The sequence below is a fragment of the Mercenaria mercenaria genome, chromosome 3, assembly GCF_021730395.1.
Source record: "Mercenaria mercenaria strain notata chromosome 3, MADL_Memer_1, whole genome shotgun sequence".
Taxonomy (NCBI): Eukaryota; Metazoa; Mollusca; class Bivalvia; order Venerida; family Veneridae; genus Mercenaria; species Mercenaria mercenaria.
The window spans coordinates 74710357-74829230 of record NC_069363.1 but is presented as its reverse complement, the minus strand read 5'-3'; the positions used below and the strand labels follow the sequence as shown (position 1 = coordinate 74829230).

At 34.1% G+C, this 118874-nt stretch overlaps 4 protein-coding genes across 7 annotated transcripts; all 4 read left to right on the top strand.

Moving 5' to 3' along the window:
- The first annotated feature begins 3998 nt into the window (after positions 1 to 3998).
- LOC123524383 (serine/threonine-protein kinase NIM1-like) lies at positions 3999 to 38847 on the top strand. Of its 2 annotated transcripts, none has more exons than XM_045302530.2 (5): positions 3999 to 4059; positions 14367 to 14888; positions 19142 to 19263; positions 22906 to 23052; positions 37886 to 38847. In XM_045302530.2, the coding sequence occupies exons 2-5, from the start codon at positions 14633 to 14635 to the stop codon at positions 38636 to 38638; spliced, it is 1278 nt and encodes a 425-aa protein (XP_045158465.1). In that variant the 5' UTR covers positions 3999 to 4059; positions 14367 to 14632; the 3' UTR covers positions 38639 to 38847. The 2 variants fall into 2 exon arrangements, with proteins under 2 accessions (XP_045158465.1, XP_045158466.1); XM_045302531.2 differs by having other exon boundaries at positions 4024 to 4124.
- A 16908-nt stretch (positions 38848 to 55755) lies between these two features.
- Positions 55756 to 80091, top strand: LOC123524384 (uncharacterized). Its single transcript, XM_053539756.1, has 9 exons — positions 55756 to 55957; positions 56137 to 56259; positions 56808 to 56909; positions 57214 to 57291; positions 57617 to 57699; positions 60906 to 61097; positions 67723 to 67846; positions 79372 to 79500; positions 79901 to 80091. The coding sequence occupies exons 1-9, from the start codon at positions 55894 to 55896 to the stop codon at positions 80089 to 80091; spliced, it is 1086 nt and encodes a 361-aa protein (XP_053395731.1). The 5' UTR covers positions 55756 to 55893.
- A 254-nt stretch (positions 80092 to 80345) lies between these two features.
- LOC128555711 (prion-like-(Q/N-rich) domain-bearing protein 25) lies at positions 80346 to 86525 on the top strand. The gene is made up of 5 exons (XM_053538916.1): positions 80346 to 80472; positions 81323 to 81451; positions 81692 to 81823; positions 84126 to 84258; positions 85132 to 86525. Exons 1-4 carry the CDS (start codon positions 80451 to 80453, stop codon positions 84251 to 84253), a joined length of 411 nt encoding a protein of 136 aa, XP_053394891.1. The 5' UTR covers positions 80346 to 80450; the 3' UTR covers positions 84254 to 84258; positions 85132 to 86525.
- A 3043-nt stretch (positions 86526 to 89568) lies between these two features.
- Positions 89569 to 97526, top strand: LOC123524385 (prion-like-(Q/N-rich) domain-bearing protein 25). 3 transcript variants are annotated; one of them, XM_053538915.1, is made up of 8 exons: positions 89569 to 89884; positions 90719 to 90850; positions 91491 to 91619; positions 92792 to 92926; positions 93439 to 93570; positions 95692 to 95823; positions 96666 to 96802; positions 97280 to 97526. In XM_053538915.1, exons 1-7 carry the CDS (start codon positions 89680 to 89682, stop codon positions 96791 to 96793), a joined length of 993 nt encoding a protein of 330 aa, XP_053394890.1. In that variant the 5' UTR covers positions 89569 to 89679; the 3' UTR covers positions 96794 to 96802; positions 97280 to 97526. The 3 variants fall into 3 exon arrangements, with proteins under 3 accessions (XP_053394890.1, XP_053394889.1, XP_053394888.1); XM_053538914.1 differs by having other exon boundaries at positions 89570 to 89884; positions 96666 to 96797; positions 97283 to 97526; XM_053538913.1 differs by having other exon boundaries at positions 89576 to 89884; positions 96666 to 96797.
- The last annotated feature ends 21348 nt before the right edge of the window (positions 97527 to 118874 follow it).

The window sequence follows — 118874 nt, the reverse complement described above, 5'->3', positions numbered from 1 at the left end:
AAAATACCAGATGTATTAATATTAATGTAGTCACAGTTAAAAATATATCACAGTATATTTACCCGGACTATATTTTATCACAGTGTCTTACCTGTCTTGACGTACGTGGAACAAAAAATAACAAGCGCAAAGAAAACAAAATTCATCCTTCACAATTTATATTGGTAGAACTAAATGAATAAACTTGTTTTGAATGAAAATGATTTTTCATCATTGTCCTGAAAGTTAAAGTTAATGAATGAGATCATTCAATACGTACATGTACAATCTAAATGCTTTAATGTTTCATTACAATAACGTACAACAATGATTGTGCAGATGTGTCATCAACAAAAGACTTTGTTCCTTATTTCCTTATTCAGTTGATTCATAAAGATAAATATTGTTTCCCGGGAAGCAAGCACTACATTACAGCAACTTTGTCCTCCAAATTTATCACTAGATACTGAGATTTAGGGGCAAAAGGCACAAGTTCTAATACGTTATATAACAAGTTTGGTACACAGATTTTTACTAATAAAATTCTAGATGGATTTATAAATATATAATTTGTATTATTTTTATATGAATGAAAACCATAAAAGTATTTTTCTATTGATTGCATTTTGGACAAAAACAGCTTAGAAATGCAAAAATATTTTAAACCAGAGTGTTTCAAAATAGAGTTTTAAAAATACCCCTACTAAAACTAAGTTAATTTTTTTTTCTCTCTAACCAGCCCAGGATACAAGAGGCCGGGCCCCACTACATCATTCTTCAAGTCAATTGAGAAGTGACCTACACTTATCAAAGCAGCATCTGCAAACAGTCTGGCTTTATACTGTCTGTTGAATCAGGTAGATAATTTATGTAGGAGAGAAAGTGGGAAGAGGCAAGAACAGAGCATTGAGGAATCCAAGATAGGACAGGATATCTGAAGTACAGCTGTCTACTGCAACCCTAGTTGAGTGTTGTTCTCTATAAACCATTTAACCCAGTGTTTTCACAGAGATTGGACTCCCAGCTGTTAAAGTTTATTATGATAAACCTTGTCGAATGTTTTATTAAATCCGTAAGATGGATTATAATGCTTTATGAAATATTTTAGTCACAGAAATCTTCAAAGGTTTCTATGTTTTAGTATATAAATGTTTATATTTGTGGAAGGCATAGAGCATATGACTACAAAAAGTAACAGTTCACTAGAACCTATTATTATCTTTAAAGCAGCGGAATTTTACAGAAAATTTTGATGAACATTTATGCAGTTTTAGATCTGATTGTCAGACTATAACTTCTAGGTGATTTTAATAGTAGTATGGACCACACAACTAGATTCTTGTACAAACATAAACACACACAATTTACATACATTATTTCAGATCCTGCTGGAATTACGTTTTCGTCTCGAACAGTTATTGATTATATACCATATCTTCTGCAACACCAAGGAGAACTTCTTCCAGTTTGGCACTATTTCTATTGAGATGAGCGATCATTTTCTTACTTTCTGGTATGGAAAAGTTGATGAGCTTGGTACAGTAAAGACTACGTCTTTGAAAAATTATACTTATTGAGAAGTCATTCAAAAACTCCTAAATTATGACTGATCTAACATTTTTCGGAATTCTTGTACTAATATTGCATTGTAATCTTTTCACTATCTTAAATTCTGTAGCCCTAAAAAGAGGTAAGACTGCAAAATAGGACAGATCGGAAATCTTGGAACTTACAAAACTCAGAGATATGAATAATTGAAACACACTCCCTGATTTTTTAAAAGCAGTACTGTTATTACAAAGCTGCAGTTCATTCAAAATCTTGTCAAATCTGCAAAACGGAACTATTCTTCTAGTTAAGTTGAAAATGATAACTGTGATTCTAAAGGTATATGAAAATGCCTATAAACGGTTAGACTATTAGCGGGAAAGAAGTGAGAGTTCAAATGATGTCTTTAACCTTTAGCCTGCTGGCGGCAAGTGATTCTGCCTTTGCGATCAGTGCAGACCACGATCAGCCTGCACACCCGTGCGCTATTCAGTCAGTAAATTTTCAGTAAACTCCCATGCGAATAAAGAATGGTACTGCTCAAATTGAATGATGAACCAGTCCATTTTAGAAATTTGAGGGCAGGGTTAATATTGACAGTGATATTATTTATCATGATCCCGTTACCACTGAAAATCACCTTGGTAAGTTTTATGCAACTGTTCCATCCAATCTGCTGAATATACTACCCTGTGCAACAAATATATTTTCACTACCTCTGCTATTTTGTAGTCATTATATCTCGATAAATTCGATTTTGTTTTGGAAGAAACATCTAGGTAGTCGCCCAGAACTGAATTTTGTTTGCATGATATATCTAAATGTTCGTTTGTAAGCAGCTTATGTTTTGAACTGAGACGGCAATCCTGCAAGGTTTATTAAAGACGGTGAGTCCGTTTTGAAACTATAACATTGAAATATCAACATTCGTAAGTTTTTCTTGATGACACGAGACTTGCACGCGTTTCTCCATCATCAGTCAGTTCTCTTGATGTAGGCAGCTATCGTCCATGCGCAGTTAGCATTTTGTGTATCGTGTCTAAAACACCAGAACAGTCAGTTAACAATTGATTTGCCGAATATCTTTTAAAACATTCACCACTCATTGAATTTCAGTCGGGGTTTAGGTATAAATATTCTGCTGTTACATGCCTATTTCATCTTTTAGGTTATATTTAGCATAGCATTCGATACCGAAGTTCACACAAGTTCATGTGAAAAAGGAGTTGGGAGTTATCTGTACAAATTGCTTTAAGTCGTTCTTGGGAAATCGAGAACGAAGTGTAAAAAATTGATGAATGTATCGTGCAAAAAATTAACATTGGAATGAGATCAGCAGAGAGTATATTCATAATATATAGTAAAGCTTAAATACGCTTATTAATTATAACTGGTTTTGAACTTTTTTATTTCCTGTTGCTAAAATCCATACTAAATTTCTAAATGCATGGATTTTTTAAAATCAGAAATATTCTTTTAAGTGTTTACATGTTTATTTTATCTGTGTAATGTAGTTGTTGCATTGTGTATTTTTTTTTAAAAATGTAAATGACAGCAATTTTGAACAAGACATACTCTTAAGGTTTATTAATACTCTATACCCAAAACCTTTACAGCTTTTTATACATTACTCCCTGCTTGAAAGTACCGTGTCACAGATATTTGAAAGAAATATTTGTTTGTTTGTTTGTAAACTTATTAATAGTCTCCAGCGGAAACCCCAGTATATTGGCGACTCATCCAGAGGATATTGCAAGATACAGAAAATGCTCCAATTCCAGAAGCTTCCTTGGTTCTTTAGTGTGCCAGATGTAGAGCACCCATACACGGGACTCTTAATTATCCTATATGTTAATGAATTTTAGTTGGATTTTAGCGGGAGTTGGAACATGATACGTACGACATCGGGTTTCGTAGTCAGACCATGTCAGTCTATGTTACCACTGCATGGACCAGTGAAACCGCTCTTAAAATATTTGTTTCAATTTAATGACCTTTTCATACATGAATAAGGGGCATGCTTCTCAGTGACTGCGCATATACTTGTCTATATACCTATATAATTTTAAAACAGCTGTCATTTTTTTCCGGAAAACTTTTTCGTTCGTAAAAACGACCTAGCTCTGGTTCGTAGTCAGGCAGTGGTATCACTGTACCACTGAGCCCGATCTTTAAATGTTTGTTTCAAAGTTGTGGTGGAAAGTTCTGGACCTGGGAAGAAGATAGAAATATCATTGCTTCAGTCTGGACTGAAGATGATTTTAAATATTTTATAAAAAATGTGTAATTCTATTTAAGTCAAAACGGAGTGCATTGCATGAGCGTGAGGGACTCACATTGACTCAGAATATCAAACAGTAAATCTCTGGAAATACGTTTTAAAGATCTAATTCTTCCACCTAGAATGAACATTTTATTTTGGGAGTTCGGCTTGTTGGCAGTTGTCCGGAATGCCGTGGTACGGAATTTATCCAGCACCACAATATCTCGGAGTATTTTTGTCAGACATTGTTGCTATAGGAGACGTACAGCGTAAGTCTCATTTTTCTCCGTATTTTAAAATGTTGGGATGAATGTTTCTGCATTTAGACAGTTCAGTATGTATTTTTGTAATGACCTTGGCTTTAAAAATTGTGTTGTCATAAGCATAATGAAATTTATCAGCGATGTAATTGTCGATTACGATTCGTCCTCATTTACTTTCGTGATAAGCACTGATAAATCAATTTAATTCATTAATGAATGCATCATTCGTAATGGTTTGTGCTTGTCATCAATTTGTTTTAATAGAAACTAATAACTGTAACGAAATATTAGCATTTATAAGGATGAAATGAAGGCAATTTAACTTGTGAAACTGTAAAGGAAAGAAAGTGTCAAGGGGTTTGGATCGGTACCCTTAGAATCGGATTCTAGAGGTATGGATGCATACCCCAAGTTAACCCTGATAGGAATTGTGTATGAGTACAGACCTCATTTATCCATACATTGTGGGCTATTTACATCTTTAATATGGTAGCAAATGAAATATTTAACAAATATTCACCCAAAACTTTTATCTAAAATTATGGTTCTTAGAAACCAGCTTTCACTGGATAACTTAAATTTTCTTTTGAGATGTAAATAACAGAGGGAGCAACAAGGCACAAATAGATTAAATATTATGTTAAATTATGTTGTGACAATAAATAACCTTTCTTTAATTTTTAGACTGAAAGATTAGACTCAGCGTATTTAGTTTTCCACTCGTTCAATGACCATTAAAAGATACAATGAAATATTTCACTAACAATTCCTTCAAGACCTACTTGTATCAGTTAATGCACTCCTGGTTATAAATAACAATATAACTGTGTGCATGCTTATCATAAAGTTTGTTTTTATCAGTTTACATGTATATGTGTTTTTTTCTGCTGAAATTCATTAAAGGGTACTGGTACTGGTACTAGAGACCATAGTTGTAACCAAATCTTTATGAAATTTTGTCAGAATGTTTGTCTTGATGATCTTTAGGCCAAGTTCAACTCTTGGTCATGTGGGGTCAAAAACTAGGTCAGTAGGCCAGATCAACTCTGGTGAGCAATGTATAGGGCCATCATGGCCCTCTTGTTTAATGTTTCTTTGATTTCAGTCATCATTCATTTCAGATGGTATAATTTAAAACGTTCCTTTATTTAGAAATTTATACAATACTTATATATGGAAATAAAATAATATGGGGGTTATGAAAGACAAGGCTTTGTGAGCGTGTCTGTTTCTGTAAGGGTCAAAGGGCACATTGTCTTGTTTCTGTATGGATCAAAGGGCACGTTACTACTCTAACCATAAATGATCATGAGCTGTTTATACAGGTCTGTAGGTTGTTGTGGGTCTTATTAACGGTATGCTGAAGACTTAAGAGATTCTGTAAACAATAATTATGAATGTATCAAAGAAATTAAATTTAGGTACTTTTATTTGGATGATTCAGTCAGTATATTATATCAAGGAGACAGCAGATACACATTTTTCTTGTAATTAAAAATGTAGTTACCACTGGGGTTTGAAACTGCAAGAATAATCACATGCAGCTCTGAAATCATATTGCTAGTTACCTTGTTGAATGTGTTGTTCATGTACAAAGCATAATTTTTAAAACAATTAATGCTACAGTCAAGGAGATTATTTTATACTGAGTGTTATCAAACAAATGAATGAATTTTAAATGCTTTCATTATTATTTTGGGGTAAATAATCTCTGTTCACATGAATTTTATTACCATATGTTTAAAGAAATATTCTAATCTGAATCAGCAGCTTTAATTGCATGCATATGAGCCACACCATGGGAAAACCCAACATAGTGGCTTTGTGACCAGCAGGGATCCAGACCAGCCTCCGCATCCGTGCAGTCTGGTCAGGATCCATACTGTTCGCTTTCAAATCCTATTGTCATCAGAGATACTGTTAGCGAACAGCATGGATCCTGACCGGACTGCGCGGATGTGCAGGCAAGTCTGGATCCATGCTGGTCGCAAAGCCACTATGTTGGTTTTCTCATGGCGCGGCTCATATAATTTATCACAAAGGTTTACTTATTTAATAGTGTTTGAAACTGCAAAAGTGATCACATGCAATAAAATCATATTGCTCAGGGCTCGACACTAACACTGGTCCGCTGGTCCGAGGCCAGTGAAAAGCAACAAGGACCAGTAAAATATCTGGAGGGCCAGTAACTGTTTCATTTAAAAATTTAGCGGAAACTGCTCTTCGGACCAGTCGCCCAAAATGGTTAGTGTCTGGCCCTGTTGCTCATAAGAGTTATTTCTCACTGTATAAATACTATAAAAAGTCCCATAAATCACATGTATTGAAGAATACTTTCAACAGAACTACCAGGACAATCATGGAAGTACTGGACATCCCTGGACTAACTTCAGAAATTGTGTTCGCAAAATGTTCATGGAAAGAATATTTAACTGCCATGGAAATCCTTGGTGGGGGACCATCATTTTCCATCAGTTCCATGTTCATAATAAAAAAAAAATAGGGTCTTATAAATAAGTCTATCTAGATCTTTCTGAATACTCTGGAGTTCAAGTGGGGGCACTTGGCCTCCTTTAGGGTCTGTTAGAGCTAAAAATAGAAATACCATTAAATGACTTCTTCCCATTAAGAGCATGATGGATGTTCATCAAACTTGTATGAGGTATCATTATGAGGTTCTCTTCAAAATTTGTTCAAGTGGGCGGGGCACTTGGCTCCTTTCAGGGGCTACTAGACCTGAATATAGAAATACCATTAAATGACTTCTTCTAATAAACCACATTATGGATCTTCATCAAACCTGGTATGTAACATCATTTTAAGGTAGAAAAAATGAATAAAAAAATTTGCTTGCTTTCTCCATTTAAAAACAAAATCCAAAAAAGACCTTTAATAAGTTTGGAGTGGCCTAGTAAAATTATTTCTGTGCAAAAAGGATCAGAATAAGGGGCATAGAAATTTCATGGTTCCCGGAGTTAATCGCTCCGTTACAACTGGAGTTCTTAATGTAACTGTAATGAAAGTTACCCCTCCCATTTTTGTAAATAATGACAAACTTTTTAATAACTATAGTTTGTTTAAGGTATTTGCATAGGGATATTTTGAACACATTATGACCTTTCGATTTACAGATTGGCCAAATATAACCCATTTATATGATTGTGTGATTAAATGGTCATTTTTCAGTATTCTTTACCATTTTGAAGTCTGACACTTGTTAACAAACATACAATGTTAGTAACTAACACAGTTTAAACTTCATAATTTTAAATTCAATGAAAATAGTCACAGGGTATTGAGATTCAGGTCATTCTAAATGTTCCATACAAGGTACATGTATGTGATTTATAGTGTAAAATTGAAATTTAACTGTATCTGAATTATATAATATGGTAGGTTAAAATCTGGAAAAGGTTCTCGTCCTAGAGTGAGGTCAGTGATCAAAAGCTGAGTATGACCGCCTTGTTTAAATAATATTTTTCCAATATGTCACCAACAATACTGTTATTTCCTGTTAGATACTATTTGCTAAAGGATGTGGCAGTTTTACCCAATACATAGATTTCCATGTGAACATTTGTCTGCCCTTCATTAAAATACAATATTTGCTGTCGATACCACCCTGAACAACTATTTGTTGTTCTTTATACTTTGTTTGATAAATGCAAGTTCAATGAAACCAGTCCATGAAAGATATTTAAATAATTAAGAAGAACCATTCTTACTACAGGATAATAAATATGGCCGTAGCTAAGTGCCGCTGATTTAGCTGGTTGCCAATATACCACCAGAATATGTATTTGCTGTTGTGGAACTGAATGACACTGATATCTTCGTTTAAAACATTTTCAAAGGAATTTAACGATGCACTGACTTAAGATAAATTCATATTCTGTTTAGTCATCAATGTGGATATAAGAATTCAAAAAGGTATTCATTGTTGATACTTTTACATTTTGTTTTTTTTAGACTTTTGGAATGCATGATCAGTACGTGATGTGTTTGGAAGCAAGAGCCAATACACTTCTAGAATAATTATTAGCTCACTAGAGCTAAAAGTGATCAAAAGGTCTGAGCTACAGTGATCTTTCTTTGCCTGCTGTTGTCCATCCATCTTACAATGTAATTGCCAATCAGTTATAGCTCATTAAATAGAGTAAATTAAGACTTTGTAAGACAAAAAATTATGTCACTAAAACCTAAAATTATATGCTTTAAAAACATAAAAATCCAAAAAATCCATCTGGAGTCATGGTAGTACTTAATTAATGCATTATAATAAAATAATTTAGTACCAGGATCACTGATTAGTTTCTAATGGAGTATGGATTGGCTTAAAGCTGAAATGAAATTCAGAACTGACACAATCAATGTCATATAAAATAATAAAATATAATAATTGGCATTGTTTATATTTCAGGTCCTGCTGCATAATTTTCACTTCATAAGAATGTTTTATTGACTAAAATTTCAAGCATTTCAATAAAAAGGAGTACTTAACTGAAGTTTCAAAAGAACTTGTTTAAATCTATAGATTCTTCCTGTTTTGAATCATTATTTATTATTAATGCAGAGTACCAAGTTTTTAAACTTTCAAATTCCGTTTGTTCTGATTTGTAAACTTTTAATATTCTAATACATGTTTTCATTATGTATAATGTTCTATAAATATGTATGGTGTTCTTTAAATCCCAAGGCACTTCTTTTATTAGCCAAAAATAGAACTTCTTTATTGTAAGGTCATGCAGAGAGGAATTGTTAATTCTGATTTTGAATGTCAAGACTATTAGTGAGTGTGGTGATCAGATTATACAAATGAAGGCAAGGTTTAGCCTCAAAATGAACTGATAAGCCCATTGCCTTACTTGCATATTTTGTTATGAAAAAGATTTTGAGGTATTGTGTGATCTCATTTTATCTTAGAGGTATGGGTATTGTGACAGCATTGGGTTAGGTTTTGTCCATTATGAATGGGGCCTATTATTTCTTGAAAACTGTAGGAACTGTAGCATTGAAACTTAAGTACACTTGTTATAGGGAGGTAACCACTATTTAAAAACTTGCGTTGAAATTTCCCAATTTTTATCCAACTGGATTTAAGGCGACACCAAATTGAAAAGTTGATTTTTTTTACTTTTTCTGGACTAAAAATGAGATGTTAAGCAAAAACATGATTATTCAATTTGGTTTTTAGCTCGACTTTTCGAAGAAAATGTAGAGCTATTGCACTCGCCCCGGCGTCGGCGTTGGTTAAAGTTTTTGATAAAGTCAAATATCTCTGTTACTATCAAAGCTATTGACCTGAAACTTAAAAAAGTAATTTTCTATCAAAGTCTACACCAGGAGAAACCATCCCCATAACTCTGATTTGAATTTTGATAGAATTATGTCCCTTTTTAATTTAGAATTTTTGGTTAAAGTTTTTGATTAAGTCAAATATCTCTGTTACTATCAAAGCTATTGACTTGAAACTTAAAATAGTTATTTACTATCAAAGTCTACACCAGGAGAAACAATCTCCATAACTCTGATTGAATTTTGACAGAATTATGCCCCTTTTTAACTTAGAATTTTTGGTTAAAGTTTTTGATAAAGTCAAATATCTCTGTTACTATCAAAGCTATTGACTTGAAACTTAAGATACTTCTTATTTACTGTCAAAGTCTACACCAGGAGAAACAATCCCCATAACACTGAATTGAATTTTGACAGAATTATGCCCCTTTTTAACTTAGAAATTTTGTTAAAATTTTTGATAAAGTCAAATATCTCTGTTACTATCAGAGCTTTTGACTTGAAACTCAAAATGGTTATTTACTATCAAAGTCTACATCAGGAGAAACAATCCCCGTAACTCTGATTTGAATTTTGACAGAATTATGCCCCTTTTTAACTTAGAATTTTTGGTTAAAGGTCTTGATAAAGTCAAATATATCTGTTACTACTTATGCCCCTTTTAACTTAGATTTTTTTTGTTAAAATTTTTGATAAAGTCAAATATCTCTGTTACTATTAAAGGGAATTCCTAAAGTTTTTTATGCGCATCTTTCTGCGCAGCCGACACTTCCTATGGAAAACTGAACTGACGTCAACATTTGTTGAAACATGTGACAGACAATCTTAAATATGAGGAATCTTGAATGAAATAACATTTTTGATAAGTTTTATCAGTAAGCAAATGTTGATACTGTTTTATGTTGTATTGACAAGTATCATGCGTGACAGGTATCTTGCTATTTTTGTGGTTGTGTTTTCACATCGCATTTTAGTACAAAGACAGTGTCGTTCATATAATGTAAGATAATTGTACCCCCCGACAACAAAGTTGTAAGGGGGGGTATACTGGTTTCAGGTTGTCTGTCTGTCTGTCTGTCTGTCTGTCTGTCCATCTGTCTGTCTGTCTGTCTGTCAGTCTGTCCGTAGACGCAATCTTGTGCGCACCATCTCTCCTTATCCCCTTGACAGAATTTAATGAAACTTCACACAAGTGATCAGTACCAACAGTAGTTGTGCATGGGGCATGTTAGGTTCTTTTAGAAAAAAAATTTGCAGAGTTATGGAACTTTGTTTTATTGTTACTATACTATATACATAGACACAGTCTTGTGCGCACCATCTCTCCTCATCCCCTTGACACAATTTAATGAAACTTCACACAAGTGATCAGTACCAACAGTAGTTGTGCATTGGGCATGTTAGGTTCTTTTAGAAAAAAAATTTGCAGAGTTATGGGACTTTGTTTTTTTGTTACTATACTATATACATAGACACAATCTTGTGCGCACCATCTCTCCTCATCCCCTTGACAAAATTTAATGAAACTTCACACAAGTGATCAGTAACAACAGTAGTTGTGCATGGGGCATGTTAGATTATTTCAGAAAAAAAATTTGCAGAGTTATGGGACTTTGTTTTTTTTGTTACTATACTATATTCATAGACACAATCTTGTGCGCACCATCTCTGCTCATCCCCTTGACACAATTTAATGAAACTTCACACAAGTGATCAGTAACAACAGTAGTTGTGCATCATCAGGGGCATGTTAGGTTCTTTCAGTGACAAAAATTGCAGAGTTATGGGACTTTTTTTCTTGTTAACATACTATGTACATACAGTCTGCATATGCAATCTTGTGCGTGCCTAATCTACCAAACCCTTGCACACAATTTAATGAAACTTCACACAAGTGATCAGTACCAACCCTAGTTGTGCATGGTGCATGTTACATTCTTTTAGATAAATATTCTGCATAGTTATGGGACTTTGTTTTTTGTTACTATACTGTATACATACAGTCTATATACATACAGTCCACATAATTATGCAATCTTGTGTGCGTCAAATTGCAATGTACTGTGTCAGTGCATGCGGGGGGTACATTCATCACCTTTAGTGATAGCTCTAGTTGACTTAGTACTGATAGAACAATATCACCTTTCAGATTATTTAGTATTCAATTATAGAAAGAATTAAGAATTTTTAAAACTTTTCTTTAACTTCTAGCAGACATACATGTAATCAATTTGGCCAGGTTCGCGCCATTTTCCATCCGAACAGGTGTTGTATTCTAGCGGTCTTAACATAAAATTTAGCCTGGTGACCCATACATTTTTAGCCATTTTTATGCTCACAATTCAATTATCTATACATAAGAAAAACAGGAAAAAATTCTGTGAAAGAGTTTTTTCAAAATTTAAAAATATATTCTTCACTATGGGCATTTTTCATTGAAAAAAGTTCACAAAAGTGAATATGAAACAATATATTTTTTTCATTTGTACCCATTATTGCAAGGATAGAGTATTACAAATATAACTATGATATCAAATAAATATATAATAAAATCTGTAAAAAGAAAAAAACCTTATTGTGCTGTCTTGATATATTTTGGTTGGTATTTATAAAAAGCAGAAAATTATAAAAATGTTGAAAAATCGCTTGCAGTTTCAGCAACAGTGGGTGTGTTTAAAACGATTTTTCACAAAAACAAGCCTGGTGACCCATTGTTTTTATTTGTTCATATTTTCAGCACAAATTTTCCTATCATATAAATAAATTATGTGAATTTAAAAAAATTCTATGAAAGGAAAAAACTATATGAATGCTCTTTAAAGCTTTTGACTTGAAACTCTAAATAGTTATTTACTATCAAAGTCTACACCAGGAGACACAGTTCTCATAACTATAATTTGAATTTTAACAGAGCTATGCCCCTTTTTAACTTGGATTTTTTTTTACTGGCAAAGCTCAGATTCAGAGTCAAGCACTGAGAAAAGTCGAGCGCGCTGTCTTACGGACAGCTCTTGTTGAGGGAAACAGTCTGAAGCAAGTGAAGACCAAAGAAATACATTTTACCAATGCTTTGGCTCTCCTTCAAATAAAAAAAAATTGATATAGAAAGTACACAACATTTACAATAATTAAATACCAGGGAATGAGAATTTGGTGCATTTTGGTCAGGGTATAATATACATTTTAAACTATACAAGCACACAGTAGATATGTAAAAACATTGGCCCTGTTTGATTTAAATTTATAATGTTTGCATTAATTTTGAAAGTGTTACTATAAAATAGGTAATATACTATAATGCATGACCTTAAACTATAATGATGACATGGATTAGTAATTTGAAACTTTCTAACTTTGCACTTTTTCAAGGATTAAAATTTTTGAAACAACATCCTTTAACTAAGGTTTGAAATAGACATGAACATACAAATTATTATAATTTTAAGCAAAGATTTGAAAATTTTAAGATCCAGATTGGCCTTCATAATTTGTAATTCCTTACCTCATTCTGTTCTGTATACAAATGCTGATAAATTAACAGATAAACCGTAATTTATAAATGCAAACAGAAAAGGTGACATGCATCAGAATGTATTTACCATTACCAATATAAATGTAGATTAATGTTAACAAATTTATCCATTTTTACTGATATAAATCTGATTTTTATAACAATTCAGTTCGATAAGACATGACTGTATTGTAAATACTAAGAAAATGGTGTATATGCATAAAGGGGAAATAACTTCTTGGAAGACATTAAGGGGAGTAAATTCTTGGAAGTAAAAATAATATCATGAATTCATGATACATAATAGCCAATTTGTGTATGTTTCATATATTTCCTGTGATAACATTCTATCTTAAAATAATTTTGGACTGGAATTATAATCATTTGCACTGTTAATCCATTAACAATAGTTCACAGAGTTTGACAAGAGTGCAAGCAAAAAAGAAAAAAGAATGGAAAGAAAACAAAAAAGCCTTTTGATGAGACCTTTGAAATAAAAAGAAATCCTACTTTTCGCATAATTTCATATTAAAGGGGAGTACGTAATAAACTATGATTACAAAATTTAATAAAAATGATAAAAGATATATAATCCAATAGTGATCCTATAGGGCTCCAACTATAATATTATGGATTATTGAACAAATCTGTACCAGAGTGTACTAATTCAAAAAAATGAAAAATGTCAAAATGCTTGTTGCTTAAAAGTGATTGACCACCTTTAAACAAATGTTTGCTACAAATAGGTGAAAGTTTAAATACCAAAACTGTCAAAATATACCTAAATAGAAACTTTTTTGTATTTTTTCCGAAGGCTGATTGATTATTTAGATACGTTATCAGTCTTAACTGTAGGTACTGAGAGAAAAAGAAATAGGCGATCTGCAGTGCGATATATTGATTAACAAATAATTTAGCATGAAGATATTTTACACACTATTTGCATTTAAATAAGGAAGTTTCTGATTATAACCATGTTCATTACTTTGTATTTCATGTGGATTTAATCTTCTTGAACATTCTCGATTACAGACGTCTTTGTTTTCTGCTGAATGTTATGTTATAAAAGGTTTCCATTTTGTTGCAATATCTTACATTTTTTAGAAACTGTGTGTTATTAATGTATATTTTAGCATGAAGATATTGGAATTTCTGGACTATTTATAAAAGCTTACAATCATTTTTATCTACTTGAAAATCCAATATGTTACACAATTTTGTGTTTTTATTGTGTATTTTCCATGAATTTCTTTAATGACTTCCTTAATACATGTAACTGTGCAGGCATGAAATATTGGTAAATTATCCTTTTTTCCTTTTTGACAGGTAACTAATTTTTGTGGGTTTAGTGGTTGTGTCTTAAAAGTAAATTTTAATGAACAGAAATCATGGAATTTCATACCAACAAAATTGATAATTTTTCACAGTAATTTGTTAAACTAATTAATTGTGATATAGCAGAAACTAATAGCCTTATGTTTTTTTTTTTTATTATTGTTATTTTCAGGATAATACAGAGAAAAAAAGGATGAAGATTTTTGATACTTTGCAGAATATCATGTTACAAACTTAAACATGTTGAGGCAGGCTTAGCTGTCCCCTGGCTAGTTTCCGAATGTAGCATGTAACTGCTCAGGAAATTTGACTGTTCTGAAAAAGTGCTGTTTCTCATACTATTCATGTGAAAAAGGTCAGTCTGAAAAATACTGTTTGAAAGGGGATTTAAAGGGATAGAGACTTGACCCTTAAAGGGGCCAGAGTTGAAAGAGGATAATGAGAGACATGCAGAATGGTGGCACAGATTCATTGTCTACTGGAGATGTCCGCGATAAAAATCAAAATGGACTTGACGAGGAGTCAGACAAAAAGGTCACTCCTTATGAACGTTTGTCACAGGATCTTAGCAACGACCCAAGAGTTCTGAAAGAGATTACGCTGGGTAAAAGGATAGGATTCTATAGGATACGAGGAGAACTGGGTAGCGGAAACTTTTCCCAAGTCAAAATGGGAATCCATGCTTTAACAAAAGGTAAGGCTTTAAGTGATGTGAATATCAGATTACGATTATAATGAATAATAATATTATTGTGTTTGATAAAACTGCTTCCAATAGATTGGCCAGTTTTAGGAAAGTGAAAAAATTAAACTGCCAGATGAAAGATGTAAAACTTTACATACAGTTGTAGGGGAGAAAGCCCTCCGCCATTATGGAGTGTAAATACATACTGTTCTAGGGGAGAAAGCCCTTCGCCATTATGGAGTGTAAAACATTGTATATACTCCCAGAAGAGCTTTTTTTATCCTCAAAATATTTAATAACTGAAAAAAAAAATGTTGGGTCTATAAATAGAATGTAATCTGAGATCCTTAATTTGATAAAACGTTTGATCTTCTGATGAAGCAAGTCAGTATAAAATCTGGACAACTGTTAACATAAAAGAAGAGTTGTTGAATTTTAAGTCACTACAGTGTTTCTTTTACATCTTATTTGGTCACTTTTAAACTATATGTAATGGTGGATGAAGTCTCCGCTGGCATTGTAGTGCACTTAGGAAAGAACTACAATTAAACTTTGTGCAAACCAGTTAGATAAGGGTGGTTTTCAAAATAATGAAGCAAAAGTGTGACATAGGGGTTAAAAATTCAAACTCATTTCTTATGGTATCACCTATTTTTTGTGATAGCAAATACTTCAGATCTGAAGGAAATAACTTTAGGAAAGTGTTGAGAAATGCTAATCAGAAAATATTTCAGCCTTTAATTCGAAAGTTCAGTGAATTTCCAGTAAGATGGGTGATAAATGTTGCATGGTTTTATGACAAGGAAATATGTATAACAGTATTTTTTTCAACATAAATGATAAGTAATGGGTGTATGTGTATTGTTTGAAACTTATTTAATCATATGTTTGTGGACATTGGTTTTTAAAATCACCATTTCTGCACAAATCTGACATGAAAATAAAACTTTACCTAGAAAAGTTGTTGCTGAATGCAATATAACTAACATATAATTATAAAACCTATTTTTTTCTCACACTTTGCATGCTTATAAACCACATGCCAAATTTCAAGAATGTCCAGTAATTCTAATTTCTAGAATTGTCAACTCAAAATTGAGCTATTCTACAGATGCACAGGGGACAGATACTGAAGATCAGTGTAATATTCATCCATTATTAGTTTTCTATTCATAAAAAGACTAATGTAATCAACTTTAGACAAATACTATTAAAAAATTAGTTTATTCCACAAAATAACTACAAAATTGAAAATTTTCACTACAAAACATGAAAATTCAACAGAATGTAATGCTTTAAATAAAAAATAAGTGACTTTAAACATAACTAACACATTGAAATCATTTAGTTTACATGAACTGCTTATTCAGAGAAGAAAAATGACTAAATACCATGCATGATAAAACGGAATAGTAAAATTCATACATATTTTATAATTTTACTAAAAAGGGTGCACAGGGGACAAATTGTGTCAAAATATTTATTCATAGAATATGTTCATGGTAAGTAAAATTCTTTTAACTACACAATATTTACTAGTGAACATTTACATATGTAGGTAAACTTAAGAGCTTAAGAAGCAATAAAATTGACGTTTCCACTTTCAAACTTGAAAATTGGCAACTTCAGAAAAAATGCAAACAATGAATTTTAAATTGTCCAGGGTTTCTTATATAATGCTAAATTATCAAGTAATGCCTAAATTTTGCATTCACATTGCTAAGAATATAGAACTGCCACCACAAATTACTGGAATGCTATGATAATTGATATATGTAAAAAAAGGGTGCACAGGGGACATCACTTTTGGCTTTGTGAATATTTAACAGTCTGTAATATGTGAAGTTGAACGCTGCTTTTGTATCTGTTGTAACTCCCTTTCAAGGAAAATAAAGTAAAATCCCATTTTATTTAAAGAATAAAAGAAATCTGACACTTAACAACTGAAAAGGTGCACAGGGACATTTTTAGGTGTATAGAAATTCATCAAGTTTCTGAGAAAGTCAATTTATTAAAGAAAAAAATCATACTGTGTCTTCACAGCTGAAAGGATAAACATCTTAGAAAAACATTAAGACTTTAAAAAGTAATAGGGTTATGAAATTGTAGTGTTCAACATTTTAATTTAGTATTTTTTTCACTATTTTTTGTGAAGGGGTTCCATCACAAGATGTGAAATATTGGTAACAGTAAGATGTATGTAATGAAAAAGAATTATTTTATTTAAATGTGCAGAGTTTAAGTTGCATAAAAAAGTCAAAGCTGTAACAATAAGCATGATTTTAAAAAGTAAACCACAGTTGAAAACTATACTTCATGTAAAATGTCACACTTTTTTGGGTGCACAGGGGACAAAATTAGCTATATAATTTAATATAACTTTAAAACTGCTTGAGCCATCAAGATAAAATTGCACACATTTATTGATTACATTGATTTGGATATAATTTGCTCCAAAACACATTCTAAAACTGAACTGAATTAAAGTAAGGTGAGAGAGAAGAAAAAGCTTCATTATTTTGAAAACCACCCATAACTTCTTCAGAATGAAAGAATTCTATATAGCCCATGCATGGTTTTGAATCTACAGTAGTGAGGGCTAAGTTATTTCATGTCGGCAATCAAAACCATTCGGATACAGGGTCTTGAAAGAGTTGACATGCTTACATGAATACATGCATATTGCTCATGAAACGTCTTCAAATTTTCTTCAAATTCAACTATGAACTAGTATAGTGGACGCAACTTGACCCCGATGGTTGACCTTTGTATTATAATACATAATAAGGCAAAACCTATTATTGAAAAGGAGTGTACGTAAAACACGAGCTGCACGAGAAATAGGAAATATAAATCTGTGTAAACATAAATTAGTGTATTGGAAAGTTTTAACTGATCAAATGTAAGTATATATATATACTTTGATATTGCACTGTATACAAACTAATTCCATATAAATATACACGGCTGTCCTAAGCACCCTTGATTTCTACAATGAAATAATCGATATGAATAATCAGCCTAAGGTCAACCATCGGGGTCAAGTTTCGACTACTATACTTAAAAAAAAAAAGTTGCTATCAACATCTTACATGACTTTATTAGAGAAGTTGGAAGAGAACTGCAGTATATTTATATAACTGTGGATCAATAGACAGAAAAGGCTTGGTTAACTTGTAATGGAATCCTTCATTAAGTAATCGTGTATCTGTAATTTGCTCTCATTACTTCAGTTGAACACAATACAATCTGATAATATCTGTTCAGCAAAATTAGGTCTATTAGATGAGAGTGATGTAGCTTTTCATTATTTTGTTGAGGAGAAAACATTACACATTTTTCTCATTATTCTAAACATATTTAGTCATGAAAAAAAGAAACAAAAAAAGATTAATGTATTATTTCTTGAAGCTGAGTTAAATATTGGGGTGGGGAGGGGGGTTGGGGGCCGGGGTGGATGTTGACTTTGTCAATGTTTATAAATTGTTTGGTAACACTGCGTTTCACATTTTGCAGTATGGTATAAATTGATCATTCCATAGATCTTTGTAGGTTGTCTTGGGAACATTTTTATTTGGCCATGAAACACTAAAAAACTTTTTCTCACAAAATGTTATAAAATCTTCACTCGCCACACACCATGAAATGGTATTACTCTAAACTTATGCTGATATATATCTCTTGATGTTAACAATCTCAAGTTCATTGAATAATAAAATTTTAATGTTGACCTTTATTTCTAAAATGGACCTGTCCATCATTCAGTTTGGGCAATAGCATTTATCATTCGAAGGGGTGTTCACAGTCACTGAAAATTTATTGACTGAATAGCAAACAGTGCAGACTATGATCAGATCTTGTTCTGCACTGGTTTCAAAGGCAAAGCCGCTTGCCCCCAGCAGGCTGAAGGTTAAGGGTTTCAAGTTCATCAATTGAAAAGCCTCATTTTAGTATAAAGTATTGTGAGGTTTGTGCATTTTGACTACTGGACAGGTATATTTATTAGTTATAGATAGAGATAATGGTTTTCAATACAGAGTACAAGAAGTTGTTGTCCATTAACATCAAGTCTGCATTCGGGCTCACAGCTCTCTCTGCCTTTTCATATTTGTTAAAAAAAATATCTGTAAATACATAAACGTAATATATTGTAAGGAATCTGCCGCTGGTTGAAGGTGCAAATTGAAATAAGTTTTTCCATTACTGGCAAAAATACTGTAAAAAATCTGTCAGGCATGCAAGAATATTATAATCTTTTTCAGAAAAGGTAGCTATAAAGATCCTGGATAAGACCAAGTTAGACCAAAAAACACAACGCCTGTTGTCACGAGAGATCTCTAGCATGGAGAAACTTCACCACCCGAATGTCATCAGATTGTATGAGGTATCAAGTTGCTTTTTTGTAGTTCAGCTGAACAAAGGTGTTGGATTTCCCTGCACAATGATTGACTTAAATAGAGCGAAAGTTTTACTGTATGTTGTGTATAATGTGGGTAAGGTCTTGAACACATTTAGGGTTATGTCATCAGATTTGTGTTTTTCCCACATTGGTTTAATTAACTATAAAGGAGGTTAATGTTATGGCAGTGATTTTTTTATGCCCCCGGCATCTACTGATGCGGGAGGCATATAGTGATTGTCCTGTCCTTCCTTCCGTTCGTCCGTCCGTACGAGGTTAACGAAATGGGACCGTTTCATCTAGCATCAATAACCCTTACTAGAATGACTTGATACTAATGCAGATGTAACCTGTGACCATTCCTCATCTTCAAACATCACCTAACCTCAGTTTCACCTTGACCTTGACCTCGATTTGGACTTTGTATGGGCCATCTCTTGGTTAACCAAATGGGTCCGTTTCGTCTAGCATCAATACCCCTTACTAGAATGACTTGATACTAATGCAGGTGTAACCGGTGACCATTCCTCATCTTGAAACATCACCTGACCTCAGTTTGACCTTGAACTTGACCTCGTTTTGGACTTAGGTTGCTTTGTATCGACAACGATGCCACCGGGGGCATCAAGCGTTTATTAAACGCAGCTTCTTGTTTTTAAATTGTGAATGGGTCCAGTACCAGAAAAACTGAAAATTAGTGCATAACTGCACTATGAATTAACGTTTCATACCCAAACACACTGCAAATTAATGTTCAAGGGTCTATAGATATACAGTAAAACCTGCTTTAGTGGTCACCTCTATTAAGCAGCCAGTGTCTCATTTCCCAAAATGGTCATTCATTCTATAAATTACCTGCATTAAGCAGCTACCTGCTGTAAGCAGCCACCTTTACCCACTCCCTTGGCTGGCTGCCTTAGACAGGTTTTACTGTAGGGTGACGAACGTAACAAAGCTTGATCAGTCGGATGCTTTTCCTCTCAAAAGACGATAACAAGCTAAAGTTTTTCAATGCCTTTTTTAGCTCACCTGTCATGTAGTGACAGGGTGAGCTTTTGTGATCGTCCGTCGTCCGTCCGTCCGTCGTCCGTCCACAATTTCTTGTCTGCACAATAGAGGTTTCATTTATGATTTTATTTTAACCAAACTGGCACACAACTTGTATCACCATAAGATCTCGGTTCCTTTCTTGAACTGGCCAGATCCCATTATGGGTTCCAGAGTTATGGCCCCTGAAAGGGCCAAAATTAGCTATTTTACCCTTGTCTGCACAATAGCAACTTTATTTATGATTTGATTTTTACCAAACTTGCACACAACTTGTATCACCATAAGATCTTGGTTCCTTTCTTGAACTGGCCAGATTCCATTATGGGTTCCAGAGTTATGGCCCCTGAAAGGGCCAAAATTAGCTATTTTACCCTTGTCTGCACAATAGCAGCTTCATTTATGATTTGATTTTAACCAAACTGGCATACAACTTGTATCACCATAAGATCTTGGTTCCTTTCTTGAACTGGTGAGATTCTATTATGGGTTCCAGAGTTATGGCCCCTGAAAGGGCCAAAATTAGCTATTTTGACCTTGTCTGCACAGTAGCAGCTTTATGATTTGATTTTTACCAAACTGGCACACAACTTGTATCACCATAAGATCTCGGTTCCTTTCTTGAACTGGCCAGATTCCATTATGGGTTCCAGAGTTATGGCCCCTGAAAGGGCCAAAATTAGCTATTTTGACCTTGTCTGCACAATAGCAGCTTCATTTATGATTTGATTTTAACCAAACTGGCATACAACTTGTATCACCATAAGATCTTGGTTCCTTTCTTGAACTGGTGAGATTCTATTATGGGTTCCAGAGTTATGGCCCCTGAAAGGGCCAAAATTAGCTATTTTGACCTTGTCTGCACAATAGCAGCTTCATTTATGATTCGATTTTAACCGAACTTGCACACAACTTGTATCACCACAAGATCTTGGTTCCTTTCTTGAACTACTCAGATTTCTTCATGGGTTCCAGAGTTATGGCCCCTTAAAGGTCCAAAATTGGCTATTTTGGCTTTTGCAGCCATATAGAGACTTCATTTATGGTTTTATTTGATACAAACTTCCAAAATAACTTCAACAACAATAATTCTTGGATTCCATGACAAATCAGATCCAAGCGTAGGTTCAGAGTTATTTTATATCTGATTACCTCCCCTGATTGTAATCAAAATGGATTTATATCAGTAAGTACTTATAGTACTTATTTGAAATTTCATTATTGTCATTAGTTGGACTGAGCCAATCAGGGTAGATAACTATGGACTGATTTTATGTCAAATTACCTCCCTTTATTTCAAATTAAAATGGGTATATCTCTGTAACTAATGAAGATACTGATCTGAAATTTCATTTATGTCAACAGATTTATTTGGCAGATCCTTCTTTTCTTCACTTAAAATAATTTTTTTTTTTAATTACTTCCCTTTTACATTACTTTAAATAGCTTATTTTTTTATTATTGGCCGTAGGGAAAAACCGAGACCACTTTTCTATGGTACAACATGGATGGTACCTCCAATTTGTAGGTGTATTTTGACATATCTGTACCTTGTAAGAATTTTTATTTTCTTTTTGGTTAAATTTCTTCCCTTTGTTGTTACTGTCATTTGGACTTAGATATTTTTTCTGAGGACCTTCTTGTCCTCAAGTGCAATGATAACAGGTGAGCGATATAGGGCCATCATGGCCCTCTTGTTTATGTTTTTCTACTATTTTTAGAGATTTGCACACCAATTGTGAATGGGTCCAGTGGACCCAGTGTGAACAGGTCTGATATTCTGTACCACTGATCATTTACACCTATTTGTGTTCCCTGAATGCATAAAACATGTACTTGTCATGAATGGTTTTTGCTAGAGGTATTTTTGAAATTTGATTTTTCTATTCTTGTTGCTCTGCCAAGATAACAGTTATATAAGCATAAATAAATTAAACATACTTTGCCTAAGGAAGTGATATGAACATGAGAACTACATGTAATTTATTTATATTTGTCAAAGAATTGACTATTTCAATTTTGGAAATGAAAGTTTTTAGAATTATTATTACCTCCCTTTGCACAACCCATATAGATTGGAAACAAATGAATTTGGAAGTTACAAGAAGTTTAGATATGTGAAGACTTACTAAATAATCAAATGTTTGTTGTTTTCTTTTGATTGTATGAATTCCTCGTTTTTGAGCTGTAAGTATATGGAAGGATGGTTAAGCATCAGTTGTCTGTCACTGGACTTCATCCTACGTTAAACATCTCGTATAAAACTACTGATTAGAATAACCTTGTACTTGGTCCGTAACATTCTGGCATGTACCTCTTTCAAATATGAGCAAGTTTGTTCAAATTGTTCTGCTTCACAGCCAGAGCTATGGATATAAATACCTTTAAACAACTTCTTGTCATGAAGCTCTTGATGGATCTTCATTAGCATTCTTGTTCAATTCTTTCTCTTGTTAATTCAGATTGTTAAGCTTGACTGCACTTTTGGGACTGGGCAGCCAGTACATAATAGAATAGTTTACAATTTGGTAGGTTTAATTTATATGCTGTGTTTAACTTAATATTTCATATGTGTTTCAGGTTGTGGAGACTTTAGCCAAGCTACATATTGTGATGGAGTATGCAGGGGGCGGAGAGCTGTTCACTCGAATATCCAACGAAGGAAAGCTTCCAGAGCCTGAAGCCAGACATATCTTCTCCCAAGTTGTTGCAGCCATGGAACATATGGTGGGTATCTTTGCAAGCAGTATAAAGTAATATTTTTTCAACTGTTTTTTCAACAAATAATTAGGCAAATTCTGAAATGTTAATTATTCATTTATCATTGATGATAAAACTGGTTAAGGAAAAGAAGCCATGCCGTCTGTTTACAAAGTGCCACCAGTCAATTTGATATGTGTTTCCAGGATAGGAAATGAACCCGATCCTGATAGTTTTAATATAGGAAACAATGACTTTTGTACATGATGTTTTAATGTATTGATTAATTATTGATATTGGCTACACTTTCATTTATTCATATTTAACAGTTTTGTGTCATTTATTTGTCTGTTAGCTGTGATAATTGTCATTTGTTTGTTTGTCACTGACAAATCTTGTTGGCAGTTGACAGATCTCAATATTTTATATAATTTTGACTTCAGGATGTTAAACTTAGAATTTCAGTTGTATATAATTCAATACTGTCAAAGTACTTCTATTTGCGGAGTTCTAACCGCACATTCACTGTACTTAGGAGTGTCAGTGAACTAATGACTGCAGGGAATAAAAGTACATAAATGTTGTATGTGACTTGAAGCCCAGTCTGCTATTGTGTTGCTTTATTTGCTTACAAAGGATCTCTTTTCAGATCTTAGTTAAATAAGTGGAAAATCTGTCTTCTTAAGACTTAAGAGCGTAACAGAAATTGAAGAGGATAGAATTTTATGATGAAAAATCCCAAGTGCCTTAGGCGGGAATTGAACCCGGGTCGCACGGGTGGAAGTCCAATGCTCTAACCACTGAGCCAAAGAGTCGACTCCCTGACGCAGTTGTCAGTGATTGGTTTTAAACATGAGGCTATACATAAGCGACTGTAACACTTCCCCTCTTCAAAGCTAGGAGTCATCATTTAATATGATGATGTGAATGCCATTTTGGCATAGAAAGTGCCATTTTTGGTACTAGATAAAGTCCATATCCAGGACGAGTCCCCATCTTATGACTTAAGAGTGTAACAGAAATTGAAGAGTATAGAATTTTATGATGAAAAATCTCAAGTGCCTGAGGTGGGATTCGAACCCGGATTGCATGGGTTGAAGTCCAGTGCACGACAGAATAGAAAAACCACACAAGTCAGTCAGATATTTATATAGTTTTTAGCTCGACTATTCGAAGAATAAGTAGAGCTATCCTACTCACCACGGCGTCGGCGTCTGTGTCACACCTTGGGTTAAGTTTTTCGTACCAGTCCACATTTTGACAAAGTCTTTTGAGATAAAGCTTTGAAACTTTCAACACTTGTTTACCATCATCATGGCCAGTTATAGGCAAGAGCACATAACTCCATCAAGGATTTTGGCTGAATTATGGCCCCTTTTGACTTAGAAATCATGGTTATGTTTTTCGTACCAGTTCATATTTTGACAAAGTCTTTTGAGATAAAGCTTTGAAACTTTCAACACTTGTTTACCATCACCATGTCCAGTTATAGGCAAGAGCACATAACTCCATCAAGGATTTTGGCTGAATTGTGGCCCTTTTTGACTTAGAAATCTGTGTTAATATTTCGTACCAGTTCATATTTTGACAAAGTCTTTTGAGATAAAGCTTTGAAACTTTCAACACCTGTTTACCATCACCATGTCCAGTTATAGGCAAGAGCACATAACTCCATCAAGGATTTTGGCTGAATTATGGCCCTTTTTGACTTAGAAATCTGGGTTAATATTTCGTACCTGAGTTCATATTTTGACAAAGTCTTTTGAGATAAAGCTTTGAAACTTTCAACACCTGTTTACCATCACCATGTCCAGTTATAGGCAAGAGTACATAACTCCATCAAGGATTTTGGCTGAATTATGGCCCCTTTTGACTTAGAAATCTTGGTTAAGTTTTTCGTACCAGTTCATATTTTTTGTAAAGTGTTTGACATATGGCTTTGGAACTTTTATCACTTGTTTAGTATAATAGTCTCTATCTGTAGGAAAGAGAACATAACTCTGTCATCTGTTTTGGCTGAATTATGGCCCTTTTTATACGCCCGTTTGAAAAATGGGATGTATTATGGGAACGCCCCTGGCGGGCGGGCGGGCGGACGGCGTCCACAGACTTTGTCCGGAGCATATCTTCTACATGCATGAAGGGATTTTGATGAAACTTGGTACAGTTGTTCACCATCATGAGACGGAGTGTCATGCGCAAAAACCAGGTCCCTAGGTCTAAGGTCAAGGTCACACTTAGAGGTCAAAGGTCAAATTCAAGAATGACTTTGTCCGGAGCATATCTTCTTCATGCATGGAGGGATTTTGATGAAAGTTGGCACAATTGTTCATCATCATGAGACGGAGTGTCATGTGCAAGAAACAGGATCCTGGGTCTAAGGTCAAGGTCACACTTAGAGGTCAAAGGATACAAGAAAGAAAACTTTGTCTGGAGCATAACTTCTTCATGCATGGAGGGATTTTGATATAACTTGGCACAAATGTTCACCACCATGAGGCAGAGTGTCATGCGCAAGAACCAGGTCCCTAGGTCTAAGATCAAGGTCACACTTAGAGGTCAAAGGATACAAGAATGAAAACCTTGTCCGGAGCATTTCTTCTTCATGCATAGAGGGATTTTGATATAACTTGGCACAAATGTTCACCACCACAAGGCGGAGTGTCATGCGCAAGAACCAGGTCCCTAGGTCTAAGGTCAAGGTCACACTTAGAGGCCAAAGGTCAGATACAAGAATGACTTTGTCCGAAGCATTTCTTCTTCATGCATGGAGGGATTTTGATGTAACTTGGCACAATTATACACCATCATGAGACGAAGTGTCATGCGCAGTTCCTTTCTTTAGAATTACTTCCCTTTGTTGTTACTATAAATAGCTTATACTGTAACTTTTTCATTACTAGTCGTAGGGAAAAATCGAGACCACTTTTCTGTAGTACAACATGCATGCTACATCCAATTATGAGGTGTATTTTGACCAATCTCTACCTGGTAAAGATTTTTGTGTGGACTTACATTTTTTGGGGGGATTTTTTTTTTTTTTTTTTTTTTTTTTTTTAAAGATTAACTTCCCTTAGTTGTTACTATAAATAACTTATATTGTAACTTTTTTATAATTGACCGTAGGGAAAAAACCAGACCACTTTTCTGTGGTACAACATAGATGTTACTTTTAAATTTTAGGTGTATTTTAAGGTATCTCTACCTGGTAAGGAGTTTTTTTGTGGACTTAGAAAAACAAATGACTTACAATGATTACTAAACAACCACAAAATTAAAATTCCATTTGCAAATACAGGTGCTAGAGTAAAGAAATTTGCTATGACGGGCGTATATTGTGACATTCTGGCACTCTTGTTGGACTTTGAAATTGGTTCTGTTTTCATACAAGTCCATGTTTTGTCAAAACTATTTGACATATGGCTTTTAAACTTTGAACACTTGTTTATCATTATGATTTCCATCTGTAGGCAAGAGTACATAACTATTTTGACTGAATTATGGCCCTTTTTGGACTTTGAAATTGGCTCATATATTGCCATTTAGTGCAAGACTTATTGAAATCAAAGTAATACAGGAACATTGTTTGTCTAATCTATTTATTTCTTTTGTCTGAATATCCGTGGAAATATTTTGACCCCATTCTTCAATCAATTCTTCGAATAGTCGAGCGCGCTGTCATCAGACAGCTCTTGTTAGCTCATCTGTCACAAAGTGAGAAGGTGAGCTTTTGTGATCGCGTGGCGTCCGTCGTCCGTCCGTAAACTTTTGTTTGTGACCACTCTAGAGGTCACATTTTTTGTTGGATCTTTATGAAAGTTGGTCAAAATGTTCATCTTGATGATATCTAGGTCAAGTTTGAAACTGGGTCACGTGCCATCAAAAACTAGGTCAGTAGGTCTAAAAATAGAAAAACCTTGTGACCTCTCTAGAGGCCATATATTTCATAAGATCTTCATGAAAATTGGTCAGAATGTTCACTTTGATGATATCTAGGTCAAGTTTGAAACTGGGTCACGTGCCGTCAAAAACTAGGTCAGTAGGTCTAAAAGTAGAAAAACCTTGTGACCTCTCTAGAGGCCATATATTTCAAAAGATCTTCATGAAAATTGGTCAGAACGTTCACCTTGATGATATCTAGGTCAAGTTCAAAACTGGGTCACGTGCCCTCAAAAACTAGGTCAGTAGGTCAGATAATAGAAAAACCTTGTGTCCTCTCTAAAGGCCATATTTTTCATGGGATCTGTATGAAAGTTGGTCTGAATGTTCATCTTGATGATATCTAGGTCAAGTTTGAAACTGGGTCAACTGCAATCAAAAACTAGGTCAGTAGGTCTAAAATTATTAAAATCTTTTGACCTCCCTAGAGGCCATATTTTCCTATGGATCTTCATGAAAATTGATCTGAATGTTCACCTTGATGATATCTAGGTCAGTTTCGAAACTGGGTCACGTGCAATCAAAAACTAGGCCAGTAGGTATAAAGATAGAAAAACCTTGTGACCTCTCTAGAGGCCATATTTTTCATGAGATCTTCATGAAAATTGGTCAGAATTTTTATCTTGATAATATCTAGGTCAAGTTAAAAACTGGGTCACATGAGCTCAAAAACTAGGTCACTATGTCATATAATAGAAAAAATGACGTCATACTCAAAACTGGGTCATGTGGGAAGAGGTGAGCGATTCAGAACAATCATGGTCCTCTTGTTTAGTTCACCTGAGCACAAAGTGCTCAAAGGTGAGCTTTTGTGATCGCCCTGTGTCCGTCGTCGTCGTCAACAATTTGAGTGTCACAAATTTGAGCCAATCTTAATGAAACTTAGTCAGAATGTTACCCTCAATGAAATCTTGGATGAGTTCGATATTGGGTCATCTGGGGTCAAAAACTAGGTCACCAGGTCAAATCAAAGGAAAAGCTTGTTAACACTCTAGAGGATACATTTTTGGCCCAATCTTAATGAAACTTAGTCAGAATGTTACCCTCAATGAAATCTTGGATGAGTTCGATATTGGGTCATCTGGGGTCAAAAACTAGGTCACCAGGTCAAATCAAAGGAAAAACTTGTTAACACTCTAGAGGTCACAATTTTGGCCCAATCTTAATGAAACTTGGTCAGAATGTTACTCTCAATAAAGTCTTGGACGAGTTTGATATTGGGTCATCTGGGTCAAAAACTAGATCACCAGGTCAAATCAAAGGAAAAGCTTGTTAACACTGTAGAGGCCTCATTTATGACTGTATCTTCATGAAACTTAGTCAGAATGTTATCTTGATGATCTCAAGGTCCAGTTTGAATCTGGGTCATGTAGGATCAAAAACTAGGTCACCAGGTCAAATCAAAGGAAAAGCTAGTTTATACTGTAGAGGCCACGTTTATGATCATATCTTAATGAAACTTGGCCAGAATGTTAACCTTGAGGCTGTATAGTTCAGGTTCGAATCTGGGTCAGGTGGGGTCAAAAACTAGGTCACTAGGTCAAATCAAAGGAAAAGCTTGTTAACACTCTAGAGGCCACATTTATGACTGTATCTTCATGAAACTTAGTCAGAATGTTAATCTTGATAATCTTTAGGTCAAGGTCAAAAACTAGGTCACCGAGTCAAATCAAAGGTAAAGCTTGTTAACCCTGTAGAGGCCACATTTATGACCATATCTTAATGAAACTAGGTCAGAATGTTAATCTTGATGATCTATAGGTTAAATTCAAATCTGGGTGATGGGGTCAAAAACTAGGTCACTAGCTCAAATCGAAGGAAAAGCTTGTTAACACTGTAGAGGTCACATTTATGACTGTATCTTTATGAAACTTGGACAGAATGGTAATCTTGATGATTTCAAGGTCCAGTTTGAATCTGGGTCATGTTGGGTCAAAAAATAGGTCACTAGGTAAAATTAAAAGAAAAGCTACTCTTTAGAGGTCACATTTATACCATATCTTAATGAAACTTGGTCAGAATGTTAATCTTGATAGTCTTTAGGTCAATAGGTCAGGTGAGCGATACAGGGCCTTCATGGCCCTCTTGTTTCATCCAGGATGTAAATTTATAGTAATCCTTGTAATAATATGTCTCAAACAGGGATTTCTTTTCAATAAAATCCTTGTTTGTCATTCATTTGCTTATAATATCAGACTTTATTCAATGACAAATTACAGTTGAGGATATATTATTTGTAAGTTAATGGTAGTTCCAAAGCAAAATTTCTGTTGTGAATTGGATGGAAAATAAAATTACATTACGTGTAACAAATAAATGCACTTCCTTTAAGTGCCAAAAAGTTTAGATTACTGAAGTAAGAAAGCAGACTACCGGTAAATGTGAAACAATTCGTTGTTGAATTGTTGATGAGATGTTGCCAATAATGGCTTAATACATATTCAAAAAATTTGTTTCCTGAAATAATGATTAATTTTTAGCTCAACTTTTCGAAGAAAAAGTAGAGCTATTGTAGCCGCCCCGGCGTCGGCGTCGCCGTTGGTTAAAGTTTTTGATAAAGTCAAGTATCTCAGTTACTATCGAAGCTATTGACTTGAAACTTAAAATAGTTATTTACTATCAAAGTCTACACCAGGAGAAACAGTCCCCATAATTCTGATTGAATTTTTACAGAATTATGCCCCTTTTTAACTTAGAATTTTTGGTTAAAGTTTTTGATAAAGTCAAATATCTCTGTTATTATCAAAGCTATTGACTTGAAACTTAAAATACTTATTTACCATCAAAGTCTACACCAGAAGAAACAATACCCATAACTCTGTTTGAATTTTGACAGAATAATGCCCCTTTTTAACTTAGAATTTTTTGTTAAAATTTTTGATAATGTCAAATATCTCTGTTACTGTTAAAGCTTTTGACTTGAAACTCAAAATAGTTACCGGTATTTACTATCAAAGTCTTCACCAGGAGACACAATTCCCATAACTCTGATTTGAATTTTGACAATAGTTATGTCCCTTTTTAACTTGGATTTTTTTTTTTCTGGCAAAGCTCTAATTCAGAATCAAGCTCTGAGAAAAGTCGAGCTCGCTGTCTTACGGACAGCTCTTGTTATAAAGCGATATGAAACCTTTTCCCCAACACTTCAAGAACAATTGGATGTTGTCAGTTACTTTCTTTGGTTCTGCCATATTAAGCGTGAATTTATGAGTCCATTTTGCATGAATTAATGTTCAGGCAAGTGTTTCAATGATTTTCTTAATGTTGGTAGCTGAGCCAGAATGATTACAAGTCAAATGTAAGCATTCATACAGCAGTCATCGCATTTGCTGATTTCAGGATTGGAACAAATTTATTCATGGACTTTTGTTGTTCAAAAGTACTGTTAATTTTTGTACATTAATATTTGTGGGGAAATAATTTTTGTAGATTTTGAGGATGACTGAAGCCACAAAATTTAATCTCAACGAGCAAATAAAATTCTCGTTTGTTTTATGTTTAAAATGTGATATCCACAAACTCATATACCCAAGAACTAGCCATATTGACAAAAAATATGGAATTTCATGCCCACGAAATGAAATTAATTTTTTGGTGAATTACTTACTTTAAGTCCACTACAATATATTTATAGATATCGGAAGCTCAGAGGATGACTAAAGTACCCTCTTTCTTGAAGAGTCTCATACTGATGAAATATTTATGAATAAACTTATTAGGCTAAAATCCCTACGCAGACAGTCATAATCTGGAAGCTGACATTTGTTGAGTGATTAGTTTCTGAAAAAAAAAAGGCTTTTATGTGCAGGGATTTACCTTTGCAGTGTTAATACGACAATGACAAATTGTTTTAGGAAGTTTGCCAGTTTTGGAATCTGTTTGTTTTTAAGTATCTTGTTTACCATTTCTTTTTCATTGCTTTATGATTGTTGATTTTTTGCTCTGTCATTTAGCTGCATATATATGAGCCGTGTCATGAGAAAACCAACATAGTGCGTTTGCGACCAGCATGGATCCAGACCAGCCTACATGCAGTCTGGTCAGGATTGATGCTGTTCGCTAACAGTTTCTTTAATTCCAATAAGCTTTGGAAGCTAACAACATGGCTCCTGATCAGACTGCATGGATGCGCAGGCTGGTCTGGATCCATGCTGGTGGCAAACGCACTACGTTGGTTTTCTCATGGCACGGCTCATATTATGTCAACTTAAGTGAGCAACTAAGTAAAGACTTTCTGTTAGTAAGCATCGGCGATATATGACCATTTTGTGTCGATTCGCCGTAAAGCCCAACTCACTCTGTTAGTAAGCTTGTTTATAGTTGCCTCCTGAAATCTATAATGGACGACTTCACCAGAAGACTGATTGTAAGTTTAATAGGAGGATAGTGCAAGATACAGAAGACGCTTCAATTCCAGAAGCTTCCCAGTGTGCCAGGTGTAAAGCACCAATACAATGGGACTAAATTTATCCTGTTATGTTAGCTTCACTTAAGATGCTATTGACATTATGCTTTTATATGAAAGAAAAAGAAAATTAAAAGATCATAATTATGACAGCTTGAAAATTTAAGATATAACTTATTTCAAGAAATTTTATGATTCAAATTATGCATGTTTAAAGGGACTAACCCCCACATTTCAAAAATCCATAAAAAGTGAGTACTCTGAAAGTGACTGACAGTACAAACTTATTGACATAAGATTTTTGCAAGATATAAATAACGAATTCTAACATGACTCGGTTTGATTTCCAGTTAAACAAAGAAGAAAATCAAGCTCTGTACATATTCAGTGATAAACAACGGTTGACGCGCGGACCGGTAAGAGAGCATTATGATGTCAATTATGATGTCAAATTGCCACATGACGTCCGATACATTACTCCTCGTGTAAATGAAGTCAATCATAATATTTATTAAAATATATCAATGAGCATGTCAGAATGAAAACTATCAAGGCCTTCTTGTGATTTATCGTCTAATTTACCACAGTTCATCGTTCAGATGCTTCTGTATTTAACCACTTGGGCTGACGCCCTCATGGTTCAATTCCTATGCATATGAACTCTGAACCGTGGTAAATCAGGTGATAAACTACTCGAAGGCCATAATTATATGTTAAATATATCATGCTGAAGGTGGTAAACTCATTGCAGTGCTGAGATTTGGAAATAATGTAGACAATTGACATTCTTTTTGCATTTTTACCAACTTTTTTTCTCCTACTTTATCATTTTTCAGTGTCATATATACATTACATGCCAAACTTGGTGGAAATGAACATGTTGAAAAATTTCACCCAACTATGGGCAAAAGGCTTTAAAAAGCAAATGTATAAGCTAATAGAAAACATGCAAGAAATACATAATATCTGCTACAACTGACCTTAGATTAATTGTTCCTCATCATCATCCATGTCGTATAACACAAGGCCCATAGCTCTGGTACTAATTTTTCATGAATTATGCCCCCTTCTTACTTTGAATTTAAGGTTAATTTTATTGCATTTTCACTATATCCCTGTTATTACAGAAAGGATCTGATTCAAACTTAAAATACTGTGAAATCATTTATATTCGTGGGGGACTAATTTCGTGGTTGAGTCAATCCACGATATTCAATCCCGACGAACAAGTAAAATTCCCAAGTTGAAATCCACGAATTCATATCCTCACAAAATTGCCGATTTGACCAGAATCACGAAATTTCATGCACACGAAATGAAATGATTTTACAGTAGTTGTTCCACATCATGACGCTCATAATATGACACAAGGGCTATAACTCTCACACAAATATTTCATGGATTATCCCCCCTTTTCAGTTAGAATACTAGGTTAAAGTTTGGTGCACTTCCACTCTCTCTCAGTTATTACTGAATGAATTTGATTCAAACTTAAAACAGTTATTCCTCATCATCACCCACATCATACGACACAAGGTCCTTATCTCTGGCAGTAATTTGAAGACACTTAAGCATATTATGCATTCAAACTTCATAGGATATTTGCATGTGGTTATTAGATGAGTCTTATTGTGTTGGGTTCAGCAGCCCATCAAAGGGCAAGGTCAAAGTGATTTTGGGTCTGAAAATTTGGCAGGTCTTGTTTTTACTTACTTCAGTCAAAGCTGTCCTTAAGTCTATTTAAATGTTTGAAATGAGCTTTTAAGTGCTCAGACAAGTTATTAATTTGTAAAACAGTTTCTTCTAAAATGCAACATTCCATGAAAGACACTACTTTTTATAAAATTCCCTATTTGACTGGGCCTCATTTCCTCCACCCCACCTGCCAAACACTCACTCCCCCATCAAACACACCAAATTTGCATTTATATTTGACAAAAATTCCTAATAACACCGCCCAGTACTGTGACCCCTTTCGGAAAAAAATGTAAATAATAACGTTTAGGTCACTACCACTTTCAAAATGCTATTTATGTCATTGTAAAATTAAAGCAACATTTAAGGCAACAGTTTGTCAAAGTCAATATTCTGTCTGACAATTCCGCCAGGAGAATCTGATACAAAAATTGATTGGTTTAGTAAGTTGAAATTGATGCTGTAATCTGACATAAAGACATAATCTGACATAAGATGTTATCCAAGGTACTTGGCAAGTCATTGATTTGTTTCTGATAAAAGTTAACAAGCTGTTCTGCTGATGTAGGTAAGTGATCAGTTGAAGTGATAGCCAGGTCACCTTGGCGAATCAATGTTAATGTATTTAGGAGAGAAAAATAGCATTGATTGTTCAATGTTCAAGTTTGATGGCCATTTTTCTCATGCTTGTTAATTAACGTGTTGGATTGATCACCTTGTGTTTGTTCCTTTTAGTGCACTTAGCCCCTAAAGGTCATGCATTCAAATTATGTCAAGGTCTTTCAAAACAGAAGAAGTATATGATTAAAACAAATGATTGGGTCTCCAGAAAAAAACAACATTGAAGTCTGGTGTATATTACTGTATATTACAAGATAGTAAATAGGAAATTTAAGTCACATTAAAGTCTTGTGAATATTACAAGATAGTAAATAGGAACAAATTTAAGTTCCTGTTTCACTCAGTATATGCATACATAATAGTCACATGTTAATTTAACTTACTGATCCAATGTTAGGAAAATATATGTATAATATGAATAAGGAAAAACTTAAAGAGATATGTCAAACTTGTGTGATTTGATATCTAAAGTTCTGTCAAGTGAACACAAGACAAAAACTATTAGATTAGCTGGAAACTTGTTGATTCAATGCACACTAGGGTCATGATAAGGCACTATTATCTCACTTAAGTGTTTACTTTCTCCCACCTCCCAAGAATGATTAAAGTATGTATAGTTGCAAGCTCAACTGTTTGAAAAATATAACATGTTTGATATGTCTGTTAGATATTGAAATGGTAGGTGCTTCAATTTAACTATTGATTTACAAGAAAACCAATAATCTAAATCTGAAAGACTTAAGAAAGGCAAATATACAAATTGCAGTACTTTTATTTATAGCAGCTAGTATATATACTGATGAAACTTGGCTGAGTTGCTAGAATTCTCATTTATGCAAAGTTTCATGACAGTCTGTGCTAATACAATCTAACAGAGTAAAATGACTATTTAGCATTTTAACCCTTACCATGATGGACACGACTGATTCTGCCTTTGCGACCGACCGGTGTAGATCTTGATCAGCCTGCACATCTGTGCAGTCTGATCAAAATCTGCACTGTTCACCATTCAGTCAATGTCTTTTTGGTAACCACCCCTTTTAAAAGTTAATGGTAGTGTCCAAATTGAAAGATAGACAAGTTCATTATAGAAATTTAGCAGGGTAAAGGTTAAAGGCTAAAGTTTCAGACTTAATAAATTTAATGAACATGAGAACTGTTATGGCTTTGAGGTAAATAGAAGCTTTCGTATCTCTATCAGAAATTCTGCACTTTTTCAATGTCTTGAATTTTTTTTTTGTAAATAATTATGCAGCTTCTGTTTTATTTTTCATTCTTGTGAATCCAGAAAGTAATTTATTTAATATTGCATGTTAAATACATTCAGAGGCAACATTAGAAAAGCTCCTTAATTTCACCTTAAAGTTTGTTTCTTTGGGACCCATGCTTCCATTTAAATTATTGCTATGTTTATGTGCAGCAAGTTAATTAAGCAGCTCAAAAATTTACCTTTGGAATTTGGAAATTGCTTTATATTTTTGATGCTTCATTATTATATACAAAATGTATGTCGGCATTTTATCTCTGCACAGAGAAGGATTGCTTCAATGTAAAAACATCCAGATATTGTCTGATTGTAAATTGCCATTATGCAAAAAACATTGTTTAGCAGCAGATTGCAATTGATTATTTTCGAAGGACAGTATTATAAGAGGGCAAATTCAGTATTTCATAAAGTAACCTTTTTTTGGCATGTTTGTTTGATATTTTTCATTACTATTTTGTTCCTGGATTCTGTATTGGTTTTGTAGAAATAAATTAATCTGCACAAATAATTGACATCTTCTCCACTTGCATCAGAGATGGAGGATGAACTATTTAAGATGTTAAAAAAACCAATAGAGCAGACACAGTGTTCCAGTGGTGACACTATTTGACTATGAAACCAGGGGTCGTGAGTTCAAGCCCCCGTTCCTCCAGCTAAAAATTAACATTAGGACAAGAGTCACGTGTATGGGTGCTTAACACCTGGCACGCTTTAGAACCAGGGAAGCTTCTAGAATTGGAGCGTCTTCTGTATCTTGCACTATATCCTCCTACTAACACTACTAACAGTTTCCTGGAGGAGGCTATAACCCTTCGCATGCTGGACATGATTGATTCTGCCTATGTGACCAGTATAGATTAGGGGTGACTATTGAGGCCAATTTTGACTATTGCAATACTATTGATATTGCTTAAAAACTATTGTGATACTATTCTATTGCAGGTTACTATTGCGATACTATTGCAATAGTTATCGGCCATCATATTTTATACAGTAAAGCTACCAACTGGCATTGTTACACAGTGTAACAAGCGGCACTGTTTATAATTGCTGTTAACACACATTGAGATGTTTGTATAACTGAAATGGACAGAAATAATTCTAACATTGCCTACTTTGCTTTGGAACAATAAGTAAAACGATAAACCTATGCAAGGTATACTCAAACGAATTGGACATTTTGTTGCGAATGTCAACATGTTTAATAACCCAAAGCATCGAAAAAGACAAAAATGAACGGATCGGATTAAGGTGTACCAGCACTAAATGAAGGGCCCTACCGAACAGTTTGCTGTATAATACAAATAGCCTTCTTTTTCCATGTCCATAGTACATTTTCTCATCTAAAATTAACAGGTTATTTAAACATACTTAATCAAAGTTTCTAAGAAACTAAATTTATTAATTATCTCCCAGACTTCTCAGTCCTTTATGGTTGTTAAATTCCGTGAGGGTAATTATTGTAATGGAGACGTAAACATGTTCCGAGGTGCAAATAAAAGACTGGCTCTGTTTCTTGGTTTATAAATTATAAATTATTTTTGTATTTACCTAAATTTCAAAACTATCGAAACTATCGATTGTTGAAGGAACTATCGGCGATTGTTATTGGATTGTGACTTTTCTATCGCTGCATGCTATCGGGACACTTAGTATCGCAATGCATCGATAGTTCGATGTATCGTTACACCCCTAGTATAGATCATGATCAGCCTGCACATCCATGCAGTCTGATCATGATCTGCATTGTTTGCCATTCAGTCAGTATCTTTTTGGTAAGCACCCCTTTTAACAGTTAATGGTTCTGTCCAGATTGAAAGATGGACAAGTTCATTAAAGAAATTCAGCAGGGTATTTTTTCTCGGTATTGGATTTGAGTAATCAGTGGTTTTTGCAGAAAGACATACATGTTGAGGCTTGTCGGGTATTGCCTAATGAGTATATGTAATTACACAGAAATTTTCTGAGGTTCATAACCTGTCCACTACCTTAATTACTGGCTGCTTGATTTATTGTTGGTCCAGAGTTAAATTATTTCATGTGATGAAATCATCAAGCAGGATTGCAGTAGGCGTAAGGCTCTACCCAAGTACATGTGTGATGCTAGATGGGGTAACTTGGGTTGTCTCCTATTAAGCCTCTTTTCCCTATAAAGCTGAAAGTATTTTTATGTACTTAGTAAACAGCAAAGAAAATCCTCCAACATTAGGGATTGACCAATCATTTACACTTTTTCTAGGTTAGAATATTGTAGATATCTTCACTTATTTCATGATGTGGTAAACAGCTGTCATACTGTGAAATGATTTAATTTTGTCAGTATGAAATTTTGTGATTTTGACTAAAATGGATAATATAAATCTGTTGATTTTATGTTTTAATGACAAAATGAATGGGATATTGCACAGGTTTATTTGTTTGGATTTAATGTCGTGGATTAAAGCAAGTGTAAAATCCAGATAAGTTAATACCCCATAAATATTAAATTATGGTTTCACAGTATTTGTGCTATGAACAATTTAGATTTATAGATATCTATCTTTTTTGCAGAAATGATGTTGAATATTTATGACTGCTTTGAATTTGCAAATCATCGTCTTCTCTAGTATATTAGCAGAATGAAAACAGTCACATTTATTTACTAATCTACAATTATATAGCTGATAAGGGTTATACATAGTTTTTATGCATAAGGGTTAACCCTTTGCCTGCTGGCGGCAGTAATTCTGCCTTTGTGACCAGTGCAGACCAAGATCAGCCTGCACATCCGTGCAGTCTGATCATGGTCTGCACTGTTCGCTATTCAGTCAGAAAATTTTCAGTAACCCCTTCGAATAATAAATGGTATTGCCCAAATTGAATGATGGACCAGTCCATTATAGAAATTAAGCAGGCTAAGGTTTAATGTGTAATAATTTTTCTTTCTGTTACAGCATAGTCAGCATATCATCCATAGAGACTTGAAAGCAGAGAACGTATTCTATGCTGGTCAGAGATTTGTTAAGGTCGGGGACTTTGGATTTAGTACAATCAGTATGCCTGACAGTCTCCTCAACACATTTTGTGGATCGCCACCTTACGCTGCTCCGGAACTCTTCAAGGATGAGAGTTACGTTGGAGTGTTTGTTGACATCTGGGCTATGGGAATCATGTTGTATTTCATGGTGACAGGAATAATGCCGTTTAGAGCTGACACGGTTGCAAAGTTGAAAAAATGCATATTAGACGGCAGTTACATTATTCCTTCGTACGTGTCAGACAGTTGTCAGTTCTTAATACGTAGTATTTTGAAAGCAGTGCCTCAGGATCGATTCACGATTCAGGAAATTATTAATTCAGAATGGCTAGAAGGTCAAGAGTTCCCTGTTCCGCTAGAGCCCTACAGTGTGTGCCCAAGTCTTTCTGGTGCTAACATAAGCGACGAGGAAAGAGACGCTCGGAAAGTGCTTCGTGATCTCGGCATCACTGAAGATCATTTTAGACAAAATCATAACCGAGACTCGCGTTCTAGTGTAACTGGAACGTATAGAATAGTGCTTCACAGAATACACAAAAGACGTTTAGGAATTACGGAAAATAGTTCATCAGACAATTTACAAGAAATGGCTCGCATGGCTCGGAACACCGAGAATAATCCGTCTGTTGGGACGAAACAGCAATCATCCAAATTTTGTGTTATATTGTGATCAATGCAAACATTGCCTGTGATAGTATTACTGTTAACTAGTTATTGTTGATGTTTAATTATTTTTAATCAAATGTTTAATTATATATATTTTTGAACAACAGAAAAAAAATTTGTGACTTTTACCTATGGATCGTTTAAAATAACACTGGTGTCATTTGTTTACAGATTTTTGTTTAATCGTTTGAAAATTATGAATTGTAAAATTTTCCTACCTTTTATGTCAGTGTTTTACTGGAGTAACCTGAGGGTACAACACATCCTTTTTATACGCCCGTTTGAAAAACGGGACGTATTATGGGAACGCCCCTGGCGGGCGGGCGGGCGGGTTGGCGGGCGGGCGGGCGGGCGGGCGGCGTCCACAGACCTTGTCCGGAGCATATCTTCTACATGCATGAAGGGATTTTGATGAAACTTGGCACAGTTGTTCACCATCATGAGACGGAGTGTCATGCGCAAGAACCAGGTCCCTAGGTCTAAGGTCAAGGTCACACTTGGAGGTCAAAGGTCAAATTCAAGAATGACTTTGTCCGGAGCATATCTTCTTCATGCATAGAGGGATTTTGATGAAAGTTGGCACAATTGTTCATCATCATGAGAAGGAGTGTCATGCGCAAGAACCAGGTCCCTAGGTCTAAGGTCAAGGTCACACTTAGAGGTCAAAGGATACAAGAATGAAAACTTTGTCCGGAGCATTTCTTCTTCATGCATAGAGGGATTTTGATATAACTTGGCACAAATGTTCACCACCATGAGGCGGAGTGTCATGCGCAAGAACCAGGTCTCTAGGTCTAAGGTCAAGGTCACACTTAGAGGTCAAAGGATACAAGAATGAAAACCTTGTCCGGAGCATTTCTTCTTCATGCATAGAGGGATTTTGATATAACTTGGCACAAATGTTCACCACCACAAGACGTAGTGTCATGCGCAAGAACCAGGTCCCTAGGTCTAAGGTCAAGGTCACACTTAGAGGCCAAAGGTCAGATACAAGAATGACTTTGTCCGAAGCATTTCTTCTTCATGCATGGAGGGATTTTGATGTAACTTGACACAATTATACACCATCATGAGACGAAGTGTCATGCGCAGTTCCCTTCTTTAGAATTACTTCCCTTTGTTGTTACTATAAATAGCTTATATTTTAACTTTTTCATTACTAGTCGTAGGGAAAAATCGAGACCACTTTTCTGTAGTACAACATGCATGCTACATCCAATTTTGAGGTGTATTTTGACCAGTCTCTACCTGGTAAAGATTTTTGTGTGGACTTACAATTTTTTTTGATTTTTTTTTTTTTTTTTTTTTTTTTTTTTTTTTTTTTTTTAAGATTAACTTCCCTTAGTTGTTACTATAAATAACTTATATTGTAACTTTTTTATAATTGACCGTAGGGAAAAATCAAGACCACTTTTCTGTGGTACAACATAGATGTTACTTTCCAATTTTAGGTGTATTTTAAGGTATCTCTACCTGGTAAGGAGTTTTTTTGTGGACTTAGAAAAACAAAACACTTAGTTATTACTAAACAACCACAAAATTAAAATTCCATTTGCAAATACAGGTGCTAGAGTAAAGAAATTTGCTGTGACGGGCGTATATTGTGACATTCTTGCACTCTTGTTACTGCTTTAATAATTTCAGGGTTCCCAACTTCTCACAGAACCTGGAAATTGGGCAAAAATGTTAGATTTTAAGAAGTCTGCCCCACAGTTGTTAAAGAGTTGTAAAAAATTGGAAGAATTTTTTTTTTTTCTGCAGAAAACTGTGGTAACCCTGTAACCTAAATCCTCTCTGACAATCAGTGTTAATTTTCAGTAAAGTAAATGCTACAGCTTTGAAACCTTGCACACTTGTTTGCATTTTGTTAAAATTATGGCCCTTTTTCAGTTTCTTGGTTAAAATTTTTGTTTAGGTCCACCTTTCCTTAAAAACTATGAAAGCTACAGCTTTAAAACTTTGCACACATGTTTATCATCATTAGGCGACTGTGTATGCCAAGAACCATAACTCTGATATGCATTTTATCAGTATTATGGCCCTTTTTGTACTTAGAAAATTTGAATTTCTTGGTTAAATTTTTTGTTTAGGTCCACCTTTTCTCAAACACTATAAGAGCTACAGCTTTGAAACTTTGCACACCTGTTTATCATCATTAGGTGACTATGTAGGCCAAGAACCATAACTCTAACCTGCATTTTGTCAGTATTATGACCCTTTTTTGTACTTAGAAATTCTGAACTATAACACTTTTCTTACATACTGACCAGCACTTGCAGACGAGCGATGGCACCAATAGACAGTGTTCTTGTTTTATTAATCAGTTTAATTTTTTTATGTGCTAGTGCTTATTTGACAATCATTTGAGGTTACCTAGAATGCATGTGTTCATGTTTTTTTTATTTTAATGCCAGCAACAACAAAAAATACAGAAACAAACAACATGATTTGACATTTTAGTTAAGTTGAAAGATTTGAAGCTAGCAAAATATTTAGTTCCAGTACTTCATGATGTAATTTTTAAAACTAGTACTGTGTAAGTAATATATTTTACATTGTGAAAATGTTTTTAATTTAGAGAAATTGTAAACAGTTTCACAATTTGAGAAATTGTGAACATTTTCACAGTGCAAATAATATTACAGTTTACAAAATCAAAGTCATTTTCACCATATTTACTAGTATACCATTAAATCAGAGCATTTTATGTCATGTTAAAATAATTTCTCAGACCTATAGACAAAACTGCTAAAGCATTTAAACTTAATACCCAGAAATTGATAATTATTACGTACTTATTTTTATACTTAACTAAGTTACACTGGAACTTTTGACATCAATATTTTTCTGTATTGGAGTTCAAATTTCATATCAGGTGTGTGATGTCGTGTGTGACGATCATTTTCATGTGTGTTTTCAGATAAAAAGTTCAGTAAAGACAGTACTTTGAGTTTTACTCGGGCTGAAGAACAAATCTGTATCATTTTTAGCTCATCTGATTTTTTGAAAAAAAATGATGAGTTATTGTCATCACTTGAGCGGTTGTCGGCGTCGGCGTCGGCGTCGGCGTCGGCGTCGGCGTCTGCGTCGGCGTTGCCTGGTTAAGTTTTATGTTTAGGTCAGCTTTTCTCCTAAACTATCAAAGCTATTGCTTTGAAACTTGGAATACTTGTTCACCATCATAAGCTGACCCTGTATAGCAAGAAACATAACTCCATCTTGCTTTTTGCAAGATTTATGGCCCCTTTTGTACTTAGAAAATATCAGATTTCTTGGTTAAGTTTTATGTTTAGGTCAACTTTTCTCCTAAACTATCAAAGCTATTGCTTTGAAACTTGGAATACTTGTTCACCATCATAAGCAGACCCTGTACATCAAGAAACATAACTCCATCTTGCTTTTTGCAAGATTTATTGCCCCTTTTGGACTTAGAAAATCAGTTTTCTTGGTTAAGTTTTATGTTTAGGTCAGCTTTTATCCTAAACTATCAAAGCTATTGCTTTAAAACTTGCAACACTTGTTCACCATCATAAGTTGACCCTGTACAGCAAGAAACATAACTCCATCCTGCTTTTTGCAAGATTTATAGCCCCTTTTGGACTTAGAAAATATCAGATTTCTTGGTTAAGTTTTATGTTTAGGTCAACTTTTTCTCTTAAACTATCAAAGCTATTGCTTTGAAACTTGCAACACTTGTTGACCATCATAAGCTGACCCTGTACAGCAAGCAACATAACTCCATCCTGCTTTTTGCAATAATTATTGCCCCTTTTGGACTTAGAAAATCATTTTCTTGGTTGAGTATTATGTTTAAGTCAACTTTTCTCATAAACTATCAAAGCTATTGCTTTAAAACTTGCAACAGTTTTTCACCATCATAAGTGGACACTGAACATCGAGAAACATAACTCTATCCTGCTTTTTGCAAGAATGATGGCCCTTTTTAGACTTAGAAAATCATGGGTAGGACAATATTTCTATTACACAAAAAAAATCAGATGAGCGTCAGCACCCGCAAGGCGGTGCTCTTGTTATGAGATGCATATGTAATAAAAGGTTTTCTAGCTTTGCAATGAGAGATATACACTAATTTGTATGGAATGATATTACACTCCTAAATTTGCGGCGCAGTAGTACTGCTCCAAAACTTATGCATGTTTCTCAACACAAAACTTAGTACCTTGTATTATATAGTAAGTGTTAGCATCATGTTTGGTAATAGGTAGTGATGTTCCGATTGTCGCCGATGTTCGATTAATCATCGCCAAAGTTTCAAAGTCGGCGACATCAATTCTGACCAAAAAGAATCAATTCTAGTCGCTGATTTTGTTAAAAAATTAAAATCCCGCTTTCAGGACTTTTTCAGATACTGCTCGCTGTTTAGCTTAAATACTTTTGCTCTTTTATAATCTTTGGGTTAGTATTTCAAAATATCTGCTCTTTAAATTGGAGAACGCTGTCAGGCCAGCTGTCACGATCGTAAAAATAATAAAAAAATTGTTGCCCTGGCAGTAAAAAATCAGACGCCTTGAAATATTTTGTTAAATATTTTATAAATGTTCTTACCTTTGAACAGCCGGTTATGCTGTCGGTTGATTAACTTTAAGGGCTATATGTCGACATTTTAGAAGAATTTGAAAAACAAATCATTGAGTTAAGGACTGCCTTTATAGTGAAATAAAAAAACCAATCAAGACAAAAAATTTTGAATCAAGATCTAACCAGCAGATAGGTTAACATTCGGTTAAAGATTCGAACAACTGGGCCATAATTGCCCAACAGTTGCTAAAGGCTGTACAGTACAGCAGCTGTGTCATAGAATTCTTCATAAAAAGTAAAAAAAGTAGTCATACAATGATCTGAAAGTCTTGAGAAAGGTTTGCTGTTACTACCATATTGCCACAAAAGTCTGTAATAATCTTTCGGTTTCGATTCTTTCGATTAATCGAATCGGAGAGAGATCAGAATCGGACCGATTAATCGATTCTGCTTCAGCTGTCCGATTCTCATCACTAGTAATAGGCCACAACAGGTGTAATTCCCTTATAAAAAATATATGTGATATATGAACAGATCCTTTGACAAGTACAACTTGATTATCCTTACCTGTAAACTTTTTGTTTATCATTTTTATAAAAATTTCCATACTCAAAAAGTCTGTTTTCTACAAATATTAGTTTACAATATTTGAAATTATGAAAGTGAATGGTGAACTGTTAATTTGCTAATTTACAATATTAAAAAACGTTCATTTAAGCAACACTGCTTTGTATTATGTATCCAGTATTTCATAACAATACCATTGACAACAATGAGTTATATTTACAAATACAACATTCCGGTAGAATCATGCTGAATGATGGCATATTGAGATTTTTATGGTCTTCAGTTGTTGACTTTGCATAATATTGCTTTTGTTTTTACATATACCTGTTTGCTATGGTAGATATTTTTGTTTTATGCATTTTGCTGCCAGTCTACTACAGGAATAATCATTTATACAGTCCATAAAAGACGTCTTGGTTGTTAGATTTGTATTTTGCAACTGTTGTCTTTGAGGGTTTTAGCATATTTATGTAGTTAGATATTCACTGAAGGAGTTTTTGTACTACTGCCCTTCTGATGGTTAAATTCAAAAGTGAAAACTAAAGGTTTTTTGTTCATTTAGAGAAGTGATAGCTTTTGTGATGGATTTTGCAGATAAATTTTCGAAAATAATGGGTTTCATGTTGTTCAAGGACATATAATGAAGTCTTACAGTTGGTTCATTTCAAAACAACCAGTCAGATACTTTAGTTTCAAAGATAAAGTGTATCTACCATGCTCTTGTGTTGGGTGTAAAGAAATCACAACTTGGTTGAGAATTTGCCCAAAATTGAGATTCTTCCAAGCTTAAGACATATCTTAAACTTAAACTTACGATGGGATTCCTTTATAATCGCGTCTTCACTTGTGTGGTGGATTTATTTTATCACTGATTGTTTACTTAATTACCCTTTAATTATTGGAAACATAACATGCTATTACAGTGGCATACATAAAGGACAGCATAATTTTAACAATACCAATATAAAACAATGACATACAATATAATACAACTGTTAGATCATACAACATTGACATCATATAACAATGACATTAAACAACATTGACATCATACAAAACAATGGTTACATTTTATAACAAGGACATCATACAATAATGACATCATATGACAATGACATCATACAACAATGACATTATATAACAATGACATCATACAACAATGGCATCATATAACAATGACATCATACAACAATGACAACCAACAGTGACATCATATAACAATGACATCATACAACGATGACATCATATAACAATGACATCATACAACAATGACAACCAACAGTGACATCATATAACAATGACATCATACAACGATGACATCATATAACATTGACATCATACAACAATGACAACCAACAGTGACATCATATAACAATGACATCATACAACAATGACATAATATAACAATGACATCATACAACAATGACAACCAGCAGTGACATCATATAACAATGACATCATACAACAGTGACATCATATAACAATGACATCATACAACAATGGCATCATATAACAATGACATCATACAACAATGACAACCAACAGTGACATCATATAACAATGACATCATACAACAATGACATCATATAACAATGACATCATACAACAATGACAACCAGCAGTGACATCATATAACAATGACATCATACAACAATGACATCATATAACAATGACAACCAACAGTGACATCATACAACAATGACATCATACAACAATGACATTATATAACAATGACATCATACAACAATGACATACAACAGTGGCAACATTTAACAGTGACATCATCAAATGTAAATGGCTGATTTCTCATATACTATGACTATCTGACACTATCTTATGCCATAGATTAAGGGTCAGAGCTAATAGATATAGTAGAAATAATGTGTAAATAATACAGTCAGACTAAAAAAAGACATAGTTTGATAAAAGAATTTTGTTATTAATGTGAAACAAGATTATCTTACATTATTTTATGTCCCCAAAAATGTTTTGGGAGGCACTTAGAGTTGCACTTGTCTGTTCGTGTTATCTCGTAAAGAAATTGACCCAGAGTCATCAGACCTCATAGGATTGCTATTCAGTATGTGAATTTGTGCACCAGGGGTTTTGAATAGGATCTCACAAAGCCAGATGAGAGTTATGGCCCTTGAGTTAATCAAAAATATGCATAAAAAGGGCCTAAGTTTATGTTGCATATATCTAAAAAGTATTTGACTCAGTGCTATGAAACATAACAGGATTATTATTCAGCATGTGACTTTGTGCACAGGTGGTTTTGTTAGACATATCACTTAGCCAGACCAGAGTTATGGCCCTTGACTTAGTAAAGAATATGCATAAAAAGGCATAAAAGTTGTGTCGCACATATCTCAAAAAGTATTTGACCGAGGGTCGTGAAACGTCATAGGAATATTGAAGAGCATGTAAAATTATGCACCTTGGATTTTGTTCAAGATTTCTTTTGGTCAAACCAGAGTTATGGCCCTTGATTTTCAAAAATATGCGTAAAGGGTTTACAAGTTTGTGTTGCATATATCTAAAAAAGTATTTGACTTTGAGTCATAAAACATTAGCGGATTGTTATATAGCATGTGAAGTGCCTGGTGTTCTGTTTGTGATTTCTTTCAGCCAGACTGGAGTTATGGTCCTTGACTTAGTGAAAAAATACACAGTGCTTGAAAGTTAGTGTTGCATATATCTTAGAAATATTTCACCTGGAGTTATGAAATCATGTTGGAATATAATCCAGCATGTGAATTAGTGCAACTATGTTTTTTTATATTTCACTTTTCAAGACCAGAGTTATTGCCCTTGATTTTAAGGTTTTGCCCTATGTACCTCAAAATGTATTTGACCTACAGTCATAAAACATTGGGTGATTGGTTTACAGCATGTGAGGTTGTGTTCTCTTTTGGATACAACTCAGCTAAGCCAGAGATATGGTCCTCGACTTAGTGAAAAATACACATGAAGTGCTTAAATTTTTTTCAAACCACTTAAAAGATTTCACCTATAGTCATGAAATCATGTACAGTGACTTGAGTAGGGGGTACCTGTATCCTATGGACATACATCTGGTTTTCATGGGAAAACGCTTGTCATGTGTGTGAGAAAACTCTTTCTATGGATCTACCTCCTCCATTCATTGAACATCTCACTTAAAAAAAAATGTCCACAGAATTGAAATGGTGAAAATTGTAGATATGTTTTTATTGCTGTTTTATCAAAACATTTTTAGACATATGATATAACTGTTTTGTTACATCTGTAAGTTATGTATGTATAAAAATTTCTGTTTTGCAGACTGCATCTTTCTGTCATAAATTGTTTCTTTTCAAAATTACGACATTATACCAGATAATTTTTGTCTTCAATTTAAATTTTATGCAGCAGTATGAAGTTAACATTATATGTTGATTGGAACTTTTTCCGGTGAAAAAATTGTCCAGTGGCTGAATTCAAACTTATTTTCTAATCAGTATATATACATGTATCTTCTTTTTTTAAATGAAATTTAAATACATTCTCCATTGATTAAGTCTTTATACCTCTATTATTTTAATTATAAAACTGCATATGTTTACATAATTCAGATATGTAGCGTAAAAAGTTTTGAGCCACTTGGTTCTAATGTGAACGTGTTAAAAATGAAATAGCTTCAGATATTTTTTTTCAAAAGAGTAATCATTCCTTTATAACAGTGATCTCATTTTTTACATGCTTTGTTGTTCCTGATTCACTATTTAAGTCTTTAATCATGAACTGAATATATATAATCTCAAGTTTAATACTATTTTTTAAATGCAAAGTTTATTTTGAAATGATGAATGATCCTATTTTGATTTTATATTCTTTTAAATTTTGATGATGAGTTCTTAATGTGAGGAAATAGTGTTTGCAAAATTTCAAGCTTAAGATGCAAGTTGGTATTCTTTAATGCCTTTATTATGTCTCCCACCACACAGTGGTGTGGGAGACATATTGATTTACTCCAGTCTGTGTGTCTGTCTGTCACAAAGCTTGTCCGCATTCTAAGTCGAACATATCTCATCGGATCATCACCAAACTTGAACAAAGTGTGTTTGACCATAAGACCTCTGCCAAGTTTGATAACTAGCCAAATCCGACCAGGCACTTTTGAATTATGGCCCTTGAATTACTGATTGGATCCATTCGTCTAGACCATCCAGAGAAACTAGTCATTTTTCATTGGGCAGCACTGTCACAAAGCTTGTCTGCACTCAAAGTCAAACATTTCTCATCGGATCTTCACCAATTTTGAACAAAATGTGTTTGACCATAAGACCTCGGCGAGGTTCGATAACTAGCCAAATCCAGGCACTTTTGAATTATGGCCCTTGAATTTCTGATTGGATCCATTTGTCTAGACCATCCAGAGAAACTAGTCATTTTTCATTGGGCATTTGTGGGAGACATGCGCTTTTCTCAAAAGCATCTCTAGTTATAATTTTGTTTTTCTCCTGCTTATGAACAAATTTACATGAGGTTGTATCTGTCAAGAAGGTAGATCAAGTTATGAGGTATATTTTTTATATTAAGGTTTTATATGATGTGATTTTTATTTTCCCACAGTTTTGTAATTTAAAGTAATTGTTGTTATTATTAGTATTACTGAAAACACAATTTTTATGTTACAGGTTGGAAAAAAGTACTTCAGACATGAATAAAATAAAAGGAAAATTTACCAACATTTGTGTTGTTCATGTTATATGCCAATTCAGAAATGGTGAAAACTAGTGAAGGGTAAAGATTGTGCTGGGGAAATGTCAACCAGACATTGATCAAGAGTGGCAGACTGTCACAGTATACGTCCATCACAGTAAAATACTTTTAACTTTTAAAATACACTAACTTATCTAGTAGAGTGCATGTTGGCTATCTCAATTTCAACTAATTCAAAAGCCACCAAGGGCAGTAACTCCAAAACAACAAAAATTTTACATATCAAATTTGGCTAAGGTAGTATGCTCATAAACATTCTGGCTAAATTTGTTTGAAATTGAATAAGAACTTAGTTTTCGCAATTTTAAGTAATCAAAGGGCAGTAATTCGAGAAAGATTTGGGAGGATCCAGGTGGTCATCGAATTTTTTCGAGATATTTTACCCATAAACATAATTATGACCAAGTTTGATGAACATTAGAGAATACTAACAATTCTCACAAATTTCAGTAATTCGATGGTCTTAACTCAAGTGGAACTTGGCCGAGATAGTATGTCTATAAACATTGTGACCAAGTTTGGTGAACATTGGATAAGAACTTCTAAAGTAAGAGGGCGGACAAATTTAGTGGACGGCCCTCATTTGCCCATCAGAAGTTATCAGATAACTTCTAAAAATGGCTTATTCGTTAAATTGTACATGTATGCCATTGGTATGCTTTCCTTCCAAAAAGAAGGTGAATATTGTTTTCCCCCTATTAGCTGGTTGGTCTGTCTCATGATGCTTGTCTATGGTTTGTATACAGCCATTAATGTTTTGTGGATCATTAGGTTAAAAGGTTCAAATCATAAGTCATAGTGACATTGAGACTTAAAATGTTTTCCGATCAGTAAATGGAGAATGTCTTGGCTTAGGATTCTGTAACAAGCTCTGTTAAAACTCCCTAGTCACCAAACCTACTGTATTAACCAAGTTAGACTACCCTTGGTTGAATTTAATGTAAATTATATTCCATTTTCGATTTACAAAATTTAGTTAAAATTTTGCGATCAACTAGAATCAGCTGTATCTCTGAAACAACCATATGCCGCGTGAAACTTAAAAAAAAGACTCCCTAGTGGTCAAATCTGACGAACTCACCAAATAAGATAACTCTTGGTTGAATTTAATGTAAATAATGGCTCTTCAGTGGCATAAAGTCTGGTTAAAGTTTTGCGAGCAACTGTTAAGCTTTTCTGCTTATAAAACCTACTTATATTACCAAGCCAAATAACCAATTATTGGCCATTTTTAATTAGAAAATTTGGTTAAAGTCCTGCCCGAGACATCCTACCCATCAAATATACACATACAACCAAGTTATAAGAGAACTCTTGGTTTAACTCAGTTAAAACTCAAATTGTGGCCCTTTTTGACGACAAAAAGTTGGTTAAAGTTTTGCTAATAAGATGTTATCAATACCATAACAGAATTTCAGTTAAGAAATAATGCACAGAAAAATCTTATTTTAACGTTATCCATACACGAAAAAGAGGTTATATGTACGCAGAACAATTTCACGTGGGCGTCTGGGGCGTAGCCCGAGTGAATTATTATGTTGACATATAACGATTGAGTAATTTTAGTACAAAACGATTTTGCTGTACATGATTGCGATTCTAATATGCCCTTTACCTAAAACGGAAGCTGAAATATAGTAGCGCTCTTTTTTTCGTCGATGTCAACACCCGTTAATTAACGTGACGCCATTTTAGCATATTAAAGATCAGAAACAAGCATATTAGAATTTGTAATATTGCAATTTGTTTTGCGTAGGTCTTTCCTATGATGATAGGTATAGCCCTTGTTCAACTTAGAAAGTGACCAATGGTCGAGCATGCTAACTTATGGACAGTTCTTGTTGTTCATATGATCATAATATATCTAGTTAGGCATACACCCTGATTTTCCATTTATTTACAACATCGTAAACAGAAAAGATAAATCTGCAATTCATTTTTTGGTTCAGAACAGCCAATATAGAAAGCAAGTTTATTAATAGACATACATGACATTTAACATAAATAATGTCGCAAGAGAATCATAGCAACGTACATATTGTCAAGCAGTTCTCTGAAGTGTTTGATAATTTAACGGAAATGTGATCTGAAGAGTGTGGTAATAACTTTTAAAATTAGCAAAATTACGACAATTTGTCATGCACACAACTCTCTTTTGTTTTCCGTAATACACATGTACATAGCAAAGGTAGATTTTGTGCAAAAAACACTCCATTTCGAGCCTGTGTACACCTAAATGCCAGATTTTATGCCTTTATATCCATGTTGCTGTACGTGAGTAAGTCCGTCCGTCCGTCCATCTTGTCCGGTTTAGAGCTTTGTCAGGAACGGTATATTTCTAAATTGCTCGTAACAACTGTTTCACAAAACAAGACAGCGTGTCCCTTGCAAGGTTAGGATCAAGTCCCCTAGCTTAGAGGTCTAATATTTTAAGTTTTATTTCTTAGTCCTGGCTAATTTTCAATATGTATGCGTGGTCACTGAGCCGCTGAGAAGGATGAAACCGATGTCCGCGCAATAACTAGGGTATTTTTTCTCAGAACTAACCCGAGGTTACACAAACGCGTATCTCATAAATCTAGGTCAAGTTCGATAACAAGCAAGTCTAGACTTGTATCTCTAGAGGTACGACCCTTGAATCGGCCAGAATTGACAATGACCACTCCATAACTAGAGTATTTTCCCGGAAGTAAAGAAACTTTCAAAGTGTCTAAAATATATCTACCTAGGATAAGTCAAATAAACAGCCAATTCAAACCATGGCAGTATCTTATGAGCTGTGGTCCTTGAATCGGTTAAAAAACCCGCATCTTTGTGAACTGATATATATTCAAATAAATGGCAAAACATTGTCGATAACAAGACAATGTATCGCATGCAAGACCCAAGCATCTAGCTAAAAGGCCATGGTCACTGAGGTCAAAGATGTTATGTCATTTTTCTTGTCCGGTCTTTAATTTTGTATGGGTATAGAGGGTAAATTACACCTTTAGCCTGTTGGCGGAAAGTGATTGTGCCTTTGCTACCAGTGCAGACCAAAGATCAGACTGATCTTGGCTATTAAGTCAGTAAGTCCAGTGAACACCATTTTGAATAATAAATGGTATTGCTCAAATTGAATGTTGGACCAGTCCATTTTAGAAATTTAGCACACTAAATGTTAACTTGACATTCACCATAACAAGACGGTGTGTCTTTAAATACATAAGCCAAACAGTCATCATAATTATTAGGAAAACATTTTACGTGCAAAACTCAAATTCAAAGATCATGGTCACACTGAAGATTCATACCTCGTGTTCAAGTCAAGATCACATTTAAATGTCCTTTTTGTCGGTCTGTAACCTGTGTATGCACGAGAGGGCTTTCTATTTATTTAGCACATACATTCGCCATCACAACACGATTTGTTGTGTTCAAAACTAACATTCTACCTTAAAGGTCATAGTATATATAAAGTGAACAAATAGATAAAGTCATTATTCTTGTCTTGTCTATACTTCTAGTTTCAAATAACTAAGCATAAAATATTCGCCCTAATAAGACACTGTTTCATGTGCACAACTAAAATTCCTGGCTAAATGTCAAGGTCAAACTCAGCTAAGGTATTTAAAGCTATTTTCTTGTCCTGTCGTTCAACTGACATTAAAATAACTTTATTCACGTACATTTATGTAACACGGCCGTTAAGTAGCAAGAATAAGAATCCCAAAATCTCACTTAGAGTTTAGTCTTAAATATTCTAATGTTAAAATGCAGTTACTCACAAGACATGGATTTGCCTTTACCTCGCCGGACGATCGACCTCATCACCTCACTGTAGTCTGTATCTCTACCCACATCAGACCTTAGGATGCCAGACACAGCGCATTATGCATATATATGTACGTGACTTTCTGACATGTGACTCATACTTTCCTTTTTATCGACGCTTCTCCATTTACTATAAATGACAACAATTGCAGGAATTTCTAGAGTATCTATGGCAACGATCATGACGCTTTGTGCAATAATTGTCTTGGAAAACAGTGACAGCACACGTGAAGCTAATCAAGTACAAAACAGGAAGCCAGTGTAGACCAGTTTTAAAGTGATATTTAAGTGTCTAGTTAATCCCCCGCCGTGGCGGAGGGATTATAGGAATGGTCTGCGTCCGTCCGTCCTTCCGTCCTTCCGTCTTTCCGTCCTTCCGTCCGTAACAAAATCGTGTCCGGTCCATATCTCCTAAACCCCTTGAAGGATTTTCATGAAACTTGGGTCAAATGATCACCTCATCAAGACGATGTGCAGAACCCATGAGTCAGCCTTTGTCGGTTCAAGGTCAAGGTCACAACTCAAGGTCAAAGGTTTGAGCCTGCCATTTTGTGTCCGCTCTGTATCTCCTAAACCCTTGAAGGAATTTATAAAACTTGGGTCAAATGATCACCTCATCAAGACGATGTGCAGAACCCATGAGTCAGCCATGCCGGCTCAAGGTCAAGGTCACAACTTAGGGTCAAAGGTTTTGAGCCTTCCATTTGTGTCCGCTCTAATATCTTTAAATCCTTGGAGGATTTTCATGAAACTTGGGTCAAATGATCACCTCATCAAGACGATGTGCAGAATCCATGGGTCAGCCTTGTCGGCTCAAGGTCAAGGTCACAACTCGAGGTCAAAGGTTTGAACCTTCCATTTTGTGTCCGCTCTATATCTCCTAAACCCCTTGAAGGAATTTTATAAAACTTGGGTCAAAGGATCACCTTATCAAGACGATGTGCAGAACCCATGAGTCAGCCATGCCGGCTCAAGGTCAAGGTCACAACTTAGGGTCAAAGATTTGAGCCTTCCATTTCGTGTCCGCTCTATATCTCCTAAACCCCTTGAAGGAATTTTATAAAACTTGGGTAAAATGATTACCTCATCAAAAGGATGTGCAGAAATTATGAGTCAACCATGCCAGCTCAAGATCAAGGTCACAACTAATGGTCGAAGGTTTGAGCCTTCCATTTTGTGTCCACTCTGTATCTCCTAAACCTCTTGAAGGATTTTCATCAAACTTGAGTCAAATGATCACCTCATCAAGAACTCATGAGTCAGCCATGTCAACTCAAGGTCAAGGTCACAACTGAAGGTCAAAGGTTTCAGCTCTGTATCTCCTAAACCCCTTGAAGGATTTTCATGAAACTTGGTCAAATGATCACCTCATCAAGACGTTGTGCAGAATTCATGAGTCAGCCATGTCAGTTCAAGGTCAAGGTCACAGCTAAAATCAAAGGTTTAACCTTTCACTATTCATAGCAGCGGCGGGGGATCTAGTTGTCTTTCAGACTGCCTTGTTATTTTATAACATCGTCCTTACAATTTTACATGTTTCTGTAAGAAATGGACAATGATAAAATTCCACGCCCTCTTGAGTCTTGACACTAAAACATTTCTTTGATAAAAGAAAAATCCCAACAAAGTTTATTCTAAAAAGGAATGACATTGTCAACGTTGAAAGAAAAAAAAAATGATCAAAAACAAAGAAAACTTCTGTGCAGTACACACCACAAGGTTGTGATATATACTTTTATACTAAGTTTAAATAAAAATGAAGAGTACTACAGTATTAGTTGGGAAAAGAAAGTGCTAAATTTTGTTACCCATTTTACCACTCCTGATCCATACATAGAAGATAGGATAATTGATTCTGCGTAGTTCACTCCACGAGGCATTATGGTATGTACCCGGAGTTTAAACTATGATAACCCCGAGACAAGAAAAGATATCCGGGTACGGACAGACGGACTGACATACAGAACGGTATCTGTTAGGCTTTTCCATCACAATTAAAAGTCTTGATGAAATAATACTGTGGACTGAAATAGTTGAACTTGTAAAAGAATCACATCTAGTTTTGAAATGCAAAAATCAATGAACTTACCCTTAAATTGAATGTCACAATGTGTTTAATAAACTGGTCTAAGGGAGGCAACTTTTACGAGCTTTAAAGAGCTTCACGTACAGATTAACAATACATATTTTGAAAACTGATAATATTGAAAAAAATCTATGGAGTATACAAATCCCAGAAATATTGATAAAGGAGAATATTTTTTTTTGTGTGTGTGTGTTAAAGATACAAACTTATATACTCAAGTTTATGACACATATTTGCTATTTTATAAAATTTCGCCCAAAACTGTTTCAATAATAAACATTCAATGAAAACATTCGCCAAGGGTTCCTGCGACAAAAGTTGGGGTCCATTTTGCACCTTGCAAACATCACGTGATCAGAGCATGCATAGCCTTTTGTGGCTGCGTTGATGACAATGTCATTTGTTTTAAAGTTAAGCCAATGCATATGGTGTAAATCATAATTAAGATACAGGACAAACATCTTACCAACCATCCAGTGTCATGTAAAATTTACAAACCACAGCTATGTGTAGTTCACTTTGAGTCACATTTTTACATCGCAAGGAACAAAGGACAATCTTTGAAAATCTTGCGGCTAAAATCTTGTCAGTATTGAAGATTAAGAAGTTAACTGGAAGTGAACAGAAAGAAAAATGTTATCATCAACTATTCAAATTCACATTTTGATCATTCCTTTTTACATTTCTTTATTCAAATGGCTCAGTGAATTAATAAAAAAAAAAAAAAACGAAAAAAAAAAAAAAAAAAAAATAACACTGAGAATATCATCATTTTAAACCCATAACATAAAATTGAAATTTAGCCGTTTTTACAGAGATTTTAGTCGTAATATTTATTTACGTAACTTTGCTATTTTGTGAAATGATAAAATCAACCTATAGTTACATTTTAAGGAATTCATTTGTCCTGTTATAAACTTGAAATTTATTGCATTGTGATGACATACAAGATTACAAAACTATATATAGAATTGGGAGTGAACAGAAAGAAAATACGTTAACATTAACTATTGAAATTCACATTTTGATAATTCTATTAATCATGTATATTATTATGATGAGACGAGAAATGGTTTATTTGAATTGAATTGAACCATTAAGGGTGAATGGGTGAATGAGATTTACAATACAAAGAAAGCACGGCATATAAAAGATGTATAACATACAAGACACAATTGTGCATTATAATTGATCTACAGTAAAAATCGATCCAATATCAATAGTCTTTTCTTTTCCCCAAAATTTATATCAATAGTCTTTTTTTTTCAAAATTTAACATAAAAATTATAAAGACCACCATTTATTCATAAAATTTACGCTTAAATAAATAATGCTACTATGTACTCTATGTAAATAAGACTTCATGAAAAATGACTCGACTTTAAAAGTACAATTCTTTACCAGATTCGCAAATCATTGCATTTCTTTAGTGACAAGATTACATTTTTGCATTATGAAATGCTGCAATAATTAAAAGTAGTTTTCTTGTGCACATTGTAAGTTTGTGAACAATGCTGTCTGAAAATAGTTGGATCGCAGTGTTGTTATTCATTTTTCTTGCTGGAGTAAGCCAAGGTAAGCTTGATATAGGAATAAATGACTTTCAAACACTTGATTATTTTCGTAAAACATTAAGCAATTAATATATCTTGATTTTTTCAACGCGATATTTTGGCCTTATCTGGTTGTAAGACAAACTAAAATCTCATACACATTCTTTTAAAAATTATAAATTTAATATACTTTTTGTTAAGTCTATGGGACAGACATTGGTTACCACTGTCAGAGTGAATTGGAATGTCAGACAGGGAATGGTGGACTCTACTCGAGATGTAACAGCTTATCTTCAGTTTGTGTGTGCACGCACGATTATTTAGGTAGTGTATTTATTCCTGTATCTTTGTAAGTTTTGATTGTGCAGTTTTTCCGCGTTCTCGGCGTAGATGTCAAAAGACTATGCGGTGTTTACTGCATTGCAATGTTTAAGGCATCCTATACATAGAGCTTGATGTCACCACTTTCGTCTAACGTCTGGGCGTTAGTATGAAAGCTTGGTCGTAGTGTATACAATGGTGAAATTGAAGAAAAAAGCAAAAAATACTAAAATGTGATAAAAAGAATGTTACATTTGTATCTTTTCAAATTTAATTTACAAAAATAAAGTCGTACAGTCATGATATATTAATCGAGAGGGCGCATTTGGTAATTTATTCATCTCGTTAAATAAATCTTATATGAAAAGACTTTCAAATATTACAATTTTCAACTTTCGTTAATGTATTAAACACCCTATTTATTAGTGTAAGTTGGCGTTGATAGATTTTCATAGACTTTCGAAGAAGTGGTTAATTCTCCTTTAGTTAAACCATCGTCTTCAGTGAATCAGATAATGATTTTGATAAACGAATGGATCATTCAAATTCAGGTAATGAAAATAAAGCAGGACTGAACAAAGATGATTCAAAGTGTAAACACATCAACGAATGTAATAGAATCAAGGGATGTAATATTTCATGCATACAAGAAGGTTAGTATATAAAATGTATATTTACATAAATATGCACTAGAAGCATATTAAATGAAGTAGAAAAATAGTTCTTTGAATCACGTAAAATGGATAAAACTGAACGCATTTGTAAAGTTTTAACATAATTTCTTAACTGAGAGATAGAGAGAGCTGTATATACATCTCATTTCGGCAGGAGTTTATACAATGTACCTATATCAATATGCACTTTTTAAAACTGATTTGGCAAAATGAATTATATCCAGCAATCTTCTGTATACTAGTATCTTGTAACGCCTCATAAATTCTACATTATCCAATCTAGATGAAGACGATCTTGGCTGCCAGACTGTCATTTTCTGCAGCAGTAAAGCAAATTGTACAGTTGGATGTGCTCCGAGAGGTAAAGAAGACATGTTTTATAAGAGCTGAAAATTATAAGCTAATATAAGATGAACCTGGTATCTGAATTACACATATTACATGATTATGCAAATTTATTCTGACCTTTTCCAAGCCTCTTTTGATCTTTCATATAAAAGTTGTTTTTAATGAGGGACTTTGGTGAGTTTCAACTTGTCTCCCTTATTTGATTATGTCCAAGATAATAAAATTTGTAAGTAGGTTCCATCATTTGGAATCCTCTGACTTTATCGCTGGCTGTTTTGCCTATGAGATATGTCAGTTCTCAGGAATGCCCCCACATACCTCTATTTCAAATATTTCAGAACTGTGGATGTGGGATGCTAACAAAGACTGGTATTGGACGATTCCGAAGCCGTTAGTATCCGACTTCATACCCGAGAAAAAGGTACTTTTAACATTACTTTTTCTGATTGTGATATTATCTACTTGTCTTGTGTTATCTGTACAACTAGCGTCAGGTTATGACGTCTGGAGGTGACTGAAATACTTTTCCGCTGTTACTGCTGCTGACCCACGTGATTTTATTTCTTGCCCCATACTTATTCTAATTATTATTGGAATCTAGGCCCTGCTATAACTTTTAGATCTTGAGCATATATTGCACATGCCATGATGGCAATATGTGTATCACATTTCATGTTTGTAATTAAACTTATTTATAGTCGCTAATGGTAGTCCATATGGGTGACTCTTCCAGAAATTTGAGCATATATTGCACATGCCATGATGGCAATATGTGTATCACCTTTCATTTTTGTAATTAAACTTATTTATAGTCGCTAATGGTAGTCCATATGGGTGACTCTTCCAGAAATGTGTTAGGAATTTTAGTAAGAGGATAGAGCAAGATACAGAAGATGCTCGAATGCCAGACGCCTCTCTGGTTGTTTGGCGTACCAGGTGTAAAAGCATACACGTTTTTTTTAAAAAGCATCCAAATGGTAGTTATTTTGGCTTAGGAGCAGGGGATTTTTCATTGTAATTTTAAGATGTGTGGTACTACTAAACGAGTAGTAGTTCTGAGTGTGCTGTTACATTGATTTATAAAAGTACATGGGAATCTACTTCACGGGTCACTGGAAAGCAGTAGCTCGCATATATTCCCTGTAATCGGGAAATGATGAAAAGAAAAAAATACATTCGAGCTGCTTTTCGACGAATCTTTTGTCTTTAATGAAAAAAATCAAGTCCGTTATTTCGTAACATTAAATTAAGGTGAAGAAGAACACTTTAATTTTATTCGATTTAAATTTCAAAAGTTTGTATCTTATCTTTTATATTTAGAAAGGTATTTTTGGAAAGGTATGTTTAATCTTTAAACAGATTAACAAAATTTATCATAATCATACAGCTACAATTAAACTACAGTCACTAAAGGAGTAAAATGTCTTTTCATCCATCATTTATGGCACGCCATAGCTGCCGTATACTTATACTTTTGAAACGGTGATGTAGTTATGTTCGTGATCACGGTGTGTTTCAACATTTCGTGATGTGAATTTACAATGTCGAGCAATAGGTAAGCCAGTTTGTGATGTGCATTTCACATTTCGTGATGTGCATTTCTCATTTCGTGTAGTAGATAAGTCAGTTCCTGATATGCATTTCACATTTCATGATGTGCATTTCCCATTTCGTGTAGTAGATAAGTCAGTTGGTGATGTGCATTTCTCATTCCGTCCTATTGAAACAAAGAAATACACGAGCACAGTCCGAGAGATGTTATAATTGCTTCCATTTTGATTATTATTATTATTATTGTCACAATTTTTCTATCGACAGAGTTATCCGATAAACAAGTTGTAAAATTTATATGACTAAAATGAAACATTGTTAACCTACACATCATGAAAAGACTGCTAATGACGAACTTGCGTAACTACTGTACAAAATTTTAAATGCACATCACAAGCTGACGTAACTACTGCACGACATAGTAAATGCACAATGCATATCACGAACTGACTTTATCTACTGCACGAAATGTGAAATGCACATTACGAAATGTGAAATGCACATCACGATTTGACTTATCTACTTAAAGTTCGCGTGGGCAGCAGGGACATGTTCGGCGAGTTAATGATGGAAACCGACTAGATGTTGATTTTTTTTTAAATTCCTAGTATTTTCACCTGATTTTTAGTTTTCAACTTTATCAGCAAAATTTCAACATTTCGTCATTCAATTTAGTTGTGGGTTTTACTAGATTGTTATAAGATCTGACATTTTATTAGGTGGATATCATAGTAACAAAACATGAGGAAACCTAAAGTTAAATTCTGGTGAAATTTTGGTATACGACCGTCGTTATTCGGCTATATTCAGATAGAAGCCTTAAGTTGTCTTAGATTAATTGATTGTTCCAAAACAGTACAAATATCCGTACTTAATCCTCATCTAATCCTTCTCGTAGTTAAATCGTATATGTCCGCATCTGTTCGTGCCACGAACTAAATATAGTCTAATACGGATTAATAAGAATAATTGCGGAACAATACGGTTATTATACGGAACTTTTTTTCCGTGGACAACTTTTGAGCATGTACAAAATGGGTCTAAAAAGTCCGTACACGGATGTTTCCTATTCCAAGACAGACTTTTACTGACTTGTGATGATCATCCCGGATGCCCACGAATCCCATCCGTATGTAATTCGGGAACTCAATCCGTGAATTTGTGACAGGGACTTTACATTCTCCCCATTCGTCCATTAGTCAGGGAGAACGTTCCTTAGGTGACGTCGTTGTTGTTCTGTCTAATGAACAGAATGACCGGGAAGCTGATTATTATGTTAAATACAGCAAAATTTGTTCAAAATATAATAAAACCTTGTTTACAAATGGAAAGGAAATATAATGTTAAATAGAGGATATTACATGAGTGTCTTTTCATATTGAATTTATAAAATGAGTTGAATAAAAAATAAAATGCGAGGCTCTGCCGGACATTTTATCAATTTTATTCAATGAGTTTATTAAATTCAATGTGGAAAGACATAAATGTAATGTTCTTTTTATCACATGTCAGTTTTTCCTGCTAAAACATCAACATTTCTATGAATTTACTGTTTTGTCAGAGTTCGTGCTAAATGAACGACATAATAGGAATCGCTAATTTCTTAATAGAATACGTTCACAGAAATCTGCCTCAGTGATGTATTAAGCTAATAAACTCTAAACTGTATAATAATTAATCGTCAAGAGAACATTCCTATTTGTCTTGGTTTTAAGAAACAAAAAAGACTAGTACATTTATGTCTGAATTTTTATCCCCTGTACTGTAAACTAATATTATAATCTTTATAGATGTTTTATTTATACTTGATAATTTCTGACTGAATACTTGCTTCACGAAAAAGTTGTTTTTTCTTTGACCAACCTATACATTTTGTCACTTTTATAAACTTCGCGAAGAAAATTTTTCACCTGCTTTATGCAAAGATGTTTTAGAAGCTCATAACATAGTTGTCCATTTGTGAAAAATGCCTAAAGTTTAGTAATTAAATGAACATATTGTTTTCATGCCCAGTGACTGTAAAATGCAATTGTCGCTGGTACATTTAAGACATGTTGTATGATGTAAAATTTTTAGACTTCAGTATGCTATGACCCCGACAGAGCTGTGCACAGTTTCCCTGAAGGAATGGTTATTAAGACATCTGATATACCTGGAGCAGGTCTGGGCGTTTTTACAGAGAAATTCCTGGAACGCGGTACACTGATTGGTCCGTATAAAGGAATTAGGGTGTATGACGGAAACTTTAATGAAGATTGGAGTTGGACGGTAACTACTTTAATGAATGAGTTTGTTTAACCCTTAGCCTGCTGGCGGCAAGTGATTCTGCCTTTGCGACCAGTGCAGACCAAGATCAGCCTGCACATCCGTGCAGTCTGATAATGGTCTGCACTGTTCGCTATTCAGTCAGTATCGTTTTGGTAAGCACCCCTTTTAACGGTTAATGGTACTGTCCAAATTGAAAGATGGACAAGTTCATTATAGAAATTTAGCAGGGTAAGGGTTAATAAGTGTTTTGTACTGCTGAAATTACAGTAAGTACGCAAAATGCTGCGAACTATGTTTAAACATTCATAAATAATTTTGATGCACAAAACCGCGAAAGACAATATCTGTAAACTACGGAAGCCTATTAGGGACATTTTGTTTTAGTTTTTATGCATTACCTCTTTTGTGTGATACATTTATTTTATGCGTTACATATTATTTATTACCTCTTAGATTATACACGTAAGGTAGAGGTGAAGCGGGAAACATGAACAGAGCCCTTTACTGATATGTGGAATGTATAAAGTTTTTTTTCACAAAGCTCGGCCGAATAGCTGTTAACTGAAATCTACTTTCCGCATGAAAAGCCTGATCTAATGTACTTTGTTACCAAAGTATTTGGTCTTTATGATTTTGGCAAGAAAGTACGCTAAGAAGATGTCAATATATGCTGTGAGATGTGTGTTCCCATAGGAAGATATATAGCCAAGACTAGAGAATGTCTAGTAAGACTGCTCAAACCTATAGTGTTCAACTAATTTCACTACGTGTACTATAAATGCTATATAGAGAGCTATGAACACTTGTTGAAGAAAAGTTTGATTTAATCACTTATTAACATAATGAAAATAATTTTCATTTCATCATGTCAGTTTTCATTGCATCTGTGAAAATAAAGGTACTATTGGATATGATACAGATTTGGTTAGGGGACACTTCTATGACGTTTGAACCAATTACTTTTCCTTAGGGAAGTTTTGTGTAAATTTAACTTGGGTTTACGCAGAACATTGATTTGTATCAAAAATCGCACGTACGCTTTAAGAATATTTTCATCGAAATTCTTGGCTGAAAAAGGGACACTAAACTGCCGAAGTGATATATGTTTTGTTTTTAAACGTTGGTGTAATGTGTTGAATAGCTTTTAATACTGGTGAAGTAATAAATACGCTTGAAGAATACTTCAGTCTTAGTGCGGCGCGAAATGCGAAGTCTTATTTATCAGCTCTTGCATATATAAAATGAACATAATTTTGCATTAGGTATTTCATCTTACATCTTATGTCTAAGGTATTAGGCATTAGGTACTTCATCTTATGTCAAAGGTATTAGGAATTAGGTATTTCATCTTATGTCTAAGATATTAGGAATTAGGTATTTCATCTTATGTCTAAGGTATTAGGAATTAGGTATTTCATCTTATGTTTAAGGACTTATATACTCTTTATGATAAACAAAGTATATAGTTTGTATAAATACAGTGTTCAGACATAAGTTTGTTCAGAGATTACTAACTGCGCAGTTAACAAAAGACAACGCACAAGATCTGTAATGAAATATGTAATGCAGCAAGACAACAACCGAGAAAAAAAAAGAAGAAGAAAAAAATCAGAAAATAAGAAATGAATTTATTTAGTCTGTTATGGGCAGTAATGAAATATAATAATCCTGCAAAACAACAAACTTAAATGAATCACTAGGAAATATGAAATGGGTTTTATCGAGTATGTTTATGGGCAGTAATGAAATACATAATACTGCATATGCACATTTGCGCCAGTTTAAGCCATTCTCTATTTCTAGGAACAGCCAAGCCCCGACTTCCTTTTACAATAAGTATATTTTAACTAAGTCATGGCCATGGTCTGGCTGTGTAAACTCAAACCACAACACCAGAAGTACTACGTAACATGTTTAATAACAATCCTAGGTCTGGTGACTCTAGGTTAAATACTTTTTGAGATATACATGACATATATTCGGACAGACGTACTGACAAGAATAATTTTAGGTCTCCCATAAAACAACAAGAAACAAAAGCTGTCGGTTGACAGCGCACTCGACTATTCGAAGAAGTATGGGTTCAAAATATTAACAAAAAGATATAAAATAGATAAGACAAACAATCTACCTGTATTTTTGGATCTGGATATATCTTGCACTATATGGCAATTTGTGGCCATGATGGTAAGCAAGTGTTCAAAGTTTCGAAGTTATATATCAAACATTTTAAACAAAATATGGAATTGTATGCGAAACGTAACTAATTTCTATTCCACAAGAAAACGCCATAACTGAGCTAAAGATCTTGTCCTAGTTATGTAGTCTTGCCTACATATGTATACTATTATGGTAAACAAGTGGTCATCAGAGGTACTTCCATTTCTGTCTCTAATGGCTTCAGAAAGAGACCACATGCCCTGTGTTTAAACTACGGACAAAGTTTAATGAAAATTCAGCAAAAGACTTCATGAAACAAAATGTTTAAAGGTATTTCTATGTTTAGCTCTAGAGGACCCTACAAGGGCACCATTGAAGGTTTTGAAACAAATTTGAAAATGACCTTATAATGGTGGTACATACCAGGTTTGATCAAGATTCATCATGCTGTTCATAGCATAAGTCGTTTAAAGCTATTTTCTAGTTTTAGCTCGAGTGGTCGCCAAAAGGGGTAAAGTGCCAAAAGCAGTAATCGTTAACGTCCACCAATTTGGTTTCCCTATTGAGAACTAGGCAAATCTAACTTTTGATAAGTAACACACGATATATAACACCTAAGAGGTAATACGTAACATGTGAGAGGTAACTGATAATACGTAACACATAATGTGTCATACATAAGAGGTTATGCATAAAAATTAAGACAGAATGTCCCTAATAGGCTTCCGTAGTAAACATTACCCGAATTTCATCTTACCTTTCAATATCACATTTCCAGCTTTACTTACTTTTTAGAAAGGTAACCATACCGCATTTTTTTTTAGATGAGTCTGAATATCAATCAAATTTTAGTGGCGTTGTTTCTGGATACTCCCCAATTTGAAGTATTTTGCACACGTACTACTGGGATTTGATGCTACTGTTTCAACAGCGTATGAAAAACAAACTTGCTGTCTTGGTTTTATAGATTCGTCTGTTGACTGTATGCAATGTATACCCGCTTATCATAAGCACATTCTGTGTCTGACAATCTTGCGTTGCACTCATGGTCGGTATTTAGTGTATTGGCTAAAATGTCGGATTTTACAGTTAGATTTAAATCTTTTCGAAAATTTTGGATGTTTTCATCTAATTTAGAAAAGAAGATATATATGTTTGTTCACTCAATCAAACTAAACGTTAACTAAAGAAAATATGACAAATCTTCTCTTTAGCATTTGTCCGTCAGTTTAATCAGTGAAGCTTTTGCGTTCTGTTTGATATTGGATATCAGTTGGTTAGGGTTTTTTCTATTCTCTCATACCTTTGTGACGGTGGCGAGAGGGACTGATGTGTGTTGAAGGACTTGTTTCACAATCGTCCTAAAATAATTTAGTTACTAATAACATAATGATATCCATCATGTCTATCGTCGTAAAACTGTTTGCAAGAGAAGACATGGACTTTTCGGGTAATATATATATCGCATCCACCATTTGTATTTGGTTTACATCAGGCTTCCTTACACATGAACTGGTATTTGTCGTTCTTTGTAGCAGTAGAGTTGTCTGCTTACGTTCTACAATCCTGTGCCTGACTTGGCCAAGGAACACCTGCATTGTCTTAAGACGAATTAGGTCACACTTTCTTAACTCTGAATTAATTTTCTGCAGCCTTTCTATTTTTGTCATTTTCTATCTATTTCTATTTTCTGTTTAAGTTTGTTCACAAAAATTAATCGCATATCAAAATGCGATACGTAAAAGGCGATGCGAGTTAAAAAAACCCAACTTTTCCAGTAAACTTTATGGATTAAAGTGTTTAACATAACATTTAAGACTAGTTGGTATAAGGAGACAGAGAAGTATTTGACATCTACTATACATGACAAAGGCAGTAGCTGATCATTGTTAGGTTAGTAAGCTCGTAAGGAAAAAAACACACAAATAATAAGTCTAGCCTGCATTTACATGTACACCTGTATGACACGAGTTAATAGGAACAACGAAGTAACTGTATGGTTAAAAAACTTAGTGATAAGTCATTTCATTGTAATGTCATGGTAAATACTGATTTATTTTTGTTTTCACATATGATATGTAATAAGTTTAGAAGGTTTTCGACCTACTTTGAGCCCATATGTCAATTAAATATAGACATACCCTAAATGAAAGTGTAGTTATGAGTCTGACCAAGATGAAATATAGAAATACCTAAATGAAAGTGTAGTTATGAGTCTAACCAAGATTGGGTATCTGGACAGATCTAGATTTTGAGGAGAGGTCATAGAAGGTGACCGGGAAGTATTCAAACTTAGAATATTTCACTGTTTTGACCATATCTGGAAGGTTTTCAACCTAGTTCGAGCCCCTAACACATGAACATATTATACATGTAAATGAGGGTATATATCCTGGATACAGTTTGAAATCTGGAGTAGCTCTAGAGGCTGTGGTAGGTCATACATCGATGTATGGTAGTATATGTTCAAGTCCCTACATGTTCGGTACAATAAACGGATGTGTATATAGATGATTCCACTTTGAAGAGTCAAAAGTCGTCCATTACATTTTTGGCCTTTGACAGACGGACGGACGTTCAAAGTTTGCGGATAAAAGGACAAGATAGTAACTCGAAATTTCGAGTTACGTAAGTCGAAAATTCGAGTTAGTAACTTGAAATTTCGAGTTAATAAGTCGAAATTTCGGGTTAGTAACTCGAAAATTTGACTTACAGAACTCGAAATTTCGACTGATTAACTCGAAATTTCGAGTTAATAAAAAAACGCACCTGGCACTAATGCTGTTCCGTAGTTTTATTATTAGTCCTATGTAAAAAGTAAAGACATTTTTCTGTGGTAACATGTGTCGGTAAGACATTTTTTTTGCATTCATTTTTAGTGTATCTCTAATATAAGAGACTTTTATATTTACCTTATCTCTCATCCTGGGTACATATACTAAAGTATTACTCATATGTGCCGCGGAAGCCCAAGATGAAGTACTCCAAAGACGAGTAAATGTTTCTTTACTAATAAGTTTTTTTTTACGTTTTATATTATTCTAAGTATTTTTAAAATTTCTTATGGTTGTCATTCTGTGACAGTTCTAGTTTTATTGGACTTAAAACATTTTCTGATGTCATACAATATGCAGATATCCGACAACCGTTTTGCAGAGAAAAATTCCTCCGGCAATAATCTAGTAATAACTGGGGATTAAACATTGATAAATGACGTCACTTGATACGGTAGGGCTATCTGCAAGAGCGGCTACAATGAAATCAAATATGAAGCAACAACATGCTTCTAAATGATCAAATCGAGACTTAAGTATTAGATTCGGCCTTAAATGTTAAATATTCGTAACCAATGTCAATTTTTCAATTGTTTTTCGTAGTTTAAGTACTATCTCTACCTTACTTTAATAAATGATTTAGTTTTGAAGTATTTGTATCTCGCTACGTAACAAGGTTGTCACCAAACCATTGTCTATCATTATTAATAAATCATATATATTATGATCAGTATGCCATTGCTTTAACCGTTTGAAAGTCTGAATATCAATCTTGGTTTTGTACTTTTGGGATATCTGTCCGGAGCATAGTATCTGTCATGGTGTTAGAATTCAAATATTAAGTTATTATGAAGTGTTCTATCGCTTATTAAGTGCATGCTTTTTTCTGGTTCAAGATTCTACGATAATTTTTTATTTTGATCTCAGTTGAGGATACATTTACACAATCTACATGGTGAATTGAGCAGAGTTTCTACTTATCGTCTGCTGTTCTCTGATAAAAAAAGGTCAATGATATTTTCAGTTAATTCTTCACTTTCCATTAACTTCCCTCTTTAAATTTCGCAGAAATGAATGTCACAACCAAACATGGTGCTTTAAAGGTTTGGTGAATCATAAAAGCGTTCCATCCTTAATTGTTCTTATGATTCACCTCGTAGGCTAGATTGATATCTATTATAATCAAACGTTTATTTTCAAGAAAATATAGGAATCTTTCACTTGTTGAAGTTGTAGATTGAACTATCTGACTCAGTGGTGACACTTTAGGCGGTTGCAAGGCACTGTCGAGTTAATGTAAAAACAGTTACCAGAGACAGATACTTCCATCCAAACCTTCTTCCAGTCTTTTTTTTACTATATTCTTCTAACAATAGAGAAAATAGAAAGAAAAATGAATGTTTTTCATTTAAGGACTATTTTATTATAGAATAATACATTCTTGACTTACAGTTCGATAGTCTCCACACACCCCAGGGTGTAAGATGAGTTTTTTCAGTACCGGCCAAAACACGCAGAAGTCCTGTCTGATATGCGCGAAAAGAAATAGCTGATCAGTTACGAACAATTTTAAGTAATGAAGCCCATGGAGATAAACAAAAAGATTAGCTAGAGATCGCCTCTCAACATTTAAGCACTCACATACAAACCGTTTACAATTAGCTAATGTCCAGTTATTTTCTGTTTTCCAGATTAAAGCGACGAATGGTGAATGGAAGGTTGATGCCAGGGACAAATCTTTATCTAACTGGGTCCGTTACATAAATAACCCAAAGCCACATGGCTCGCAAAATTTGGCTCCAATTTGCCATGAAGGTACTTTGCCTATTTTATGATTTACAAAAGGATTTTTTTTGCTTTCATTACAAAGCATAGGCTATGTGTGGTGACCGTAGCTTAACATATTAAATATCGTTTTTTTAGCGGCATATTGATTGTAAAATGACATCTACCGAACACAATATATTGTTAAGGTACGCATGAACCCAATCTTTTAGCACAGCGATAAAATTTTGGTCATGTGTCAATGATAAACCCAGTAAACATTTGACGTAGCCAAGACGTTTAGTACTGCAAATCAGCTCAAATAACTTGCATATTTCCAGGGGTAACTGGTCTATGTGTTGCAACAACTTTCATATATCAAAATGTTTGTCAGAGTCTGTAGTTTTTAGAACTGCAACTCCTATGGTTCGATCTGGACGCAAAGTCTGAAAAATCCAAGATGGCCGCCAAGATGGCCGCCAAAACAGAAAATGTTAAGGAATTTCGATACGCATTACGTTCCCTTTCCACGGTGGAGTCCAAAAGGCATATACAATCTAATATGGAAGCAGTTATACTACAATATAAATGTATTTTGTTTCTATTTTTGTTGTTTTTAATCTTTTTTTCACCTAAAATACGCTAAATTTAGCTCAAAATTAAGAGTTGGGGTTAGCATTTTCATGTGTAAGCTTAGCAAGAACGCACACAACTGTTGATTTCAAGCCATAATGTTCATTCACAGTATGTTTATTAAGATCTAAATCCTATAAATGATCTACCAGTTTGTTACCATGATGTTGTAGGGCTTTACAGTAGGAGGTGGCGGGGAGGGGGGGGGGGTGTGTAAATTGCTTTTCAGCTGCACCTTGTATAGCGTTAATTTTAGCAGTTATCACGTTATATTTCCAAATGAAAAAAAAGAAAAAGTATCTGATTTATGAATTTACTCAGTATCATCATAAGCAGTAACATAAGGTATTTAACTTAACAAATCAAAAATCCAATATAGTAACAAAAAGAAGTATTTACTAAATTCAAAACATATCAGTACATATATACAATATTTTTATAACTATCATTCAAGGCAGATATAGTGCTAAAATACTTAGAAATAGCATATCAATAGCAGATGATAAACACTAACAATAGTCAATATATCCTTTTACATAAATATTGTGTATCATGAAATGTATTTTAATGTATTCTTATTTTCACGTAAGACAGCTACTATATTTCTTATAATCTTTAGAAAGTGTACACATGTATACATTTTAAAGAAATAATTATTGTATATATACAATGTAAAGGCCAACACTTTATGTAATCACCCGAATTTTTACCTATTGAGTTTTTGTTAGTAAAGTTCATGTCAGTAGTGTACGATTTACAACAAATGCAGACAATGTATAAAAGCAAAATGAATTGTATACCGAAAAGAATCATGTCAATACTAAATAAGTATTTCAGAGTCAGTTTTTCAAAATTCTTAATACATACTGATCCAATATTTTTACGAATGTAAAAGTTTTGTAATAGTTGTTGTTGTTGGTTTTTTTTGTACAAACATTGGCGTAACAACAGGAACGGTTCTTTCGGTGTGACTGCATGCGCAATCTGACGTCATTTACAAAAAAAAAAAAAAAATTCAAAACTAGACACCAGAATATCTAAAAGAGCAATAAATTAAGCTAACACTTAATTTCTCATGGTAACGATTAAAATGGAATCGAAGCAACTGCATGCTTTTTTTTCTGAAATAAGTGATATATTAGATAAAAAGCAGGAACTGTAATTTTATCGCAATGTGAATTACAACTGAATATTGGTGGGCTTTTTGGCTGTTCTATTTAGATATCGAAAGGCTCGATATCCTGGCATTTGTTTTTATTTTCTGGTACTCATGGAATAGCAATTAACGTATTTTTGTAGCAAGCTAAGAACTGAATGCTAATTTTTTTGCGTTTATAAGGGTAAAAACCACATTTGGACGTTTTGCAAATCATCTAAGAATCGCTAGTGCAATTCATGCATTTGCATAGGTCCTAATGTGTTTTTTACCGGTATAAACGCACACAAGTAGCATTTAGTTATTAAATAAATGCCAGTACATTCCACTATGTATTGTTTTGTTGATTCAATTTTATATTGCGTAAAACATCGTGCCTGTTTTCAGGCATACACAGTTTTTATTAATTGTAATTATTACTTTTTATTCATCATCTGAATTGTCATTGTCCACGACAAAGACCGATGCAAGTGTATACATGTTCATACACAACATGTCCCCCGAGTTAGTGTTGCCGGTGCAACAACATGCCACTGTGCATGGCTGTTTGTTTTGAAAGCACATGCATGTTTCGCTGCATATTTCACAACTACAGACGAGGTCATTCAACAGTTCTGGCGCAGCTGCTGCCTGATTCATCATTTTAGGCTTTATCCCGTTCTCGTCTACTTCGTATCCAAATTCTGTAAGTGGTGGAAGATGATGCTGTGCTGTAGTGGCGTGACGCCATATCCACAACTGGATCACACATCGCTGCAGGTGAAGACAGAGACTGTCAGCTGTTGGGGGAATGTTCCTTGGGTGAACAGAACTCTAGGCTTTGACGCACCTTAACTGATGCAGGATTTGCGTATCGTTGCCGCCATATAGACTGATAACAAACTTAGTGCACGCAGTCCGCTGGAGATCAGTAAGCAGTTGTTGTTCACCAATGTGGCAGAGTGATTGGTACTGTGACGCTCTCTCTGTCATCATTTTAAATGCTCTTCGCTTACCCTTTCCGAAGAATCCGCTTGTAGTGTCACATCCTGTGATGCAGTATACTGGTAGCAGGATATTTAATTGTTCCTCAGTCAGTTTGTCGATCAACTGGTGAATTGGAATGAATCGTCTACCATCCGTGTGCACAGTTACTCTTCCTGTTGACATAAATACGTGTGCAACGCTAATATAACGGTAATGATGTAGCAAGAGTACAAGTACATCCGTGTCTGGAGAGTGAACTACTAAACAAGTTGATCCCCTATTCGCCTCGTACTTGGCGTGAAGTATCATGACCGTGTCTGCTTCTTCTTGGTTAGTGTCAAGTTCCAGCTGATTAGAACACCGGTCTGTGGTGACTGTAACGCAATTTTTACTTTTCCCACCATGATTCCACCTGAGCCCTTTAGTGCCTTATTCTGAGTTACCTCAAGGGTGTAGTCTAACCACACATTGTTAAATTTGCCAGATGACAGTTTAGCTGTAAACAACCCTTCAAGAAACCCTTCTTTCACTTCTGTCGGTAGTCTGTTCATAGTGATATACTGAATTGCCATATACTTAGCATAAGTTGTGCGATTCGACGCAAACAATAAAGGCACGAGCTGTAGTTTAGCGTATTGGTGCACTGTCCAGTTTGGAGACCTTGTAGATTTCAGGAAAAGTTTCATAGGTGTTGATACTCTTGACAAGTAATCGTCCCATACCCGGAACGTTGGTGATACTTTCCGTCCCTCATCTCGGGAACTCGTCGAGGAGTGGAAGCACATGAATCGCGATGGCTTCGCAGTAGCTCTCTATTTCGGAGGGTGGATACAAATCCTCATTCATGCATCTGAGTCTTGACAACATTGATGTGACATCTTGGTGGACATCTTTGTTGTTGTTCATGCACCAGTTCTGAAAGTTGATCAATAAGCGGCTGTATAAAACCTCGTCAATCAACTTGAAGGCTGCCAATGCACGGTCAAAATCCTTGCCTGTCAGTATATTGGCCGCTGTAGCTGAGGCATATGTTCCAGCATCAGTTAGAAGATTCTTCAAACCTGCTTCTCCATATAAAAAGCCAACTCCGGCGAAGACAGACATGAGAAGATGCATCCCACCTTCGACAGGGATAACACCTTTCAGAGAATCGACTTGACTCCATACGATTTCAAGAGCTTTTGTTAACAGGCCCATGTCAAAAACGACAGGAATATGACTTTGGCCTAATTCATGCATGACCTCTTTCGCCCGTAGAAGTGTTGTGTACACTGTGCTGTAGTCTGTAGGTTTGGCCATGATGATTGGGTTGTAGGAAATGGTAGAGACTTGTTGGTGGTCTTGACTGACTGAATTAGCAGAAAATATGCTCCAATTTGGAACTTTATTATCTTCAGCTAAGTCGTCACAAAAGGCAGAACACCGTCCCAGTGAGTACAGCAATTCAATAAGTCTAGCTTTCTTGACAGTACTTGGTTCTGATGGATTTATCTCGTCTAGCGTGACAGGGCTTTCGAAGACAGGAATTGGCCTTTGACTCGGCTTCTTGTAAGGTGTGATGCTACATAGACTACCACCAGGTAGGGACTTTCTGTCAAATGTTCTGCTGGTTGACTTTTCTAGTCGTGGACTTGGTATGCTTTCAACATTGGTACTAGATACAAGAATGCTGGTCATAGCATGTGTTGTTCTTTTCCCATCCACCGTTCTCTCGTTATGGTCCCAGTTATCTGCCACTGCAACAACAAGTTTCCCTCCTCTCTGTTTAGAAATAATGTTATGTGGCACAATTCCTCCAGATGGAGTGACCTTTTGTGAGTCGATGGCTTTCTGGGCTGCTGATGTTAGAAACATTCGGAGATCTGGATATGTTATTGTGTAACCAAGTGCAGACATGTCTTCAATTATATGGCGACTGTTAAATTCTTGGTAAAGATGGACACCTAATCCAAGATGCTTTGGCGATGGCGTGGATGTAACTAGAGTCATTATGTCACTGGAAATTGCTAAACATTTTCTGTTTGTGGTTTCTGATGCAGCATTGAATCATTTTTTGTCTGACAGCCAACATATAGCTTTATAAAGCAAGGGCTCGCAAAAATCTACTTGGGCAGACAAGTTCATCTCATCAGGTGAATAGTATTCAGCATTGTAGTTATCAAGTCTGGAATGATGGCCGATTATTCTTTTTCGTAATATTCCAATCGCTTTATGCACGAGTGTTTCGTCTGAGTCTGGCTCTGTTTCAGCGATGTTATATGAGCATTCAGTATTTTCTTCAATAGCTTGTTCCAACTGTTTCGCTTCTCTAATGGCATCATTTATTGATTTAGTACACGAACACACTAGATCAGATTTTCCAGGATTGTGAATAAAGGCTATCTCAGGCCATATATCACTAAGAAGCTTCTTTAAATAAGAACTCTTATAACTGTGTGGAGTTTCACATCCCTCGTCTGTGGCTAATTGAATGAAACGTTCTTTTAGCGTAGACAAGTAATACACCTTATTTTGGACTACAATAGACTGCTTATACTCTTGTTTCAGTTTCTCTGCTGCCCGTTTGTACACCTTATTATATTTGTCAGATGCACTAGGTACTTTTTTGGGTGGAGTACGACCATCAGTTCGTGCATAACTCAGGTACGTTGCAAGACAGCCTTTTCTCCTATGATAACGTGCTCCAACTGCAACTAGATCACCATTTGCAACACTACTTAAACGATTAATAATTGTTGTGTCATTTATCTCAAGAGCTGTTTTTAATACTTTGTGATATATGGTGTTATGGTCAGTAGAAATAGAACTTTCTACGTAAGACCAACTTCGCGTATAGTCTTTTGATGAAGATTTACAGTTAGGGTCACATGTACAAGAACAAATAAAGCATTGTTTTGTCCAGTCAAAATTATCACTACTGGATCTTGTTTTCAATGGTGTTTCATTGTTTTCCTTGTTTGCCATATTCAAAATCCAGCATAAATCGAGCCAGCGGGTCTGAAATGAAATATTATTGATTTGAGTTTTATGTACATTGTACTTGTGTGGATAATCCAGAAGTTTGTGAATAATATAAAAAATCTTCATTTTGAAATGTCAGGAAACGCTAATAAAATCTGTAAACAGTTCCTTTGAAAGCAAAGAATGCAACCAAGAAGAATAATAGCAGACTCGGTTTGATTAATTTTGTTCATGAGAACATGTTTACACAAGAACATGTTTACATTACGTATTAGGAATTATAGTAGGCTGAATTTAAAAATATTTTTGTTTCCGGGTAGGTAGTTAGTTAGGTAGGAAGGTACATTTCTGTCATGTAAAATGTAATAATTTACACAGAGAAACAAAGTTAATATCCATATTTCACATTTGTTTGTGACCAACATAAAGTTTTCTTTGTTCCCCCTCTCGCAACCAGTAGTGTCATTATAAAGGATTGGTAGTTAGGTGAATACTTTTATTTACTTATCAATACATTTATTAAGGAAACATTTTAATTTAAAAAAAAACATTTGCAACATAATGTGTGTACAAAGTCAGTCTTTGGTTCATACCATTAGGCAAACATTTGACCAGGCATGGCCTAAGGAATTGAAATATGCTGATGCCAAATTAAGTGACATAAACTGTTCATTTATGTTTGCTAAAATTCAAGATCTCACACCAAATGATAATTGTTATTACATGTTTGTAGCTATCCGTTCCTGCTCCCTTCTGGGCAAGTGGATTGAACTGCTACTAAGGTCGTGACATCAGCTCCAGTCTGTTGACAAAAAACAACATATTTGTTATGTATCAAATGAAAGATGTAACTTTTTACAATATTCTCTGGCCAGTCTTTGAGTCTAATTAGTGAACTACAGGACATATCTGGCAGACCTACATTCCTTTTTCCAATAATGTTTGCATAACACAAATACAACAGATGAAAAAAGATGTAAAAATAAGTATTTAAAGTACTACTTTGAGAGAATATACCTTTATGAACAGGCAAGTAAGTTTCTTCATCTTTGTCTCCTGTCTTGACTGGTAGGTCCAGTAATGTACATCAACAGTTCTGCAGTAATAGTTTGTGCTATTTTTACACAATATCTTCATTCAGTTATTTTATTTTCCTAGCAGTATTAAAATGCTATCTTTAAAATCACTATGCGCTGATATTCATTTGCTTACTTAGGTTTCTGCTGTAATGCATTTTCTTCTAAAATTTTATTTCCATGTTACTGCAAAATTCATTCAAAATTATATATCTGAAGTAATGTACAAAATAGTGTATACGCTATATACCTTCATATCTAAAATTTGTTGGAGGTTAAGAATCATCATGTACAACTTGGTAAGTGACTGGTTCTTAGTGTGGCTTTCAAAACTGTTGATCACAACAGATCCACTTATTCTACTCATAGTGACATATCTTGAAAATGTTGCACGATTCTCTGTAAACAAAGTTAGAAGCCATTTATAGTAAATACCTGATTTATTGAGTATTTAAAACAAACATCCTTGAAAGGGCATGTACCCGGTTACTAGTTCACATCCGATTACTACTCAACTTTGCTTGGAAAATGATCGTGGGAGGTATGGAAAATAAGCAAAAATGAGTTTAGCTATATAAATACCACCGCAGGCCTGGCTATTTTCTTAAATTTAACATTGGTAAGTTTTTTTTATATAAATTAAACAGCCCTAGTTGTATTAAATTCATAAATTGCAAAAGTGTACTTTTGTTTACATACCAGTGGCTAAATTATTAGCAAAGTAATCTTCTGGAGACACTAATTAAGTGACAAAACATTAAGAAAAACACTTTCTTGATTTTATTAAAATATACCTACAATAACAATTACTTTTCCTCAGTAGTGGTAACAGCTTAAAGAGTATAAACTTCAGTAACCTTCAAGACTTGCAGACAACTTTTCATGGCTGAATTACATCAAAGGGGAGTAACTTTGCAAATGCTAAACCTACACGTTTGATTACCAGTAGTAGATTTGTCTATTACCAAACAAGTAAATTTTTTAACTTAACGTGCTACTAATGTAAGAAGTTACAATTTGAAAAAGCAACACATTGTTGTAAATGAAATTCACTTTTTGTAAAATATAATGATCATTTTATGCTTGATGTAACCTTTTATAAAAACAAACTTGCCTTCAATTCAGTCATCTTTTAATATAAGTCACAATATTGGATACTCTTTGTACAAACTGTACCTTGCTGTCATAAAATATTTATATAGATCTATCTATTGTAAGAGTCACCAAGATAAAATGGACACCGGTATAATTGAAAATAACGTAATATGAGGTTCAGCTGGAAGGCAATTAATTTCCCCCACCAACTTCGTATGCACATAATGCATCATGAAATTCCATTAAATATCAATAACTATGCATGTACATTTTAAATGTCCATACATTGTACATTACTTTCAAATGAAAATAACATATGTTTGCCTGTTCTTTTTAAATACAAACATGAAAATGCTAACCCCAACCCCTATTTTCAAGCTTAATTTAGCATATTTTATGTGAAAAAAGTAATAAAAACGAAAAAAATAATAAGAAAGTACACTTGTATCGCATGAGTAATATCAATTCTTACTTATAAGGTGATGTATATATTTTAAAACTCAAAATAGGCAAGGGAAATTAGCTTATATGAATATTCTCTAAATGATTTGTTTTGGCGGCCATTTTGGCGGCCATCTTGGATTTCTCAACTTTTGCATCCAGGTCAAACTAAAGGAATAGTAGTTCCAGAAACTACAGACTCTGACAAACATTTTGGTATATAAAACTTTCTGTTGCAACACGTAGACCAGTTCGGTGCTCCAAACCTCTATAGATTTGCAGCACTAGTTGTATAGACGTTGGATTCCGGGGGATTTTGGTACCATTTAAATTTTAGGCGTCGGATTCCGACGATGGATTGACGTGGAGATCCGATTATTTTCAACGTAAATTGAGCCATTTTCAAGGCAAAATCCGACCACATGTTTCAACGTAATTTTGATAAAAAGTAATCAACATATGTATTTTCTTATCTTTATTTCATATTGTGGCAACCTATGGCTTATATCATATAAGTCCTAATGTAATTCAATAATTGAAACTTTCGAGTTTGGTCTTTTGTTGCATGATTCTCTGACAACTAAAAACTTCCGACCGAAATGTATAAAATTCGAGTGTTACATCCGCTTTATTATTTCTCCGAAATCGAAAACTTATGAGCAATTTCAAAATCTGTAAAATGGTGAATGTTTCGTAACTTCGTAAAAAGTCATGAAGTTTTTATAAGCGCAATTGCTTTTTATCCCCCGCCGATGAAATCGGGATGGGGTATTGAAATGGCGTTGTGCGTGTGTCCGTCCGTCCGTCCGCAGCCATTTCTCAGTAACTAGCAGGTAGAATTTCATGAAACTTAAAAAATAAACATGAACCAACATACTGCGATGATGTCCGTCAAGATGTTTTTTGGATTGGTCAATTTCCCTTGGAGTTATTGCCTTTGATTTAATGAAAAATGCCCCAAAATGTCTGTCCGCAGCCATTTCTCAGTAACTATCGGGTAGAATTTCATAAAACTTGACATAAACATGCACCAGCATACTGCGATTATGCCCGTCAAGTTTTCTTTTTGATCGGATTGGTCAATTTCCCTTAAATTTATTGCCTTTGATTTAATGAAAAATCTACATCTTCAGCCATTTCTCAGTAACAAGCTGGTAGAATTTAATGAAATTGAAATAAATATGAACCAACATACTTCGATATTGCCGGTCATTTTTTTCAATTGGTCACTTTTCCTTATAGTTATTGCTCTTTAATTGTTTAAAAATCTACAGATTTGTACATATAAACCAACCCATTGGTAAAATTTCATTAAACTTCTTTCATTCTTTTCCATGAACATTTAGTATAAACATGTGAAATTCTGTACCCACACCTGGTCACCACCTTGCCTTGGTCACATACCCCCCCCCTCTCTCTGTCCCCCCCCCAAAAAAAATATCTTCCTTATTTTTTTTTTTAAAACCGTCATGAATATTTATTAGCAAGGGAGTTGTACCCTTCCCCACCTCACTCTCCACTCGGTCTTTCCACCCCCCGATCATGCTTCCCATCCCCACCAAGTTTTTTTTTCCTTGTTTTCCTTTTTAAATTTTCCATCAATATTTATAATCAGCAGGTGAAATTTTGTACCCTCACCCGGTTACCCCCGCTACCCCCCCCCCCCCCCCCCCCCCCCTCCCAAAAAAAAAGCATCCATTTTCTGTTAAAATGATTTTGACTAATGAAATTATTTGCTTCTTAGTAACATCTTTAACTTTTTGCCAGAAATATTTGTTTTTGCCATTCCTCACCTCAAGTCCTTTCGGTGGGGGATACCAATTCATCAAATTTGCTTGTTTTAAAGTTACAAACACCTTACATCAATCTATGAAAAATAGTTAAGCAAAGGTGTAACATTTATAAGTATAACTATTAAAGTAAGTATAATTTTTGAAATATTTTACTCATGTTGTGTAAGTAATTATAAACTTCCTCTCTCTATATCCTCCAGCATATAAACATATATAGAATTACCGGAAGACTGTGTAAACCGATGCTGAGAGCCGATTCTTTTTTCTGTTGTGTTAAAGGAGAAAGAAAACTGGTATATTTTAATCTACTGTCTAAGACAAATTACAAGAACAGTCTATTCAGAGTGGTGCTAGATAAAAGGATAGAAAGAGGTAAAAAAGTTAGAATATATGCACACCAATTCATAATTTTCTCTGCAACATAAAGGTCGAACAGTACTCATGCTGTGCATTATTTGCTACATCTGAGTGTCTTGTTCAGCCAGGTTTTTAAAGTCACTGACCTCCAGATTTTGGCAAAAAAAGGTTCTTGTTTCAAATTGAAATTTGGTCATATTATAAACATTAGAATAAGAGTTTTTGTTTCTAAACTATTTAGAAATACCAAATTAAAAAAAAAAAAAAAAAAAAAAAAAAAAAAAAAAAAGATGACCGCTTCGGGAATCGAACCCGGACCGCCGCGGCAATAAAGAAGTTTTTCGCTGTCGTTACCAATACCGCAACGGAGAATTAAGTGTTTAATGCGCGTTAAATACAGATATTTGTCATCAAGCCAATTTACATCGAGTAAAGCGTTACAAACGCTTTTCGATTTTCATCGAAAAAAGTAGTAAAAACAACTAATTCTCATATTTTTCCGTAACATATAGTTTGTCAGTAATTAAGTTTCAAAGCATTCTAAAGAAATACAGCATTCATTTCCAGATATCTAAAACTATTTTTTGTTTTTGTTTTCAACGATCTGAAGGCCAGTGCCTTTAAAGACTTGCTTTCTTTTATAAGAGATGAGGCAAACGTTTCCCAATAATACAATTTGTTCAAACTTGGTATATGAACACAGTTTCATGTTAAAAACAGAAAAATGCAAAAACAGTGATAGGTCACCGTGCTTGTTTATGAGTCATCTGCTCTTAAAACTGGATTTTTCTTCAAATTTGCATATTCAAGGGCAGATATAACTCCTGAACAAGCATGATGACCTTCGATGTTTTCGTAGTTCTGTCTCTAACATTTCACTTAATTTGTTCATATTCAAAGTTTAAACAAATTCTATTACTGGGACTTTTTTTACTCAAAACTGACGCATGCGTCCTTAAGATAAATCCAGCCAAGACGTTGACAAAGGGGAAAAACTGTGGAAGTGGAAAAACGACAACTCTTTATGAAAGACTGATGACTATTTACTCATCTTGGTTTTGAAGACTTAAACGCATTATCACGTTTCGTTTTGTAAAGGTGAAATGTACTACTTTGCATTCAAATCAATTCAACCCGGATCAGAACTGTCGGTATGGTATGGCGATGGGTTTGCTTCGAAACTTGGAATAAAAAAAGATAAAAGAATAAGATATGCGTATGGAAAAGGTCAGTGATTTTTTTCTATGTCGTAAATTATACATAATTCATTGTATACCATAAGAAAATGTAAGTTTACAATGATCATATATGAGAGAAGGGTAAAATGTAACATTACTCTATGTCGATGTATTTATATGGAGTTATAATTAAGTCCCCCTCATCTCTGTTGTTGCATCTGTACTGATTAGTAAGTAAGTCGATGCTTTATACTGAGTAATAGATGAGTCCTCCTTATGTTAACCGATGTATTTATATTGAGCAGTAAGTAAGTCTTCTTATCTATGCCGATGTATTTGTATTGTGCAATTTATAAGCCCTAATCTCTGTCAATGGTGTTGTGTTATTTACTATTTAAACTTGAGGAACTCTGTTCATGATTTAATAATTAAACATATCTTTTCTGTAGACGGATTTATAGGTGGCAGATGTTTGAGTAAACAGTTTAAGGCGATGTATGGTGTAAGATGTTACATTGAAAATGCTGTATGCATGACGGTTGTTTGTCTGTGCAAAAATGGAAGCCATGCCCGTGGTGGCGAGTGTATTAACGGTAAGACAAATGTTTGTGGTAGTGAAATTGAATTTATACAGCTTTAAGTTAGTTTGTTTTATCATCGCTGAAGCATATCTAAAATTTTCAATGTCTGTTTTCACCCAGTATGCTCATGTAAGTATATACCAGCTATTGAAAATAAACCTCATCTAAATATATATAGTCAATAGATAACTTGGTACTTCTTACACATGAAGTAATTTTTTGACAAGATTGTTTTTGCCCATACAGGTATCCTATTAACTTCGTCAGATTTTGTTGTGTATGTTAAAACTTTGTATTTAAATTTCCAGATGAAACTGTCGGAGGCAGATGTCATGGCAAAAACGGCGTCGTGTGTCGAAACGATGCGAACGCTGAATGTAGGAATGGTGTTTGTTTTTGTAATGATAACTCTACTCAGATGAACCAAAAATGTGTATATGGTAGGCATTTTTTAATTAATATTGAAGCGTAAGGAGCGTTATCTGGTTATACAGAATAGAGTGAATTTTGTTCAGTTTTCTAGCCTCATAAAATCATTTATTGTCCACCTGTAGATAACCCGCCCCGTTAGAGTGCACAATTTGATAACAATACGACATTTTGCCTGAAATCCGTCAGCCACTACATTATAATTCATATGAAGAAATTGGTAGTCACCTAGTGAAAACATGTTAGAACTGGTACAGAATCCAGGGACATTTGTTAGTTTGACCGCTAGCCGTTACATAACTGAAATACTGTTAAAAACGGCACTTTATCCAGAACAAACAAACAAACACCACCAGTAGACAAACTTCAGAAAATTAGGAAAGTGCTGTGATAATTATTCGAGTCTCTGGAATATCTAGGTAAAACTGAACAAAAATCTTTCATTAAGGCTATTTCAAGTTATTAAGATTCCTTTATTTACGCAAAACACATGTCTAAATGGCATAAATATACTTATTAATAATTCAACATCTATGATGCAATTTGCTGAACTTTCCTGAGGACTTGTTATACATGTCATTTGTCTAATATTCAATTAGTCCACAAAATACACTTATTACATGGCTTACATGAAGAGCTCGGGAAATGATGTTAACTATTGCATGACCTGTAAACTATTCAATAAGTTATTAATGACATGACATCAGATATAGCAGTTCATATTTTGTTTTCAAAGTAAGACATTTAGTGTTGAAATATAGAACGGTCTATAGCACAAACTATGGTCCGACGATTATATGTATAAAATAGTTATGTAAGAATACAGGTAACTATTCGGAATAAATTTTTGCTGTTTTATAGACGAAACATATGGTGGTATATGCAAGAACTGGAGCGGGGACTGTGCTTTAGACAAAAATGCTGAATGCATACATGGTATATGTCAGTGCAAATATGGAACACGGGAAGTATCAGGGAAGTGTGTTACAGGTAAGGTCTATTAATATGTACACATATTATGCAATAGGGAGGAACGTATGGCTAAGGTTCGCGCCAAAATACAGTTTTGCTTATTATGTATTACAGTCAGTAACGATGTTTCCTCCTATAGCATCACACGTCGGGAAACTAAATACAATAACGTAAATATCACCGATCTGTCTTACTTCTCACCATAAAACAGCTACTCGTAAAAGCGTATGATGTCATATATTTCACGAAAATTTGTAGATGAAACAGCTGGAGGTATATGCATAGAAGACCAGGGTCAAGAATGTTTGCTGGACTCGAATGCGTTGTGTTTAAATGGGTCATGTGTGTGTAAGAAAGGAACGCATCAGATTGGACAGAAGTGCCAAAAGGGTAAGTAAAATTGTAAAACAAAGAAAGCAATAGGTCTTCGGCTTTCATTTTTGACAAACAGCATTTATGGATCTAATATTAGGTGCAAAACAAAGTTTAGCAAATTGTATTTCCTTACCGACGAATTTCAGTTTTTAATTGCGATTGAAGAGCAGTTCTTCTTCCAATCGCGTATCATATTCATGGACGGTGTTTGATCATCTGTGAAATATGGCTTGAAAATAGATGTCAGTGAATTGTGAGGACTTCGCTGCACATTTAATCATATCTCATGAACTGACACAATCAAACCGAGCCTGTTATTATTTGATTTTGTGCTGTTTCCAAATAGTCTGCAGTCAAAACTTCATTTACATCACCATATTTCTTGTCGAATGACATCGCCACTGTTTTCTGTTTTCAAGAGTTGGAAACAACTAGAGAGATTTGAAAACCTTTCTGTTGGGCAAACATAAATCTGTGTAAACTAAAGAAATATACTATTTCTAGACGAGCATCTTGGTGGGGGTGGGGTTGGGGGGGGGGGGGGGGGGGTGCAAAAGAGGTAAAAGAATCTCCCTGCGCTGGTGATAAGAATATGTTACGCCGTAAAAGTGTGTGCATCTATAATGCTGGATCAACGGCTGTAGCTGGAAAATGCATGATTTTAACAATTACAGATTGTATGCACATACATACCCTATTCATATTTTGTTTATCATTGTAATCAGTGGTAATTTGCATTCAGTTTTATACGGAACAATGAACATGTATAATTCCATTCTGTGACAAGATGTTTCAGATATGTGATAAAATGGTAAACAATAAAATTTAAATATGTGCTACAATGGTAAACATTCTCTTATATGATAATTACATATGTGCTACCTCTTACAGCATAACTTAGATATGTGCTGCAACGGAAATTTACCTCTTGATTTATAGTTAAGATATGTCCTAAAATGGATAACAACATTTTAGAGTATGCTGTAATTCAGATTTATCGCATAGTGCGGCAATTTTCCTTTGATCTTTGCAGCATGTTATACATAGTAACACACATTATTATTACAAAACTGTACTGATATCTTACAAAACTGTTGCGATATATATCAACACGGAAATCTCTATGGAGTTTCATAAGAAAAAAAGTGTTCCGATATATATCAGCACAGTAAAACTGTTCGGATATATATCGGAACACTTTTCTCTATTGAGGTCCTATCAAGGGAGTATAATTTTTTTCTTTCAAAGAAAAGATGATTTTAGCTCCAATTTACAGTTCACAGAGAAAGAATTGTCACAAACACCTACATTTATAAAGTAAAAGAATAAATAAACTAGAATATTTCAAAAAATTGATAGTTATTGCCAAATTCAGAAATACATGAAATATATGAAATTCTGAGATTTCTCAAATGTTTCTTTTTCTTTGATTTTTTTTTTACAAACAAAACAACAAGTTTTACAATATGTTGGCCAATGAAATGCAAAGATTTAAAACCAATGCAGAAATTTGTTGGGTACTTTTATCTGGGGAACACTTTTTCTAAAACAGAAGTTTTAGTGTTTCAGTCAGCGAGGCGCAGAAAGGGAATCAAAATAGTAAAAATAATAATAAACAAATTTAAATGAAAATGATATATAAATTTTAATGATAAACTATGCGATAAAACAGTTATAATATGTAGTGCTCGTGTGTTACCAGGATATATCAGAGCTAGGGGTACATCTCGTTATTTTTCTCTTCACATATCTGTCTCGGCCTACCGGCCTCGACGATATGTGCAGAGAAAAATACCCTCGATGTACCCCTAGCTCTGATATATCCTGGTAACACACTCTCACACATACTATAACTATTACATGTGCTACAGTTGTAAACAAAATTTAGATACGTGCTACAGTGGTGTGTTTGTGCGCTCGGGTTTAACGTTTTTTCAACATTTTTTCAGTAATATAAACGACGGTGTCTACAGGTAGCAGTGAGCATAATGCCCAAATTTATGGAGCTGCCTCATTGAGTATCACGCCGTAGACACGTCACATGGTATGCCACCCCCACCCAGTCATATTAAACCGACACCGGGCTGACGAGTCCTAGTACTATTCTTTTAATGCTGAGTGCCAAGCGAAAAAACTTCTAGTACCATTCTTTACTTATTTGGTATGACGCGGCAAGAGATCGAACCCACGACCTCCCGCATTGGAAGTGCTACAATGGTAAAGAAAAAAAAGAAAAAAGCGAATATTTTAATTGTTAGTTTCAAGTTGTCAGAAAAGTGCGCGAACAATGTAAGTATCATGTAAATCTTCTATACAGATGGGTCGTTGAGAGGTGTTTGCAGAGCTGGTAACTGTGAAGGCGAAAATGTCACCTGCAGTATCAAAACAAAACTGTGTGTTTGTAAAACAGGCTATGTAGAAAGCAGAGGAAAGTGTATGAAATAGTACAGGCAAGATATACCTTTGTATTTTTTATGTGTGTAAATATATATATATATATATATATATATATATATATATATATATATATATATATATATATATATATATAAGTTCAATAAAAATGAGTTGCTTTTGAGTTTATTTTAAACTATATAGTCCATTCTTTACAAATGCATTTGCGAAAGAGATTCATATATTTACACTACATTAAAATTCCATGTTAAAAAGCAAGAAATTGGTTATTCGAATGCATGACCATTCTTATTGTACTTCCATTCTGTACTGTAATTACGCAGATTTTGTTGTATCACAGTCTCATCTGTGATGTTCATGATTTACTTCCTCAAAGTTTCTTCCTAGTAGCTTCATCTTGTTTTCACAGTTCAGTTCTCAAGATACTGTTTGATATCTTTTGTTCATATTTTATATATTACAACCTTATAATTATTTCAGCAGTTACATTAAATTTTGTGATAGGTGGTACTTTCAAATTTCACTTATCAGTCTTTCATATTTGTAAAAAATTCTGTGCTTAGATATTCTTATTTCAGAACCCTTTGTAGTTCATAACGATTAGGAGTTACAATTATCTAATTTGAATTTTTATTTCAGTTGTGTTCATCTCCGTATATTATTTTATTTACAAAGATTTCTTTCTTATTTTCAGTCAGTTTATCAAAGTGTTCCTGTTAAAAATCCTTTCTTCTTACATTGTGATGTACAGACTAAGGATCAATTATCATTATTATATACCACTTCTTAGAGTTATGTTTGTTGATAAACCTTTTTCCTTTTTCTTTATAGACTTTCCCACAATCATGTTATACAATAAAGTTTTCTTTGTTACATTCCATACTATGGTCGTGCATTCACCGTTTTAGGTTTGGGTTACAGAATATCAGATGGACCTACAATGAAGAAGATTGAGGTGTCAGCGGCAAAGATTCCAAGAGTTGAGAGTGTAGCATTAGATATGGCTTGTGTCTAAAAGATCAGTATTTTTCATCATCACATGAAACAAATTTGCTAATGGTACAATATGGAATCACACTGTGTTCAGAGTGTAGTCTGTTTACAATACAGCGCTGTAGCGCCGTTAGTATGGCAATGTACATGACAGCTATGTACGAACATTGTGTAATATAAAAGGGCAACCAAGACAATTCAGTACTGCCCGTACATGGATTCGGCTTTATTATATGTTTTGTTCTTGTGGGTCATAAAGAACATTTTATTTTACTTTTAAAATTAATAGAAATGTATACACATTTACTTGAAACGGACAGGCTCTTGTTTTGACTGGTGGCATTCTGTGCCACCAAATTGATATTTCCTGTAGATTTTACTAGATACTGGAAAAGGTTTTGTATATATTGATGTGATCTGCAATAAAGATAAGCTATAAAGGTGTTTAAATGAAAAGTTGAAAAATGTTTGAATGTATGAAATTAGCAAAGTCTATGCTTTACAATGATACGTTCGTTATTGGTTTCGGCTATGCACCTTAGATAACAAATGGTATGCAGGAACGTAAAACTCTAATGTTGCACTAGTTGAAACTTATGTCATTGACATATTTGATTTAATTAAAAAGTAAAATGTTAATGTGTCGTTTTCAGATTAGTGTTACTGTATTCGGCTGTCGTCATCGGGTAAGAATATCGAATATCCGTTTAAGTCGTTACACTGTTAAGACCCGTTTTTCTTCCAAAAGAAGATTAATTTGGTTTTTACGTTGCAAAACGCCAACGTAGATTACGTGGAAGTCATTTAAAACGTCCGCGTTGTGGCTCCAATGTATTATTTCAGTGACTCTCCCATAAGGAAATGACCGGATTGCGTTTGATATTTACGCTTTATGGTCTTTCAATAAAAGATTTTTCGAGATAGCTACTTTTGAGGAGAATAAAAGTCCATACTGATTTTAATGAGCAGGCCTTCAGGTAAATTAGAAATTCGGGAAGTTTTGCAAAACAAATTCTTTATGAGTTTGTATTAACTTTTTTTAAATGCGCACTATGATACTTTTGACATGAGTTGGATCAAGCTTAAGGATGACTACCCGTAATATGCCTCAATTTCACCAAAAGCGTACATACAACTTGATAATGTAAGCTTTGAAAATGTCAAACGATAGAAATAAGGTGCATATTGACAAGTTATATAGTGACAGAAGTTCTCAAAAATTCCCTTTAGATTACCTCCCCTGATAATTTTGGTTTTTCATGAGTTATCTCCCCTGAAAACTAGAAAAAAATAATTTTCTCCTTTTCCATACGGGGAATTTTATATTTCTTTTTGATATTTGTATCAGAATCATATCATGCAGCTTTCTACCGCAAAATTTTCCTGAAACTCGAGTTCAAATTCTCATAATCAAAGAAATTATATTTTTCCCATAGGCATCAATGTTAACTTCAATACCGATTATCTCCCCTAAAAATGACAAAATTCGAAAAATCTCTCGGTGAAACGTTTTTAATTTTGAATGTCTTTAAAGTGACCAAATTTCATTTAAATATTACCATCCAGTTACAAGATATAAAATATGGCTATTACACCATGTTATCCTTAATTAATAATAATTAATTTATATGAAAATACAAGTTGTTAGAATAAGAAAAATGATATATATATAGATGCGCCAATTTAAGTCCTTGGGTGGAGTATGAAATTTGAAAAAGACCATAAATAGATTAAAATGATTTGTGTATGAATGGTTCCTGTGTGTGTATAATAAAGAAACAACGAATTAATATAGAAGCTATTTCATGAGTGTTTGTACTAGAACATTAAAATATTGTCATGACGTCACTCCTTTGTACTCACAGTACTCGGTAATTTTGATATTGGACTGCTTTCATTGGGATTCAGTACAGTATTTTCCATGTGGAGTCCAATATTTTTTCAATATTGGGCTGTTTTTATTTTTAAATATTGGACTGCACGAGGAAAGGATTAATATTCAGATTCAGTTTACTTGTGTAGTCCAGTATTTAGCAATAGTGAATTCCATATGAAAAATACTGTAACCAACTGAAAGCATTCCAATATTATAACACAGTACTGATAAAAAAAAGAAAATTAACAGCAAAACTAAGTTTTATGTATAGATGCGGTGGTGGAAATGCATGCTACCGTCCACGCCCTCTAGCCCCGGGTTGAGCAGAACTTAACATTTATACATGCTAAAAGTACAAAAAGCAATTTAGAGACATCCGCAGATGTATTCAAACGGCAGTGAACATGGAACCTTCAATGATACACGTGTTGAAGCATGTAATTCCATGAAGAGCGGCGTTTGGTCCCCAGATAAAATAATGGGTTTGCCCCAGACGAGACAACAATGGGCAGAACTAAACAAACTGGAATTTAGGAAGGGGATCTGAGGTTATGGACCCTGCGTATCACAGGAACTGTCAAAAGACAAAATGAAAACGCAGGCACCATATCCAAGGGGTGATTATACAATACCCAAGGCTATGAAAGCGGGAGTATTGGAACCACCCAGGCCGAAATGGTAATGTTGAGAAACTAAACAGTACCAACAACACGACATAAAAGTCGTGCTGAACGATCTGAGAAGATCGAAATATAACAGCCCTGATTGAATGTACGGGGAGACTCTTTGAAGTCGTAAAATGAATATTTTTGTATGACTCGATTGACTTGAAATATCAACATGTTATGTATAATACACTGACCAGCTTACCTTATATACCAACTGACCATGGAATTCTTATTTCTAGATTGAAACGTTGAGTTCAGAAATTCGAAGTGTTGACGCCTAAGATAAGTCGTTATCTAACTGGCTACGTTACGTAAACATGCCTAACAATGCGGAATCAGAAAATCTGGTCGCCATTCAACATGCAGGTATTTTTATTTTTTTAATCACTTGATCTATGGATATTTCCTATATAGTCTTACTGCAGATTTTGTTGAATTCTAAAATGTCCCAAGTCATTCCATAATCAAACGGTGTACTAATTTCTTTTTATGAACTATCAAAAGCACCGTTAATTACATCATTTACCAAAGACGTAATAACTACTGTCGTTTTGTACATATACGAACAATTTCATAGCATAGAATTTGGTTTTATTGTCATCGAAAATAATGAGATATATTGCCATTGAAGACCCTATAGATGCCTCCCCGGTTACTGTTTCAGACTGCATAGACCGGCTGAATAGTTTGTTTTCATGAAAAAAAAATATGGACAACCAAACACGTTAGAGGCAAATAAGTCGACACGATTCTAGCCTGACTAGCATAACCATTTCTGAACTCTTAGAGATAAGTTTATAATTACGGGGCAGAGTTCATGTAAGACCCGAGGTAGTCCGTGAAGAGTGTAATGCACATTAGTGATAGCGACCAGTCACTGTTAATAACCTCTGTCATAAATTGTAAAAAAATGCACAGAAGGCATTGTTATAAACATTCTCGTACTAAAGTCACATTATTACGTTTCATACAGGAGAAATATACTACCTTGCATTCAAGTCAATACTACCTGGATCAGAACTGTTGGTATGGTATGGTGATGCCTATGCTGAAAGTCTTGGAATTAAAGACCATGAAAGACCAAAATACATCTATGGAAAAGGTGAAAGACTTCTAATTCCGAAATGAAAGGCATATCCAGTTATTTACTACAAGATGCTAAGGTTTAACCATATCGTCATCACATAAAGAGAAGAGAAACATACAATTTATTATTTTGGTAGCGTTTAAAATACATGTATATAATAAGTTAAATCAGTGGTCTAGTGGATAAGGTGTCGACCGCTCAATCCAGAGGTCGTGGGTTCAAGACCCACTGGGGCCAAGAACACGACGGTTTCAATAAGCTTGAAGCTTTCATTACAATCGAGCTTAAACAAATTAATACAAACTAAAATTGTTAAGAGCATTCGTACACTGATACCTCATATTTACCTTATTTGCACGAGCTCAGCAGGCAAATATTTTACAGACGCTGTTTCGTCCAACTAGTTGAATGTATTGGAACTGAAATATTGGCTACATGTGTCTGCAATTCAGACCAATTCACGCTTTTTCAACCGTTCCAATGAAACGCAATCCCAATAACCGGCTTGCGTTTCACATAACATACCAGTAAAATTGTGGAAAATGGCAGCGGTAACAACTCTGTCCTTTTAACGTGTCTTTAATTGTAAAATGCATTTCCTTTCAAATGTCTTGTTGACTGGCATATGGCAGGCACTCCGACTGTTAAAACTATCGACTACAGTACTGAAGTACATGTAACTCTCGATTTACGGACTTTGCTCTAGTTTTGTCTGATGTTCTCATCGAAGTATAAAGTGCTATTGTTTGTAAATAAGTTATACATATATCCTAAATTTGTCAATATTTTTGAAACATTAAATGTTAATCATCTATTATATATACTTATTTTCATGTTTACTGAAATTCACAAGTGCATTTACAATGTGAAGATCTTAGTTAAAATAGAATATTTCCTAACTGTAGATGGATATGCTGGTGGGGAATGTCTGAAGAACATGTATAGTATCAAGTGTTATAGTGACAATGCCATATGTAAAAGTGGTATTTGTCTGTGTAAAAATGGACGCCATGCCCGTGTAGGCGACTGTATTACCGGTGAGTTTTACATTTTCTGCGATGTTCAAGCAATCAAAAGTCACAATACAGTAGATTTGTTTTGAATTTAAAGAAAGGATGTTTTTTTTCTAAAGTGGTCGCTTGTTCAGAACAGAAATGCAACCACCCCGCTAATCCACTAATACGACAACTATTACCAGCCTGATTCCAGTTTACATGATAAATTTGCCTCCACCAATACCACCAGTGACATTTTTCTTCCAAGTATCCCGTCAAGTGGCCATGATAGTTAGGTATCCCGCTGAGTGCCCCGACTGCTCATACTGTAAACACATTTAAAGTCATGGGCATGACAGTTCGTGGGTTTTGGCTTTAAGGCCATTTCGTGGGATATATTGGAATTCCAATTTTAAAGATAAAATTAATAAATATGTTATTTGTTCGTTGAGATTTGATTTCTTAGATTGCTGAAACCATGAAATTCTCAAAAATTTGTCCCCAACGAATATCATAGTATTAGAAATAAAGCGTCGGATTAACACAACAAAATTGACCCTAAAAATTTCTGTAACATAATCATATTTCTTAGAGTAAAACTGAAATTATTTGTTTATAAATAACATCGGCATTAACAGACAGAAATTAAATAAGTGCACCATGAACGAGAAGAATCTACATTTGTTCAATCGTACAATTTTAGTTACGTAAGCTAAATATATGTCATTTATATATAGGAATAGGAAGCTGTTGGAAATAATTAAAAATAAACAGTGTATTTCTATCAGCCAATTCAGATACGCTAGAGGAAATTGTACTTTATAGTTCATATAATCAAAATGGTTGATTTTTATGCACTAACGTATACAAATTCAGATGAAACGGTCGGAGGAATATGTTTTGGCAAAAACGGCGACATGTGTCTAAAAGATGAGAACGCTGTTTGTTGGAATGGCGTTTGTTTTTGCAATGATGATTCTTCACAATTAAACAGAAAATGTGTGCATGGTAAGGTATTCTTTTAACTTACAATCAAGCGTACATATATTTCAAGGAGGTAATCTGTTTTTTCATTGAATTCAGCCAACGTGGCTTGTAACCCAAGATCGGCTTCTGGCAGGAGTTGTGAAGTCGCAACAGCTTATTCGGAAAAACAATTTTGGGAGTACTCCAAACTCCCATGAAATAACTACCAGTTATATATCTTAGATATGCACAATAGGTAAAATTTAATTCAAAGTGAAACTTGTTTTCGATAAAAAGCTTTTTAACCTAATATTGCATGATACTGATCAATTGGCTTATTATGCAAACTAATCATGCTTTTAATAGCATAAAACTCATACCACAAGGAAACTTAGAATATTTACAGTAAACGTCATGAACTTTCAAAGGCACATAACTGCAGAAGTTTGGTTTTGATTATTATTTATTTGTACATGGCGTAGCGTCATTTGTGTATTTTGGGCCATAAATATTTTCTAAATGAACTTTTCAAACAGGCACACAATGCAATGATTTATGTATTTGCGTTTTTATTATACTTCAAATGAAAAATACTTTGCATAAATGTTAGAATTGTTATCATTTTTTTTGTGTGAACAAATGTAAAAAAAGAAATTCAAATGAATTATTACACTATTTACAGACGAAATGTATGGCGGTATATGCCTGGATTGGAACCAGAACTGTCTTTTAGATAAAAATGCTGAATGTGAAGATGGTATATGTCAGTGTAAATTTGGAACAAGTGAAGTATCTGGGAAATGTGTTACAGGTAAGAGGCATAACAGTCTGTTTAAAGACGATAATTTTCTACCGAAATACTTAACATTGTATTGCTTTAAGTCATACTGGCACATTGTAGGTCATTTGGTGACTTTAAAGCTTTATACTGTCAATTTTGCATGCATTTCTATTATACAATCATTTTTAAGTGATAATGGCAACCTTAAAACCTGTCAGTAAAGAAGTGGTATTCCTTACTTAAATCAAATGTAAACATAAGCTATATTAAAGAAGCCAATTGCGTTTGAAGCATCTATCCATATTAATGAGATATTGATTCTATCCTGTCGTCCATCTGTCTGTCTGTCCGTCACAAAAACATGTCCACTTCTTATCTTATAAGCCATGAAAGGGTTTTAAAATAATTTGGCACAAATGGTTGCCATAATGTTACGACGTGCAGAACCAAATTTCATTCAGGTTGGATCCTGTGAGATGTTTTCTTATAGGCATAGTTTTCAAATAATTTGCATATAGAACAAGAAAAAGGCAGAATGTAACTCTCCGTCAATGTCAGTGGCTCAATGAAAGAACGTACGGATATGTCAAAAGTCAACTATGCAGTTTTTCTTTTCTGCTTTCTATCTTTTAAGATCCATTCTCTGCAAGGACAAAAAGAAAAGGATTTCGAATTAATGTTTACCCTAATGACACAATGTGCGGAATGTAATTTACAGTCCCGTAAGTTGGTACAGTGAGACAAAATCTTAGGCATTATTTCAGTTCCGCTTTTTGTAGTTTTTTTTAACCGTTGGAAGGATTGGAAATAACTTGGTACAAATGTGTATTGTAATGAGAACACATGTAGAACACAACTTTCAATCATGCATGTTCACATTTATTTGACGTGCTGTTGTCAGTTATAAATATCACTTCACCATTTTAATTTATTTCACACGCTATTGTCAGATATTACATATCACTTCACCCATTTAATTCAATTGACGTGTGTTGTCAGATATTACATATCACATATCACTTCACCCTTTTAATTCAATTGAGTGTTGTTGTCAGATATTACATATCACTTCACCCTTTTAATTCAATTGTAGCGGTGTGGGGAAAACATTTGCATAGTACTTTTTTAAAAGGTATGTCATATTATATGTTGTCCATTTTCTGTCTGGAAATTCTATTCTGAATAGTTCATAAATATTGTAGACGAGACGTTAGGTGGAACATGTGATGGTGCATATGGTACTAGATGTGGACGAGACAAGAATGCTGAATGCTGGTTTGGTTATTGTTTGTACTGTACGGAAAATGCTAGGAACATAAATGGCACATGTGTTCTGGGTAAATAAAGTGTTGCAAACTACATAAATTTTGATGATTTTGTTGAATTTGAATTGAATGAGTAAATATATCAATGAAAATGTCTTTATTTGAAGAGGCTATATATATATATATATATAGCTATATATATAAATAAAAAAGAAAAACATCCAATGGGTTTCCTCTATCTGTATTTCTGTCTACCTACCGGTTTCATATAAAAATCATCAGGGCAGACATATTAATATATATATATATATATATATATATATATATATATATATATATATATATATATATATATATATATATATGCAAACCTTATCTGCAGTTATTGCCTCAAAGTTCGTTATATATAAACTAATAACGCCAGTACACCTTCGTCTTTGCAAAACGTATTGTTAACAGTTTTACTTCTCTTTAGTTTGTTACCACTTGGGAAAACGATATATATATGTACATGGCACCAGTTTGTCTAATTTCTTCCAGTAGTATAATTGCTTTCTATATCATGTTTTCACAAAATTCTGTAGATGAAACAGCTGGAGGAGTATGCAAAGGAAAACAGGGTCGGGAATGTTTGTTAGACTCAAATGCTGTTTGTATTAATGGATCTTGCTTGTGCAAGAAAGGAACACAACAGGTGGGACAGAAATGTCAAAGGGGTAAGTTAAGTGAAAAGTTTATCAGTATTGGCCAATTAATTCAATGGGTTAATATTTTCTTGTCAATGTTTTTACAGCAGTGTAACTACAAGAAATATTGAAGTTTAGCACTGGTATTATTTACATACATTAGCATCATTTTAATGCAAAAATTGTATTAATAATCATTATTTATATGAAAAATATTAAACATTATTTATCAGTATTTCCCCATGCCTTTTTGAGGGAGAGTGTTTGTAACATACATGTTTAGCAAAAAATAAAGTCTCAGTCGAGGATATCTGATTTTTTTTTTCAGTGTAACATCGAAATTTCTTTCACCAAGTTTACATCAGATGCAATATTTTTACGAGTCTTAAATTGTTTTGACCTTACACGGAAACAAACATTTTTTTCTTATTATTTCATGCTATTTGTATTGGTTTTATCACATTACACAAGTTTTAACAGAGCAATATCAAGCTCATTGGGAAACATCATACATTAAGATCATAAAGTCACAATGATAATAGTGTAAAAAACTAATTTAAGATAATTCTTTGAAATGTTTAAAATTCTTTCACATTTTTATACGGTGCTTTATGTTTTTGTAGGATATTTATATTGCCACAATTTACTGATATATATTCATGTATTTAGGGAAAATCCGCTTATTGACTGATGCAATTCATATGCTTTCCAGTTTATATGTAGGTCTGTGACATTGAAAATTATAAAATGAAAACCCCGCTGTCTAAAACAGAGACAGTTATAAATATAATCCACGGTAACTGTTATATTTAATATGCTACCGAAAAACATGAAGAAAACAGATACAGAGATAGTATCTTAATTTTGAAAAGGTTAGAAAACCTAAGCTTTCAAGTTCATCTGATTTTTCAAACTTGTATTTTGTATAACATTTTTTATACTAATAAAACGTTTTTTAGGCATGAATGTAAATAACGATAAAGGTTATCTAGCTTAGGAATTTGTCAAGTTTGTGTCAAGTATAAATGATGTATTTCGTAAGTTTTCAAAGTTTAGAGAAAAAAGGGTTTATTTCATACATCTCTAACAAACTTACTTACAGTTAAACTTAACTTGAAATAACTAAATTATCAAACAAAGAATTACTCGATATTTGATAATGCATGTACGAGCTGTTGTTAAAACTAGTTATTACTTTGGCTGAATTCTATAACGCCCAAAATATGTTTTTAGAAAAAAAAAGAGTTTATAACATTGTCGTTTACTAGCCCTATGAAAAGGGTGGGAATAGGGAAGATATAGGAAACTCCATACCGGGGTTGTGTGGTGATGGGCACTATTATGAAGCCCTCCGTCCGGCCATCTGTCCGTCTGTCCGAGCAAACGAGAGAATGTTTGTTGGGTACTGAGGACAAAAGGTAACGGTTATTTCTTATTTCTGCACAGAAATATTCACATAATTAGACTATGCGTCGCGCACATGACCCAAGGTTATCGGTCGAAATTCAGGGTCGAGGTCAATATTGAGGGTCAAGTAAAATTGTTTTCGCTCCATGACTGTTATGTGCATTGATGAATTATCCTCGTACTGCACACAAACGTTCTCCATGACGAGACAGTGTGTCGCGTATATAATTTATTCTTGTAGGCCAAGGTCTCTATTGAAATTTATTAATAAGTTAAAATAGTTTTTCTTTTTGAGCTGCTTAATGTCTTGAAGCATATTTAGTCGTAACACTGTTGCCAACAACCCTAAGGGACAAACACTAACAAAGTTTTATACCGATAGGCCACTATACTGCTCGGTCACTTGTTATCATATAATGTAAGACACGGTATATGTATTACAAATACGGTGTCTCGGAATTCCAAGGGACCGAACATTTTACTTAGAGATAACCGAAATTCGACTTAAATGATATTTTTATGAACATGATTGAAGGACGGAACTTTGAAAAGTCTTCGAGATAGCCGCCATTTTGGGATAAACGAGTTCGAGATATCGAGTTTCAGCTTGTATACTTATCTTAATTAGTTACATTTCCGAAATTGCCATAAACAATTAAATGAAGCAAAACGGGCTAGAACTTCATTAAGGCTTTGTGGTCTTTCCGTATACGACATCAACTTAAACAATATGTTTGTGTGTAGATGAGCATCTTGGAGGACTTTGCAAAGGAGTTGAAGGATCCCCGTGTACAGGAGATACAACTACGGTGTGCAGTAAAGGAGTATGCATCTGTAATGTCGGCTCGACAGCCATGGCTGGAAAATGCATGGAAGGTATTGTGATTTTTCTTTATTAAAGACGAAAGTATTTACAACTTGTTTACATTAGATATATTTTATTTAAAAAATAATAAGCATTGGAATGCGTATGAATATATCACAAAGGCCAAGTATCATAGCATTTGGCTTTCGAAATTTCCTCCCGCATGAAGGTAAACGACGTGCCTCATTCATAAATATTTACACGCAGTGTATAAATGGACTAGCCAAAACTCGGTGCACGCGCAGCAAAGTTTAAGTTGGGATATTGCAGAATAACCCGAAATAGATATTGTTCCACAAGAATGGGTTATTAACTTGTCGTGTTAGAATTTGTTATTTATTGTGTTCAGGGACTCCTAATGAGAGTTTAAAATGTATGCAGTGTAACGGCTTTGCAACAAACATCTAGGATGAGTTCCATTTTGTTAACACGTATTTTATTTGTATTTTTTGATCCTGTACACATGCTTACATAAACTAATTTTCGGAGCTTGAGATATGGATCTTGATATACGTTGTGTCTAGTAGGGGGTATTCCCTCCTCGAATATGTCGTTAACAGAGGTCATACTATACATTTGTCGACTACAGATACGTACTAAATGATAAATACGATATGAGTACACCATCAGTCGCTGTAAAAATCAAGGAGAGCGCTGGACTCGTGGTTAAGGTGTCGACTGCTCCACTGGGGTCACGACCATCGTGACATCTTCTCATAAGAGAAACGTACTCGAGAGTTGATCAAATATTTCATCACAATTGGGGTAGAATAAATTATTATGAACTGAAATATATGTATACAACAATTAAAGGAGCACAATATGTATAAGTATGATGTAAATGCTATTACAGACGGTTTACTGAGAGGGTTTTGCAAAGCTGGAAAATGTGAAGGTAAAAATGTCGTCTGCAGCATAAACACAAAAATGTGTGTATGTAAAACAGGATACCTGGAAACTGGAGGAAAATGTGTGAACTAGCTAGGTAAGGTAATTTGTCTATATTTCAGTCTTATGTGCAACACATACATTCCTACATAATAACATCATGATTATTATAAAAAGGAAACTGCGAAATGGATTTATTGCATATTTTAGACTCCATTTAATAGGTCAGACATTAGAAAATATGTTTGTGTAAAATAGCAGTAATTCTAGTTTATTTATATACATTGTAATTCAACAAAGCAAGTCCATTGAATAAAATTGAAATCAGTATCTTCTAATTTACGATGGCCTGATTTCTTAAAAATATTATTACTCAATATAATATTGTTACATATAATTATTTTCATTATCCACCATTTAGAAATATGTCTCATTTATGAACAAAAATCACATTTATCGTTTTGCTTTAATATCAAAATTATATACTTTACAACATCTAATGTGCTGTTTGTTCGCAGAACCATTTGTGTTTTGTACAATCAGTTTTAATTTTTAATCTCACTTCTTTATGTATTTCAGAAGATGTGTACAAAGCGGTGTGTTCGATAGGTCGGGATATGAATAAATCTGTGAATAAATCCACATGAGGAATTGCTGTGTATATTTCATTTTGTGAATAAATCCACATCAGGAATTACTGTGTATAATTTATTTTATGAATAAATCCACATCAGGAATTATTCTGTATATGTCATTTTGTGAACAAATCCACATGAGGAATTACTGTGTATATGTCATTTTGTGAATAAATCCTCATTAGGAATTACTCTGTATATTTCGTTTCGTGAATAAATCCACATGAGAAATTGCTGTGTATGTTTTTGTGGATGCCTTGTAACGGCCGGACGCAAGAATGATGCTAGTTCTAGTTAAAACGGGAGTAAGATTTTGGAAATAGACCAGCTTTTCTTCATTAGATAGTAACGATTAGAAACATAAAGTTGGCGATATGATTGCATACCTAAATACAGGTATTGTTATTCAGAAAACGTCTTTCAGATACATTTTGTTTGTCCGTTCTCTAATCGGTTATGAGAAAGATTTTTTACGTAAAGTTTGAAAAATGAACAAGAATTATCAAAGATAAAGATTGGTGTCTTTGTTTTAGATACTTTTAGCTTGTTTGTTTAATGGTCTCGGTATCAATTGTAATTTAGAAATTTAAATATGAATCGGATAAAGTGGATGGAGGTAGTTAAATTGTTTTCTTTCATACTACACTAATTGTTGTTCTTTATGTGAAATCCCTGTTACCTAGTAGCCTAACCATTAGTTAAGGGAATAAAGTCCTAAATCAAGACTACAGGGAGTTATTTATGTAAATCATCGTACTGAACGAGCAGCAGCTGATTTTGTCATGTGACTTGCCCGAGTATGACGTATTCAAAACTCTTCATCGATACAGAAAATATTTTGAAACAGAAAATATAAAATTCATTGATTATTTAAAATCAAAAGATAATTTTCTCTCTCTATTATGATGAAAGTTGAATGTGTAGAAAGAGATGAAAGAGTGAGTGGTTACCTTGTTACAAGGATAAATTCAAATTAGTTGAACCGCAGCATCTTTTTGTATTTCGTGTAATATGAAGTTTTAACTGCTAAATCTCAGTTTTGTTTGTCTCTGTCCCTTCAAGTTCAATTTTTATCCAGGTTTGAAGAACATGACCCTCCAAAGGTATTTCATATTGAAAGTAGAAGGAAAATACGGATATTTAACACTTTTCAGTGTATTTTAGTTTCATTGATATCCGTAGAAGTCAGCATAATCTATAATTTTACTGGTATGCACGTTAGCTTTCTAATATAAGCTTAAAATGTATATGTCGCGGGGCTCGTGTTTCCATGGTAACGCATTTTCTCTCATTTTTAAACAACTGTGTATAAAAATAGGGGGTTTCGACGGCTTCAGTGCCATTCTGTTAATGACCAACATGAAATGTTTGGGTAATATTATTAGCAAAATACCAAGCACTATACATGGTACCCTATTTTTCTTAAAGTTTAAAGTAACCATGGCAACAGAGATGTTTAAAATGGCTTATATCTTGCTTTTTGTCGTAATTTCTTATTAAATAATATTGAATAAGATTATCTTTCTAGTTGATGTAGCTTTAAAACATATTATTTCTAACGTAAGTTATATTTTCGTGTTATCTGCATTTATTCAAACAAATTTCTAAGCTTAGAATACTTACAGCAGTACCCTTCGTCGGGCATTTTTCATGGAAAAAATCGTTCAGCATGTTACTATTATTCTCATGGATATTGTTGAAATGAAAATAAAAAGCCGAAGCTGTGTTTCTTAAACAGCCTAGTGTCAACGCTTTTGAATTTTACATTTAGATACATAGGTCACGGGCTTCGTTTCCATGGTAACATCAATTCAATTCAAGAAACCACAATTTTCTACTGAAATTTGAACAATTTTAGATCTTAGTTTTAGTATATAAGTAACAAATTATCAACGGAACCTGAAAAATAGGTATTACAAATCAAACTGCTAGATTTATTATTTGAAAATGGCCGTAACAAGTAACCTCTCACCCAACTATATTCCAAATAACATTGGTTACCATCATCCATTTTCTTACATTCCGCATAACATTTAAATATAACTACATAAAAGAAGCAAAATATTGATCATTATTCAGAGCAAAAGACTCATAAAAAATATTTCAGCAAATAATGGTTATTTGAAAATAGTTTGAATAAAGAAAATGCACAGAATTACGTACTTTCAAGATAAAAGCTATTAATTTTGTGCGGTAACTGACACGTAACGTCATGACGTCAATGACGTCATTTTAAGGCAACATTGTTTTGAAGCGTTTCTGCGGCAATTTATTCATTATTTCTGCATTATTAAACCATAAAGCGTCAGATCGAAGACAGACCTATGATTTGTTTTTAGAAGAATGAATATACAAACACATTTAGTTTGTCGTAAATGTCGTCGTAAATCGTCACGTTAGCTTCCGGTTGGACATGCGCACATACAAATATAAAGGTAATCTACCTCCTTAAGTTTTCAGTGAGCAACCTTTATAATGCCAAAAAAAAAAAACATAAAAAACCCAACAAAACAACTGTTAGAATGCCAGAACAAGTTGTAGAATGTTTAAATGTTCATAACAGTAAGGTGAATGCGAAAAAAGTCTAAATACATATGAGCCGCACCATGAGAAAACCAACATAGTGCATTTGCGACCAGCATGGATCCAGATCAGCATGCGCATCCACGCAGTCTGGTCAGGATCCATGCTGTTCGCTAACGGTGTCTCTAATTGCAATAGGCTTTGCAAGCGAACAGCATGGATCCTGATCTGTCTGGATCCATGCTGGTCGCAAATACACTATGTTGGTTTTCTCATGGTGCGGCTCATATATAGATTAAGAGGCACTTAGACTTCTTTTGCATTCACCCTTCGGTATGTAAAATACATAGAACGACTTATACAGTGTACAGAGAAACATAGAAATTGTTCATGACAAGTAATCAAATACACAAAAATACATTTTATTAATCATTGTCTCCTCTTTTTTAGTTTACCTCTCCAGGCAACAGCTTTTAAAGTAATTGAGTCGCCTATTCATACAAAGAGGCCTTAGGAGAAATTGAAGTGTATAAGAACCTTACTTTTTGGATTATAATCTGCATTCAATGAAATTGCCCTGACAACATCTCAAATGGTGCATACTGATATCGACCGAGATAAACACATTGCTGGACAATATAATCAACCATTAGTTTTTGCAAGTGTTATGCTAGAATGGCGTTAGTACGTTAGCACATGTTCATTTCGGGATACGTTGGTGCCCGGGCCCGTTACTCCCTAGGAATTCTGCAGATGTTTTAACGTTAACCCTACATTATTCACGTCACGACATGCTTTTCACATGCAATGACAGAAACAATACAGTTGAATATCGTTACCTCGATATCGGTTAGCTCGATACTCCGGTTAGCACGATGTGTTTGAGTCGGTCCCGATTTTTCCCTATTTATCTTAATATAAATATTTATCATTACCTCGATATGATTAGCTCGATATTTTGTTTAGCTCGATGAGATTTTTCAGTCCCGTCAACCTACCTGTACTGTTTTTACACCTGGTTTCGTCGATATCACAGCTTGTCTAAAATATCCATGTTATTTGTAAGGTGTGAAAATCAGCCTATTGTTGTCTGGCGATGTATTAATCATATTCAAGTTAGTGTGTGTGTTTGTTTTGTTTGTTATTTAATCTTTAATCCAATTTAAATGTCAGGAAGTTTGCATTTAATTCCCAATAATTAGTGCTATAAAACACCGTGTAAGCAGGAAAGCTGCTTTCAAATATAACAACTAATTTGGATGAAATATTTTCTGTTTGACGGCGTAAAAATCTGCCATTTAGGATTCAGTAACAATATGTAACAGTATTTAACTGGCAAATTTTAGTTATTGAAGCACAGTCAAAATGACTACTAAACTAGGAACGTTACCGCTGCATTCAGACTTGTTACGGGAAGGAATAGAAATGCTAATGTTTAAATGTACATTTTGAAAAATTAAAAAGTTATATGTAGGTATTTAATTAAGATGTTTTATTTGTAAATAATTTAAAAATCGTATTTACGTTTTGTATTATTTCTTTCCCCTTTCAAACCTCTGAACAAAGGCATTGGATATAATGAGAATATAGACGTCCAACGCTAGTATAAAGAAGTCCCAAGTTAGTCGATATCGTTACTTCGAACTTCGGATACGTCGATGAAATTTTTACAGTCCCTTGAATATCGAGGTAATGGTATTCGACTGTATTTACAAATCCCGCCTTGATTGTAAGATGTATCATTAATATCGTGTTGTCGTTATACATACAAGTTCTTCGTTATTAGTTTTCATTCAGCGTTCAAGCATATTGTCACAGATGGCGAGAACAGTTGGAATATATATCCTTCGCATGGTTTTACTTATTAAAGGTATTTTAACAATTTTATTAGTAAATCATTAAAAAGAATAAGTACGGAAAATAAATCATAATGTGACATACTATAATTTTATACTGTTTATTAATAAACTAGTGAATTTATTTGCAATGGTGCCAAGAATTTAAGGACAAAAAAAATTCACAATTATTCTGTAAGCATTGTTATGTTTAAAATTCTTAAAATTGGAAGAAGGGTTTTATCTTGTCTCGGAAGGAGAAGAAGGGATGTGTTTGAATTTTGAAAGTATGTTTCGCTATGTATTTTTATAAATGCAAGGTAAGTGGATTAACTGTTGCGACCAGTGCATACCAAGATCAGCATGCACATCCATGATTGATCATCGTATGCACTGTTCGTTATTATGTTAGTAAATGTTCAGTGAACACCCCTTTGAATAATAAGCGGTATATACTCCTAAAATTGAATGATGGACCAGTTCATTTTAGAAATTTAGCAGGATAAAGGTTTAAGACAAATTTCTCAGTACGCTGACTTATTTTTAAATATTATTTTTTACACAGTACATTATCTCTTATTACTGACTGTATCGTTTGGAGGCAGTCTAAGTTGAAATGGAATTTGAGGCAAATGTTAGACAAATCTCAAGAAACTTTGAAACAAACTGCAAAAAGCAATTGAAACCCACGGCTGGCTCTTACACTTCACATAACATTTCGAAACCAAGAAAATTGTTATTGTTTTCATTTTTATAAACACGAAAACACTACAAACTTATTTTTTCCAAAACAAAAATTAATTGTAGCAAAAGAAGCCTACAGTTTTATCAAATAAATACATGTTTGTCAAAGTGAGAAGTGAACTCCGCTATTATTGCATGCTTTCGATAAAGAACTCTTGGTTCTGAATCTTCTTTTGACCACGTCGATATATCCTGATAATCTTATTGGATAACCTTAATATGTTATCTCCACGATGGTGAAATAGCGTGCACAAGGCAAGCGTACTATTCAGTTATGTCTAATTACTGATATTTTCTTTCCCCAAGGGAATCTTCTCTAGCATTTTTTCCTAAGGGCATGTGATCTCTAGCTTTTCCCCCAAGGGCATAATTTGTAGCTTTTTCCCCAAGAGCATGATCTCTAGCTTTTCCCCCAAGGGCATGCTCTCTAGCTTTCTTTCCCCAAGGGTGTGGTCTCTAGCTTTCTTTCCCCAGGGGCATGATCTCTAGCTTACTTTCCCAAAGGGCATGATTTCTGGCACTTCTTATTTTTGTGTTAATGGTCTGTTGGCCAGTTTCTGTAAGCCCTCTAATTTTTCGATTTCGTAACCCAGAAACTAGGCAAAGGTTCATCTACCTCAACCTTAATACATGCATTCTGTGATCGTTTAAGACTGGATGTCGCTTTCTACCGTATGTCAAACACAAATTATACTCATTTTAATAAACCTGGTGTATGAAAATTGTGGAATTCTCTCTCTTTTAAACTATCATTAGCTACAAATGAAATTTTACTGAAATATTTCAATAGTGACTTTCAGATTTTAGCCATTTGCTAATGTAACTGTTCTAAGTCAATAAAAGGCTTGCTGTAACACTCTATTCCAAATTTTGACGATTTCTACCAAAATTTAGGGGTTAAGATACCCCATCCACCGAGCTACATTTCCGACGGTTTTAATTAATGATAAAAATATCAAAATAACTATATTTTCTAATAAGATATTATTAAACAATTGTGTTAAGATTACTAATTTTATACATTTATATGAGCAAACACGATATTTCGCAAGCAAATTAGATTATAGACAAGGGGCTTACAAATGTAGTACTTTTAAATCACATGCTGTTTCTCAATACATCGAGCCAATTAATGTTCCACTAAAAAATGGTTGGGGTTACAATAGTTTCCTTTTATTGTAGCTGTTAAAGTAAGCAGACTTGAAAAATTTTGACTTTATGGATAAAGTGGATAAAGGAATTTTAAAATGTAGTATACGTAACTGTCGACACTCAAATATTCAACCTTGGAGAACCAGCAACATCGAAAACACACCAACAATTACATTCGTATGCTTTTAATTTAAATAAAGCATGTTTACTGAACATGCAAGCATGACCTTTATAATTTTGTTGGATTTAATCTTGTTACTATTCTGGATTATCAGAATTATGCCTCTTGCAGCATCATTGTAAAGATATAATAGATTAGCAATTATTATAGTTTAGCAATTGTTCATGGAGTCTGCTTCCAATAAAATTTACATAATAATAATTAACTGTAGATCTGTAACAGTATTTCCGCAGTCTGAATATTTTCATCGAAAAATAAGACAGAGAATGGGTGTATCTAAGAATCCAACGTACGTACCTAGGTTTCAGAGGTCACCAATTCAGTTTCATATCTCGTATATCATTCTGCCTGGGCATTGCAAAGAACATACACAATCATTTTATACATCATAACAAAGATGAAAAATACATTATGAAACATACGTTACCAATAAAGTAACACTAAAACTAGAAGAGTGTATGGGTTTTGTTGCACTGTGGCGACTTCAAGACAGTGGCTATTACATTTTTATACGACTATTATCCCAGCAGAGCTATTGTAAAAGTGTCTTCTTACGGTTGTAAGCGGACACTGTCTTGTATGAACGCACTCTATCAGTTAACTATCTGCACGTGAAGTTCGTGGACGAAATCATAAACTGTGCCTGATGTAAAGAATATCCATTTCAAGGTGATTTCTGGCTATCTTCTGTTGAAGTAGTCCAATAACATTAAACTTGCACAGGGCGCCTTTTAGTATTTGGACGTTCAACATGTCCCTGTGTCATTTATTGAAGTGTTATGTAGGAAAACCTTCAAACACGTGATATATTGGTTTACTCTTATTAAAACTGCAACACCAATCACTTCAATTCCCCAACGCATTACACAGACTCTTCTGTCGTAATTGAATGAAATATCATAAACAATATAATACTGAATAAATATTTAGAATCAATTAATATGCTTAGACGAAAACAAATACATTTAACTTACAGCACTAGTAAAATTTCTGCGGCCATTATTTAACGCATGGGTACCGCCGAATGTATGTGGACTAGCCCTTAAAACCGCTTTGATATGAAATTATAACTTAATGAAATAAATTTTAATTAAATTACAACCAATAAATGCTGCTTACACCCATCGATTATAATCATACGCACACAACATAGACAATACGTTAGTAAAGGGCCGCATTTTTTTTTCATAAAATCCGACCGTGAGAATATTTTTCGTTTAAAATCATTCTTTATAATAAAGAAGATTTGACAGTTTCGTGTTGTGTTGCAAAAGTGAATGGATGTAAATTTCAATTTTGAAAGTGTGGACAGATCTTCGGTACTGTCAGTAAGGCAGTTATTTCAATGGACGTGTAAAATAGGTTTCTTTGTCCGTTGTTGATATTTAGCTATCGCTTTCCCGTGAACTTGTAAACTTTCCGCAATATATTTTGCGGATTGCTCTACCGGTAAATGTATAATTTCGATAAAACGTCGGACTATATGAAATGTCAAAATCGTAAAATATTGAAGTCCGACGTTTATTTATATACTACTGTTGAAGATATCAATATTTTAGAATTGCTATGTAAATAAATGTTGTTGTTTTTTAACAACACAAGAAAGAATGATTAATTTTCACTTATAAACAGAACGGCAATGATAGCTTTACACTGCAGCCAGCATAGACATCTGCAAATCCTGACAACTTAAAAACTAAGTGGGCCGCGCCATGTGAAAACTACAGCGTTCCGATAGGGCCAGCGCCTGCTCCCTATCAAGGCGAAAGTATGAGTGTACGACGGCGATAAAACGATAGTCCGATGGCGAAGCGCGACACTATGATGGTGACAGTCCGTCGTACTGTCGCGCTTCGCCGTCGTATCCTCGTTCTTCACTATCGTACTGTTGCCTCCCTGTCAATCATTCACAGAATCAGAGAAACGTACTTTACTTAAGAAATAATATATCTCATTTAGTGATTTGTTGCTGAATAAATCATTGTTTTGAGTTCAGATGCGAAGGGATTATATCACCTGAACGACAAACTATGATTTTATTCAAGAGCAAATCACTAAATGAGATATATTATTTCGATTCTTTCTAACACGTTACCAAGGACTTTAAAGTACATCCTTGATGGCATTCATTAAATATTTGCCCGTTTTCAGTCGGTTTCTTTTCCAGCGCGCCGCTATGCCGTTTGACACGATGACGAAATAATTGTGACGTCAGAACCTTTGTTTAATGGGAAAATGAATCAGATAAGATTGTGTTAGAATTCCTATTCACTAAATGAGATATATTATTTCTTAAATATAATCTTGTGTAACGTAAATTTACAAGAAAGATCCAATTTTATTGAACAGATCAGAACAGAACTTTATTGAAGGAACACAGATTACCGGGAAAAAATAAAATAAAATAAAATAAATAAATAAAATAAAATATATAAAAAGAAAGAAAGAAAAAATAATCACTGTCTGGTGATATTCGTTTTAATATTTTGTTCAAGTTAGCTACACAGTTATTTAGCAAGGGTGACAGAGTGTAATCGATGTTAATGTGAACCAGGTATTCATCAATCCTTAAAGAGCATTATATACTCAGATGAGCTTAGTAACCATTCTTTTTGTGAGCCTACATAACTCACTTTACCTCTTGTGACCTTTTCCCGTTTAACAGGCTGTTTTTAAAACATTTAAGGCGAGTGTATTGCTAACAGATATTAAAGACACATTTTACGTAGCCCAAGATTAAAATTACAACAAACCTCTATTAAACTGTTAAAACGTAATATATATAAACAGATAACATATCGTACCTACATTACAAAATGACACATCCAGCTCCGATGCCTCAATGTCAATAGTAAAGGGTGGTACAAAGAGGTCTAGGATTTCGTCTTATTGGTTCGTTTCCTCGTCAAAAAAGCGTCTCTCATTTTTATAACTTGTATATCATGTAGTGATGTATACCAATGTACAAACACATGTACTGCCACCCGTTTGGAATTTGAATGCACTAAAATTTCGGGTAATACTCTAATCTGATACAATATATTTAGAAAGGCAAACGATAATCATTTAATGTTTATCTTTCGAAAAAAAAATTCTATTTCCTCTACTTCGCCGAGGATAAAATTGGTGTTCGTCCATGTGAAACGGCTTCTTACGTCTGCAAAAGGACACTTGGAGAAAAACTCGTACTGTTTCTATTACTCATTGTGTTTTGATATTGGATGGATGACTAGATTGAATTTTTTTGTTGCTGAAATTATATGTTTATATCAATTATGTGTTAAATTGCTTATGTAACCACTGATGTAAATAAACACTACATAAAAGTTGTGTTCTTATAGCACTTCATACATATACAGGTACAACATGACACAAATGTTACTATTAGAAACAAAACATGTTTCTTCAAATATTCCATTTTCTTTGACTACCCTGCGTTTATGACCATTGCCATATCATTGATGACCATGTTTGAACCATGGCCGACAATGAAATGGATATGTTTTGTCAATCATAAAAATCAGTGGTAATGAAATGTCCATGTTGAAGTGGCAATGTTCTGACAATGTCTGAATTTCATGGTCATATTATAGCAAACTCATATTCTTTTCAAATTGACTTGTATTGACCATGATTACATTTGAAACGGGTGAAATTTACCAAATGATGAAAATTTGGAGAAATTTCACTAAAATTTCAGGTGCAATTAATTTCTCACCAAAATTTATTTTTTATTGAAATTTTGACTGTCAAATTTTGGTGAGAAAATCTGATAAAGTTATACACTATTATTTAGAAGAAAAGCCTTACTATGTACACTCGTTTGCCAAATTAATGTCCTCAAAATGGCCACCAAGGTATTAATTTACAGGGGACTGCAAATTCAAAGCGTGTTTTCTTCCAGCTGAAATCCAATTAAGGGTGGGAAAATTTTTCAGGGTAACAATCTATATTAGCACCTAAAGATTCTAAAAGGAAATAACTGTTAACATATTTCGTTTGCAAAGTGACATGGGAAGAATATTTTCCAAAACCACAGGTCATAATAGGGCTTTTATATTAAGCGTGTAGCATCATCTAGTGGACTTCTACCACGATTGTTCAAATTATTCCCCTAGGGTCAAATATGGCTCCGCCCTGGGGGTCCCATAAACTTTATATCATATACGATTTGTTCTGCTGGTTGAGTTATTACCTGATCAAAAGTATTGCCAGATTTACAAAAGTGTTTGTATAAAAAAGGTAGTAAACTTGTATTTTGTACGAATGTTCGCAAAAACGAATTTTCAAAGATCGCCCAGTGTGGCCAATACTGAGTACCAAAATTGGGCGCGTTTCACATCAGTTAATAAATCATGTGGGATATATTTCAATCAATGTCAGAATTTAGTTTTACATTAAATGTTCTGCTATTAACATTTGAGCTGATATGATTGCAACAACCGCACATTTTAGAATTGCACTTGTTAAAAGAACGTTACCCTCTACATCTCTGTGGAAAATTTGTATGTTTTATTTGGTATTTCTTTAATACATTAGAGTTTAAAGCTGTGAGGCAAATTCGAAGATTATTACGAAAGATTGCTGCAGAATTCAAATTAGTACGAGGAATATAAAATGACTTAGCAGAATGAACCTGTTTGATTTCAAAACTCTAATAATAAATTTTGATTCCCTACAGACTATTATATTAATTTTCAAAGTCAGTGTATAAACTTATATTACATTTACTAATTGTGTATCAAGTTGTTATTATTAAATCATAAGCTGTAAATTATGAAACAAACAATGCGCCAAGAGCAAGATTGGTAACTTTAAGCATGTAACTTTATTCCCTGCAGAAATATTAAGCATTTCAGATAGCTAGAGGATAGCTTTGTTACTTCAAAGAATGATTTTTTATCAATGTCACAAGTTACGAAGATGACTAATATGTTTTAGAATCACGTTCACATAAATCTTTTATTTCAGAAAGCCGCAGTTGTGATAATATTACAATTCTTAAAACATTCGTCTCGTAACATAATAAAGTCTAGTGTCATTCTGCCATAAGAGCAAAACAATAACAATCACAATCTAACTTAGTAAAATCCCCTTACAAAGGCGAATTAGCCAATTATTTGAAAAAATTGCAATAGAAAACAAACTTGAAATGTCTTATTTTTATCTAGAAGGATCCAATTTTTATATTCGTATTGAAAACTACAATAAATCTGATAATAAAAATGAGCTGTGACATACTGTTAGATTTCCATTTTAGAAGAAAGTATGAACGTGGATTCATTTTCAAAGTAAAGCTATTTTCTTTACTTTTTTCATTTTTCTTGGTCACGTCCTTAAACTTCTATATTTACATAATCATCATACAGTAATTATTTTACATATAATAAGATTTCTCCCCCGTATTTGGATTCAGTGTTGTTATCTTTTCTTTGGAGTCCATTCAGTGGATGCGTAGTAGAGCTCTGCTTAAGCCGGTGCTAGGGGGCGTAAGAGATGTTGCATATTTCATTATCTCTCACGAACAGACTCAATCAAACCGAGTCTGCTATTATTTTGTTTTCTTTGTTTACACTTAATATTTCCAAGGGATCGTTTTACCTATTTTACTACTGGTATATCGAGCTAAATTTCATCTTACCTAAGTTCATACACCTGAATATTCATTCTTATTATCATAAGGTAAATATCTTATTTTTACTACTATTGAAAGCGAGCAAAATTCTGTTGTTATACTACCAGCAGTGGTATTCTTTTACTGTTGTTAATGACAGCAATTTAGGAGCTATAACTACTGTAACTAACAACAATGTTAGTTGGTATGCTGTTATTACTGACCGCAGTGGTAGTAATTTCATTTCTGTTACTATCAGCAATGGTATTCTTTTATTGTTGTTAATGACATCAATTGAGGAGGAGCTATAACTACTGTAACTAACAATAATGTTAGTTGGTATGCTGTTATTACTGACAGCAGTGGTAGTAATTTCATTTCTGTTACTGTCAGCAATGGTATTCTTTTATTGTTGTTAATGACAGCAATTGAGGAGGAGCTATAACTACTGTAACTAACAATAATGTTAGTTGGTATGCTGTTATTACTGACAGCAGTGATAGTAATTTCATTTCTGTTACTGTCAGCAATGGTATTCTTTTACTGTTGTTAATGACAGCAATTGAGGAGGAGCTAGAACTACTGTAACTAACAATAATGTTAGTTGGTATGCTGTTATTACTGACAGCAGTGGTAGTAATTTCATTTCTGTTACTATCAGCAATGATATTCTTTTACTGTTGTTAATGACAGCAATTGAGGAGGAGCTATAACCTCTGTAACTAACAATAATGTTAGTTGGTATGCTGTTATTACTGACAGCAGTGGTAGTAATTTCATTTCTGTTACTGTCAGCAATGGTATTCTTTTAGCAATTGAGGAGGAGCTATAACTACTGTAACTAACAATAATGTTAGTTGGTATGCTGTTATTACTGACAGCAGTGATAGTAATTTCATTTCTGTTACTGTCAGCAATGGTATTCTTTTACTGTTGTTAATGACAGCAATTGAGGAGGAGCTAGAACTACTGTAACTAACAATAATGTTAGTTGGTATGCTGTTATTACTGACAGCAGTGGTAGTAATTTCATTTCTGTTACTATCAGCAATGATATTCTTTTACTGTTGTTAATGACAGCAATTGAGGAGGAGCTATAACTTCTGTAACTAACAATAATGTTAGTTGGTATGCTGTTATTACTGACAGCAGTGGTAGTAATTTCATTTCTGTTACTGTCAGCAATGGTATTCTTTTAGCAATTGAGGAGGAGCTATAACTACTGTAACTAACAACAATGTTAGTTGGTATGCTGTTATTACTGACAGCAGTGGTAGTAATTTTATTTCTGTTACTATCAGCAATGGTATTCTTTTACTGTTGTTAATGACAGCAATTGAGGAGAAGCTAGAACTACTGTAACTAACAATAATGTTAGTTGGTATGCTGTTATTACTGACAGCAGTGGTAGTAATTTCATTTCTGTTACTATCAGCAATGGTATTCTTTTACTGTTGTTAATGACAGCAGTTGAGGAGGAGCTATAACTACTGTAACTAACAATAATGTTAGTTGGTATGCTGTTATTACTGACAGCAGTGGTAGTAATTTTATTTCTGTTACTATCAGCAATGGTATTCTTTTACTGTTGTTATGACAGCAATTGAGGAGAAGCTAGAACTACTGTAACTAACAATAATGTTAGTTGGTATGCTGTTATTACTGACAGCAGTGATAGTAATTTCATTTCTGTTACTATCCTTTATCCATAACATGTCTTTTTTGTGATTTTCATGAGAAATGAATCAAATCTTAGTTTTGCATGTATTTTAATGTACAAGAATACCACATTTTTACAGTGAATATCACTTTCTATGGACATTTATGCGACCAGTTACTAACCAGTGAGACAAGTGCAAGTTTCGAGTGGTAAATTACTAGCTGTAGAATAACGTCAAATACTACAACTGTCTGAAATAGTCGATTTATCACTGCTTATAATGCCTACAATGGAACAGTTATACTGCTGTTACTGATGTAGCTCCTCTCAGGGAGTAGCAGTATCTATTCTACTTTTTTGGTGCTACTGTTATACTGATTACGTCACACCATTTGATTTTTAATAGAAAATACCTTACTAACATATATTCGGATACATGCATGTGTTTAATTACTAAAAAAAATACTCTTATATGTTGCTAAAACTTCTTTGTGTTTCAATTCAGTTTTAGGGGCTACAAGCTATGAGGAAGACGGGGAGTTAAGATTTGTAAAGGCCGAATGGGATGGATCTAAGTATGTACATATTGAAAAAGCCCGAAATGAACCAGGTAAATTAAGCAGACATGTCGTCGCAAATTTTGTGGATATTTCATTCCATTTTAAAATATTTATTTATAGTGTTAATTGTTTTGAACAGCATGAAAGCAAAAAATGCATATTGCCTTGTGACAATTTTTCAGTTTAGATCAGCCCACATCGGCTCTTGATACTCGACTTAGTAAACAACATCGTGAAATGGCCCTTCGCACAAAAGTGGTCAATGATAGATTTGTAAAGTACATGTATAGACTATTTCTGTTTTCCGCGTATCTTCATACCATCATGAGTTTATTTTACACTTATCTTGAAGGTACAGAAGACGTCACCAGTAAATGGCCACCTGGGCCGTATGTCCTACCTAAGTCCGTAGATGGATGTCCAGAATCTGAACGAAAGGGATGGGAACAAGGCTACATGGATTTCACCTGGCAACAACCTCATGCAGTGTTTTCAAAAGTAGAATCTGTAAACGAAGCCAATAATCTCAAAGAAACAATAGATATTACGCAGACAAAACTACCTGGCATTCAAAGTTTGCTTCTTGGACCGTACAGTAGATACAGAATAAAGCTGAATTTTTGTTTCAAAAAACGGAGAAATGAAACTCTAGACATTGGTACCTGGTCAAACGGAGGTTACAGTATATACGGTGACAACAGTGGATGTCCAAATGGTAATGACGCATGCATTTTGATTCAATTGATTGACAAAAGAGCTTTACACTAAATAAAAGAGCTTTGCACTTAATATATTTTATATTTTTAAATCAGTCAATAAAGTCTGTAAGAAGATCCTTTGGAAGTATACAACACAACCAAGCAAACTGATAACGGTGTTGGTTTGACAGAACCTGTCCATAAGAAGTACACCCCTCTCACGCCCCCTCCCACCTCCCCCAGCATCGGCTTGAGCGGAATCCTGTTACAGTAAAACTGAATGTTCTCCGTGATACCACAGGACCAAAAAAAGATAACAATACTGAATTTAAGAAGTGGGAAGATTGTTTATACCAACATTTAAACTTTGCTGTTGTGAAAGTGTTATGCTTAATAATCACATCAGATATACTGGTCCAGAAAAAGGAAAAGTGTTCCCTGTAACTAAGGATTATTTTTGTATCCGTACAACACAGTATCTTATGAACTAAAGATTAAACAAAATGTTTTGTAATTGTTTTTTGTTATTGTTATTGTTACTATGTTTTTTCTCTTTTTAGGAAAAAAATGTTATTTTCCCTTTGTTAATTTATGTTCTATGAACAATTACGATTTATTCTAAAATTCCACACAAATTACGTACGTGTATATTTCTTGTCACGCTAACTAACATTATCCTGAAAGAATTTTATACACCATAGCAACAAATAAATCCACATTGAAATTTCCGAGTATCTGTAGTTGTTTTCTGTAAACTGAGCTTGCTATACTCTTAAATGTTTTAGGTCAAAATAAGGGGGTGTAAGGGGGTGGGTGGGGTATGTGGGGGGGGGGGGGCGGGGGAAGTTCTTCATGTCTTATACTTCTCTGCATTCGAGTTTTACTGTAACGTTAAAATGAAATAAAATGTTGTATTTCCTAACTTGTATGATCAAAAGATTAACTTAACACTGTATTTCCAATATGTCGAATTGGCGATAATTTATATATCAAACTTGATCCAGGTTTTACAATTGATACGATCAGAATTCGACTCGGAAAGGTTTCCTATTTTTCATATGATGGACAACTCCCAAAATTTAGATTAGACAGGAATGGTACAGTTGAAGGTAAGAATTCTAGATTGAAGAGAGCGTTTATATCTAATTCCTTTTGAAACTCTGTTACGTTTAACTTTTTTTTTTCAAAATTATAACAAGATAACAAGTTGTCATTAACATTTAGCCTGCTGACGGCAAGTGAGTTTGCCTTTGCGATCAGTGCAGTCTGATCATGGTCTGCACTGTACGCAATTATGTCTTTAAAATTTCAGTGAACAACCTTTGAATAATAAGTATTGCCCAAGCTGAATGATAAATCAGTCCATTTTAGGAATTTAGAAGGGTTAATGTTAATGTCAGGAAACCGGTCACTAATAACTGGACCTGTTCGAAGTAAAAGTTATATTTGGTATGTTTAGACATAACATAAATTTTTTTCTAAGCTACGATGCTCATACTATTGCTATCCTCGCAATATATATTAGTCATTTTTAAATCAGTTTTTTTTATGTTTTCTCGTAGGGATCATCTTTGGAAGTATGATAACGCGCTTTTAAATCGTTCTTCGTGTTTTGTATCGTTGTATCCAGAATTGCTATTTCAACCCGACTCATCTCAGTGAAGGTTTAAATCGATCAACACGTGAAATGCGTCTTACACGAATTGCGACTCCCTTGCATTTTGGTGATATCGTATGCACAATTTGTCTCCCTCTTGCCCCCTCTGTACACAAACTTGAGTATATTTAGAATTTAAGAACGGATAAATATGCATGAATCCTTCGCAAAACTGTGACATAAACGTTGGTTGAAAATGATATTAAAATTAAGTCAGGTTTTAGTAATTGTTTTTAACAATTTTTCTTTACAGACCACTTAGAACTGAGTGTATGCTCACGTGTTGAGCATAGCGGGCTGAAACAAAACCCTACAGTGGTGACGTCTGGCGGTCCTTTTATTTTACTAACAGTATGTTTAGATATTCCCTATTTTTGTTCTTCATAAAACACTGCAAATCATGTGACGGTTTGTAAAGCTAAAAGTTAAGCAATAGGTCTCTTTAATAAAAATTAACATTTTAAGTTAACTTGATATAAAATGGAAGTAACTATTTCGATTTCTTTATCTTATCTTTAACGTTTCGCGAAATTAAACCCTCGTGTAAACATTCACCATTAGTATAAATCAAACTAGAGTCTGATACCATTTTTACCGTTTCACGGATATTAATAATCGCGAACATAATCAAAATTTCAAATTTGCGAAATATTTTGACCCGGCGAAAATTTGTGCTTTTACAGTAAATGGTACTGGGCTCTGTCAAAATATCTAATTACTTATTCAACTTTTGTAGGATTAGCTTAATTGTAAATGCATATGCATTAAAGTGTACACAAAATATGTTCTTTTGTATTGTCACAAATAAAAGATTTTAAAATCTGCCCACCTTCGTAGTTTTATATAAAAATGGTATGTGATAGCTTCTGAGAAGTTAAGTCTTGAGTCGTATAAATTGACTTTGTATCATAACTATTGGTTTCTTGGTCACCGTTAAACAGTGTGAGACGCTTGGACATTCTTAATTATTGAACTTGTCGGGGATGGTGAAGAGCGTTTAGTACAAATAAGGAACGTAATGCTACTATCTGAAGGTGGATTCTCCATGCCACTTAATTTATTGATTTAAAAGCTTCAACGTATTTTGTGTTGCACTGTATCTTATAAAAGTAAATGCACCATTAGCACAAAATATCGTCTTCAAATGCAGGATTAGTTAGGACTAGTTGCCAAATTTTATTCTCGGTGTGGTGTCATCGCTCTTAAATTACTATATAAACAGGAAACCATTAATCATGTTTCAACTGGGTAGATATTAAAGAACATAATAATCTAGCTTTAATAATATATTTACAACTTGTTTCACATGAAAAGTTGAATATTTATTTTATTAAAGGGCATCAAAAACAAACATTAACAAACATAGCTCACTAGCTGCAATGCTGTATCAACACTAGTTACAAAGTATAAAATGTCCCAGTTTTGTAGAAATAATTGATTTAAACCATTGTCCTTGGCTCAATTCGGTGTTATCGTCTTAAATGTGGTCGTGGTGTTCAATGTAAGGGTAAACTAATAGGTTCACGAAGCTATTTCTCTATCCTATGCTAGTATTATGTTGTTTCTAAAAGTTTAAACTTACTTTTAAAAATTATAGTAACTCTCGGCTTTGCTGAAATTGGCAGTTTAGACGTATAAATGTTTGAAAAACATGCTCTACTGCAGTTTCAGTCCAACAGTCAAAGTCTACATTGTCCTCTCATGAGAAACACAATCGTTACCGAGGAAACATTGTATCTGCAACTTAACGAAGCCTCTAATGTAACACAGTTGCTTCGCTTCTGTTATTTCCAGTCAACCGCATGGTATCTCAGTAAGTCAGTCATCAAGGCTGTGTTATTTCTTGATTGTTATTGCATATAGAATAATTTTATAATTATAGGTTATTAGCTTTGTATCGGGAAATATGCACGAGTTCTCAGCGGAAATATTGCGCGACTTTAGGAGCGCAATATTCCTCCGCTGAAGAACGAGTGCATATTTCCCTATGCAAAGGTAATAACCTTTTTATTACATACACTGTAACACATCTACACGTATAATTATAATGTAAATATCATAAATTTGTTCAATAGCCTGAATAGGATTGACAATACTGAACTAAATAGAAATAAATAGTGCGTGAACAAACAATGAATTACGTCACGCACCCAATATGAAATTCAGGCGTCAGTGTATGGAAAAATATTGACATTTCCGATACCAATGTAACTTAACGGTGAATAGAAACGTGTATGTAATAAGTATGAAATATTTTTCAATTCATACTTATCTCGTAAAAGTTCGTAAATATTATACTTAGGAAATTGATGTATTCTTATATGAACGAGAAATGTTATGCATAATTATGTAAATGTATATATTTATCTGCTGCTGTTGTAGTAATGACAAAAAACCAAAGAAGGCCGAGTCTGTGCGTCACTGTACAGTGACATGTTCAAGAGAGTTATAACAGTTTCATGAAATTCACTATAGCCGTACACACAAGTTATTACTTGTCTTATTATTTCAGATCGTACTGCGAAGATGCATGACCCATTTACTATGCCAGAAGGTGAAAGTCATTGTAAAAGATATTACAGTTTACTTTTATAAGTATTTATGAAAAGTATTTATTTAAAAGAAGGATTTTCGACTTTTGTTTATATAAACTGGGTGAATTTTCCCAGTAAAATAAAAAGTGTACATAATATGTATCATGATGCTCATATGACATTTCTTTGCCCCCAGGGGAAATAATGCAATGTCATTTTTCATGTAAATGTATAGGAATATTCGGAGTGAGGGTACATGCAACAGTTGGACAGCTATCCACAAAGAATTTTCAACAGAGAAATAAAGAGTCTAACTATGGTAATGCAAAGCTTATATTCTCTACGGATATCTATAGTAACTGTTTCTGCATTTAATACTTATACAAAGGCAATCTTTTAGTGGATTATTGACAGGGAATAAAACAATTTTGTGTGCCAAAAAAACAAAACAAACACATATACCTGTATGCATAACATTTTAAAGTGTATTCTTAACCAAGAGAAAAGACAGTGACTGATATGAAGTATTGGTTAATGCTACTCTCTTGTAAAAACGTGACAAAAATCAGTAAACACAGCTAGATATTTCAGTTGTTTGCCGCATAATTTTATAGCTTTAGACCATGGTAGTCGGTAAGAAGTGTTTTGTGTGCCTTGAAATTTATTGCATTTTCATGGTGACAGTTAAAAATGTAGGGATAGCGCATGTTTTTTTCGTGTTATAACATCTGTAGAATTCCGAGGGATTGGCTGGCACCCGAGCCCGGTAGGGCGAGGAACCCAACGATTTCTGAGATATTCTGAAGATATTATAACACGAAAAGAACATGCGCTAACGCTGTTCTAGCATAAATCGCGTAAAAGCCAAGTTAGTGAATACATTGTCCCTCAACGTCATTAAATTTCCATGAAATGCGCGATAAAGTCTACGTTGTTTTTTCAGTTTGACGTCATTTCCTTTTGAATTATCCGTTTTGGGGCTGTAATACGTTTACGCTTTGCCACGGAACCCGCATATATTAAAAAAGTTTAAAAGTGTATTTTCTGCAATCTCTGGCTATATTACCGACTTTGCAGCAAATAAAGCATGTTTTCCGCATTGTATTTTCTCCTCGATTGATTTAAATTGGTGTTAAGTCTTCCGTCGCTAATACACGCCCAAGGTAACACTTAAAGACGTTTAAGTAATGACTCCTCCATGCGCGTCATAGACTTAGGTCCTCTTTCTTTCAAAAATAGCATTAAGTCGGTCGAGCAGTCTCTATAGCTTAGTCTTCGATATACTGCACTTTGATAAACAGATCGGCGAAATTTTAGTACATCTTCTCCACTCAGGCCAGCTCTGTCCAGCGGTAAGAGTATCTTTTAAGTCTTGCAACGAATTGGAATACTGTCTCCCTTGATTCTTGACGACCCATTCGAAATGTTGCTCAAAGGCCGTCTTCTGCCAACAAGTGCCTCTTCAATATTGCCTTTAAACGGGCGTGTAATTACATGTAATTAATGCCTCCCTTCTCGGGGAAGATATATTTTGATATTTCACTGAAAACAATTTTTCAACTTATGCTAATTTGTGAAGTTTTTATAACATTGCAAATACAAATGAGACCGATGCTTCATATGTAAAGATGCATCTTATGTAACACAGTGGCCTGAATATATATATATCCGAATTTTGACATGAAACCAACACAACGCCATTTTGTTTTTTATAACAAAAACCTATTTTAAATAGTTTGTTTAAAAATACACGATCCGCGGCTGACAGATAGTGGCAAATTTCAAGAGTTCAGTATGCTTCGGATCAATGCCGTCAGTTAGTTGAATGACCGGGAGCTTGCTCTGTTAAGCGCACAGACACATGCTGAAGGTCAGATTATAAACACACGATAAACGTAAACAACTGAGGAATAACCGATAGTCCTAAGTAAGTAAAGCTGCAGAATTATATATTATCATAGATTCAATAGAAATATCTAGGAAATATTGATCTAGGAGCTGCATAGCATAACAAATTATGTTGCAAAATTGACACAGATGTATTGTTTTTTATCACAGGTTAATTGTTTTCTGTTGAAAAAACAAAATAACTCATTTCCTAATTCGTAACATGTAAAGTCAGTTTGACTAAAGTCATCTGTACTTACAACGACGTCAACGTCCAAACATTATTACACTTTTGTGTTACCAAAATTGTGATGACTTAATTTCTCTCACAAGGCATCAAATATATAACGAAACAACTTAAATTTATGTTTTATTCTAACATGACTCGGTTTGATTTCCAGTTAAACAAAGAAGGAAATCAAGCTCTGTATATTCTGCGATAAACACCGGTTGACGCGCGGACCGGTAAGAGAGCATTATGACGTCAATTATGA

Excerpts from the sequence above, each read along its gene's own strand:
- LOC123524384 (XM_053539756.1), top strand. The coding sequence starts at position 55,894 with ATGCTGTCTGAAAATAGTTGGATCGCAGTGTTGTTATTCATTTTTCTT. Across the intron at positions 55,958-56,136 it reads TCTTGCTGGAGTAAGCCAAG|TCTATGGGACAGACATTGGT; the intron begins GTAAGCTTGATA and ends CTTTTTGTTAAG. Across the intron at positions 56,910-57,213 it reads TATTTCATGCATACAAGAAG|ATGAAGACGATCTTGGCTGC; the intron begins GTTAGTATATAA and ends TATCCAATCTAG.
- LOC123524385 (XM_053538915.1), top strand. The coding sequence starts at position 89,680 with ATGTTTACTGAAATTCACAAGTGCATTTACAATGTGAAGATCTTAGTT. Across the intron at positions 93,571-95,691 it reads GGGACAGAAATGTCAAAGGG|ATGAGCATCTTGGAGGACTT; the intron begins GTAAGTTAAGTG and ends GTTTGTGTGTAG. Across the intron at positions 95,824-96,665 it reads GGCTGGAAAATGCATGGAAG|ACGGTTTACTGAGAGGGTTT; the intron begins GTATTGTGATTT and ends ATGCTATTACAG.
- LOC128555711 (XM_053538916.1), top strand. The coding sequence starts at position 80,451 with ATGAACCAAAAATGTGTATATG. Across the intron at positions 80,473-81,322 it reads GAACCAAAAATGTGTATATG|ACGAAACATATGGTGGTATA; the intron begins GTAGGCATTTTT and ends GCTGTTTTATAG. Across the intron at positions 81,452-81,691 it reads ATCAGGGAAGTGTGTTACAG|ATGAAACAGCTGGAGGTATA; the intron begins GTAAGGTCTATT and ends GAAAATTTGTAG.
- LOC123524383 (XM_045302530.2), top strand. The coding sequence starts at position 14,633 with ATGAGAGACATGCAGAATGGTGGCACAGATTCATTGTCTACTGGAGAT. Across the intron at positions 19,264-22,905 it reads ATGTCATCAGATTGTATGAG|GTTGTGGAGACTTTAGCCAA; the intron begins GTATCAAGTTGC and ends TATGTGTTTCAG. Across the intron at positions 23,053-37,885 it reads TTGCAGCCATGGAACATATG|CATAGTCAGCATATCATCCA; the intron begins GTGGGTATCTTT and ends TTTCTGTTACAG.